Source organism: Sorex araneus, chromosome 8 (assembly GCF_027595985.1).
Source record: "Sorex araneus isolate mSorAra2 chromosome 8, mSorAra2.pri, whole genome shotgun sequence".
Classification (NCBI taxonomy): domain Eukaryota; kingdom Metazoa; phylum Chordata; class Mammalia; order Eulipotyphla; family Soricidae; genus Sorex; species Sorex araneus.
This window is the reverse complement of record NC_073309.1, coordinates 51,279,288-51,423,466: the sequence shown is the minus strand read 5'-3', so window position 1 is coordinate 51,423,466 and position 144,179 is coordinate 51,279,288. Positions and strand designations below refer to the sequence as shown.

Sequence of the window (144,179 nt, the reverse complement as noted above, 5' to 3'; positions counted from 1 at the left end):
AGAGGACAGTGAGTTTCTATGTCAAAATGATGAATTGTGTTAGAAGAAATGAAGAAACCAATCCCAATCAAGAATATCCAGAGAATGACAGGAGGTCAAAGACCTGTGCAGCTTAGACAACAATACATTGATGGCAGGATGTAAAGGAAACAAAAATCAATAAAAAGACATCTGTGTTCTTGGATCTCTGGGAGAATGGCTGCAGTGGGTGTTTGCAGAGTACAGTGGAACTAGAGAATCAGTGCATTTCTTTTCAAAATTCCATGACATTTCTGCAGACATAGAAATGTGTTTCTACAATATGCAAAGTAGAAATGGCTCTAAGTAACCAGATCTCTCAAAAACAAGAGTCACAAAACTGGAGGCTTCACACACCCTTATTTCTAGTCTGATCACCAAGTTATGACATCAATATGGTACAGTTCTGGCCTCGAATAGGGCTCAAGAGAATGCAGACATCATCCAGTCATCAGCCTTTAGTGAACAAACATCAGATTCATAGCCAAGATGCAGTAAGAGTACAATAATGGCTCAGATGATTGTTCAATCAGTGTTGCTGTAAAAAGTGGGTAAAAAATTATGAACTCACTCTGTGTCTGACACCACTCACAATCTTTGAGTCAAAATGGGTCCAAAATTAGAGTTTGGATTGACATCTGGGGTGCCTAGGGCTTAGTCCTGTTTCGATACTCAGGATTCACACCTGGCAAGGTGAGGGAACAATATGGGATGCCAGGAAACAAAAAAAGGTTCATCATGTGTAAGGCAAGCAACTCGCCACTGTGTGGTTTCTCTACTACCAAAATGGGTCAAATATTGAATTCAAGCCTTCTAACCATGGAACTCCTCCATTGGGACATGAGATTATGAGATCTTGGCATAGAGACACTCCAATATCTCATGGGAATTCGGGATTCTTTCCTATATGTAATCCAGTCTCACAAAAGCAAGAGGAACTGAGCTGTAGACATCACACACCCTGATTTCTAGTCTGATCACAAAGTTATGGCATCAATATGGTATAGTTCTGGACTCAAACAGGCATCTCATCTGTTGAGAATAAACACACCATCCAGTCATCAACCTTAGGTGTTCACACATCAGATTCATAGACAAGACCAGTAGGAATACAATAAGGACTCAGATGTTTGTTCAATCAGTGTTACTACAGAAAGCGGGTTTCAGGATGAAACAGTATGAAGTCAATGTCTGTCTTAAGACACTCACAATCTTTGAGTGAAAATGGGTCCAAAATTTGAGTTTTGATTGACATCTCAGGGGCTCATGGCTTAGTCATGATTCTGTGCTCAGAATTCATTCCCAGAAAGCTCAGGGACCTATATGGGGTTCCAGGAATCAAACAAAGGTCCATCATGTGTGAATCAAACGCCTCACTGCTCTGTGGTTTCTCTAGCACCAAATTAGGTCAAATATTGAATGTAAGACTTCAAACCATAAAACTCCTTTATATAAGAGAAGAGATTATGGGATCTTGGCAAAGATACACCCTAAAATTTCTTGGGAAGTAGGGTTTCTTTCATCCAGGTATTGGATGAAAAGCTGACCCTTAGGCTCTACCCCCAACGGAACAAATGAAGGGAGGAGTAATACTGCAGTGTATCCAATGGTTCCTGAGGCACCAGGTTTTTGAACTTTCACTCCAGTAGAGAATTGGGATATAGAAAAATAGGGCTCCATACGGACAAAGCACCTGTTAATTTTTGGGAAGACATTGAGTTACTATCTGGGTGTAACATGAGTTTTCATAAAGAACTCTGACATCTTCCAGCCAACTACTATATTTTACAGTCACTCACCATTTCCTTCAAGGAACCAATCAAAATATTGTTCCACTGATTCTGCTTCTTCAACATATTTTAAGCCTTTCCAGAACAAATGGCCAGGTACAATAACACCTCTGGGGTTTCTAATGACATAAATCACCTTCATTAGAAAAAAGGGGTAAAAATCAACCGTTGGACTTATATTCTATACTTCCTATGAAAATTCATTTATATTGGGAAAAGTCAGTTTAGAACATGACCGTGTTTTCATGTGCTGCAGAGGACATCCTTGTGGTCTCCCCTCAAATCGAGTTTCCATGAGTCACTAAACAATCCCTCCTTTTATCTGAACCAAACCCCTCTGAGGTGATCATCCATATTCTTTTTATAAAAAAATTATTAAATCATTGTGAGATATTTACAAGTTTCCATGTTTTGATTACAATCACATGATGATCAAACACCTGTCCCTCCACTAGCACACATTCCCCACCACCAATATTCTGGGTATACTCACCCCCTTTCCAACCTCTCCCTGCCTCCATGGCATACAATATTCCCCATACTCTCTCTCTACTTTTGGGCTTATGGCTTGCAACACAGACACTGAGAGGTCATCATGTTTGGTCCATTATCTACTTTCGGCACACATCTCCCATCCCGACTGATTCTTCCACCCATCATTTTCTTAGTGATCCCTTCTCTATTCCATCTGCCTTCTCCACTCTTCTCATAAAGCAGACTTCCAGCTATGGAACAATCCTCCTGGTCCTTGTATCTACTGTCCTTTGGTGTCAGCCACAAGTGATGTTATTCTATATTCCACAAATAAGTGCAGTCCTTTTATGTCTGTCCCTCTCTTTTTTTTATTGAATTACTGTGTGTGGAAAGTTACAAAGCTTTCAGTCTTAAGTCTCAGTTACACAATGCTCGAACACCCATCCCTTCACCAGTGCACATATTCCACCACCAAGAATCACAGTAAACCTCCCCCCAGCCCCCCACCTCCGTAGCCCATCACCCCGCCTGTGTAGCTGATAAATTTTACTTTACTTTCTCTTTATTTTGATTATATTCAAACAAAAAACTCACTATTATTGTTTGGATCCTCAGAGTCGGATCTGCTGGTAAGGAAGCATTTGATAATTCTTTTTCCATTGCTGAGAATGAAGAGATATGAGGTCAAGCGGCCATACTAGCAGCCGCACGGTTTTGGATTTCTGTATTTTAGTATTTTAGTAACTAAGTCCAGAGAAATATCTGCCAGAAATTGCATCATTGCAAGCTTGTACCTCTCAGCAAATTTATATTCCACATATGAGAGCAACCTTTCTATGTCTGTCTCTTTCTTTCTGACTCATTTCACTCAACATGAAATTCTCCATGTTGATCACTTATATGCAAATTTCATGATTTCATGTTTTCTGACAGCTACATAGTATCTTATTGTGTAGATGTACCAGAGTTTTTATAGCCAGTCGTCTGATTTTGGGCACTCTGGTTTTTACCAGATTGTGGCTATTGTAAACAGTGCTGCAATGAACATAGAAATGCAGATGTCATTTCTACTATACCTTTTTGCCTTTCCAGGATATATTCCCAGGAGTGGTGTTTCTGGGTCAAATGGAAGCTCAATTTCTAATTTTTTTAGAATCGTCCATATTGTTTTCCAAAAGGGATGAACCAGTCGGCATTCCCACCAGCAGTGAAGGAGAGTCCCTTTCTCCCCGCATCCACGCCAACTCCTGTCACTTTTGTTTTTGGGGATGTGGGCCAGTCTCTGTGGCGTGAGATGATATTTCATTGTTGTTTTGATCTGCATCTCCCTGATGATTAGTGATGTTGAACATTTTCTAATGTGCCTCTCAGTCATTCGGATTTCTACTCTGGGAAAGTTTCTGTTCATTTCATCACCCCATTTTTTGATTTGGTTGGCAGTTTTCTTCTTTTTTCTATTCTAATAATTTATTTATTTATCTATCTATTTATTTATTTATTTATTTTTTATTGAGTCACCATGTGGAAAGTTACAAAGTTTTCAGGTTTAAGTCTCAGTTATACAATGCTCAAACACCCATCCCTTCACCAGTGCACATATTCCACCACCAAGAATCCAAGTATAGCTCCACCCCGCACCCCCACACGCCTAGCCCCCCCCACGCTCCTAGCCCCCCCACCCTTAGCCCCCCGCCTGTGTAACTAATAAATTTCACTTTACTTTCACTTTGATTGCATTCAATATTTCAACAAAACTCACTGTTATTGTTTGGAGAGTCTCTCCCCTAAAGTCAGACCTGCGGAAATGGAAGCATTAGATAATTTGTTTTCCATTGCTGAGAATGAAGAGGTATGAGGTCGAGTGACCATACTTAGCGGCCTCTCGGTTTTGGGTTTCTGTATTTTAGTATTTTAGTAACTAAGTCCAGAGAGATATCTGCCAGAAGTTGCATCGTTGCCAACTTGTACTTCTCAGTTACATTATATTCCACATATGAGAGCAACCTTTCTATGTCTGTCTCTTTCTTTGTGACTCATTTCACTCAACATGATACTTTCCATGTTGATCCATTTATATGCAAATTTCATGACTTCATGTTTTCTGACGGCTACATAGTATTCCATTGTGTAGATGTACCAGAGTTTCTTTAACCAGTCATCTGTTTTGGGGCACTCTGGTTTTATCCAGATTCTGGCTATTGTAAACAGTGCTGCAACGAACATAGAAATACATATGCCATCTCTACTATACCGTTTTGCCTCTCCGGGATATATTCCCAGGAGTGGTATTGCTGGGTCAAATGGAAGCTCAATTTCTAATTTTTGAGAATCGTCCATATTGTTTTCCAAAAGGGCTGAACCAGTCGGCATTCCCACCAGCAGTGAAGAAGAGTCCCTTTCTCCCTGTATCCACGCCAACACCGGTTGCTTTTGTTTTTTGGGATGTGGGCCAGTCTCTGTGGTGTGAGATGATATCTCATGGTTGTTTTGATCTGCATTTCCCTGATGATTAGTGATGTGGAACATTTTCTCATGTGCCTCTGAGCCATTCAGATTTCTTCTTTAGGAAAGCTTCTGTTCATTTCATCACCCCATTTTTTGATCGGGTTGGCAGTTTTAACATGGAAAGTATCATGTTGAGTGAAATGAGTCAGAAAGAAAGAGACAGACATAGAAAGATTGCACTCATATGTGGAATATAATGTAACTGAGAAGTACAAGTTGGCAACGATGCAACTTCTGGCAGATATCTCTCTGGACTTAGTTCCTAAAATACTAAAATACAGAAACCCAAAACTGAGAGGCCGCTAAGTGTGGTCACTCGACCTCATACCTGTTCATCCTCAGCAATGGAAAACAAATTATCTAATGCTTCCTTTTCAGCAGGTCTGACTTTAGGGGAGAGACTCTCCAAACAATAACAGTGAGTTTTGTTGAAATATTGAATGCAATCAAAGTGAAAGTAAAGTGAAATTTATTAGTTACACAGGCGGGGGGGCTTAGGGTGGGGGGGCTAGGGGCGTGGGGGGGTTAGGGGTGTGAGGGGGCGGGGTGGAGCTATACTGGGATTCTTGGTGGTGGAATATGAGCACTGGTGAAGGGATGGGTATTCGAGCATTGTATAACTGAGATTTAAACCTGAAAACTTTGTAACTTTCCACATGGTGACTCAATAAAAAATTAAAAAAAATAATTACAGTAAAATAATAATGATAAAAAATAAAGTTCAGATTTTTCTCAAAAAAAAAACCTAGAAATTGAGCTTCCATATGACACCACAATACCACTTCTGGGAATATATACCAAGGATGCAAAAAGGCACAGTAGAAATGACATCTGTACCTATATGTTCATTGTAGCACTGTTCTCAATAGCCAAAATCTGGAAACAACCCATTGCCCTAGAACCGATGACTGGTTAAAGAAACTTTGGTACATGTACACAATGGAATACTATGCAGCTGTTAGGAGAGATGAAGTCATGAAATTTGCTCATAAGTGTATAGACATGGAAAGTATTATGCTAAGTGAAATGAGTGAGAAATAGAGTGACAGACATAGAAGGTTTGCACTAGTAGTGGAGCATACAATAACATCACATGAGGCTGACACCAAAGGATAGTAGATACAAGGGCTGGGGGGATTGCCCCATAGCTGGATGCCTACTCATGAGCAGAGGGGAGAAGGCATATGGGATAGAGAAGGGATCAAAAGAAAATGATGGCTGGAGGAATCAGTAAGGATGGGAGATGTGTGCCGATAGTAGATAGTGGACCAAACATGATGACCTCTCAGTATCTGTGTTGTAAGCCATAATGCCCAAAAGTAGAGAGAGAGTATGGAGAATATTGTCTGCCATGGAGGCAGGGAAGGATTGGAAAGGTTGGAAAGGTTGAAAATACCCCAGATATCGGTGGTAGGGTATGTGAACTAGTTGAGGATGGGTGTTTGATCATTGTGAGAATGTAGCCCAAACATGAAAGCTTGTAACTATCTCATGGTGATTCAATAAAATTAAAAAATTTTAAAAAAAGACAGGACAAATCAAGAGTCACATGAGCAGGACTCAGTGGATGGTGACATGGGTTGGGGAAGGAGTGCAGCTTTGGTGAGAAGAGAGGTGGTATTGGACACTGGTTCTGGACACAGGTTTTTTTGTCATCAGCAATGCTACATGGGTCCTTAGCAGTGCTAAGAAAGGTACCAAAGGTCTTCCTCTACGCCCCACCAAAGGTCATAGGGTCAATGATCAATGTTTGTCGACTTGTTAATCACTTATTAATTCTTTACAAGGTTTATGGGTATTTGATTATTGCACTGTAGACTTTAAACTGGAACCCTGTTTTTCCACATACTAGAAAACTCTTGTGCAAGGAAAGAACATTGAGAAAATTCAAATAGCACACATACAGGCAAACACACACCTCAGAAATATCCAGAACAACAATTGGCCTGGGCACGTTGAACTATCCCCAGTACCAGCTGATAGCCATCCTATTTATAATATAATAGCAATAATAGTTGGGCTGAGGTCCATGGACTCAAGTGCTGTCCCTGGCTCTGAGCTCAGGTGTGAGCCCTGGTATGGCTTGGTGCATTATATGTGGTGACAGGGTTAGGTCAGGGTCAGCTGCATGCAAGGCAAGTGCCTTAGCCCTGGACAATCTCTCTGGACTGTCCCATTATTTAAAGCTCCATGGGTGAGTTCATTGACAGCAAGTCTTAACCCCTCATGGCTGCTGACTTCTTGTAAATGAGGACTTTGAGAGAAAGAACGTGAGACAGAGCCATCTTTGACATCACAGGGACTGAGCGCCTGCAGCAGATTTCTTTCCTCTCAAATAGCACCAAGCTTCTCCAGAATGCCCCCTGCCCCAAACACTTGGTGCATCTGTCATTTGTAGTCATCATCCATCCATTCATTTGCTGTTCGTGGTCACAGTGAACTCTCATGCCCCAGGAAGTGTCTGAGTCATCCTCCATAATGACTGGATCCCCTGGTGTAGCCATGACCGATAGTCATCCCACTGGCTGATATTCAAATAAATCAGGATTATTACAGAGAAATTGTGAAGGGTGGAGGGGCACACAGTTTTGGTTGAACATTAACATAAACATGAACAGATGTAAAGCGCTTCCTTCAGGGGAAATCCTTCTAGGAGATCTGCCCAAGGGCAGCATGCCATCTAGGGGCATATTGCTTTCTCCCTTCCTTTACTGGTAATCCATTTAAGCAGTCATATTGAATTTACTTCTTAATAATATTATTAGTCCTTTTTATAAACACAGTAATGGATATGGACTCTTATCTATATCCAAGAGTAAGCTTAGCCTCTTGGGACTCATGTTAATGAATGGCTTTCCTTGAGGACATCTCGCTATATTTTCCCTTCTTCAGTTCTCAGATCAGGTTATTTTTTTCTAATCCCAATAGGGTTTTTTCATTGGATCATGATAGAGCTTGTTCCATTTTCATGGTGTTAACTTATTATATTTTACATGCCCCTTAGGCTGTCCCATGTTGAAGCCAGGGTAGTTTATCGCTTTCTCCAAGTCCATCCAAGTTCCTAGGTTGGACCCACCTTTTGGATAGTGTAAGGAACTAAGGTCCATATAAGCACAAATGAGGCTTATGTTAAGTAAATATGATGGGTGCACATAAATAAATATTATTTGTGTCAGTTAACTCCCATATTACAAAACATAGCATGAACTGTTTTTTCTGTTTACATTAAAATTACATTGCTCTAAAATAAAACTATGCAAAGGACATAAAGAAAAGAGAAAAGCAAATATTTTACCTACATATGAAAAATCTAGAGTCATGCAGGAGCAATAGTACAGCGGGTAGGGCATATGCCTTGCACACAGCCCACCCGGGTTAAATCCCTGCCATCCCATTGGTCCCCCAAGCACCGGCAGGAGTAATTCCTGAGTGCAGAGCCAGGAGTAACCCCTGAGAATCGCTGGGAGTGACCCCAAAAGAAAAACAGTATCCAGAGCTAGGGAGGAAACCTAGGGACACTGGTGATGAGAAATGTACACTGGTGGAGGGTTAAATGTTGGATTACTATATGATGGAAATCCAATCATGAACAGCTTTGTAAAATAAATTAATTAATAAATACATAACCCATAGCATCAGATATTTGACTTTCAAAGTTACCATGTCTGATTAAGAGATATTTGTGATTACCAGATAGGGGGAGTAGAACACAAAGGAGAGATTAAAAATAAACAGGGAGGGTGGAATTGCATGTGCCTCCAGGAACACTTGTAGTGGGTGTAAATCAAATAACATAAGCTCTCTGCAAGAGGAGAATAGGTAACCTGCTGTTATCCTAAGATGCTTTAAACTATAATCCAACAGATGGAATGCTCCTCCATCCCAGACACCCCCACTATGGGCCAAGGGGGATCCGGCAGAACTTATTTGCCGATCTGTGGAATGTTGAAATGTTCCCACTCCCACGTCAGATCTTTTTGAAATACACAAAAGAGCCAGTGAGTGGTTCCAGCTAGAAATCAATTTCATCCTTATCAGTGTGAGAAGCAAAGTGTTCATCAGCCCTGGGATCAGATCTCAGCTTAGCAAGACATTTAATGAAAAACAAAATCAAGTTTATTCAAAGTCATTTGGTCAGATAGGGAACACCAGTCTAGTACAATGGGTAGGGCGCTTGCCTTCATACAGATGACCTGGCATTTAATCCTCAGCATCTCAACGATCCCCAGAACATTAACAGGAGTCATTCCTGAGTGCAGATCCAGGAGTATAACCCTAAGCATTGCCAGGTGTACCCAACAATCAAAACGTCCACTCCCCACACAGGCTCAGAGATCCTTTCCTTTCCTTTTATGCTCCCAAGGACATTCAGAGCTGGGAGAAGAGGTCAGGACTCATGTGATATAGATGCATACCCCGGGCACCTGCTGAGAAGGGTGGGAGCACGTGATCACAGGTGGGAAACATTGGGACAGAGCACACAGAGCAAGCTGGGAAGGCACATCCCAGGGCAGATACAGAGTCTGATAAGGGTTTCCTGACCACATCCCCGAGCCCTTCCCTACATGAACTTGCACACACACCTAGATTCTCATTTGGAACTGAATCAGCTTCTTCCAGAAGAGACTGAGACAGGATTGGAGGAGCGCCTGTGACTCAAGGGGAATCTCGCAGCCCCCAGTTTCACAGTCAGTCCAAGCAAGACATGAGCATGCACAGGTTCTTCCCCTACCCACTCTCCCTGCCCTCTCACCCTTTTATTAGTCCCATTACTGTATGATATAACTCTGGTGCCAGAAATCACCATGACTTTAGTACTATACTTGAGAGGATCTTGCTGATGCTGTTTTGCCCAATGACCAAGTGATGTAAATATCCAGCCTTGCACTCCACATACTCATCATGGGCTAATGCCCTTTATGTGCCTGTTACTAGAAATGATGGCTCATGGTCTGAATCCAGAAAGCCAAGGGGTGTGTGTGCAGGTACTGTCTTCAACAAATGACCAGCTGTTGACCTTATTTGGGGCTGTTGAGGCTACTTCACGCGAGGATATGCCACTGCATCCATCTGTCTCATATGTCTCATATGTCTCATTCTTTGCCACCAACCCTGTTGGATGTAGGTCAAAGGTGCCAATCCAATTGGCTTTACATTGCCACACAGATCCACTGCTCGTCTTTGGGCAATGAGGATGAGAATCAGTCACACTTTTTTTTTAAAATCTAAAATTCAGGACTGGGTGATGGAAAACTGAAACCTGTGGAATTTCAAGTATGTGCTCCTTTCAATCCTCACATAATATCCCCAAGAGCAATGTTTTTGAATAAGTTAAATACCTGTAACTGCCCATTTGCCCTTTAGTTTGCTATGGACAGTCCTGGGCATTGTTTTCCAAATTCACTGGATTTGTTCATGCAAATGAACATCAAGGGGAGGTCACAGCATGTGGGCGCTTGCCTTGCATGTGAACAACCCAAATTTGATTCCCAGTATTCCATAGTCCCCTAAGCCTGCCAGAAAAGATCTCTGAGCATTGTAGGGTGTCCTCCACTACCACACCACCAAAAACAAAAAGATGGCCATTAAAGCTAGACCATGATACAAAGGTATCTTCAGGCTCGTATATGATTTTTAAATTTAATATTTTTTTATATTTGAAACAAATAACTTCATCAAAAGCCTGAACATCTCCTGGGTTATGATAAGCATTTCAAGGTCCCCGCTGTCCAACCCGTCCATAGCAAGTTTAGAAAAACATTGGACAGTGTTTTTCAAATTCTGTGTTAAAGTCTCAGTTTACTGAGATCTACCCAACAACGTTCCCATAAGAAATTCCTTTCAAGGACTCTCATTCATTGTTGGTGGGAATGCCGACTGGTCCAGCCTTTTTGGAAAACAATATGGACATTCCTTCAAAAAGTAGAAATTGAGCTTCCATATGACCAAAAAATATAACTCCTGGGTATATGTCCTGGAGTTGCAAAAAGCACAGTAGAAATGACATCTGCACTTGCATGTTTATTGCAGCACTCTTCAAAATAGCCAGAATCTGGAAATAAACCCGAGTGTCCAAGAGCAGATGATTATAAAGAAACTCTGATGCATCCACACAATAGAATACTATGCAGCTGTTAGAAGAGATTAAATCATAAATTTTGCATATATGTCGATGGACATAGAGAGTATCATGCTAAGTGAAATGAGTTAGAAAGAGAATAACAAACATAAAATGACTGCACTTTTTTTTGGAATACTTCTTTGGAATATAAAGTAGCATAATATGAGACTAACACCCATGGATAGTAGATATAAGAGCCAGGAGGATTACACTACTGTTTGAGAGCCGGCCTCACGTCCTGGGGAAAAGGCAGTTGGGATCGAGAAGAAGCCATTCAGTAAATGACTATTGGAGGGATCGGTCAGATGGAAGATATGTGCTAAAAGTAGACCAACAAACCAAACCTGATGGCCTTTTAGTATCTGTTTTGCAAATCATAACTCACAAAATTAGAGAGAGAGAAATAGAGAGTAAGAAGGATTTTACCTGCCACAGAGGCAGGGGTTGATATGGGGTAGGGGTGGTGAGAGGAACACTGGGAACAATGGTGGTGGAAAATGTGCACTGGTGGAGGGATGGGTGCTCAAGCATTGTATGACTGAAATGTAATCATGCAAGTTTATAACTATCTCAAGGTGATCCAATACATTTTTTAAAAATAATTCTTTCTACGGATTCTCCCCCCTTTCCTGAACCTACACACACTGAGGTGACCACAAATAATGCCAATATTACTTTTAAATCTACCTAAAGGTTTATTTTTGTTTTGTTTCCATTGATCATTTGGGGTAGGTGGAAGGGGGCTATTTGGGTTACACATGGTATTGCTCAGGGCATAATTCTGGCTCAGGTTCAGTTTTTCCTGGTTGGACTTAGGGAAGATATTGGGAGCTGGGGATTAAAGTTGGAGAATAACCTGAAAATAACCTTCTTTACTTCTCAGGTTTTGGTGCTCCTCTCAGTTTCAACTAACCTCTCCTCCAAATCGAGTTAATGAGGTTATTTGGCACCAGAAGCAGTTCATAGGTGTGACTGCCAGGATTATGAAGAATAGAGAGTTAAGGAAGGTACCCCGTCCCTGACTCCATGAGAGTCTGGAGATTTCAGTAACAAAATTCGCATACCTGAGTTATTCAACATATTCAATTCTGGAGGAGTCCCATACAGAACCTGTGGAATCTGGCCGTGAAGTTGGCAGGATTGGAGTGAAGACTTTTGGCTATCAGCGCTCTGATTGGGTGGGTGCCTGACCTACCTGCCTCCGCCTGGGTTATCCTGGATGTCTCAGGGCGCCATAAGCTGCTCCATTAGTTGATCACGTGCAATGCAAGTGCTCTAACCTATGTACTCCTAAAGCAGACCAATTATTTTTAATATTTAAATACTTATCTTTTAAAATTTTTATATTTTTGTTTTGAAGGAGACATTGGGGCCACATCTGTTGGGGGCAATGAATATTCCTGACTCTGTGCTCTGGAGGGACTCGGGTCATGCTAGAGGGATTATATCTTGTGCCTGGGATCCACTAGGGTCTTCCACATGAAGGGAAGTGCTATCTCTCTGGCCCTAGTAATGAAGCACTTTTACTTTACTTGGTGTTTAGGATGGACATGGATCAAAACGAGCACTTCACATGTGCAAGAGTAGTGCTCTGTGAATGCTTAACAGTCCCACACTAATAATTTTATAAAATATTTCCTGGGAAGTACACTATTCAGTTTGGGCAACTGACCCATGTAGCATGAGACACTAGGATAGAGAATCCCAGGAGTGTAGCCTGAATGGGCACTTTGTAGTGGATTTGGGTAGATCCCGTAGTCTTTGTGAATCTACTGACTACCCACTTTCTGTGGTGTTGTATATGACTTTCTTTTTTAAATATTTGATTTGATCTCACTTTCACAAGACATATGTAAATGCTCATTTGGAAAGGAAAACTATTCCTAAACTGAGAGAGTAAAATTGTGCTCTTCTCTCTCAAGGCCCTTTTTCTCTAAACCTCGTTATGAAGGTGGCAATGAGAAGGCAAAGCACGTCAATTTGGGGAGCAGTGAAAGGCAAGCTGGGGTTCATAGATTAAGGCAGACAATAGAGAAAATTCTTCATGATGGTTTTGTCAAAGTCAGTTTTCGGGAGGGCACAGAAAGGTAAAAAACGAGATAATAAGTGGATAATTTGACCAATCTTCATTGCTGCTCCAACAGAGTGGGGTTCTAGGAAGGATGAATGCTGTTCCATGTTCTGTCTCAAATATCACCTTCATTTCTCCAGCAATTGATGCTTGCTGGTTTCTTAAAACAAGAGCTTTTGATCTAATTCTAAAGAGAAAGACTATTTTTAGGCTCTTGATCCCATTGTGAAGTTCCAAGAACCATGTTTCCCATATAAATTATTATCTCCAGTCCAGTGTGCCTTCTCTTCACCATGATCTATTACAGATTACATTTTGATGGGAGCACATGAGTCTATCCTACCAGTCTCACATTTAAGAAATTTCAAAATATGGAATGCTTGTTACCCATTACAATACCATCTTCTGCTCATAGACATTTTGATATAATCATGACCAAATTGGTGACTCTGCATTGATTTCTGATACTGGGTGTGAAATTTGGTGAGCATTGCTGATATGGTAGCTGAGAAGGGGATTTCTGAGTCTAAGAATATCTATTAATGAGGTATGTGTGTGTGTGTGTGTTGTGGGATGTGATTAAAATTTACTCTGATGTTCTCTGCCAATCATTTGAAAATACCCTTTTAATTTTGCTTTCTTTCGTTGTCCACAGCTGCAGTGCTCAGGGCTTCTTCCTTCCTCTGTGATCAGGAGTGACCCCTGATGGTGCTCAGGGGATCGATGGTGCTGCAGATTTGAAAGTGGCAGCCATACACCTAGCAAGCATCTCCTCAGCCTTGATATTGAAAACACTGGGAAAGCTCTTAATCACGAGACCCTAACACAACTCCCTGAATTGAATACCCTTGGTTTATTCTCATTTGGATTTAAACAATATCTACACTATTGCTTATAATACGATTCCGTGCCAGGCTGTTTTCACTCAGGGCGCCCCAGACAGGGATGGGTGAGAATTCTTCCAGCTCTGGCAGCCGATCTCCACTACCCAACTGCAGCCACGCTCCAGGCTGCTTTACAAGACACTTCCTACCCATTTTCCATAATTACCACACCATATTTGATGGAATTCAGACAGTAGGCAACAAATCATACAGTGTATATATATGTTCATATATACATATACATATATATGTATATATATACATATATATATATATTGAAGAGCCTGGCAAGCTACCGAGACTATCCCACCAGCACAGACAGAGCCTGGCAAGCTACCTATGATGTATTCAATATGAGAAAAGAGTAACGATAGGTCTCATTCCCCTGAGCCTGAAAGAGCCTTCTATCGTTGAGAAAGATGAGTAAGCAGAGGCTGCTAAAAATCTCAGAGCTGGGAGGAATAGAGATGTTACTGGTGCCCACTCGAGTGAATCGACAAACAATGGGATGACAGTGATACAGTGATACTTGTAATATTTTTACCCATTTATTTTTATACATCCATATTTCTTTTTACAAAGTGGGTTGCATTATATGCAGAGCAGTACACAGATCAATGAGAACAATGTCACCAACGATGAAAAGACTGGTTAATCAGAGTTCCAGGGAGAAATAAATGATCATAACCAATCAGCCCCCAGGCACTCACTTGTGCATAAATAGAATGATAATCAATATTTGTATGAAAGCAAGGATATTGTAGAATGTTAGTCCCATGGGAACAGCTCTGTAGGAAGATCTTTCATCTTCTCCTGGTATATTTCATCAAAGGTTTCTGCTTGTGCCACTGTGAGGTGATTTTTCCAGTCCCCAGAAACACCTGAGAAACATAAAAGAGAGACTCTGATTAGATGATTTCAGCTCTGCTGACACCAAGTCGTCTTATCTTGGCTTGGGTAAAAAACTTACCTCTGTAAAGTACTGATGCAGAAAGGAAAACGAAGAGCAAACAATTTTATGCTGTGCTAGGTTTCTTCACTTTACTGAGTGTAACTGGCAAGGCATGTGAGAAAGCCATCTGAGTTCTATTTTTGTTAGTTTTTGGACTTCAACAGGCTGTGTCACAGTTTGTTCTTTGCTCAGGAATCACTCCTGGCTCTGCTCAGAGTAACATTGGTGTTGCTGTATCAATCCTAGGTCGGCTGCATGCTATGCAAGTGAATTCTATCTTGTGTTTTCTCCCAAGTCCCTTATTTTCTTCAGACTAATCTCAGCTTGGAGATCACATAAGGATTTCTATGCCAGAATACCAGGGGTTGGAGGGATATCTCTCCCTGTGACAGGAGTTGCTCCTTTCCCTAACTACCTGGACACACTTTTGTCCACTATCTGCTTATATGAAAACAAGTCGTAGCAGTCTAGGGCTGCATCTTACAACCTCATTGTGGTAGTGACCCCTAAAGACTTTATCTCTAAATCCAGTTCTGAAGTCCTTAACAGGGAGGGGGGAGTCACTGATCCTTCAAAGACTAAAATTAGCCTGGAACACGCCTCCTTAAACTCACTACAAAATCATTGTCCTTCTCAAATCAGAACAACGTATCTCCACAGCTGCCAAAAGGTCTTTACCCTCTACTGTATCAGCTTTCCACAAATTGCTTGTGAATCAAGTTATCTGTTTCCCTGTGCAGCAGCATTAACTGTGGAACACAGGTCTCATTTCCAAAGGAAAGAATCACAATCAAGCCACAGGTTGCAGAAAAACAGTAGTTGACTGAGTCCCTGAGCAGGGACCAGACCGATAGTACAGGATACAGGGGTTAGTTCTTTGCCTTGCACATGGCCTTACCAGTTTCTAATTCTGGCTTCCCACAGGGTCCCCCCAGAACCACAAGGAGTAATTCCTAAGTGCAGAGCAGGAGTAAATACTGAGCATCAATGGCATGGCTCATGCCACCCGCCATGCCCCACCCAAAGAGTTATACATCAAATTCTCCTAGATTTTAAGCATCAAGGAAAGCCTCATTATCCTGATACCCCAACCTCTACGACGCCATTTTGTGTCACCTGACCCCACAGACCTGGGTGACTTCCTGGCCTGGCTGAGAATGAAAATCATTTCCTTTCTTCTTCTAGTCATACATCCTTGAAGCTGGAATTCTCCAAGTCTATGGCTGAGAAACTCTTCATCTTGAGCCCAAGGGTGGTGAATTTATTGAATTTTATTACACCGGGTCTAACAGGAACTTGTAGCAAGACAGCATTTTTGTAGAGTGAAAAACCTGACCTCTCTTCCCAAGAGATGAACATTCTACTTTTAGACATTTCCTAGTTCAGGGCAGTGACAAAAACATGCCCAATTTGAATGTCTATCCCAGATCATTGAGCCTGGTCTGTTTGATGATGGTGAGGAACTCGCTAGGACCCCTTTGTAAGCTGAATATCTGCATGGCAATTTCTGAGAAGTGAGACAGATCTACTGACCTCACAGAACTCAGATTGTCCCAAAGCTGGAATCACATATGCCAGTGCCTGTAGCTCATGTCATGACTATGGGAGATTTTCACCCAGCTCGTGGAGGTCAATGAATGATGGACAAGGACCATGCATGAACTCAAACTCTTCTTGTTGTCCTGCCATACACACAGCATTTTACTTTACCTTTTCTCATCATGGCTGATGTCTTTAGATCAATAGCAACACCATCCACAAGAGAATAATTGGACATCTTATTTTCTTTCATAGCCTTAAAGGAAGAATTCTCGAGGACTGAATCCAGGGCTTCTGGTTCTAATTCCATGCCCAGAAATCGGCAGATCTTCTGCACACTGCTTCTTGTGTCCTTGAAGAAGACCAGATAAGAGCAACAATTTGAAAGATTCCAGAGAGGAGATGAGAGGGAAGAAGCCCCAAAGGGAGAAGTTGAAGGGGAGGAGAGAGCACTTGGAAATTCAAGCTCCCAGTAGCTGGATAGGCTGGAAAGAGTCAGAGGGAGTAGAGGGAGTGTGAAGAAGGCTGGTCCACCTTATTCTCTGAGTCATAGGTGACCCTTGCTGCTAAGCAGGGTGCAGAAGTGAACATGCTGAAAAGACTTTACACACCTGCGGTCAGATTCACTCACACAGATCGAGGGAGAAGCTGACAAGGTGAAAGGGAAGGACTTCAGCTCTAGTGGCACCATCAAGGCTATTCAGAAACACCCCAACTGAGGAGCCTGCAGGTGCACTGTGTCATCCCATAACCAGTGTCAGTTATTGGATTGGGTGCACATAGCACAGTGGGAGATGATGAGAAAAAGAATGTATCTCTGGAAGGACTTTTCTCTAACTCATGAACCTTAGTTCCTCCCAGTAATAAGAAGCTTTTCACTTTCTTTTTTCCATGAGTCTTGATTATGTTTCACAAGAAAACTTCTGACTTGAGAAATGACTGTAAGGAAAGTTGTTGGTGGATGGAAACTTGTTCAGAGGATGAACAGGAGTGGGTGTCAGAAGGAAACATTCTTGGTAGGGAGGTATTTTGGGAAATAAGAGATAACTGCAGAGGCATCGGATCAGCTCAAGTTACTTCTACAGCCCATCATTTCCTCCTGTATGAGAAGCATCCCCAGTGGTTACCACATTGGAGGACCCAGTGCCTATGTGACTCTCATGCATCACCTGTTTCTGGGTAGGGCTCCCACTCTTTCAAATTTTTTAAAGCGATCAAAGAACCATGGGCCAGAGTAAGGAGTCTGGAGAGTACTCTTCCAAAGTGGGGCGCTATGGCATGAGCTGTCCTCTCCCTGGGGACATCATGTCTACAGAGATGTTGGTTTGAGACACAGAGGAGGAACAGGTACTAAGGTGCAGAAAATTGGGAGATTCCGACATCAGGAACCAGAGTTACCCTTTTCAGCTCTTCATAACTCAGCAGCAGGAAGTTCTCCCGATCTCTCATGGGCATCCAGCCATGGATATGGTCGAACCATGAACCATAGGGCACTGCAAAGTGGGGATGCAGACAATGAAGTGGGTCCCACACCACGGTGGTTAGGATCCTCTGAATGTCGAAACTCAGGCAACATTGCTTGCACCTCTCCATACGAGGGCATTTACTATGGTTCACTAATTGAAGGGGAGGAAGTGGGAACACATGCTCCAACATCCTGGAGTTCTCCTTCCCAAGTCAGTTTTGCAAGAGCTTTTTGAGGCTCTTCGAAGTTCCTGCCCAACCACGGATGAAGAGACGCAGTAGTGCATCTTGAATATATTGTCTCTTTTATGTTTTTGACAGTTGCTTTGATAATTATTTTCTCTTAGCTAATGATCTGTCTATGTCTCACTGTCTCTCCATCTCTATCTCTCAATCTCTTTCTGCCTGTCTGTCTCCCTATTCTGTTCTGAGATCTCTGTCTTATATTCAACTACTGTACCCTGGGGAATTGTCTAATGTGTCTATGATAGTGGTGGGCTTTTAGCTCTGTTCATTTAGGACTTTCTCAGACATGTTTCCTTGGGGAATGACATGTCATGTGATTTTGTGATTTTGTAATCCCTCTCGGATTACATAGAATGGTTGTACTTTCTTTGTTGAAATGTCAAGGGGTGCTCAGGGATTACTCTGGATCTGTGTGCAAGGCTTGGGGAGCCATGTAGGACTTCAGATCACATCAGAGTTGGCTGCATGCAAGGCCAGTTGCTTCCTTGTTGTGGTGTCTCTCCTCCAGCCCTGACTGCATTGGGTTCCGCAGAGGTAGAGCATGTGTGAGCTCTTCTGCCTGATGAATGCTGCTGAGAATCACTGTGCCTGGGCATTCTCCTCACTCTTTATCCTTTGAGAAAAAGCCTAAACAAAGTCTCGTATTTCAAGTGAAATATAAACAGAATGTCTCACTCTTTCAGAGACAAAAACATTTTCAGAGAACTAGTATGACACGTTGTTGGAAAGTCCATTGTTCTCCTTCCACAGCATATTGAGACTCAAAAGTCACTCTGAGAAGTTTGTTGAGTGCAATCCATATTTATAAACTCATTTTGAGAACATTGAAAAATGAGCTAATCATTCATTAAAGGATGAATCTGCCAAAACCTTGGTGCCAATTGATCCCTTTAGACAATTTGACCCAACTATGATTTCCTTTCGCAAATTAAGTGTTTCTGAGCACAGAGATATTTTAGTATTAATTAGTACCAGTAATTACATATCAGAGTTGTGCATCTGACAATATAATATCGATTGAGATAAAACTCAGGCTGGCTTCATTACAGTGAGACTAAAAATGTCTGCCTTGGGCAGAATAACATAAAACACAAATCTTCTATATTTTATTCAAAATGGGCTGTCAAAATGAAAGAAGAATTCTGATTTGCTAAGATATGAAACAAAGATCAGGAAGAGAACATGAATGTTTGTCATACTTGCATTCAATTTTAGTTTCCAATACAGCCTAAAGTACATCATTGATAAGAAAATGAATAAGCAGCTCATATTCACTCTAGAAATATTGGATCCTATTTCAGCTACCTCAGACAGATAGCAGGATGGCAAAACTAGGAGCACGGATGTGGCTCAGTGACAGAGCACAGAACTGACATTCCTAGAACCTCCAAAACAAGCAGGTAGAAAAGTAGTGAGGATAAAGATAATTTGGCCAACAGGAGTTTAAAGTTAGACTAATAATATGAGGGCAGGTAGGTGTGAAAATCACTGATCAGTAAAATCAATTCTAATGTTCTGTTTGTAAATGCAGAGGACAGTGAGTTTCTATGTCAAAATAATGAATTGTGTTAGAAGAAATGAAGAAATCAATCCCAATCAAGAATATCCAGAGAATGACAGGTGGTCAAAGACCTGTGCAGTTAAGACAAAAAGACATTGATGGCAGGATGTAAAGAAAACAAAAATCAATGAAAAGACACCTGTGTTCTTGGATCTCTGGGAGAATGGCTGTGTTGGGTGTGTGCAGAGTGCAGTGGAACTAGAGAATCAGTGCATTTCTCTTCAAAATTCCATGACATTTCTGCAGACATAGAAATGTATTTCTACAGTATGCAAAGTAGAAAAGGCTCTAAGTAACCAGATTTCTCAAAAACAAGAGAACCAAAACTGGAGTCTTCACACACCCTTATTTCTAGTCTGATCACCAAGTTATGGCATCAATATGGTATCGTTCGGCCTTGAACAGGCATCTCATCCTGTGGGCTCAAGAGAATGCAGACATAATCCAGTGATCAGTCTTTAGTGAACACACATCAGATTCATAGCCAAGATGCAGTAAGAGTACAATAATGACTCAGATGATTGTTCAATCAGTGTTGCTGTGAAAAGTGGTTGAAAAATTATGAACCCGCTGTCTGGCACCACTCACAATCTTTGAGTCAAAATGGGTCCAAAGTTTGAGTTTGGGTTGACATATGGGGTGCTTGGGGCTTAGTTCTGTTTCTATATTCAGGATTCACTCCTGGCAAGGTGAGGAAACAATATGGTGTGCCAGGAAGCAAACAAAAGTTCATTATGCATAATGCAAGCGACTTGCCACTGTGTGGTTTCTCTACCACCAAATGGGTTAAATACTGAATGCAAGACTTCTAACCATGAAACTCCTCCATTGGGACATGACATTATGAAATCTTGGCAAAGTGACACTCCAAGATGTCATGGGAAGCCGTTCCTCTAGGTAACGCAGTCTCACAAAAGCAAGAGGAACTAAGCTGTAGACTTCACAAACCCTTATTCCTAGTCTGATCACAAAGTTAAGGCATCAATATTTTATAGTTTTGGACTCAAACAGACATCTCATCTGTTGGACTCAGAGAATGCATACACCACCCAGCCATCAACCTTAGGTGTTCACACATCAGATTCATAGACAAGAGCAGTAAGAGTACAATAAGGGCTCAGATGTTTGTTCAATCAGTCTTACTACAAAAAGCGCGTTTCAGGATGAAAAAAATATGAAGCCAATGTCTGTCTTTAAACACTCACAATCTTTGAGTCAAAATGGGTCCTAAATTTGAGTTTTGATTGACATCTCAGGGGCTCATGGCTTAGTCATATTTCTGTGCTCAGGATTCACTCTCAGAAAGCTCAGGGACCTATATGGGGTTCCAGGAATAATACAAAGGTTCATCATGTGTGAAGCAATTGCCTCACTGCTCTGTGGTTTCTCTAGCACCAAAATGGGTCAGATATTGAATGTAAGACTCCAAACCATGAAAATTGCTCCATATGGGACAGGAGATTATAGGAGCTTGGCAAAGATACACCCCAAGATGTCATTGGAAGTCAGCATTCTTTCATCCAGGTATTGGATGAAAAGCTGACTCCAGGCTCTACCCCCAAAGGAACAAAGGAAGGGAGGAGTAATACTTTAGTGTATCCACTGGTTCCCGAGGCACCAGGTTTGTGAAGTTGCACTCCAGCAGAGAATTGGGACCTAGAAAAATAGGGCTCCATACTGACAAAGCAGCTGCTAATTTTTGGGAAGACATTGAGTTACCATCTGGGTGTAACATGAGATCTCATAAAGAACCCTGACATCCTCCACACAACTACTATATTTTACAATCACTCACCATTTCCTTCGAGGAACCAATCAAAATATTGTTCCATTGATTCTGCTTCTTGAACATATTTTAAGCCTTTCCAGAAGAAATGGCCAGACACAATAACATCTCTGGGATTTCTAATGACATAAATCACCTTCAATAGAAGAAAGGGGTAAAAATCAACTATTGGAATTATGTTCTATCTTTCCTATGAAAATTGATTTATATTGGGAAACATCAGTGTAGAACATGACCGTGTTTTCATGTGCTGCAGAGGACATCCTTGTGGTCTCCCCTCAGATCGAGCTTCCATGAGTCACTAAACAATCCCTCCTTTTATCTGAACCAACCCCCACTGAGTTGATAATCCATATTCTTTTTTAAAGAAATTTATTAAATCATTATGAGATATTTACAAGTTTTCATGTTTGGGTTAAAATCACAAAATGATCAAACACCCATCTCTCTAGCAGCGCACATTCCCTACCACTAAAATTCCCGGTATATTCCCCTCCTTCACACCTTCTCCCTGCCTCCATGGCAGACAATATTCCCCATATTCTCTCTCTACTTTTGGGCATTATGTCTTGCAACACAGACACTGAGAGGTTATCATGTTTGGTCCATTATCTGCTTTCAGCACACATCTCCCATCCTGACTGATTCCTCCAGCCATCATTTTCTTAATGATCCCTTCTCTATTCTATCTGCCTTCTTCCCTCTGCTCATGAAGCAGTGTTCCAACTATGGGGCAGTTATCCTGGCCTTTGTATCTACTGTCCTTGGGAGTCATCCTCATGTTATGTTATTCTATACTCCACAAATGTGTGCATTCCTTCTATGTCTGTCCCTCTATTTCTGACTCATTTCACTTAGCATGATACTCTCCATGTCTACTCATTTATAAGCAAGTTTCATTACTTCTTCTCCCCTAACAACTGCATAATATTCCATTGAAATTTTAAAAATATTTTTATTAGTGAATCACCATGAGTTACAGTTACAAACTTATGAACTTTCACGTTTTCATTTTGTTTATATCCCTCCTCCATTGTGTCCAGTCCCTTCCACCAATGTTCACAGTATCCCTCACACTGTCCCAATCCATCCCCCCACCTCTGTGGCAGAGCATTCCCTTTTGTTCTCCCTCTCCTTTCCAGTGTTGTGGTTTGAAATAGAGGCACTCCGTGGCCATCGTGTTTGGTGTCTGTTCTATTTTCTGCAAGCTACTCCCATCCCCTGCGGGTCCTCACACCACACTTTACCTTGTGTTCCCTTCTCTATGTGAGCTGCCCATCCTCTAGCATGTGGGGCCAGCTTCCAAGCCATGGAGCCAACCTCCTGGTACTTATCTCTAATATTCTTGGGTATTAGTCTCCTATTCTGTTATTTTATACTCCACATATGAGTGCAATCTTTTTATGTCTGTCTCTCTCTTTCTGACTCATTTCACTTAGCATGATACTTTCCATTTTGATCCACTTATATGCAAAGGTCATGACATAATATTTTATAACAGCAGCATAGTATTCCATTGTGTAGATGTACCAAAATTTCTTTAACCAGTCATCTGTTTTCGGGCTCTCGGGTTTTTTTCAGATTCTGGCTATTGTAAACAGTGTTGCAATGAACATTCGAGTGCAGATGTCATTTCGACTGTACTTTTTTGCCTCTCCGGAAATATTCCCAGTTGTGGTATTGCTGGGTCAAATGGAAGCTCAATTTCTAATTTTTTAAAAATTTTATTTATTTTTTAATTAGTGAGTCACAGTGAGGGTACAATTATAGATTCACACATTTTCGTGCTTGTTTTTCCCTCATGCAATGTTTAAGAGCCCATCCAACCACCAGTGTCCATTCTCCACCACCCATGAACCCAGTATCTCTCCCCCTGAGTCCCACCCCCTCCACACCACCCTGCCTCTGTAGTGGGGCTTTCCAATTTGATAACTCTCTTTCCTTTTGGGTGTTGTGGTTCCAAATAAGGGTATTGAGTGGTCATCCTGTTCAGTCTCTAGTCTACTTTCAGCACGCATCTCCCTTCCCATGCAGGATCTCCAATCACATATTACTTGGTGTTCCCCTATCTATCTGGATGACTTTCCCCCAGCATGTGAGGCCAGCTTCCAGGTATACAGCCAACCTCCTGGTATTATATACTATTATTCTTGGGTATTAGTCTCCTACTCTGTTGTTCTATATTCTAAAGATGAGTGCAATCTTTCTATGTCTGTCCCTCTCTTTCTGGCTCATTTCACTTAGCATGATACTTTCCATGTTGATCCACTTATATGCAAAGTTCATGACTTCATCCTTTCTAACTGCTGCATAGTATTCCATTGTATAGATGTACCAAAGTTTCTTTAACCAGTCATCTGTTCTTGGGCAGTCGGATTTTTTTCCAGATTCTGGCTATTGTAAACAGTGCTGTGATGAACATATAAGTGCAGATGTCATTTCGACTATACTTTTTTGTTTCTCCAGGATATATTCCCAGAAGTGGTATTGCTGGATCAAATGGAAGCTCAATTTCTAATTTTTTGAGAATTGTCCATATTGTTTTCCAAAGGGGATGGACCAGTCAGCATTCCCACCAGCAGTGGAGAAGGGTCCCCTTATCTCCACATCCTTTCCAGCAGCGGTTGCTTTTGTTCTTTTGGATGTGTGCCATTCTCTGTGGTGTGAGGTGGTATCTCATGGTTGTTTTGATTTGCATCTACCTGATGATTAGTGATGCAAAGCATTTTTTCATGTGACTTTTGGCCATTCGTATCTCTTCCCTTGGAAATGTTTCTGTTCATTTCTTCAGCCCATTTTCTGATGGGGTTGGATGTTTTCTTCTTGAAGAGTTCAACCAGTGCTTTATATACCCTTGATATCAACCCTTTATCGGATGGGTATTGGGTGAATATCCTTTCCCATTCTGTAGATTGCCTTTGAATTCTGGTCACTGTGTCTTTTGCTGTGCAGAAGCTTTTTAGTTTAATATAGTCCCGTTTGTTTATCTCTGCTTCAACTTGATTACTTAGTTCTGTGGCATCTTTGAAGATACCTTTAGCTTCAATATCGTGAAGGGTTTTGCCGACCTTGTCTTCGATGTACCTTATGGATTGTGATCTGATGTTGAGGTCTTTAATCCATTTTGATCTGATTTTTTTGCATGGTGTCAGGTCAAGGTCTAAGTCCATTCTTTTGCATGTGGTTGTCCAGTTATGCAAGCACCATTTGTTGAAGAGACTTTCCTTGCTCCACTTCACATTTCTTGCCCCCTTATCAAAGACTAGATGATCATACATTTGGGATTGTGTTTAGGGATATTACTATCTATTCCATTGGTCTGCGGCTCTGCCTTTGTTCCAGTACCATGCTGTTTTAATTCTTACTGCTTTGTAGTAAAGTTTGAGGTTGGGGAGGGTGATGTCTCCCATCGTCTTTTTCCCAAGAATTGTTTTGGCTATCCGTGGACGTTTGTTGTTCCATACGAATTTTAGGATTACTTGATCCATCTTTGAAGAATGTCATGGGTATCCTTATAGGGATCGCGTTGAATCTGTATAATGCTTTGGGGAGTATTGCCATTTTGACAATATTGATTCGCCCTATCCATGAGCAGGGTATATGTTTCCATTTTCTCATATCCTCTTTTATTTCATGGAGTAGCGTTTTATAGTTTTCTTTGTAGAGGTCTTTTACTTCCTTGGTTAAGCTGATTCTGAGGCACTTGATTTTCTGGGGCACAATTGTGAATGGGATTGCTTTTTTCATGTCCCCTTTCTCTGTCTCATTGTTTGTATATAGGAAGGCCATGGATTTTTGAGTATTGATTTTGTAGCCTGCAACTTTACTGTATAAGTCTATCGTTTCTAAGAGTTTCTTAGTAGAGGCTTTAGGCTTCTCTAGATATAGTATCATATCTTCTGCAAATAGTGAGAGTTTGATTTCTTCCTTTCCTATCTGAATGCCCTTAATCTCTTTTTCTTGTCTAACAGCTATTGCAAGTACTTCCAGTACGATATTGAAGAAATGTGGTGAGTGTGGGCATCCTTGTCTTGTGACAGATCTTAGAGGAAAGGCCCTTAGTTTTTTTCCGCATTGAGGATAATGCTTGCTAAAGGCTTGTGGTAGATGGCTTCAACTATCTTGAGGAAAGTTCCTCCAAAACCCATTTTGGTGAGGGTTTTCATCATGAACTGATGTTGGATCTTGTCAAATGCTTTCTCTGCATCTATTGATAGATCATATGGTTTTAATCTTTACTTTTGTTGATATGATGGATTATGTTGATTGATTTCCGAATGTTAAACCATCCTTTGCATCCCCGGGATGAATCCCACTTGGTCATGGTGTATGATCTTTTTGATGAGTTGTTGCATTCTATTTGCTAGTATTTTGTTGAGGATCTTTGCATCAGTGTTTATCAGAGATATTGGTCTATAGTTTTCTTTGTTAGTGTTTTCTTTGTTTGCTTTTGGTATTAGGGAGATATGTGCCTCATAGAAACTGTTCGAAGCGTTCCTGTATTTTCAATTTCCTGGAAAAGCTTCTTGAGGAGAACTGGCAACAAGTCTTTAAATGTTTGGAAGAATTCGCTAGTGAATCTGTCTGGACCTGGCCTTTTGTTTTTGGGGAGACTTTTGATTACAGTTTCAATTTCCTTGATATTTATGGGCCTATTCAGGTATTTTAAGTCTTCTTGGTTCAGTTTTGCGAGATTGTAGGAATCGAGGAATTCGTCCATTTCTTTTAGGTTCTCTTGTTTTGTGGCATACAGACTTTCAAAGTAGTCTCTGATGATCTTTTGAATCTCCTTGTGTTCTGTTGTGATGTCCCCTTTTTCATTTCTGATTCGGTTTACTAGGGTTTTCTCTCTCTCTTTCTTTGTGAATCTTGCTAGCGGTTTATCAATCTTATTTATTTTCTCGAAGAACCAGCTCTTTGTTTCATTGATCTTTTGGATTGTTTTCCGGTTTCCATATCATTAATTTCTGCTCTGAGTTTAATTATTTCTTTCCTTTGATCGGGTTTGAGTTCCTTTTGCTTGTCCTTTTCTAAGGTCTTGAGCTGCAAAGTCAAGCTATCTACATTGTCCCTTTCTTCCTTTCTGAGGAAAGCTTGCAGAGCTATAAATTTTCTCCTTAACACAGCTTTAGCTGCGTCCCATAGGTTCTGGTAGCGTGTGTCTTCATTCTCATTTGTTTCAAGGTATTTTTTGATTTATTTCTTGATTTCCTTCGTGACCCACTCATTGTTCAATAGTGAGTGGTTTAATTTCCAAGTGTTTGATTAAGTTCTCCGCGTCTATGTTTGATTAACTTCCATATTCAGCGCATCATGGTCTGAAAAGATAGTTGATACAATTTCTATCTCCCGATTCTATTAAGGTATAATTTGTGACCCAGAACGTGGTCTATTTTGGAAAATGTTCCGTGTGCCCTAAAAAAGAATGTGTATTCTTTCTTTTTGGGGTGTATAGCCCTGTATAGGCCTATTAGCCCTGTTTCCTCCATTTCTTCCTTCAGAGCCATCGTTTTCTTGCTGAGTGATATTCTTGTCGATCTATCCAGAGGTGATAAGGCAGTGTTGAAGTCTCCTACTACTATCGTGGTGCTAGTTATGTCCTCTTTAAATTCTGTTAGGAGATCTTTTAAGTATTTAGCTGGTTGTTCTTTAGGTGTGTATACGTTTAATAGTGTGATTTCTTCCTGTTGTACATATCCCTTGATGAATAGAAAATGACCTCCGCTGTCCCCTTTGATCCTTTTCAGTCTGAAATCTATGTTGTCAGATACTAGTATGGCCACCCCCGCTTTTTAAAAAATTTATTTATTTATTTTTAATTAGTGAATCACCGTGAGGGCACATTTACAGATTTATACACTTTTGTGCTTATGCTTCCCTCATACAAAGTTCGGGAACCCATCCCTTCACCAGTGCCCATTCTCCACCACCAGTAAACCCAGCATCCCTTTCACCCTCCCCAATCCCATCTCCCCCCACCCCACCCTGCCACTGTGGGAGGGCATTCCTTTCTGTTCTCTCTCTCTAATTAGCTGTTGTGGTTTTCAATAAAAGTGTTGAGTGGCCACTGTGCTCAGTCTCTAGCCCTCATTCAGCCCGCAACTCCCTTCCCCCACATGGCCTTCGACTACATTATAGTTGGTGATCCATTCTCTGACTTTCCCTTTCCCCAGAATGTGAGGCCAGCCTCCAAGCATGGAGTCAACCTCTTGGTACTTATTTCTACAATTCTTGGGTGTTAGTCTCCCACTCTGTTATTCTATATACCATAGATGAGTGCAGTCTTTCTATGTCTGTCTCTCTCTTTCTGACTCATTTCACTCAGCATGAAACTTTTCATGCCGATCCATTTAAATACAAAATTCATGACTCCTTTTCTTCTGACAGCTGCATAGTATTCCATTGTATAGATGTACCAAAGTTTCCTCAACCAGTCATCCGTTCTAGGGCATTCGGGTGTTTTCCAGATTCTGGCTATTATAAAGAGTGCTGCGATGAACATATATGTGCAGATGTTGTTTCGATTATACTTTTTTGCCTCTCTAGGATATATTCCCAGCAGTGGTATTGCTGGGTCAAATGGGAGCTCAATATCCAATTTTTTGAGAATCGTCCATATTGTTTTCCAGAAGGGCTGAACCAGTCGGCATTCCCACCAGCAGTGTAGAAGGGTCCCTTTCTCCCCACATCCTCTCCAACAGCGGTTGCTTTTGTTCTTTTGGATGTGTGCTAGTCTCTGTGGTGTGAGGTGGTATCTCGTGGTTGTTTTGATCTGCATCTCTCTAATGATTTGTGATGTAGAGCACTTTTTTCATGTGCCTTTTGGCCATTCGTATTTCTTCCTTGGTAAAGTATCTGTTCATTTCTTCGCCACATGTTTTGATGGGGTTGGATGTTTTCTTCTTGTAGAGTTCAACCAGTGCTTTATATACCATTGATATCAACCCCTTATCTGATGGGTATTGTGTAAATATCCTTTCCCTTTCTGTGGAAAGTCTTTGTATTCTGATCACTGTATCTTTTGCGGTGCAGAAGCTTTTTAGTTTAATGTAGTCCCATTTGTTGATCTCTGTTTTTACTAGATTGCTTAGTTCTGTGTCACCTTTGAAGATACCTTTATCTTCAATATCGTGGAGGATTTTGCCAACCTTGTCTTCAATGTACCTTATGGTTTGTGGTCTAATGTTGGGGTCTTTAATCCATTTTGATCTGACTTTTGTGCATGGTGATAGGTCAAGGTCTAAGCCCATTTTTTTGCATGTGGTTGTCCAGTTGTGCCAGCACCATTTGTTAAAGAGACTTTCCTTTCTCCACTTCACATCTCTTGCTCCCTTATCGAAGATTAGATGGTAATACATTTGGGTTTGTGTATAGGGATATTTCACCCTGTTCCATTGGTCTACGGCTCTGCCTTTGTTCCAGTACCATGCTGTTTTAATTCTTACTGCTTTGTAGTAAAGTTTGAGGTTGGGGAGGGTGATGCCTCCCATCGTCTTTTTCCCAAGAATTGTTTTAGCTATCCTTGGACGTTTGTTGTTCCATATGAATTTTAGGATTTCTTGATCCGTTTCTTTGAAGAATGCCATGGGTATCCTTATAGGGATCGCGTTTAATCTGTATAATGCTTTGGGGAGTATTGCCATTTTGACAATATTGATTCTCCCTATCCATGAGCACGGTATATGTTTCCATTTTTTCATGTCCTCTTTTATTTCATGGAGTAGCGTTTTATAGTTTTCTTTGTAGAGGTCTTTTGCATCCTTGGTTAGGCTGATTCCAAGGTACTTGATTTTCTGGTGCACGATTGTGAATGGGATTGCTTTTTTCGTGTCCCTTTCCTCTGCCTCATTGTTTGTATATAGGAAAGCCATGGATTTTGGGGTATTGATTTTGTAGCCTGCAACTTTACTGTATAAGTCTATTGTTTCTAGGTGTTTCTTAGTAGAGGCTTTGGGCTCCTCTAGATATAGTATCATATTGTCTGCAAATAGTGAGAGTTTGATTTCTTCCTTTCCTATCTGGATGCCTTTAATCTCTTTTTCTTGTCTAATAGCTATCGCAAGTACTTCCAGTACTATATTGAAGAGGAGTGGTGAGAGTGGGCATCCTTGTCTTGTGCCTGATCTTAGAGGAAAGGCCCTTATTTTTTCTCCATTGTGGATAATGCTTGCCGTAGGCTTGTGGTAGATGGCTTCGACTATCTTGAGGAAAGTTCCTCCAAAACCTATTTTGGTGAGAGTTTTCATCATGAACGGATGTTGAATCTTGTCAAATGCTTTCTCTGCATCTATTGATATGATCATATGGTTTTTATCTTTACTTTTGTTGATATGATGGATTATGTTGATTGATTTCCGGATGTTAAACCATCCCTGCATCCCCAGGATGAATCCCACTTGGTCATGGTGTATGATCTTCTTGATGAGTTGTTGGATCCTATTTGCTAGTATTTTGTTGAGGATCTTCGCATCGGTGTTCATCAGGGATATTGGTCTATAATTTTCTTTCTTAGTGGTGTTTTTGTTTGCTTTTGGTATTAGGGCGATGTGTGCTTCATAGAAACTGTTTGGGAGAGTTCCTGTTTTTTCAATTTCCTGGAAAAGCTTGAGGAAAATTGGCAACAGGTCTTCTTGGAATGTTTGAAAGAATTCGCCAGTGAATCCATCTGGGCCTGGGCTTTTGTTTTTGGGAGATTTTTTATTACGGTTTCAATTTCCTTAACATTAATGGGTCTATTCAAGTATTCCAAGTCTTCTTTTTTCAGACTTGGGAGATTGTAGGAGTCAAGGAATTCATCCATTTCTTTTAGGTTCTCTTGTTTTGTGGTGTATAGACCTTCAAAGTAGTCTCTAATGATCTTTTGAATCTCACTGGTTTCTGTTATGATGTCCCCCTTTTCATTTCTGATTCGATTTATTAGGGTTCTCGCTCTCTCTTTCTTTGTGAGTCTTGCTAGCGGTTCATCAATTTTATTTATTTTCTCGAAGAACCAGCTCTTTGTTTCATTGATCTTTCGGATTGTCTTTTTGGTTTCGATGTCATTAATTTCGGCTCTAATTTTTATTATTTCTTTCCTTCGATCTGGTTTGGGTTCCTTTTTCTGGTCCTTTTCTAAGGTCTTGAGCTGTGAAGTCAAGTTCTCTATGTGGGCCCTTTCTTCCTTCCTGAGGAATGCTTGGAGAGCTATAAATTTTCCCCTTAACACGGCTTTAGCTGTGTCCCATAGGTTTTGATAACTCGTGTCCTCATTTTCATTTGTTTCTAAGTATTTCTTGATTTCTTCTTTGATTTCCTTTCTGGCCCACTCATTGTTCAGCATTGAGTTATTTAGTTTCCAGGTGTTTGATTTGGTTCTCCGTGTCGGTGTGTGGTTGGCTTCTATCTTCAGCGCTTCGTGGTCTGAAAAGATGGTTGATACAATTTCTATTTTTCTGATTCTATTGAGGTATGTTCTGAGGCCCAGTACATGGTCTATTTTGGAAAATGTTCCGTGTGCACTGGAAAAGAATGTGTATTCTTTCTTTTTGGGGTGTAAAGCCCTGTATAGGTCTATTAGGCCTCTCTCTTCCATTTCTTCTTTCAGAGTCAGTGTTTCCTTGCTGAGTTTTGTTCTTGTTGATCTATCCAGAGGTGATGGGGGATATTGAAGTCTCCAACTACTATTTTGCTCTTAGTGATGTCCTCTTTGAGGTCTGTAAGGAGTTGTTTTAAGTATTTAGCCGGTCGTTCATTGGGTGCGTTTATGTTTAAGAGTGTGATTTCCTCCTGTTGTACATATCCCTTGATGAATAGAAAGTGGCCTTCGCTGTCCTTTCTAATCTTTTTCAACCTGAAATCTATATTGTCGGATACTAGGATGGCCACTCCAGCTTTTTTAAGGGAGTTGTTTGCTTGCAGGATTGTTTTCCATCCTTTGACTTTGAGTCTGTGTTTACTCTGTTTGTTCAGGTGTGTTTCTTGTAATCAGCAGAATGTTGGGTTTAATTTCCGGATCCATTTTGCCACTCTGTGTCTCTTGATAGGTGCATTTAGGCCATTGACATTGAGAGAGATTATTGTGATGGGGTTTTGTGTCATCTTTCTGTGGGATTAGTTGTTCTTATGGGGTTCCTACTTAGCTTACAGTAGCCCCTTTAGACCTTCTTTTAAGTTTGGTTTTGAGTCTATGAAGTTCCTGAGCTGTTGTTTATCCCAGAAATAGTGTATGGTTCCTTCGAGTTTGAGTGAGAGTTTAGCCGGATAAAGTATTCTTGGTGAGGCATTCATTTCGTTGAGTTTTTTCACTATGTCCCACCATTGTCTTCGGGCTCGGAGAGTTTCCTCTGACAGGTCTGCTGTAAATCTGAGGGGTGCTCCTTTGTATGTGATTTCCCTCTTTGACCTTGCTGCTTGTAGAATTGTGTCTCTATCTACAGAATCCGCCATTCTGACTATGATATGCCCTGGAGTCTTTTTATTTTGGTCTTTTTTGCTGGCACTCTTCGGACTTCTTGTATCTGGATGCCTGCCTTCTCCAGCTCTGGGAATTTCTTAGTAATGATGTCTTTGACTATGTTTTTTTTCCTTGGGGTTACTTCCCTGTGGTTCTGGTACTCCAATGATTCTTATGTTGTTCCTCTTGAAGTCATCCCCCAGGGCTCTGATTCGCTCTATAGCCATTTTGAGATCTTTGGCCATTATTTGTTGTTGTCTGTAAGCTTTCTGCAGCTCATCCTCAAGCTCGCTGATTCTGTCTTCGGCTGCAGTCATTCTACTGTTGAGGGCATCTACTGTGACTTTTAATTCATCTACCGTTTCCTTTATTTGTGTGACTTCCGTTCGTAGGTTTGAAATTTCTGCTCTCATTTCTTCCTGCATTTTTTTGGTAGATCGTTCCAGTGATTCATTCATCTCCTCCCTTAATTTATTGGACGTCTGTTCCATGGTTGCTTGGAGTAGGTCGACTCTCCTCCAGATTACCTCTCTGAATTGTTTATCTGAGAGGTCGAAGATGTTGGGAGCCTCTTTTGAGGTTTCTAGTATCTTTTCTTCTCCCTCTCTTCCTGGAGGGGATTTTTGCTGCTTCTTCTTATTGTTATGGAAGTATAGGATTGGAACTTTGTAGGTGTTTATTCCTACTACCTCTTGCTGAGAGAAGGAGGGGCTCTGTTTGTGCTATTCCTGATGGCAACTTTATTCCTATTCTAGAGTTCTTCCTTACACTCAGCTTTTTCTTCCTGATTGATGTGGGGGCTTTAATGAAGACTTAAGGCTAAGTTCTCTTTACAAAGGCTTTGCTAATCTTCTCTTATTCACTGATAATTTTTCTAAACTTAGAGCTAATAGGCTAGTTCGCATAAGTGATTGAGATGTGTTAAAGCAATTTTCAAAGCAAGAAGACTATACCTAATGTGCTAAGGTAGGAAATAATAACTGCAGCCGCGTTAGCTGCCGCCGCTCTGGCAGGAGGCCACGCCCCCTTTAGGCCACGCCCCCTTTTAGGCCATGCCCCTAAGATACAGGCCACACCCCCGTTTCTTCCTTGCAGGGGCTCCTGGGACGTGGGACACCCGGGTTGGAGGGAGCCAGCCGGACTGGAAAGCTGGGGCGGTGGGACGCGGGAAGTGGCGGCGGCAAGAGTCCGATGTCCCTGCGGCCGCGTGGGAACCGGGGGTGCACCCAGGAGGCGTGGCTGGGAGTCGCCTGATTACCTGGGAAATGGCTGGGTTGGAGGGAGCCAGACGGAAGGGAAAGCTGGGGCGGTGGGACGCGGGAAGTGGTGCGGCAAGGGTCCGATGTCCCGGCGGCCACGTGAGAACCGGCACCCCCGCTTTTTTGAGGGAGCTGTTTGCTTCCAGGATTGTTTTCCATCCTTTGACTTTGAGTCTGTGTTTGTTCTGACTATTCAGATGTGTTTCTTATAGGCAGCAGAGAGTTGGGTTTAGTTTCCGAATCCATTTTGCCACTCTGTGCCTCTTGATTGGTGAATTTAGACCGTTAACATTAAGAGAAATTATTATCATGGGATTTTGTGCCATTTTTCTATAGGGTTTGTTGTTCTTGTAGGTTTTTTCCTTGTCTTATAGTAGCCCTTTGAGTCCTTCTTTTAAATTTGGTCTTGAGTCTATGAAGTTCCTGACCTGTTGCTTCTCTGTGAAATAGTGTATGATTCCTTCAAGTTTAACTGAGAGTTTAGCCGGATAAAGTATTCTTGGTGAGACGTTCATTTTGTTGAGTTTTTTCACTATGTCCCACCATTGTCTTCGGGCTCATAGGGTTTCCTCTGACAGGTCTGCTCTAAATCTGAGAGGTGCTCCTTTGTATGTGATTTCCTTCTTTGACCTCGCTGCTTGCAGAACTGTGCCTCTATCCACAGCATCCATCGTTCTGACTATGATATGCCTTGGAGTCTTTTTATTCAGTCTCTATTTGCTGGTACTCTTTGGACTCCTTGGATCTGGATGCCTGCCTTCTCCAGCTCTGGGAATTTCTTAGCAATGATGTCTTTGACTATGTTTTTTCATTGGGGTTAATTCCCTGTGCTTCTGGTACTCCAGTGATTCTTATGTTGTTCCTCTTGAAGTCATCCCCAAGGACTCTGATTCTCTCTATAGCCATTTTGAGGTCTTTTGCTGTTATTTGTTGTTGTCTGTAAGCTTTCTGCAACTCAACCTCAAGCTCACTGATTCTGTCCTCGGCTGTAGCCCCTCTATTATTGAGGCCTCCTACTGAGTTTTTTATTTCATCTACCGATTCTTTTAATTGTGTGACTTCTGTTCATAGTTTTGAAATTTCTGCTCTCATTTCCTCCTTGATTATCTTTTTTTTTTTTGCTTTTTGGGTCACACCTGGCAATGCACAGGGTCACTCCTGGCTCATGCACTCAGGAATCACCCCTGGCGGTGCTCAGGGGACCATATGGGATGCTGGGATTCGAACCCGGGTCGGCCGCGTGCAAGGCAAGCGCCCTACCCGCTGTGCTATTGCTCCAGCCCCCTCCTGGATTATCTTGGTGGACCGTTCCAATGCTGCATCCATATCCTCCCTTAATTTATTGGATGTTCGTTCCATAGTTGCTTTGAGTTCCTGAACCATCTTCCCGATTTCTTCTCTGAATTCTTAATCTGAGAGGAGGTTGTATTTCTGGGAAGTCGCTGCTGAGGTTACTGAGATACTTTCTTCGATCTCTCCTGGTGGTGGGGATTTTCGCTGTTTCTTCATGTTGTTATGGGCTTTACTATCAGGCGCTCTCCTTAGCTTGGGAGGGGCCTCAACTGAAGATGTGGGTCTATGATCCTTTTACAAAGGACTTTTATGTGCACCTTGAATTTGTTCACTGACAGTTTTTGTGAAGTTAGGATAGGCTAGGTTAGTTGACTATTAACATATAGTGATTAAGATGACCAAGGTATTCTTCAGAGGAATAGATTCTATCGATTGTGGACAAGGCATGGGATGGGGAAAAGAACTGCGGCCGCTGCTCTGGAAAGAGGCTACGCCCACTTTGAGGCCATGCCCCCTAAGGTGAGGCCATGCCCGTAACCTGGAGAATAGGGAGGGGTCAGGGCTGGTCGGCGGGTGGCTGAAAGGTGCCAGGCATGGCTGGGGTCTCAATTTCTAATTTTTTGAGAAGTGACCAAACTGTTTTCCAAAAGGGCTGAACCAGCCGGCATTCCCATCAGCAGGATTACCCATATTCTTAATAGTAATTTTTATCTACCTAAAATCTTATTTTCATCGGTCTACCTAACGTCTTATTTCATTGATTAGGATCGCTCAGAGGGGGCTCTTTGGGCCAAACATATTGCTCAGGGCATATGCCTGGCTCTCCTTTCAAGGATCAATTTTGCTTGGGCTTAGGGGAACATATTGGGCACTGGGGATTGAAGCTGAGATGCACACGCATAAAGCAAACACCCTTCCTTCTGCACTACTGCTACTGCCCTCTGCTCATTTTTTAAACAAATGAATAAATTCATCATAAATTACTTGTCTTGTTTGATTTGCTTCACAGAGCTTAATACTGTCAGTCTTCATACACGTCAAAACAAAACATTTGCTACCTTTGAGTTTGGTCGTTTTACAATCTACATGTTCACCTATGTTCTTCCATAATCCAAGAAAACAACAGACAATACAAAATAACTAGGTATGTGGAGGGGGGGGTAGTGTGGAGAAGATGGTGGCAGCGTGTCTACAAGAGGCCAGAGCTGGCTGAGCGCCGACAGCTCTCAACTCCCTGAACAGCGGGCGGTTGCTTTCACAAAATTTCTGACCGAAGGAAGGTAAGTGTCCTTTAGATATTCTCCCTCAGTGAGTGCCTGTGGAACCAGCCTGGGGCCCGGCGTGGAGCTCTGGCCAGGAATGTTACCCCTGATGAAGGCTGCGGTGCCACTGTAGGTGCCCACGCTGGTGGAGACAGCGCGGTCATGTGTGCTATGTCACCTGGCCACTGCAGCCACAGCATTTCTATGTAAATAAACAGTGATCTTCAGGTACAACCTGGCACCAACGTGGTGCTCTAGACCTTTTGTAGAGGGGTGCCCCGAGTTCCCGCCATGGGTGGCAGGCTCGTGGACCCTAGCTACCCACTGCCACCATGGTATCCCCGCTGTCCCCCCCCCCCCCCCACACACACAAGATCAGCTCTCTCAGCAGTGGCTGACGGTATCATATCTTGGAGAAAATCTTTCCGAGCTCCAACTGCCTGGAGATTGGACTCAGGACAGGGACAAGTGTGGCCTGGGAAGGTTCTGTTGGACTGCTTGTGGCCGCCTTCCAGAGAGTGCCAAACCCACACAGCTTCTGGCCAAGGTTACTACTGCCACCACTCCTGGGGCACAGAGGGTGCAGTAGTAATTGGGTTGCAATTGCGGCAACCTGGACCTGCTGGGCAAGAGCATCAGCAGCCGAGCGGTGCCCTTGGGCTTCTGACACCCCAAAATTCGGCATTATGCCTCAGAGAGAATCCCAACTAAGGACATAGTTTTCTGAGATATTTCGCTGAAAAAATTTAGGTTTGGGGTAGACATGCCCACCAAGCTCCTCTGGTGTACCATACAAGCTCATATACAAGCTTGCTTGGTTATAAATAAGTCTCAAACAAGATTTATTCAAAACCTCTGTAACATTTTTCAGACACTCACATGACTGAATCATAGTGTACTTGGAAGGGGAGTGAGTTAGCCCAGTGCATTCCCAAACAGAGCCTCCGGCAGACACTTGCTCCCACAATCCAAAATCATCACCATCCCCTGGGCCAAACCCCAACATCTATGGACGGACCTCACCAAGATATTAATCTGCTGGAACTTTGGGTATGCAGGTTTTATGACTGAAATCTCCAGGCTCTTTTTGAGTTCAGAGGGGCTAACTCCCCAACATTGCTCTAATTCCAGAGTCCCTGGCAGTTATGTTGAACCCCAAACTGTCACACATTTAAAAGTCCACTCCATTTGTGCCTTTCCATATAAATACTGAGCTTCTTGAACAAACACATTTCCTCTCAGTACCCATATAGCAAACCAAAATGTTCTAAAGGAGAAAGAGAGAGAGATTGAGATATATGGAGAGATTGAGATATAGAGAGAGACAGAGAGAAAGAGAAGAGATAGAAAACATTCCTGCTATAGAAGCAAACTTAGGTGTGGATGGGAGGAAACTGGGCAAATTGGCGGTGGAAAATGTACATTGGTGAAGGGATGGATGTTGGAACATTGTATAACTGAAACCCGCTAAAGGAAAAAGGATAAAATAATTAGATCATCCCAACAAGGGTTTCAAAGATACTTGGTCCTGGATCTCCATGTTACCGAATGCCAACACTGGTACTCAGAGTACCCCCTGAATTGAGTTTGGGTGTCAGAGGAGCTTTGGACAAACAGAAATCAGAAACATCAGGACCCAAAACACCCTTTACTTTCCCATTGTTCATTTCTTGAGGAAATGAGGGGATTGTGAGTCCAGGAAACACAGAGAAGGCCCAGAGAGGAGCAGGCAGAGCTGCACCTGTCTATCCACATAGATTCACTTTATTCACTTTGCTCTACTGTTCATCTCAAACTAATTACTGTCTACAGACACAGAGCATATTATTCTTTATGATCCCTATGTGTCACCTGTCATTCCCATGAGAGTTGTGTTAGTCTGTTGACTTAACAGACATTGACAATTAGTAGAAACAAAGGGAGCAGAAAACTCAGGAGGGGTGCCAACCACTCACAATGGCTTCAGGCATTCCTATGTGAATATTTTCAACAGTCTCCTATAGAGAGTTCTTTGGGCTTCAACCTGACCTAATTCAAGTTGCAACTTAAACTGAGTGGGATGACATAAGCAAAGAACAGAACTCTTTATTTCCATTTTAACTTGGCTACCAAATACCCTGTAGATGACTGACGTAATGCACTCAGAATTGCAGTGTAACATCATCTAACACAGAACCACAGACTCTCCAGTCCTATGAAAGAGACTGCATCTCCACCACATTCTCTGTTAACCCCTGGGAATACCGAGATTTAAAAGCATTGATCACACATACGAGGATGATCATGCACTCACCTTCACTTTGGCACTGAAGAATGACTTGGGCAGGAATTGGATTGGAAGGTGGGAAGACATAAAGCGTGGGCCTTTCTTATCTTTCAATACCTTATACCCCTCGTCTGATTCTATCCATGGAGAACGGTCCCAGATAGGCACAGATTGAATCCACTTGGGATCTCCTTTGGAACGAATCAGGGAAAGAATCTCCATCATCCAGTTTGTTCCTAAATCAAGGACAGAAAATGAAGGTCAGGCATTTTCTTTGACTTTTAAAAAATGTATCACACTAATTTTTTGGGACCAAAAAGACAGCATTTTCAATCATAGACTGAAGTTCTATAAAAAAAAATTGAGATCTGAAAACAACTACATTCCCGCAAACAGATAAGTGGATAAAAAAGATGAGAATTATACAGACAGAGAGGAAGCCTAGTCATCTGGGAGAAGGGATAAAGTCCAATTCTTCTCATCTAATGTGAAAGTAATTTTGAAATTAAATACCAGGTGACAGAGACACAGCAGTGATTCCTGAAAGATAATAGCTCACTGGAGATCTCTCCAGACCCCGTACAGAGGCAATTCCATAGTCACCTCAGATGGAGCGGGTGTGTCCTCTCTGCCTGCTCCAGATGAAACCCTGGTGGCCATGAGCTTCCAGAAGAAAAACCCAGGTATGTGGGTTCAGGGACTAAGACTCCAGGCCACATGGTAGCACTGGAGATGGGCCCTCCCTTCTTGTCTCCCCGCCCACTGGGGGTCCTGGCTGTCATGCCCATGATCTTCCTCTCCTTGCCAACTCAGCGCATCAACAGCCTTGATCCAGAAACTCACAAATGAATCTTAAAATAGATTAGCTCCCTACAGATGTGTCTCTGGATCCCAACCATTTACAATTTTAAAATTCCAAAAGTATGTGGCAGCTTTTGCAGCCTCGCGACCTCTCATGACACTTATAATAAGCAGTAGAAAATAAATTATCTAGCATCTGCCCATGGTAGTCATGCTTGAATGGTGGTCGAAAAATTCAAAACAATGGTGGTAGAAAGGTATAATGGTTTTGGGACTGGTGTTGAAACATTAAATATACTCAACTAATGTGAACAATCTTATGAAAATAAAAATTTTAAAAATAATAAATAAATAAAAACACCAGGCGATAAAGCTGAGAGAGAATAAATCAAAAACCAAAAAGGAAATAAAATAGAGGGACTCCGGGAAAGTACCCCTTAGTCTGCGTTCACAGTTTTGAAGTTACTGAGGGGCCAGTGGGTCAGCAGTGGTGATGGGGTGTTGGCAGTTTGGTTTAGGTTTGAAAGGTGCAGTGTATCCCTAAACAGAAATATTTATGCTCTTGAAACTCTCTGGTAACTCAGCAACCAAAGACAAGCAAATGTCGCAGCGCTGGGGACAAGCCTGGAGTACTTTGCTGCTGTGCTCATAGTTCTCTTTGTAAGAAAGTCTTGATTTACTTTATACCTTACTATAAATATTCAAGTAGGACATTCTATAAAATCCATATAAACCCTTCTTTTTACCTTCCTTTACTCTATAATCACCACCCGTCTTTTTCTTTTTCATGAACTCCAGAAAAGCAGGAACCCTGCCTAAATGCACCAGCACGATAGTTTGTCCTTGTGTGACAGGTCGTTGGACTCTATACAGTCAGCTGGCCTCAATACTCAGTTATGAGCACACAAAATCTTGTCACTGTTTCTGAACTTCACTCCTTCATAAAAGGTTGAAGAATATGCTCTGAGATGTTTGTGCTACATTTTAACTACATAGTGCCAAGGCACTTGATCTTGATTTTGACTCTGCCTCTGTCTCTGTGCCCAGTAGTCATTTTTGTGCACTTACCCTGTCCCTGATATCAGCCTCAGTCCTCATTTGTTTGCCTTCCCTTATATAAAGAGCATCTGGATATATACAGCATCCAAGCAACATAGCTTCAGGACCAACCCCAAAAGAGATGCTAGCTAGGATAAATCTCAAGTTACACACATCTTCAGGCTGAATACTATGTAGCTCCCTTAAGAAGGGGGACAGTCCAGGTCCCCGCTGTGCTGAAGCCCCAGCCTCTGCACTCAACTCCAGAGCTAGAGCCACGCAAACGACCCAACTTCACTGCTTCCCAACTCATCTCTGCAGAGATGCCAGGGTATGAAAATTCCAGGTACATAGGTTTTTGGCCTGAAAAGTCTGGGTTCTTCTTGGAGTGGAGCAAAGCAACCTCCCCCACCCTGCTGCACTGCTGTAAGTCACACAATCAACACTCACATCCCACAGTCACTTCCTTATAAACAAGGCCCAGCTTTACAATCTCTGGGAAGATGCAAGCCAAACCAAGCCGCTGAAACCAATCAGTCCAGTTCTATAGATCCTGGACTTCTTGGGTGTGCAATCACATAGGGGACTCAGCGACCCCTACAAATTCCACAATACTGACAGCCCATTAGAGCACACCAAGTTAAATGTGAAAGTAACATAGAAGTCAGTGTAGCTCAATTTTAAAAATCAGTAACAGATAAGCTGTTCTTTTTTTAAATTGTCTTTAATTCACACCACACAACTGAGAAGTGAAACTATACTTATAGGACACAACCTGATCATGGGACAATATGCAGTGTATAATGATGCCTCTACAGTCCCAGCTAATCAACAATAAAGCTCCCCTCTAGGTCTTTGATGACCTTCCTCTGCACTTTTGCATCTTGCCCTTAGTTAAAACACTTGAGGCGGTCTTAATATTCCATCCTATAGCTCCCAAGAGCCTGGATAGTCCTCACCCCTACCCTGTTAGGATGTCTCTGTTCCAGGCCCACGTCCAGTTTCCTGGATACTGGTGGTCTGTCCTATAGAAGTCTCTCTTCTTTCCCTAATGCCAAAGACATGCATCAATCTGTCTCTGAAACTGCTCCTGCTGTCTTACCTGATTTAGGGTAGGTCAGCAGCAAGACATCTTCATCCGTAAACGAAAAATTATGCCACTCTTCTGTCATGAAAGCAGGTGTGAAAACCACGGTCGGAAAAAGTACACCATTGACCCTTTTATTTTCACCAGACATTCTGGTTGCTTGACTTTGGAGGAATGTGATATCCACGGTTGGAGATTCCTTTGTTAAGTATATGACCCACATTATGTTAAAGTACAATCTTTCCCTAAGTTAAGTCCAAAGGTCCTGATATTATAAATCTGTGAGGTCACTTAGAAGACATTATGTGGAAATCTGAGTATAAATCTTGAGAAGAAATGGTAGGATATGGGTGCTTAAAATATTTTTAAAGAATGGTTTTAGAGGCAATGTAGAATAGTGGATTGACATTGAGAGTATCATGTTAAATTAACTGAATCAGAGAGAGAAAGGGGAGAACAGACATGGAATGACTGCATTCATTTGTGGAATATAAAGTAAAGAATGTAATGGGAGACTAATACCCAAGGATAGTAGACATAAGAGCCTGAAGGATCATTCCACAGCTTGGAAGACAGTCTAACATGCTGGTGGAAAAGGCAGCTGGGATTGAGAAATGACCACTAAGTAAATGATGTTTGGAAGGCACTACGTGATGGGAGATGTGTGATTAAAGTGTAATATAGGCCAAACATGGTGGTCACTTAATACCTAGATTGCAGACCACAACACTGAAAGAGGAGAGAGTAAACAGGAATGTGCTTGCCACAGAGGTGGGGAAATGGGTGGGAGGGATATTTGGAACACTGATGGTGGAGAAAGGGCACTGGTGGAGGGATAGGTACTCATTCATTGTACGAGTGAAACATTATCTGGAAGTTTGTAAGACTGTAACTATATCTCACAGTGATTTATTTAAAAAAGAAAAAATGTGAAAAAGTAGGCAATGTAGAAAAATGCCAAGATAGAAGAGGAGGATGAGGTAGAGGAGAAAGAGCACGAATAGGGGAAGAGGAGACGCAGGAGGAAGAGATGGAGGAGGAGATAATTTGTGAAGATCATCTTGGCTGTGAAAAATGCTTTTTTGTGTTTTAGGTTTCATGTGCTTTTGGACCTGTAATCTTGGCACTTGCTGATGCAGCGTGGAGAACAAGTGATTGAGGTAGGGAACACTGAGACCAACCACACAGAACCAATTGGATCCAGAGAGAAGCACAGGGCAGGGGAGTGTTGGGGCAGATCTGAGAATAGTTCCATGGCCATGTTCCTGAACACTTCTGTACACAAAAAAATGTGTACACACCTGGGATTCCCCCCAGGAACAGAGTCAGCTTCTTCCAGAAGAGGCTGAGATGTGATTGGAGAAGCTGCTTGACTCAGGGGGAGCCTCTCAGTCACCAAGTCCACCTTCACCTCAGCAAGTGCACTCAAGTACACTCAAGCTCCTGCCCTCCCAACCCTCCCTGCCCTCATACCATTTTATTAGTCTTGTAACGAATCCGGAGATTATGTGCCCTCAACACCTGGCAGCTTCGATGAACACATGGAACAAGAGGTCAAGGAAGAGAGAAAGAAAAATATATAGCAAATCAGTGGGAAATTAGCCTCTTACTCTGAAATCCAAGGTTGGGATCATCCTCTCAGTAAAATAAATCTAGTTTAGTTACAAGGAGGGCAGCAAAGATTCAGTTCAATCAGGCAAGAAGAAAATAAAAAATTGTCATGATTTGCTTTTGTTTTGCTTTCTGTTTGGGGACACACCCAGCAGAGTTCAGGGCTTACTCCTGGCTCTGTACTCAGGGCTGCAGGAACTTTATGGGATGCTGAAGATTTTATCTGCATCACAGTAGGCAAGGCAATTGTTCTACCAGCTGTGTAGTCATTTTGGCGCCAGAGATTATCATGACTTTAGTAAGCTTCCTGCCACCCAAGGATAGTAGATACAGGGGCCAGGAGTATTGCCCCATATCTGGAAGCCTGCTTCATGAGCAAAGGGGAGAAGGCAGATGGGATAGAGAATGGATCACTAAGAAAATGATGGCTGGAGAATCAGTTGGGATTGGAGATATATGCTGAAAATAGATAAAGGACCAAATTTTTATGATGACTTCAGTGTTTATGTTGCAACCATAATGCCCAAAAGTAGAGAGAGAGTATGGGGATTATTGTCTGCTCTGGAGGCAGGGAGAGGGTGAGAATAGGAGGGCATCCCTGGGATATCAGTGGTGGGGAATGTGCACTGGTGGAGGGACAGGTGTTTGATCATTGTGAGAATGTAGTTCAAACATGAAAATTTGTAACTATCTCACGGTGATTCAATAAAATTAAAAAATTTTAAAAAAGAAAGGACAAAATCCAGAGTCGAATGAACAGGGCTCAGGGGATGGTGATGTGGGTTGGGGAATGAGTGCAGCTCCAGTGAGAAGGGAGGTGGCATTGGACACTGGTTCTGGACACAGATTTGTTGTCATCAGCAATGCTACATGGGTCCTTAGCAGTGGCTGAGAAAGGTACCAAAGGTCTTCCTCCAAGCCCCACCAAAGGCCATAGGGTCTATGATCAATGTTTATCAACTTGTTTATCACTTATTAATCCTTTACAAGATATGGGTATTTGATTATTGCACTGTAGACTTTAAACTGGAACCCTGTCTCTCCACAAAATAGAAAACTCTTATGCAAGGAAAGCACATTAAAAAAATTCAAATTAGCACACATACAGGCAAGCACACATCTCAGAAATATCCAGAACAACAATTGGCCTGGGCACGCTGACCTATCCCCAGGACCAGCTGATAGCCATCCTATTTATAATAAAATAACAATAACAGTTGGGCTGAGGTCCACGGCTCTGAGCTCAGGAGTAAGTCCCGGTATGGCTTGTGTCACCATATGTGGTGACAGAGTCAGGCCAGGGTCAGCTGCATGCAAGGCTAGTGCCTAAACCCCTGGACAATCTCACTGGACTGTCCCATTATTTAAAGCTCCACAGGGGACTTCATGGACAGCAAGTCTTAACCCCTCACGGCTGCTGACTTCTTGTAAATGAGGACTTTGACAGAAAGGACATGAGACAGAGCCATCTTTGACATCACAGGGACTGAGCGCCTGCAGCAGATTTCTTTCCTCTCAAATAGCACCAAGCTTCTCCAGAATGCCCCCTGCCCCAAACATTTGGTGCATCTGTCATTTGTAGTCATCATCCATCCATTCATTTGCTGTCCCAGGTCACAGTGAACTCTCATGCCCCAGGCAGTGTCTGAGTCATCCTCCCATAATGACTGGATCCCCTGGTGTAGCCATGACCGATAGTCATTCCCCTGGCTGATATTCAAATCAATCAGGATTACTTTTGATAAATTGTGAAGGGTTGAGGGGCACGTAGTTTTGGTTGAACATTAACATAAACATGAACAGATGTAAAGCGCTTCCTTCAGGGGAAATCCTTTTAGAAGATCTGCCCAAGGGCAGCATGACATCTAGGGGCATATTGCTTTCTCTTTGCTTTTACTGGTAATCCACTTAAGCAGTCATATTGAATTTACTTCTTAATAATATTGTTAGTCTTTTGTATGAACACAGTAAGAGATATGGACTCTTATCTATATCCTAGATTAAGCTTAGTCTCTGCACTCATGGTAAAGGGTGGCTTTTCCTGAGGACATCTCGCTATATTTCCCCTTCTTCAGTTCTCAGGTCAGGTCAGTTTTTTCTAATCCCAATAGGGTTTTTTTTTCATTTACTTCTTGGGTCATGATAGAGCTTGTTCCATTATCGTGGTCTACTTATTATACTTTATATGGCACTTAGGCTGTCCCATGTTAATGTCAGGGTAATTTATGGCTTTCTGTAGGTCCATCCAAGTCCGTTGGTGGGACCCACCTTTTGGATAGTAAGGAACTAAGGTCAATATAAGCACCAGAGAGGTTTACGTTAAACAAATGTGATACGTGCCCAGAAATAAATAATATTTGGAGTCAGTTTTCTCCCATATTACAAAGCATAGTATGAACGGTTTTATCTGTTTACATAAAAAGTACATTGCTCTAAAATAAAACTATGAAAAGGACATAAAGGTGACCTTTCGACCAGGTAAGCACGCGGAGGACCGTGACCCCACCCATTGATTCCCCGGGACACTCTCCCAACAGCTCCAGGGCAGCTGGGGTCAACCCTCCCTGTGCCCCAAGAGTTTACTGGGGGCATGGCCTATATTTCAGGGTGCGAGGCCTCAAAAGTGGCGTGGCCACTTTCCAGAGCAGCCTTACAGTATAATATAAGGAATGATTTTCCTTACATTATACTCTCTATAACCTATTTCTTCAAAAATCACCCTGGCCACCTCAATCATTCTTTGCCAAATAGTCCTTTAGCTGACTTGAACTTCGCAAAAGCTGTCAGTGAACAATAGAATCTTCCAAAACTCCTCGTAAACACAGCATATTCTTAAGTCACCACTAGAGGCCCCACATAAACTAAGAGGAGCGCCTGATAGTAAGGAAGTATTCTAGAATTGGAACTAGGCTACTATCATCAACTTAGCACAAACAGAATCCCCCCTGCAGAAAGAGGGAATAGGGATAGACAATTAGAAGGTTCCAACTCTAGACTTCCATAATAATATGAAGAAACAGTGAAAATCCCCTCCACGAAGAGAAGATGAAGAAAAGATTCCAGAAATCTCCACAGGATCTACCCACATACAGGATCTCCTTGAAAAATAATTCATAGAGGAAATCCTGAAGAGGGTCGATGTATTCAAAGCAACCATGGAACAGACATCCAATAAATTAAGGAAGGATATGAATGATGCTTTGCAATGGTCAACCAAGAAAATGCAGGAAGAAATGAGATCGTAAATTTCAAAGCTACGAACAGATGTCACAAAGCTATGAGCAGAAGTCACACAAATAAAAGATTTGGTAGATGAATTAAAAATAACAGTAGGTGCCCTGAACAGTAGAACGATTACAGCTGAAGACAGAATCAGTGAGCATGAAGATGAGCTTCAGAAAGCTTACAGACAACAACAAATAATGGCAAAAGACCTCAAAATGGCTATAGAGAGAATCAGAGTCCTTGGGGATGACTTCAAGAGGAACAACATAAGAATCACTGGAGTACCAGAAGCACAGGGAATTAACCCCAATGAAAAAACACAGTCAAAGACATCATTGCTAAGAAATTCCCAGAGCTGGAGAAGGCAGGCATCCAGATCCAAGGAGTCCGAAGAGTACCAGCAAAAAGAGACCCAAATAAAAGACTCCAAGGCATATTATAGTCAGAATGATGGATGCTGTGGATAGAGACACAATTCTGCAAGCAGCAAGGTCAATGAAGGAAATCACATACAAAGGAGCACCCCTCAGATTTAGAGCAGACCTGTCAGAGGAAACCTATGAGCCCGAAGACAATGGTGGGACATAGTGAAAAAACTCAACAAAATGAACATCTCACCAAGAACACTTTATCCGGCTAAACTCTCACTCAAACTCGAAGGAACCATACACTAATTCTCAGATAAACAAGAGCTCTGGATCTTCATAGACTCAAAACCAAACTTAAAAGAAGGATTAAATGGGCTATTGTAAATCAAGGAAGAAACACACAAAAACAACAAACCCCACAGAAAGATGACACAAAGCACCATGACAATAATCTCTATCAATGTCAATGGCCTAAATGCACCAATTAAGAGAACAGAGTGGCAAAATGGATTCGGAAACTAAACCCAACATTCTGTTGCCTGCAAGAAACTCACCTGAACAGTCAGAGCAAACAGCCTCAAAGTCAAAGGGTGGAAAACAATTATGCAAGCAAACAAGTCCCTCAAAAAAGCTGGGGTGGCAATACTTGTATTCGACAACTTAGATTTCAGGTTGAAAAAGATTAGAAGGGACAGCGAAGGTCACTTCCTATTTATAAAGGGATATGTGCAACAGGAAGAAATCACACTCTTAAACGTATATGCACCGAATGAGAGACCGGCAAAATACTTAAAACAACTCCTAAAAGACTTTAAGGAGGACATCACTAATAGCACAATAGTAATCAGGGATTTCAACGCTGCCTTATAACCTCTGGATAGATCAACAAGAACAAAACTCAGCAAGGAAACACGGACTCTGAAGGAAGAGGGAAGAGAGAGGCCTAATAGACCTATACAGGGCATTACACCCCCAACAGAAAGAATACACATTCTTTTCCAGTGCACACGGAACATTTTCCAAAGTAGACCATGTACTGGGCCACAAAACATACCTCAATAAAATCAGAAAAATAGAAATTGTATCAACTATCTTCTCAGACCATGATGAGCTGAAGATAGAAGCTAATAAAACACAGACGCAGAGAATAAAAACAAACTCCTGGAAATTAAACAGCTCAGTGTTGAACAATGAGTGGGTCAGGAAGGAAATCAAGGAAGAAATCAAGAGAAACCTCGAAACAAATGAGAATGAAGACACAAACTACCCAAACCTATGGGACGCAGCTAAAGCTGTGTTAAGGGGAAAATTTCTAGCTCTGCAAGAATTCCTTAGGAAGGAAGAAAGGGCCTACATAGATAGCTTGAATTCACAGCTCAAGGTCTTAGAAGCGGACCAGAAAATGGAACCCAAACCAGACAGAAGGAAAGAAATAATAAAAATTAGGGCAGAAATTAACGCCATGAAAACCCAGACAACAATCTGAAAGGTCAATGAAACCAAGAGCTGGTTCTTTGAGAAAATAAACAAGATTGATAAACCAGTAGCAAGATTCACAAAGAAAGAGAGAGAGAACACTAATAAACTGAATCAGGAATGAAAATGGGGACATCACAAAAGAAACCAACAAAATTCAAAAGATTGTCAGAGACTACTTTGAATGTCTGTATGCCACAAAACAAGAAAACCGAAAAGAAATGGATGAATTCCTTGATTCCTACAATCTCCCAAGACTGAACAAAGAAGACTTGGAATACCTGAATAGACCCATTAATATCAAGGAAATTGAAACTGTAATAAAAAGTCTCCCCAAAAACAAAAGCCCAGGTCCAGATGGACTCACTGGTGAATTCTTCCAAACATTTAAAGAAGACCTGTTGCCAGTTCTCCACAAGCTTTTCCAGGAAATTGAAAAAATGGGAACTCTCCCAAACAGTTTCTATGACACATACATCTCCCTAATACCAAAAGCAAACAAAGACACCACTAAGAAAGAAAATTATAGACCAATATCCCTGATGAACACCGAAGCGAAGATCTTCAACAAAATATTAGCAAAAAGGATCTAAAAACTCATCGAAAAGATCATACACCATGACCAAGTGGGATTCATCCAGGAATGCAAGGATGGTTTAACATTTGGAAATCAATCAACATAATCCATCATATCAACAAAAGTAAAGATAAAAACCATATGATCACATCAACAGATGCAGAGAAAACATTTGACAAGATCCAACATCTGTTCATGATGAAAACCTTCATCAAAATGGGTTTTGGAGCAACATTCCACAAGATAGTCAAAGCCATCTACCACAAGCCTATGGCAAGCATTTTCCTCAATGGGGAAAAACTAAAGGCCTTTCCTCTAAGGTCTGGTACAAGACAATGATGCCCACTCTTACCACATCTCTTCAATATAGTACTGGAAGTACTTGCAATAGCTGTTAGACAAGAAAAAAAGATTGAGGGCATCCAGATAGGAAAGGAAGAAATCTAACTCTCACTATTCGCAGATGATATGATACAATTAGAAACAATAGACTTATACAGTAAAGTTGCAGGCTACAAAATCAATACCCAAAAACCCATGGCGTTCCTATATGTAAACAATGAGACAGAAGTAAGGGACATGAAAGAAGCGATCCCATTCACAATTGTGCCCCAGTAAATCAAGTATCTCAGAGTCAGCTTAACCAAGTAAGTAAAAGACTCTACAAAGACAACTATAAAACTCTACTACAGTAAATAAAAGAGGACATGAGAAAATGGAAACATATACCCTGCTCATGGATAGGGAGAATCAACATTGTCAAAATGGCAATTCTCCCCAAAGCATTATACAGATTTAACACGATCCCTATAAGGATACCCATGACATTCTTCAAAGAAATGGATCAAGCAATCCTAAAATTCATATGGAACAACAAACACCTATGGATAGCTAAAACAATTCTTGGGAAAAAGATGGTGGGAGGAATCACCCTCTCCAACCTTAAACTTTATACAAAGCAGTACCAATTAAAACAGCATGGTACTGGAACAAAGGCAGAGCCGCAGACCAATGGAACAGAGCGGAATATCCCTATACACAACCCCAAATGTATGATCATCTAATATTTGATAAGGGAGCAAGAAATGTGAAGTGGAGCAAGGAAAGCCTCTTTAACAAATGGTGCTGGCACAACTGGACAACCACATGCAAAAGAATGGGCTTAGACCTCGACCTGACCCCATGCACAAAAGTCAGATCAAAATGGATGAAAGATCTAAACATCAGACCACTGACCATCAGGTACATTGAGGACAAGGTCGGCAAAACCCTCCACGATACTGAAGCGAAAGGTATCTTCAAAGATGACATGCAACTGGCAAACCAAGTGGAAACAGAGATAAACAAATGGGACTATATTAAATTAAAAAGCTTCTGCACCACAAAGGATACAGTGACCCGAAAACAAAGACAATCTACAGAATGGGAAACATTCACCCAATACCCATCAGATAAGGGGTCGATATCAAGGGTATATAAGGCACTGGTCGAACTCTACAAGAAGAAAATATCCAACCCCATCAGAAAATGGGATGAAGAAATGAACAGAAACTTTCCCAAAGGAGAGATACGAATGGCCAAAAGGCACATGAAAACTAATCATCAGGGAGATGCAGATCAAAACAACCATGAGATACCACCTCACACCAAAAAGACTGGCACACATCCAAAAGAACAAAAGCAACCGCTTTTGGGAGAACATGTAGGGAGAAAGGGACCTTCTACACTGCTGGTGGGAATACCAACTTGTTCAGCCCTTTTGGAAAACAATATGGACGCTTCTCGAAAAATTAGAAATTGAGCTCCCATTTGACCCAGCAATACCACTGCTGGGAATATATCCCATGGAAGCAAAAAAGTATTGTCGAAATGACATCTGCACTTATATGTTCATCGCAGCACTGTTTACAATAGCCAGAATCTGGAAAAAATCCGAGTGCCCTAGAATAGATGACTGGTTAAAGAAGCTTTGGTACATCTATATAATGGAATACATGCAGCCATTAGAAAAAATGAAGTGATGATCTTTGCATATAAGTGGATCAACATGGAAAGTATCATGCTAAGTGAAATGAGTCAGAAAGAGAGAGACAGACATAGAAAGATTGTACTCATCTGTGGAATATAAAATAACAGAGTAGGAGACTAACACGCAAGAATAGTAGAAATAAATACCAGGAGTTTGACTCCATGGCTTGGAAGCTGGCCTCACATTCTGGGGAGAGGGCAACTCATATAGAGAAGGGGACACCAAGTAAAATGTGGTTGGAGGCCACACGGGGGAAGGGTGATGTGTGCTGAAAGTTGACTAGAGACTGAACACAATGGCCACTAAGCACCCTTATTGCAAACCTCAACACCCAATTGGAGTGTTGAGAGAACAAAAGGGAATACCCTGCCCCAGAGTCAGGGTGGGGTGAGGGGAGATGCGATTGGGGTGTAGGAGGGTTGCTGGGTTTATTGGTGGTGGAGAATGGGCACTGGTGAAGGGATGGGTTCTGGAACATTGTATGAGGGAAACATGAGCACGAAAATGTATAAATCTGTAACTGTACCCTCACGCTCATGGTGATTCATTATTAAAAAGTAAATTAAGAAAAAGAAAAGGACATAAAGGAAAGAGAAAATCAAATATTTCACCTACATATTAAAAATCCAGAGTCATGCAGGAGCAATAGTACAGCAGTAGGGCGTTTGCCTTGCACGCAGCCCACCCAAGTTCAATCCACGGCATCCCTTATGGTTCCCCAAGAACCGCCAGGACTAATTCCTGAATGCGGTGCCAGGAGTAACCCCTGAGAATCACTGGGAGTGACCTAAAAAGAAAAAAAGTATCCAGATCTAGGGAGAAAACCTAGGGACACTGGTGCTGAGAAATGTATACTGGTGGAGGGTTAAATGTTGGAATACTATATGAATAAATCCAATCATGAACAGCTTTGTAAAATAAATTAAATAATAAATACATAATTCATAGCACCAAAAGTTTGACTTTACAAATTACCATGTCTGATTAAGAGATATTTGTGACTACCAGAAAGGGGGAGTAGAACTCAAAGGAGAGAGTAAAAATAAACAGGGAGTGTAGAATTGCATGTGCCCCCAGGGACACTGTAGTGGGTGTAACTCAAATAACATAAGCTCTCTGCAAGAGGAGAATAGACAAACCATGTTATTCCTAAAATGCTTTAAACTATAATCTAACAGACAGGATGCCCCTCCATCCCAGACACTCCCACTATGGGCCAAAGGGGATCCGGCAGAAACTTATTTGCCCATCTGTGGAATGTTGAAGCGTTCCTCCTCAACCCTAAGTTCTTTGTCAATCCACAAAAGAGCCAGTCTGTGGCTCCAGCTAAGAATCAATTTCTTCCTCATCAGAGTGAGAGTCAAAGTGTTCATCAGCACTGGATCAGATATCAGTTTAGCAAGGCATTTAATGAACAAAATCAAGTTTATTCAAAAGTCAATTGATCAGAGAGGGAATACGATATGTAGTACAATGGATAGGGCTCTTGCCTTCATACAGATGACCTGGCATTTAAACCCCAGCAACTTATGTGTTCCCCAGAACACTGACAGGAGTGATTCTTGAGTACAGAGCCAAGAGTAACCCTAAGCACTGCCAGGTGTGGGCAACAATCAAAATGTCCACTCTCCACACAGGCTCAGGGATCCTTTCCTTTCCTTTTATGCTCCCAAGGACATTCAGAGGTGGGAGAAGAGGTCAGGCATCATGTGATATTGGACCCATACCCTGGGTACCTGCTGAGCAGGGCGGGAGCAAGTGATCACAGGTGGGAAACATTGGGACAGAGCACACAGAGACAGCTGGGCAGGGACTTCCCAGGGGCAGATACAGAGTCTGATCAGGGTTTCCTGACCATGTCCCAGAGCCCTTCCCTACATGAACCTGCGCATACACCTAGATTCTCACTTGGAACTGAATCAGCTTCTACCAGAAGAGACGGAGATAGGATTGGAGGAGTGACTGTGATTCAAGTGTAATCTTGCAGCCACCAGTTCTACATTCAGCCCCAGCAAGATGTGAGTGTGCGAAGGTTCTTGCCTTACTCCGCTCTCCCTGCCCTCTCACCCTTTTATTCATCCCAATATATGTGATATCACTCTGGTGCCAGAAATTACCATGACTTTAGTAGTCTACTTGAGAGGCTCTTGCTGATGCTGTCTTGCCCAATGACCAAGTGATGTAAATACCCAACCATTGAACTCCACGTACTCTTTATGGCCTAATGCCCTTTATGTCTGTTACTAGAAATGATGACTCATGGTCTGGATCCAGAGAGCCAAGTGGGGGTGCAGGTACTCTGTTCAACAAATGACCAGCTGTTGACCTTATTTGGGGCTGCTAAGGCTACTTCACATGTGGATACACTATTGCATCAATCTGTCTCATTCTTTGCCACCAACCCTGCTGGATGCAGGTCAAAGGTGCCAAATGCCACACAGAACCACTGCTTGTCTTGGGCAATGAGGATGAGAATCAGGCACACATTTTTTTGGAGATCTAAAACTCAGGACTAGGATAGAAAACAGAAACCTTTGGAATTTCAAGTGCTCCTTTTGATTCTGACATAAAAATCTTGAACAATGTTTTTGAATTAGATAAAAACATGTAACTGCCCAGTTGCCCTTTAGTTTGGCTATGAAAGACCTTGGGCATCATTTACAAATTCACTGGATTTGTCCATGAAAATGAACATCAAGGCGAGGTCACAGCATGTGGGCACTTGCCTTGCATGTGGACAACCCAAATTTGATTCCCAGCATCCCATGGTCCCTTAAGGCCTGCCAGAAATAATCTCAGCATTGTAGGGTGTCCTCCACTGCCACTCCACCAAAAATATAAAGATATAGCTAGACCATGATACCAAGGTATCTTCAGGCTCATGTATGATTTTTAAATTTAAATTTTTTACATTTGAAACATATAACTTCATCACAAGCCTGAACATCTCCTGGGATATGAAAATTATTTCAAGGTCCCCCGCTGTCAAACCCATCCATTGCAAGTTTAGAAAAACATTGGACAGTATTTTTCAAATTCTGTGTTAAAGTCTCAGATAACTGAGATTTACCCAGTATGGTCCCCATAAGAAATACCTCTTAGGGACTCACATTTATTTATTTATTTATTTTTTGCTTTTTGGGTCACACCTGGCGATGCACAGGGGTTACTCCTGGCTCTGCACTCAGGAATTACCCCTGGTCGTGCTCAGGGGACCATATGGGATGCTGGGATTTGAACCCGGGTCGGCCACGTGCAAGGCAAACGCCCTACCCGCTGTGCTATCTCTCCAGCCCCGGGACTTACATTTATTGTTGGTGGGAATGCTGACTAGTCCAGCCCTTTTGGAAAACAATATAGACATTCCTCCAAAAAAATAGAAATTGAGCATCCATATGACCGAAAGATTTAACTCCTAGGAATATATCCCGGAGATGAAAAAACACAGTAGAAAGGACATCTGCACTTGCATGTTTATTGCAGCACTCTTCAAAATAGCCAGAATCTGGAAATAAACCAGAGTGTCCTAGAGCAGATGATTGGTGAAAGAAACTCTGATGCATTCACACTATAGAATAATATGCAGCTGTCAGAAGAGATGAAATCATAAATTTTGCATATAGTCGATGGACATAGAGAGTATTATGCTAAGTGAAATGAGTTAGAAAGAGAATAACAGACATAGAATGACTGCACTCTTTTTTTGGAATAAATTTTTAGAATATAAAGTAACATAATACGAGACTAACACCTAAGGACAGTAGAGATAAGAGCCAGGAGGATCACACCACGGTTTGGAAGCCGTGCTTATGTGTTGGGGGAAACGGCAGTTGGGATGGAGAAGGAACCACTAAATTAATGATTATTGGAAGGATCGGCCAGGATGGGAGATATGTGCTAAAAGTAGACCATGAAACCAAACTTGATGGCCTTTCAGTATTTGTTTTGCATATCATAACGCACAAAATTAGAGAGAGAGAGAAAGAAGGATTGTACCTGCCACAGAGGAAGGGATTGATATGGAGTAGGGGTGGTGAGAGGAACACAGGGAACAATGGTGGTGGAAAATGTGCACTGGTGGATGGATGGGTGCTTGAGCATTGTATGACTGAAATGTAATCATGCAAGTTTATAACTATCTCAAGGTGATCCAATACATTTTTTAAAAAGAATCCTTTTTTCCTGATTCTCCCCCTCTTTCCTGAACCTACCCCCACTTAGGTGACCATAAATATTGCCAATATTGCTTTTTACTCTATCTAAAAGTTTATTTTAATTTTTTTCATTGACCATTTGTGGCAGGTGGAAGGGGGCTATTTGGGTCACACATGGCATTGCTCAGGGCATAATACTGACTCAGGATTCAGTTATTCCTGGTTGGACTTAGGGACGCATATTGGGATCTGGGGATTAAAGTTGGAGATTAAAGTTGGAGAATAACCTGCATGCCTTCTTTGCTTCTCAGTCTTTGATGCTCCTCTCAGCTTCAACTAATCTCTCCTGGTAATTCTTTTTTTTTTTTGCTTTTTGGGTCACACCCAGCGATGCACAGGGGTTACTCCTGGCTTTTTACTCAGGAATTACTCCTGGCAGTGCTTGGGGGACCATATGGGATGCCGGGGATCGAACCCGGGTTGGCCACGTGCAAGGCAAATAAATGCCCTACCCGCTGTGCTATCGCTCCGGCCCTCTCCTGGTAATTCTTGGGGATAGACCAGCTGTCCCAGGAAGGAGAAGAAGAATTATGGTTCTTGGGGGTTGGACACTGTGACATTGACCCCTCTTCTGTTTTCATAGAATATTTCCTAGAGGAGACTTGGTGTTCAGAAGGGACGGTGGTGCCTCACCTTAGAGCTTCTTGGGAATGGTTGAGCAGGGAGGCAACTGGGGGTCTTGAATTGATGATATAGGTTTAAGAAATCAACTTGTGTTTGCTGAGTACTTTCATTACATGAATTATACAAAGGGCTGGTTTTGTTTGGGTCACTGATTTTTCAGGCACGAGACAGTTCATAGATTTTTTTCCCTGGATGAAGGGGAAGCTGGAGAACCAGAAAGCCAAAGGCAGCTCTATTGTCAAAGGTTGGCCCTTTACATGCCTGCCTGGTTGACTTCCTTAAAGTGGCGATGTGTTCACGGTAGGGGATAAGGGAAATAGTATTTTCCCAGGGTTTGAGCAATATAAATTAGTTTATTTTTAATAAATTTGGTTATGATGATTTGTTACATTCAATATTTCAACATAAACTATATCACATCGCACCTTCCAACCACCATTTTTTCCAATTTTCTCAAACACCCCTCAAGCTTGTCACTATAGCAGGACCTGAATAATATATGTTTTATTGCTTATTATACATAATTCACAAGATATTATCCAAAAAGTTTTCTTTAGAAGAAAGTGTGTGAAGATTATCGTATCTCACCATGGAGCCTTAAGCACTCATGTAAGAGATTACTAACATGTTGTTACAGTTAAACCTTGTGTGTTTATATCTTATTAATTGAGATTGGTTGCCTTTTACTTCACATGCCATCAAATGTGGTATTCTACTCCTACTTATCATCATGTAAAGTTTGAGATAATATAGAGTACTCTCAAGGAATTCAAAAAATTTGAATGGGATAATATAGCAAGATTTATGCTTTGATTGGGTTGTGACATTGGGTGGCCTGGATCACTCAGGCACAGGGTTTGAATGAATCTCTGCAACCTGTTTGTCTTTAGAGAATTATATGTGTCTCTGAATCATGTGAGTTAATGAGCTTATTTGGCGCCAGAGGCAGTTCAGAGGCATGACTGTCAGGATTCAGAAGAACCGGGAGATGGGGAAGGTACCCCGTCACTGACTCCATGGGAGCCTGTAGATTTCAGTAACAAAACCCGCACACCTGAGATTTTCAACATATTCATTTCTGGAGGAGTCACATCCAGAGCCTGTGGAGTCTGGCCGTGAGGTTGGCGGGATTGGAGTGAAGGTTTTCGGCTGTCAGCGCTCTGCATGAGTGGGTGCTTGACCTCCCTGCCTCCTTCTGGGGTATCCTGGGTGTCTCAGGGCACCATAAACTGTACCAGAGATGATAACACTAGTTGATCACATGAATTGCAAGTGCTCTAACCTATGTACTCCTACTTCGGCCCCCTTAATTTTTAATGTTTTAATACTTACCTATTAAAATTTTTATATATTTTTTGAGGGAGACATTGGGGCCACATCTGGTGGGGTCAAGGAATACTCCTGACTCTGTGCTCAGGAGGGACTCGGTCAGGCTACAGGGACTATATCTTGTGCCTGGGATCCACTAGGGTTTTCCACATGCAAGGCAAGTGCTATCTCTCTGGCCCTAGTAATGAAGCACTTTTACTTTGCTTGGTGTTTAGGATGGACACGGATCAAAACCAGCACTTTACATGTGCAAGAGAAGTGTTCTGTGAATGCTTACCAGTCCCACACTAATAATACAATTTCATAAAATATTTCCTGGGAAGTACACTATTTAGTTTGACCAACTGACTCATGTAGCATGAGAAAGTAGGACAGAGAATCCCAGGAGTGCAGCCTGAACGGGCACTTTGTAGTGGATTTGGGTAGGTCCCGTAGTCTTTGTGCATTTACCGCCTCCCCACTTTCTGTGATGTTGTATATGACTTTCATTTCTAAATATTTGATTTGATCTAACTTTCACAAGACATATGTAAATGCTCATTTGGAAAGGAAAACTATTCCTAAACTGGGAGAATAAAATTAGGCTCTTCTCTCTCGTGACACTTTTTCTCTCAACCTGAACATGCAGGAGGCAATGACAAGGCAAAGCACGTCAATTTGGGGAGCAGTGAAAGACAAGCTGGGGTTTATAGATTAAGGCAGACAATGGAGAAAATTATTCATGATAGTTTTGTCGAAGACATTTTTCGGGAGAGCACAGAAAAGTGAAAAATGAAATAAGACGTGGATGATTTGACCACTCTTCATTGCTGCTCCAACAGAGTGGGGTTCCAGGAAGGATGAATGCTGTTCCATGTTCTGTCTCAAATATCACCTTCATTTCTCTAGCAATTGGTGCTTGATGGTTTCTTTTTTTTGTAGTCATTTAAAAAGTGTGAGTTTTTTTAAAAAATTATATTTTTATTAGTGAATCACCGTGAGGTACAGTTACAAAGTTATGAACTTTCTGGGGCTGGAGCAATAGCACAGCGGTTGGGCGTTTGCCTTGCACGCAGCCGCCCCGTGTTCGATTCCCAGCATCCCATATGGTCCCCTGAGCATTGCCTGGGGGTAATTCCTGAGTGCAAAGCCAGGAGTAACCCCTGTACATCACCGGGTGTGACCCAAAAAGCAAAAAAAAAAACCCCAAAGTTATGAACTTTCATGTTTGCATTTTATTTACATCCCTCCACCAGTGCCCATTTTCCTCCACCAATTTTCCCAGCATCCCTCCGACCCTCCCACCCCATCACCCCCACCCCACCCCACCACTGTGGCAGGACATTCCCTTTTGTTCTCTCTCTCTTCTTTTCGGTGTTGTGGTTTTCAATAGAGTCACCGAATGGCATCATGTTTGATATATAGTCTATTTTCAGGGCGCATCTCCTATCCCGTGTGGGTCCTCAAACAACCTGGTGTTCCGTTCTCTATCTGAGCTGCCCCTTCCTCCAGCGTGTGAGGCCAGCTTCTAAGCCTTGGAGCCAACCTCCTGGTACTTATCTCTACTATTCTTGCATGTTATTCTCCTATTCTGTTGTTTTATTTTATTTATTTATTTATATTAGTGAATCACCATGAGTTAAAGTTACAAACTTATGAGCTTTCATGTTTGCATTTTGTTTACATCCCTCCGCCAGTGCCCAGTCCCCTCCACCAATGTTCCCAGTATCCCACCCACTCTCCCACCCATCGCCCCCACCCTACCCCACCTCTGTGGCAAGGCATTCCCTTTTGATCTCTCTCTCCTTTTGGGTGTGTGGTTTGCAACAGAGGTACTGGTGGTCATCGTGTTTGGTCTATATTCTATTTTCAGTGCGCATCTCCCATCCCGTGAGGGTCCTCACATCACACTTTATCTGGTGTTCCCTTCTCTATGCGAGCTGCCCCTCCCTCCAGCGTGTGAGGCTAGCTTCCAAGCCTTGAAGCCAACTCCTGGTACTTATCTCTACTATTCTTGGGTGTTAATCTCCTATTCTGTTATTTTATGTTCCACAGATGAGTGCAATTTTTCTATGTCTGTCTCTCTCTTTCTGACTCATTTCACTTTCCATGATACTTTCTATGTTGATCCACTTATATGCAAAGGTCATGACTTCATCTTTTCTAACAGTAGCATAGTATTCCATTGTGTAGATGTACCAAAGTTTCTTTAGCCAGTCATCTGTTCTCTGGCACTCGGGTTTTTTCCAGATTCTGGTTATTGTAAACAGTGTTGCAATGAACATTCGAGTGCAGATGTCATTTCGAATGTACTTTTTTGCCTCTTCGGGATATATTCCCAGGAGTGATATCGCTGGGTCAAAGGGAGCTCAATTTCGAATTTTTTTAGAAGCGACCATACTGTTTTCCAAAAGGGCTGAACCAGTCGCATTCCCACCACCAGTGTAAGAGGGTCCCTTTCTCCTTACATCCATGCCAACAGCGGTTGTTTTTTTTCTTTTGGATGTGTGCCAGTCTCTGTGGTGTGAGGTGGTATCTCATGATTGTTTTGATCTGCATCACTTTGATGATTAATGATGAAGAGTGTTTTTTCATGTGCCTTTTTGCCATTTGTATTTCTTCGTTGTGAAAATGTCTGTTTATTTCATTTCCCCATTTTTTGATGGGGTTATATGTTTTCTTCTTGTAGATTCCAACCCGTGCCTTGGCCTTGTATATCCTTGATAACAGCTCCTTATCTGATGGGTATTGGGTGAATATTCTTTCCCATTCCATATATTGTCTTTGTATTTTGGTAACTGTATCTTTTGCGGTGCAGAAGCTTCTTAGTTTAATATAGTCCCATTTGTTTGTCTCTGTTTCCACTTGGTTGGTCAGTGGCATGTCATCTTTGAAGATACCGTTAGCTTCAATGTCGTGCAGGGTTTTCCCAACCTTGTCTTCAATGTACCTTATAGATTCTGGTCTGATGTTGAGGTCTTTAATCCATTTTCATCTGATTTTTGTGCATGGTGATAGGTCAAGATATAAACCCAATATTTTTTACAAGTGGTTGTCCAGTTATGCCAGAACCATTTGTTAAAGAGCATTTCTTTGCTCCACCTCCACATTTCTTGCTCCTTTATCAAAGATTAGATGTTCATACAAAATTGGGGTTGTGTGTAGGAATATTCCACCCTGTTCCATTGGTCTGTGGATCTGCCTTTGTTCCAGTAATATGCTGTTTTGATGATTACCGCTTTAAAATAGAGTTTGAGGTTGGAGAGGGTGATGCCTCCCATCGTCTTTTCCCCAAGAATTTCTTTAGATATTCGTGGTAGTTTATTGTTCCATATGAATTTCAGGAGTGTTTGCTCAATTTCTTTGAACTTTTTCATGGGTATCTTTATAGGGAACGCATTGAATCTGTACAGTGCTTTGGGGAGTATTGCCATTTTGACAATGCTAATTCTTCCTATCCATGAGCAGGGAATATGTTACCATTTCCTCATGTCCTTTTTTTTATTTCATGTATTAGCATTTTGTAGTTTTCTTTGTAGAGATCCTTGACCTCCTTAGTTACGCTGATTCCGAGATACTTGATTTTCTGGGGTACGATTGTGAATGGGATTTTTAAAAAAATTTTTTTTTTATTGACCTTGCCGCCACCACTTCCCGCGTCCCACTGCCCCAGATTTCCCGTCCGTCTGGCTCCCTCCAACCCAAGTCCCAGGAGCCCCTGCAAGGAAGAAACGGGGGCGTGGCCTGTATCTTAGGGGGCGTGGCCTGAAAGGGGCGTGGCCTGAAAGGGGCGTGGCCTCCTGCCAGAGCGGGCCGCAGTTATTATTTCCTACCTTAGCACATTAGGTATAGTCTTCTTGCTTTGAAAGTTGCTTTAACACATCTCAATCACTTATGCGAACTAGCCTATCAGCTCTAAGTTTAGAAAAATTATCAGTGAATAAGAGAAGCTTAGCAAAGCCTTTGTAAAGAGAACTTAGCCTAAAGTCTTCATTAAAGCCCCCACATCAATCAGAAAGAAAAGGCCGAGTGTAAGGAAGAACTCTAGAATAGGAATAAAGCTGCCATCAGCAATAGCACAGAGCCCCTCCTTCTCTCAGCAAGAGGTAGTAGGATTAAACACCTACAAAAGTTCCAATCCTATACTTCCATAACAATATGAAGAAGCAGTGAAAATCCCCTCCAGGAAGAGAGGGAGAAGAAAAGATACTAGAAACCTCAAAAGAGGCTCCAAACATCTACGACCTCTCAGATAAACAATTCAGAGAGGAAATCTGGAGGAGAGTCGACCTACTCCAAGCAACCATGGAACAGACGTCCAATAAATTAAGGGAGGAGATGAATGAATCACTGGAACGATCTACCAAAAAAATGCAGGAAGAAATGAGAGCAGAAATTTCAAACCTACGAATGCAAGTCACACAAATAAAGGAAACGGTAGATGAATTAAAAATCACAGTAGATGCCCTCAATACTAGAATGACTACAGCCGAAGACAGAATCAGCGAGCTTGAGGATGAGCTGCAGAAAGCTTACAGAAAACAGCAAATAATGGCGAAAGACCTCAAAATGGCTATAGAGCGAATCAGAGCCCTGGGGGATGACTTCAAGAGGAACAACATAAGAATCATTGGAGTACCAGAAGCACAGGGAATTAACCCCAATGAAAAAAACATAGTCAAAGACATCATTACTAAGAAATTCCCAGAGCTGGAGAAGGCAGGCGTCCAGATACAAGAAGTCCGAAGAGTGCCAGCAAAAAGAGACCCAAAAAAAAAGACTCCAAGGCATATCATAGTCAGAATGGCGGATGCTGTAGATAGAGACACAATTCTACAAGCAGCAAGGTCAAAGAGGGAAATCACATAAAAAGGAGCACCCCTCAGATTTACAGCAGACCTGTCAGAGGAAACCCTATGAGCCCGAAGACAATGGTGGGACATAGTGAAAAAACTCAACGAAATGAATGCCTCACCAAGAATACTTTATCCGGCTAAACTCTCACTCAAGCTTGAAGGAACCATACACTATTTCTGGGATAAACAACAGCTCAGGAACTTCATAGACTCAAAACCAAACTTAAAAGAAGGTCTAAAGGGGCTACTGTAAGCTAAGTAGGAACCCCATAAGAACAACTAATCCCACAGAAAGATGACACAAAACCCCATCACAATAATCTCCCTCAATGTCAATGGCCTAAATGCACCTATCAAGAGACACAGAGTGGCAAAATAGATCCGAAAATTAAACCCAACATTCTGCTGTTTACAAGAAACACACCTGAACAAACAGAGTAAACACAGACTCAAAGTCAAAGGATGGAAAACAATCCTGCAGGCAAACAACTCCCTTAAAAAAGCTGGAGTGGCCATCCTAGTATCCGACAATATAGATTTCAATTTGAAAAAGATTAGAAGGGACAGCGAAGGCCACTTTCTATTCATCAAGGGATATGTACAACAGGAGGAAATCACACTCTTAAACTTATATGCACCCAATAAACGACCGGCTAAATACTTAAAACAACTCCTTACAGACCTCAAAGAGGACATCACTAACAGCACAATAGTAGTTGGAGACTTCAATATCCCACTATCACCTCTGGATAGATCAATAAGAACAAAACTCAGCAAGGAAACACTGACTCTGAAAGAAGAAATGGAAGAGAGAGGCCTAATAGACCTATACAGGGCTTTACACCCCAAAAGGAAAGAATACACATTCTTTTCCAGTGCACACGGAACATTTTCCAAAATAGACCATGTACTGGGCCCCAGAACATACCTCAATAGAATCAGAAAAATAGAAATTGTATCAACCATCTTTTCAGACCACGAAGCGCTGAAGATAGAAGCCAACCACACAGTGACACGGAGAACCAAATCAAACACCTGGAAACTAAACAACTCAATGCTGAACAATGAGTGTGTCAGAAAGGAAATCAAAGAAGAAATCAAGAAATACTTAGAAACAAATGAAAATGAGGACACGAGTTATCAAAACCTATGGGACACAGCTAAAGCCGTGTTAAGGGGAAAATTTATAGCTCTCCAAGCATTCCTCAGGAGGGAAGAAAGGGCCCACATAGAGAATTTGACTTCACAGCTCAAGACCTTAGAAAAGGACCAGAAAAAGGAACCCAAACCAGACCGAAGGAAAGAAATAATAAAAATTAGAGCCGAAATTAATGACATCGAAACCAAAAAGACAATCCGAAAGATCAATGAAACAAAGAGCTGGTTCTTCGAGAAAATAATAAGACTGATAAACCGCTAGCAAGACTCACAAAGAAAGAGAGAGAGAGAACCCTAGTAAATAGATCAGAAATGAAAAGGGGGACATCATAACAGAAACCAGTGAGATTCAAAAGATCATCAGAGACTACTTTGAAGGTCTATACGCCACAAAACAGGAGAACCTAAAAGAAATGGATGAATTCCTTGACTCCTACAATCTCCCAAGTCTGAACAAAGAAGACTTGGAATACTTGAATAGACCCATTAATATTAAGGAAATTGAAACTGTAATAAAAAATCTCCCCAAAAGCAAAAACCCAGGCCCAGATGGATTCACTGGCGAATTCTTTCAAACATTCCAAGAAGACCTGTTGCCAATTTTCCTCAAGCTTTTCCAGGAAATTGAAAAAACAGAAACTCTCCCAAACAGTTTCTATGAAGCACACATCGCCCTAATACCAAAACCAAACAAAGACACCACTAAGAAAGAAAATTATAGACCAATATCCCTGATGAACACCGATGCGAAGATCCTCAACAAAATACTAGCAAATAGGATCCAACAACTCATCAAGAATATCATACACCATGACTAAGTGGGATTAATCCCGGGGATGCAGGGATGGTTTAACATCCGGAAATCAATCAACATAATCCATCATATCAACAAAAGTAAAGATTAAAACCATATGATCATATCAATAGATGCAGAGAAAGCATTCGACAAGATTCAACATCCGTTTATGATGAAAACTCTCACCAAAATGGGTTTTGGAGGAACTTTCCTCAAGATAGTCGAAGCCATCTACCACAAGCCTACGGCAAGCATTATTCACAATGGAGAAAAACTAAGGGCCTTTCCACTAAGATCAGGCACAAGACAAGGTTGCCCACTCTCATCACTTCTCTTCAATATAGTACTGGAAGTACTTGCGATAGCTGTTAGACAAGAAAAAGAGATCAAGGGCATCCAGAGAGGAAAGGAAGAAATGAAACTCTCACTATTTGCAGATGATATGATACTATATCTAGAGGAGCCCAAAGCCTCTACTAAGAAACTCTTAGAAACAATAGACTTATACAGTAAAGTTGCAGGCTACAAAATCAATACGCAAAAATCCATGGCTTTCCTATATACAAACAATGAGGCAGAGGAAAGGGACACGAAAAAAGCAATCCCATTCACAATCGTGCCCCAGAAAATCAAGTACCTCGGAATCAGCTTAACCAAGGACGTAAAAGACCTCTACAAAGAAAACTATAAAACGCTACTCTATGAAATAAAAGAAGACATGAGAAAATGGAAACATATACCTTGCTCATGGATAGGGAGAATCAATGTTGTCAAAATGACAATACTCCCCAAAGCATTATACAGATTCAACGCGATCCCTATAAGTATACCCATAACATTCTTCAAAGAAATGGATCAAGCAATCCTAAAATTCATATGGAACAACAAACGCCCACGGATAGCTAAAACAATTCTTGGGAAAAAGACGATGGGAGGCATCACCCTCCCCGACTTCAAACTTTACTACAAAGCAGTAACAATTAAAACAGCATGGTACTGGAACAAAGGCAGAGCTGTAGACCAATGGAACAGGGTGGAATATCCCTACACACAACCCCAAATGTATGATCATCTAATCTTTGATAAGGGAGCAAGGGATGTGAAGTGGAACAAGGAAAGTCTCTTCAACAAATGGTGCTGGAACAACTGGACAACCACATGCAAAAAAATAGGCTTAGACCTTGACCTGACACCATGCACAAAAGTCAGATCAAAATGGATTAAAGACCTCAACATTTGACCACAAACCATAAGGTACATTGAAGACAAGGTCGGCAAAACCCTCCACGATATTGAAGATAAAGGTATCTTCAAAAGTGACACAGAACTAAGCAATCTAGTAAAAACAGAAATCAACAAATGGGACTACATTAAACTAAAAAGCTTCTGCACCGCAAAAGATACAGTGATCAGAATACAAAGACTTTCCACAGAAAGGGAAAGGATATTTACACAATACCCATCAGATAAGGGGTTGATATCAATGGTATATAAAGCACTGGTTGAACTCTACAAGAAGAAAACATCCAACCCCATCAAAATATGTGGCGAAGAAATGAACAGATACTTTACCAAGGAAGAAATACGAATGGCCAAAAGGCACATGAAAAAAGTGCTCTACATCACAAATCATCAGAGAGATGCAGATCAAAACAACCAAGAGATACCACCTCACACCACAGAGACTAGCACACATCCAAAAGAACAAAAGCAACCGCTGTTGGAGAGGATGTGGGGAGAAAGGGACCCTTCTACACTGCTGGTGGGAATGCCGACTGGTTCAGCCCTTCTGGAAAACAATATGGACGATTCTCAAAAAACTAGAGGTTGAGCTCCCATTTGACCCAGCAATACCACTGCTGGGAATATATCCCAGAGAGGCAAAAAAGTATAATCGAAACGACATCTGCACATGTATGTTCATCGCAGCACTGTTTACAATAGCCAGAATCTGGAAAAAACCCGAATGCCCCAGAACGGATGACTGGTTGAGGAAACTTTGGTACATCTATACAATGGAATACTATGCAGCTGTTAGAAAAAAGGAGGTCATGAATTTTTTATTTAAGTGGATGGGCATGAAAAGTTTCATGCTGAGTGAAATGAGTCAGAAAGAGAGAGACAGACATAGAAAGATGCACACATCTAGGGTATATAGAATAACAGAGTGGGAGACTAACACCCAAGAATTGAAGAAATAAGTACTAGGAGGTTGACTCCATGGCTTGGAGGCTGGCCTCACATTCTGGGGAAAGGGCAACTCAGAGAAGGGATCACCAACTATAATGTAGTCGAAGGCCATGTGGGGGAAGGGATTTGCGGGCTGAATGAGGGCTAGAGACTGAGCACAGTGGCCACTGAACACGTTTGTTGCAAACCACAACAGCTAATTAGAGAGAGAGAACAGAAGGAAATGCCCTGCCACAGTGGCAGGGTGGGGTGGGGGGAGATGGGATTGGGGAGGGTGGGAAGGATGCTGGGTTTACTGGTGGTGGAGAATGGGCACTGGTGAAGGCATGGGTTCCTGAACTTTGTATGAGGGAAGCATAAGCACAAAAGTGTATAAATCTGTAAATGTGCCCACATGGTGATTCACTAATTAAAAATAAATAAATTAATTAAAAATTTTTTTTATTGAGTCACCATGTGGAAAGTTACAAAGTTTTCAGGTTTAAATCTCAGTTATACAATGCTCAAACACCCATTCCTTCACCAGTGCACATATTCCACCACCAAGAATCACAGTATAGCCCCACCCCTAGCCCCCCCACACCCCTAGGCCTCCCCACCACCCCTAGCCCCCCCTTGCCTGTGTAACTGATAAATTTCACTTTACTTTCACTTTGATTGCGTTCAATATTTCAACAAAACTCACTATTATTGTTTCGAGAGTCTCTCCCCTAAAGTCAGACCTGCTGAAAAGGAAGCATTTGACAATTTGCTTTCCATTGCTGAGAATGAAGAGGTATGAGGTCGAGTGACCACACCTAGTGGCCTCACGGTTTTTGGTTTCTGTATTTTAGTATTTTAGTAACTAAGTCCAGAGAAATATCTGCCAGGAATTGCATCACTGAAAACTTGCACTTCTCAGTTATATTATATTCCACTTAGTAGTGCAATTTTTCTATGTCTGTCTCTTTCTTTCTGACTCACTTCACTCAACAGGATACTTTCCATGTTGATCCATTTATATGCAAATTTCATGACTTTGTGTCTTCTAACAGCTACATAGTATTCCATTGTGTAGATGTACCAGAGTTTCTTTAACCAGTCATCTGTTTTGGTGCACTCTGTTTTTTTCCAGATTCTGGCTATTGTAAACAGTGCTGAAATGAACATAGAAAGGCAGATGCCATCTGTACTATACCTTTTTGCCTCTCTGGGATATATTCCCAAGAGTGGTATTGCTGGGTCAAATGGAAGCTCAATTTCTAATTTTTTGAGAATCGTCCATATTGTTTTCCAAAAGGGCTGAACGAGTCGGCATTCCCACCAGCAGTGAAGAAGAGTCCCTTTCTCCCACATCCACGCCGACACCGGTTGTTTTTTGGGATGTGGGCCAGTCTCTGTGGTGTGAGATGATATCTCATGGTGTTTTGTTCTGCATCTCCCTGATGATTAGTGATGTTGAACATTTTCTCATGTGCCTCTGAGCCATTCGGATTTCTTCTTTGGGAAAATTTCTGTTCATTTCATCACCCCATTTTTTGATCGAGTTGGCAGTTTTCTTCTTGTGGAGTTCAACCAGTGCATTGTATATCCTTGATATCAACCCTTTATCGGATGGGTACTGCGTAAATATCCTTTCCCATTCTGTAGATTGTCTTTGTACTTTGGTCACTGTTTCTCTTGAGGTGCAGAAGCTTCTTAGTTTGAGATAGTCCCATTTATTTATCTCTGTTTTCACCTTCTTGGCCAGTGGCGTGTCAGCTTTGAACATACCAGTATCTTCAATGTTGTGGAGGGTTTTCCGACCTTGTCTTCAATGTACCTTATTGCTTGTGGTCTGATGTTGAGGTTTTTAATCCATTTTGATCTGACTTTTGTACATGGTGATAGGTGGAGGTCTTAGCCCAGTTTTTTGAATGTAGCTGTCCTGTTTTGCCAGCACAATTTGTTAAACATGCTTTCCTTGCTCCACTTCATATTTCTTCCTCCCTTATCAAAGATTAGATGGTCATATATTTGGGGGGATGTGTCAGAGTATTCAACCCTGTTCCATTGGTCTGCTGCTCTGCCTTTGTTCCAGTACCAAGCTGTTTTAATGACTACCGCATTGTAGTAGAGTTGGAAGTTGGGGAGGTTGATTCCTCCCATTTTCTTTTTCCCAAGAATTGCTTTAGCTATTAGTGGGGGCTTATTGTTCCATATGAATTTCAGGAGCACCCGCTCCATTTCTTTGAAGAATGACAAGGGTATCCCTATAGGGATCGCATTGAATTTGTATAATACTTTGGGGAGAATTGCCATTTTGACAATATTAATTCTTCCAATCCATGAGCAGGGGATATTTTTACATTTCCTCGTGTCTTCTTTTATTTCCTGAAATAGGGTTTTGTAGTTTTCATTATACAAGTCCTTTACCTCCGTAGTTAAGCTGATTCCAATGTATTTGATTTTTTGAGGCACAATTGTGAACGGGATTGCTTTTATTATGTTGCTTTCTTCCTCTCTCACTATTTGCACAAAAGAAAGTCATGGACTTTTGGGTATTGATTTTATAGCCTGCAACTTTACTACATGAGTCTATTGTTTCTAGAAGTTTCTTGGTAGAGGTTTTAGGGTTTCCTAAGTATAATATCATATCATCAGCGAATAGTGAGAGCTTGAATTCTTCCTTTCCTACCTGAATGCCCTTAATATATTTTTCTTGCCTAATCGCTATTATAGGAACTTCCAGTTCTATATTGAACAGAAGAGGAGAGAGTGGGCATCCTTGTCTTGTCCCTGTTCTCAGTGGGAAGGGTCTTAGTTTTTCCCCATTGAGCATGATGCTTGCCATAGGCTTGTGGTAGATGGCTTTGACTATATTGAGGAAGGTCCCTTCAATACCCATTTTGGCGAGTTTTCATCATAAACGGGTGCTGGATCTTGTCAAATGCTTTCTCTGCATCTATTGATATGATTATATGATTTTTATCTTTACTTTTGTTGATATGATGGATTATGTTGATTGATTTCCGAATGTTAAACCATCCTTGTATCCCCGGGATGAATCCCACTTGGTCGTGGTGTATAATCTTTTTGATGAGTTGTTGAATTCTGTTTGTTAATATTTTGTTGAGAATCTTCGCATATGTGTTCCTCAGGGATATTGGCCTGTAGTTTTCTTTTTTTTGTGGTGTCTTTGTTTGCTTTTGGTATTAGGGAGATGTGAGCCTCATAGAAACTGTTTGGGAGGGTTTCTGTTTCTTCAATTTCCTGGAAAAGCTTGAGAAGAACTGGCAATAGGTCCTCTTTAAATGTTTGGAAGAATTCGATAGTGAATCTGTCTGGGCCTGGGCTTTTGTTTTGGGGAAGACTTTTGATTACCGTTTCAATTTCCTTGATGTTAATAGGACAATTCAGGAACTCCAACTCCAGGTCTTCCTGGTTCAGCCTTGAGAGATTATAGGAATCCAGGAATTTATCCATTTCTTCTATGTTCTCTTGTTTCGTGGCATACAGATTTTCAAAGTAGTCTCTGATAATCTTTTGAATTTCATTGGTTTCTGTTGCGATGTCCCCCTTTTCATTTCTGATTCGACTTATAGTTGTTCTCTCTCTTTCTTTGTGAGTCTTGCTAGTGGTTTATCAATCTTATTTATTTTCTGAAAGAACCAGCTCTTGGTTTCATTGATCTTTCAAATTGTCTTTTGGGTTTCCATGTCGTTAATTTCTGCTCTAAGTTTTATTATCTCTTTCCTTTGCCTGGTTTGGGCTCCTTTTGTTGGTCCTTTTCTATGGTCTTTAGCTGTGAAGTCATGTTATTTATGTAGGCCCTTTCTTCCTTCCTGAGATATGCTTGCAGAGCTATAAATTTTCCCCTTAAAACGGCTTTAGCTGCATCCCACAGGTTCTGGTAGCTCATGTCTTCATTCTCATTTGTTTCCAGGTACCTTTTGATTTCCTCCTTGATTTCCTTCCTGACCCACTCATTGTTCAACATCGAGCTATTTAATTTCCAGGTGTTTGATTTGGTTTTCTGTATCTGTCCATGATTAAATTTTATCTTCAGTGCATCATGGTCTGAAAAGATAGCTTCTACAATGTCTACCTTGTTGATTCTGTTGAGGTATGCTGTGTGGCCCAGCGCATGGTCTATTCTGGAAAATGTTCCATGTGCACTGGAAAAGAATGTGTATTCCTTTTTTGGGGATATAAAGCCCTGTATAGATCTATTAGCCCTCTCTCTTCTATTTCTTTCTTCAAAGCCAGTATTTCCTTGGTGAGTTTTATTTATTTATTTTATTTTTTATTTTTTTATTTTTTTTCCTCTTAAACTTTTATTTTATTATTTTTTTAATTTTATTTTATTAAATCACCGTGTTGAAGATTACAATGCTTTCGGGCTTAGGTCTCAGTTATACAATGCTGAAACAACCATCCCTTCCTTGGTGAGTTTTAATCTTCTTGATCTGTCCAGAGGAGACAGGGCAGTGTTGAAGTCTCCAACTACTATTGTGTTGCTTGAGATGTCCTTCTTAAGGTCTCTTAGCAGCTGTTGGAGGAATTTAGCTGGCCCCTCATTGGGTGCATAGACGTTTAGGAGAGTTATTTCTTCCTGATGTACATATCCCGTGATGATGGGATTTTTTTATGTCACTTTCCTCTGTCTTGTTATTTGCGTATAGGAAAGCCATGGATTTTTGGGTACTAATTTTATAACCTGAGACATTACTGTACAAGTCTACTGTTTCTAGGAGTTTATTGGTAGAGGTTTTAGGTTTCTCTAGGAATAGTATCATATCATCTGCGAATAGTGAGAGCTTGATTTCTTCCTTCCCTATCTGTATGCCCTTAATGTCTTTATTTTTTGCCTAAATGCTATTGCAAATGCTTCCAGTACTATTTTAAACAAAAGTGGTGAGAGTAAACATACTTGTCTTTTCCCTGACCTTAGAGGGAAGGCCCTAAATTTTTCTCCAATGAAGACAATGCTTGCTGTGGGTTTGTGGTAGATGGATTGGACTATCATGAAGAAAGTTCCTTCCCAACCCATTATGATGAGAGTTTTCATCATAAATGGGTGTTGGATCTTGTCAAATGCTTTATCTGCATCCATTGAAATTATTACATGTTTTTTTCTTTGCTTTTGTTGATATGATGGATTATGTTGATTGATTTCCAAATGTTAAATTAATGCTTGATGGTTTCTTAAAGCAAGTGCTTTTGATCTAATTCAAAAAGAAAGAATATTTTTAGGCTCTTGAGTCCATTGTGAATGACTTTACAGAGGTGACTTTGTCAACTACCCTTTATACTGATTTTTCCAGAGTAAAACTTTGCACAGGTAGGATTATCCTGCATATGTGAATAAAGAGAAAATTCCAAGAACCATGTTTCTCATATAAATGATTATCTCCAGTCCAGTGTGCCTTGCTCTTCACTTTGATCGAACCACTACACATTTCATTTTGATGGGAGTACATGAGTCTATCCTGCCAGTCTCACATTTACCAAATTTCAAAATATAGACATGCTTGTTCCACATTACAATACAATCTTCTGCTCATAGACATTTTGATATAGTCATGACCAAATTGGTGACTCTGCATTAATTTGTGATTCTGGGTGTGAAATTTGGTGAGCATTGATGATATGGTAGCTGACGGGGGGGGGGGGTTCCTGAGTCTAAGAATATCTATCAATGAGGTGTGTGTGAGTGTGTGTGTGTGTGTGTTGTGGGATGTAATTAAATATTACTTTCTCTGTTGTTCGCTGCCAACCGTTTGAAAATACCCTTTTCATTTTACTCCTTCTTTAGGGGTCCACACCTGCAGTGCTCAGGGCTTCTTCCTTCCTCTGTGATCAGGAGTGACCCCTGATGGTGTTCAGGATCTCGATGATGTTGCAGAGTTGAAAATGGCAGCCACATACTTAGTAAACACTTCGTCAGCCTTGACACTGGCAACACTGGGAAAGCTCTTACGAGCCCCCAACATAACTCCCTGAACTGCACCCCCTAGGTTTAGTCTATTTGGATTAAAACAATATTAACAACATTACTTGTAATAGGATTCCACGACAGGCTGTTTTCACTCAGGGCGCCCCAGAGGGGGACGGGTGAGAACCCTCCCCACCCGGCAGCTGACATCCACTACCCAACTGCTGCAATGCTCCAGGCTGCTTTACAAGACACCTCCTACCCATTTTCCATAATTACCACACCATATTTGATCACACTATATTTGATGGAGTTCAGACAGTAGGCAACAAATCATATATATGTATGTAAATATATATATGTGCATATATATATGTATATATATATATATTGAAAAGCCCCGCACGGACAAAGCCGGGCAAGCTACCAAGCTCCCATTGGCGTATTCGATATGCAAAAAACAGTAACGATAGATCTCATTCTCCTGACCCTAAAAGAGTCTCCAATCATTGGGAAAGATGAGCAATGAGAGGATGCTAAAATCTCAGAGATGGGAGAAATAGAGATATTACTGATGCCCACTAAAGCAAATCAAGAACAACAGGATGACAGTGATACAGTGATACTTGTAATATTTTTATCCATTTATTTTTATCCGTCCATATTTTTTTTTCGAAAGCGGGTTGCATTATATGCAGAGCAGTAGAAAGAATAACGGGAACAAAATTACCAACGATGCAAAGACTGGTTAATCAGAGTACCAGGGAGAAACAAATGATCATAATCAATCAGCCCTCTGGCATGCACTTGTGCAAAGACAGAACGATGATGAACATCTGTATGAGAGCCAGGATATTATAGAACATTAGTCCCATGGGAACAGCTCTGGAGGAAGATCTTTCATCTTCTCCTGGTATATTTCATCAAAGGTTTCTGCTTGTGCCACTGTGAGGTGATTTTTCCAGTCCCCAGAAACACCTGACAAACATAAAAGAGAGACTCTGATTAGATGATGGCAGCTCTGCTGACACCAAGTCGTCTTACCCTGGCTTGGGCACAAAACTTACCTCTGTAAAGTACTGATGCAGAAAAGGAAAACTAAGAGCAAACAATTTTATGCTGTGCTAGGTTTCTTCACTTTACTGAGTTTAACTGACAGGTATGTGACAGCCATTTCTCATTTCTTTTTTTTGTTAGTTTCTGGACCTCAATGTCAGAGTTTTCTCTTTGCTCAGGAATCACTCCTGGCTCAGCTCAGTGTACCATAGGTTTTTCTGCATCAATCCTAGGTCGACTGCATGCTATGAAAGTGACTTCTATCTTGTGTTTTCTCCCAGTCCCTTATTTTCTTCAGACTAATCTCAGATTGGAGATCACAGGTCAGGATTTCTATGTCAGAATACCTGGGGTCAGAGGATATCTCTCTCTATGACAGGAGGTGCTACCTTTCCGTAACTACCTGGACACACTTTTGTCCACTATCTGCTTATAAGGAAACAAGTCATAGCAGTCTAGCGCTGAGTCTTACAACCTCATTGTGGTAATGACCTCTACAGACTTTATCTCTAAATCCATTTCTGAAGTCCTAAACAGGGAGGGGGGAATCACTGACCCTTCAAAGACAGGAATTAGCCTGGAACACGCATCCTTAAACTCACCACAAAATCATTGTCCTTCTCACACCAGAACACCGTATTCTCACAAGCTGCCAAAATGTTCCTCCCCTCTACAGCATCAGCTTTCCACAAGTTGCCTGTGAATCAAGTCATCTGTTTCCCTATGCAGCAGCCTGAACTGCGGAACACAGGTCTCTTTTCTAAAGGAAAGAATCAGAATCAAGCCACAGGTTGCAGAAAAAAAAAGTAGTTGACTGAATCCCTGAGCAGGGACCAGACCCATACTACAGGTGAGTTCTTTGCCTTGCACATAGCCTTACCAGTTTCTATATCTGGCATCAAACAGGGTCACCCCAAAACACAAGGATTAATTCCTGAATGCAGAGCAGGAGTAAATACTGAGCATCACTGGCATGGCTCTTGAACCCCCCATATGCTTCCCCCAAAGAGTTACATATCAAATTCTCCTAGAATTTAAGCATCAAGGAAATCCTCTTTATCCTGATACCCTGACCTCCAGGATGGGATGGTGTGTCATCTGACTCCACAGCCCTGGGTCACAGCCTGGCCTGGCTGAGTATGAAAATAATTTCCTCCCTTCTTCTAGCCACACATCCTTGAAGCTGGAATTCTCCAAGTCTCCGGCTGAGAAACTCTTGATCTTGAGCCCAAGGTTGGTGAATTCATTGAATTTTATTACACAGAGTCTGACATGAACTTGTAGCAAGACAGTATTTTTGCAGAGTGAAAAACCTGAACTGTCTTCCCAAGATATAAAAATTCTTTTAGACATTTCCTAGTTTATGACAGTGACAAGAACATGCCCAATTTGAATATATATCCTAGATCATTAAGCCTGGTCTGTTTGATGGTGGTGAGGAACTCGTGAGGACCCCTTTGTAAGCTGAATATCTGCATGGCAATTTCTGAGAAGCAGATAGATTTACTGACCTCACAGAACTCAGATGGTCCAAAAGCTGGAATCAGCATCTGCCAGTGCCTGTAGTTCATGTCATAACTATGAGAGATTTTCACCCAGGTCATGGAGAAGGGCAGAATGATGGACAGTGACCATGCATGAACTCAAACTCTTCTGATCTCAACCTTGTTGTCATGCCATACATGCAGCATTTTACTTTACCTTTTCTCATCATGGCTGATGTCTTTAGATCAATAGCAACACCATCCAGAATGGAATAATTGGACATCTTATTTTCTTTCATAGCCTTGAAGGAAGAATTCTCAACGACTGAATCCAGGGCTTCTGGTTCTAATTCCACACCCAGAAATCGGCAAATCTTCTGCACACTGCTTCTTGTGTCCTTGCAGAAGACCAGATAAGAGCAACAATTTGAAAGATCCCAGAGAGGAGATGAGAGGGAAGAAGCCCCAAAGGGAGAAGGTGAGCAGAGCAGAAGAGCACTTGGAAATTTGAGCTCCCAGGAGCTGGATAGGCTAGAAAGAGTCAGAGGGAACACAGGGATTGTGAAGAAGGAAGGCCCACCTCATTTTCTGAGGAGTAGGTAAGTCCTTGCTACTAAGCAGGGTCCAGAATGGAACATGTTGAAAAGATGTTAGACGCCTGTGGTCAGTCACTCAAGACAGATCCAGGGAGAAGGTGACTTATTGAAAGGGACAGACTGCTGCTCTCGTGGCATCATCAAGGCTGTCCAGAAACACCCTGACTGAGGAGCCTACTCTTGCAGAGTGACATTCTGTACACAGTGTCAGTCATTGAACTGGGCACATGAAGCACCAGCAGGAGATGCTGAGAAAAAGATTGTATCTCTGGAAGGACTTTCTGTGATTCATGGACCTTAGACCCTCCCAGAACTGAGAAGCTTTTCACTTTCTTTTTTCCATGAGTCTTGATTCTATTTCTCAAGAAAACTTTTGACTTAAGAAATGACTGTAAGTTAAAGTTTTTTTGGTGGCTGGAAACTTGTTCAGAGGGTGAGCAGGAGTGGGTGTCAAAAGGAAACATTCTTGTTAGGCAGGTATGTTGAGAAATAGGAGATAACTGCAGAGGCATCTGGGCAGCTCAAGTTACTTCCACAGCCCATCATTCCCACCCCCATGAGCAGCATCCCCAGTGAGACCACATTGGAAGACCCAGTGCCTATGTGACTCTCATGCATCTCATGTTTCTAGGTAGGGCTGCCACTCTTTCAAAGTTGTTAAAGGGAGCAAAGAACCATGATCAAGCGGAAGGAGTCTGGGGTGTGGTCTTCCAAACTTGGTCATCCATGGCATGAGCTGTCCTCCCCCTGGGGACCTACCATATGTCTACAGAGATGTTGGTTTGAGACCCAGAGGAGGAGGAACAGGTAATAAAGGTGTAGATAGTTTGGGGATTCCGACCACAAGAACCAGAGTTACCCTTTTCAGCTCTTCATAACTCAGCAGCAGGAAGTTCTCCCGATCTCTCATGGGCATCCAGCCATGAATATGGTCGAACCACGAACCATAGGGTACTGCAATGTGGGGAGGCAGAGAATTAAGTGGGTCCCACACCATCGTGGTTAGGATACTCTCTGAATGTCAAAACTCAGGCAACATTGCTCGTGCCTCTCCATGCAGGGGCCTTTAATACGGTTCACTGATTAAGAGGAGGAGTGGGCATCATGCTCCAAAATCCTGGGGGTCTCCTACCCAAATAAGCTCTGCAATAGCTTTTTGAGGCTCTACAGTGTTCTGTCCAGAGACCCAACCCGGATGGAGAGACACAGTAGTGCATCTTGAATATATTGTCTCGTTTATGTTTTTGACAGTCGCTTTGATAATTTTTCTCTCAGGAAATGATCTTAGTCTATGTCTCTCTGTCTCTATCTTTCTGTCTCTTTCTGCCTGTTTATCTCCCCTATTCTGTTCTGAAAGCTCTGTCCTATGTTCAACTACTGTTTCCACGGGAATTGTCTAATGAGTCTATGTGATAGTGGTGGGCTTTCAGCTCCATTCACTCAGTACTTTCTCAGACATGTTTCCTTGGGAAAATGACTTTTCTCGTGTATCATGTGATTTTGGAAGGTTCAGCATCCCCCTAGGGGTTACACAGAATGTGTTTTACTTTCTTTATTGGAGTGTCGGGGGTCAAACACTTCAGTGCTTAGGGATTACTCTGGATCTGTGTGCAAGGCTTGGTAGCCATGTTGGACTTCGGATCACATTAGAGTTGGCTGCTGCAAGGCCAGTTGCTTCTTTGCTGTGGTGTCTCTCCTCCAGCCCTGACTGCACTGGGTTCAGCGGGTGTAAAGCATGTCTGTGCTCTTCTGTCTGATGAATGCTGGTGGGAATTACTGTGCCTGCACATTCTGCTCACTCCAGTTTACCTTTGAGTAAAAGCCTAATCAAAGCCTCGTTTTTCAATTGAAATATTGACAGAAGGGCTCACTCTTCGAGAGACCATGACATTTTCAGAAAACTAGTATGAAACGTGGGTGGAAAATTCATTGTTAACCTTACACAGCATATTTGAGACTCAAAAGTCACTCTGAAAAGTTTGTTGAATGTAATCCATGTTTAATCATTTTCAGAACATTGAAAAATGAGTTACTCATTCATTAAAGCATGAATCTGACAAAATCTTGGACCCAAGTGATCCCATTAGGCAATTTGACCCAACTTTGATTTACTTTTGCAAATTAAGTGATTCTGAGCACAAAGATATTTGAGTATTAGGCAATTTGACCCAACTTTGATTTACTTTTGCAAATTAAGTGATTCTGAGCAAAAAGATATTTGAGTATTAATTGCTACCAGTAATTGAACATCAGAGATGTGCATCTGACAATATAATATCGGTTGAGAAAAAACTCAGGCTGGTTTCATTACAGGGAGACTGAAGATTTCTGCCTTGGCCAAAATAACATAGAAGCTGATAAAGTGACTGGCACTAAAGTCTGGGGAAAAAGCAAGCCAAATAGTATGAGAACTTATAGAGGTAACTGCAGTCCTTCTATGTCTGTCCTCTCTTTCTGACTTATTTCACTTAGCATGATACTCTCTATGTCTATCCATTTATAAGCAAATTTTGTGACTTTATCTCTAACAGCTAAAAGTAGATAATGAACCAAACATGATGACCTCTCAGTGTCTGTGTTGCAAGCCATAATGCCCAAAAGTAGAGAGAGAGTATAGGGAATATTGTGTGCCTTAGAGGCAGGGGGAGGGTAAAAAAGTGGGGATATACCCGGGATATTGGTGGTGGGGAATGTGCACTGGTGGAGGGATGGGTGTTTGATCATTGTGAGATTGTAACACAAACATGAAAGCTTGTAACTATCTCACGGTGATTCAATAAAATTTAAAAATAAATGACATTCAGAAATGGCTGGGAAAAGGAGATAAAGAACTTTCCATTCATGCAGAAGACTTGAGGGGATAAGGGGGCAGGTGCAATAGTACAGCAGGTCGGCCCTTTCAAAAATTAACCCCCCTCCAAGAACATACAAAGTTATTAGAAATGAGGGGATAGAGGAGAATGAAAAGTGTGTATAGAGAAAAAATTGAGCAGACATAGAAGAAATTCCTCATATGCCAGGAACAAAATGCATGCAATTGTGCAAGGTTCTTAATGAATAATATAATATTTTGACACTAAAAGATCTCTGGCCTGGCCCTGGGAAGTGACAAAACTAAACATGATAGTTGCAAAATGTTATCAGAAATGCACAGACAAGTGCTATCATCCTGGGGCCTGTCCCACTGCAGCTTTGCCATTTAAAGTCTGTGGAGACACAGGAAATCGTGTGCCTGTATCAGTTCCTTCACTTCACTTCCTTTCCTGCATCATTTATCTCCCTTCACTTCCCACCTATCAGCAGAATGAGGTTGAGCACAGAACTGAGTCACTTTTAAAAAATTTTTTATTTTATTGAATCACCATGTGGAAAATTACAATACTTTCAGGCTTAAGTCTCAGTTGTACAATGCTGAAACAATCATCCCTTCACCAGTGCCCATATTCTACCCCCCAAAAAATAAAAACAGTATACCTCCCATTCCACCCACCCCCGCCCCCAAAACTGATAAATTTCACTTTACTTTCTCTTTACTTTGGTTACATTCAATATTTCAACAAAAACCTCACTATTATTGTTAGGAGTTCCCCACTAGAGTCAGACCTGTTGTGAAGAGATATGAGGCCACGAGGTTTTGGATTTCTGTATTTTAGCAACTAAATCCAGGGAAATTTCTTCCAGATATTGGATCATTGCAAGCTTGTAACTCTCATCTGTGGTCCTCATAATATGGCAGTTACCATGCCCTTCCCCCCCGGCAAGAAAAAGGTGTGTGTGTGTGTGTGTGTGTGTGTGTGTGTGTGTGTGTGTGTGTGTGTGTGAGAGAGAGAGAGAGAGAGAGAGAGAGAGAGAGAGAGAAACCACCTTTTCCCCTCCTGGGAAGGCATGGGGCTGATCTTAGTTCTCAGTCTGGAGACATTCTGCAAGGAGCTGCCGGTACCAAAAATAGTTTAGCTGGCCTCTGGAGTCATGTTCATGCAGCTGTGGAGAAGCTGCACAGGTGCGGCCCCCCGGATCACATCTTGGCAGAGGGTGAACTGTGTCACTTTTGAAAACAAGACAGACCCACATCACCTTCCTTTGATGAGTATATATTTATAGTTGTTCTATTTGGTGGTTAGTTGGGTTGTTATCTCTTCCTAGACTCATTTACAATTAACTTGTATCACTGGTGTGAATGTCTACATTCATTTATAGTTAACTTGTATCATCAGTGTGAATGACTGTATTCGTTTATAATTAATTTGTATCATGGCTCTGTAAAAATAAAATGAGTAGCATAGTTGGAAGTTCAGTATGAGGCAAGCTATCAAGAAGCACGGGGACATTTGTCGACCCACAACGTGTAGATAAGTATGGATTTCTGGGTATGAGTTTCCTATGAGAACACAGCTATCTCAGAAGAGGTGGCTTTCAAATACTAACATAAAATTTCTATGTTATTAAAAATGGACTGTGGAATAGAAAGGAAAATTCTGATTTGTTAAGATATGAAACAAAGATCAGGAAGAGAACATACTTGCACCAAATTGTAGTTTCCAATACAGCCAGAAGCTACATCATTGATAAGAAAATGAGGAAGCAGCCCATATTAACATCAGAAATATTGTATCCTATTTCAGCTACCCCAGACAGATAGCAAGATGACAAAACTAGGAGCAGGGATGCGACTCAGTGACAGAACACAGAATTGACATTCCTAGCACCTCGAAAACAAGCATGTAGAAAGGTAGTGAGGAGAAAGATAATTTGGTCAACATGAGGTTAAAGTTAGACTAATAATATGAGGTCAGGTAGGCATGAAAATTATTCATCAGTAACATCAATTCTAATGTTTTGTTAGTAAATTCAAAGAACAGTGAGTTTCTATGTTAAAATAATGAATTGTGTTAGAGGAAACCAAAAGAAGAAACCAATCCAGTTTCAAGAATATCCAGAGAATGACAGGAGGTCGAAAACCTGTGCAGTTAAGACAAGACATTGATGGCAGGATGTGAAGGAAACAAAAATCAATGAAAAAAAAACTATGTTCTTGGATCTCCGAGAGCATTGCTGTTATGGGTGTGTGCAGAGTACAAAGGGAACTAGAGAATCAGTGCAATTCATTTTAAAATTCCATGACATTTCTGCAAACATAGAAATGTGTTTCTACAGTATGCAAAGTAGAAAAGGCTCTAAGTAACCAGATCTCTCAAAAACAAGAGAAACAAAACTGGAGGCTTCACACACCTGATTTATATTCTGATTACAAAGTTATGGCATTATATGGTATAGTTCTGGCCTTGAACAAGCATCTCATCCTGTGGGCTCAAGAGAATGCAGACATCATCCAGTCATCAGCCTTTAGTGATCACACATCAGAGTCATAGACAAGAGTAGTAAGAGTACAATAATGGCTAAGATGATTGTTCAATCAGTGTTGCTGTGAAAAGTGGGTGAAAAATTATGAACTCACTGTGTGTCTGACACCACTCACAATCTTTGAGTCAAAATGGATCCAAAATTTGAGTTTTGATTGAAATCTGGGATGCTGAGTGCTTAGTCCTGTTTCTGTGCTCAGGATTCACACCTGGCAAGCTGAGGGAACAATATGGGATGCGAGGAAACAAAGGTTCATCATGTGTGAAGCAAGCGCCTCACTTCTCTGTGGATTCTCTAGCACTAAAATGGGTCAAATATTGAATGTAAGACTTCAAACCATGAAACTCCTGCACCAGGAAATGAGATTATTGAAACTTGGTAAAGATACACTCCAAGATGTCATGGGAGGTCAGAATTCTTTCATCTAAGTAACCCAACTCAGAAAAGCAAGAGGAACAGAGCTGTAGATTTCACACACCCTGATTTCTAGTCTGATCACAAAGTTATGCCATAAATATGGTAAAGTTCTGGCCTAAAACAGGCATCTCCTCTGGTGGGCTCAAGAGAATGCACACATCATCCAGTCATCAACCTTTAGTGTTCACACATCAGAGTCATAGACAAGAGCAGTAACAGTACAATAATGGCGCAGATGATTGTTTGATCAGTGTTACTACGAAAATAATGGCGAAAAAGTATGAAGCCAATGTCTGTCTTATGCCACTCACAATCTTTGAGTCAAAATGTGTCCAATATTTGAGTTTTGATTGACATCTCGGGGGCTCATGGATTAGTCCTCTTTTGTGCTCAGGATCCGCTCCAGAAAGCTCAGGGAACTGTATGGGGTACCAGGAATCAAACAAAGGTCCATCATGTGTGAAGCAAGCGCCTCACTTCTCTGTGGATTCTCTAGCACCAAAATGGGTCAAATATTGAATGTAATACTCCAAACCATGAAACTCCTCCATATGGGACAAGAGATCATGGGATCTTGGCAAAGATACACCCCAAAATGACTAGGTAAGTGAGGATACTTTCATCCAGGTATTGGGTAAAAAGCTGACCCCAGGCTCTATCCAAGGGAAGAAAGGGAGGGAGGACTAATACTGCAGTGTGTCCAAAGATTCCTGAGGCACCAGGTTTGTGAAGGTGCACTCCAGTGGAGAGTTGGGACCTAGAAAAATTGGACTCCAAAATGAAATGAGTCAGAAAGAGAGGGACAGACATAGAAGGACTCCACTCATTTTTGGCATATAGAATAACATCATATAAGGGTGACAACAATGACAGTAGATACAAGGGCCAGGAGGATTGCCCATAGCTGGAAGAGTGCTTCATGACTGGAGGGGAGAAGGCAGATGGAATAGAGAAGGGATCACTAAGAAAATGATGGCTGGAGGAATCAGTTGAGATGGAAGATGCACGCCGAAAGTAGATAATGGAACAAACATGATGACCTCTCAGTGTCTGTGTTGCAAGCCATAATGCCTAAAATTAGAAAGAGATTATGGCAAATTTTTCTGGCATGGAGGCAGGAGGCTGGTGGGAAAGGGGCAGTATACCCGGGATATTGGTGGTGGGGAATGTGTACTGGTGGAGGGGTTGGTGTTGATCATTGTGATACTGTAATCCAAACATGAAAGTTTGTAACTATCTCAATGTGATTCAATAAAATAAAATTTTTTTAAAAAGAGAAAAGAAAAAAAAAGAAAAGAAAAATTGGGCTCCATACTGAAAAACCAGCTGCTAATTTTTGGGAAGACATTGAGTTACCATATGGGTGTAACATGAGATCTCATAAAGAACTCTGACATCCTCCACCCAACTACTGTATTTTATAGTCACTCACCATTTCCTTCGAGGAACCAATCAAAATATTGTTCCATTGATTCTGCTTCTTGAACATATTTTAAGCCTTTCCAGAAGAAATGGCCAGACACAATAACATCTCTGGGATTTCTAATGACATAAATCACCTTCAATAGAAAAAGGGGGTAAAAATCAACCACTGGAATTATGTTCTATACTTCCTATGAAAATTCATTTATATTGAGAAACATTATTTTAGGACATGATTGTGTTTTCAGTGTGCCGCAGAAGACATTCTTGTGGTCTCCCCTCAAACTTGAGCTTCCATGAGTCACCAAACAATCCCTCCTTTTACCTGAACCAACTCCTACTGAGATGATCACCCATATTCCTTTTTGAAAAGTTTTGTTGAATCACTGTGAGATATTTACAAGCTTTCATGTTTGGGTTACAGTCACACATTGACCAAACATCCATCCTTCCACCAGTGCACATTCCCCACCTCGCCACCACCAATATCTCTGGTGTAACCCCCTTTCCCACCCTCCCACTGCCTCCATGGCACACGATATTCCCCCTACTCTCTCTCTACTTTTGGGCATTATGAAGTGCAACACAGACACTGAGAGGTCATCATGTATTATCTGCTGAAAGCAGAGGTCCATTATCTGCTTTCGGCACACATCTCCCATCCCGACTGATTCTTCCACCTATCATTTTCTTAGTGATCCCTTCTCTATTCCACCTGCCTTCTCCCCTCTGCTTATGAAGCAAGCTTCCAGATATGGGGCAATCCTCCTGGCCCTTGCCTCTACTGTCGTTGGGTCTCGCCTCATGTGATGTTGTTCTACACACCACAAATGAGTGTACTCCTCCTATGTCCATCCCTCTCTTTCTGACTCATTTCACTTAGCATGATACTCTCCTTGTCTATCCATTCATAAGCAAATTTCATCACTTTTTCTCTCCTAACAGCTGCAAAGTATTCCATTGATCACCCATAATATTTTTTTTTGCGGTTGTATTTGCCTCTTTTTTCATTAATTTATTCTTTTATTGGATCATCATGTGGAAAGTTACAAAGCTTTCAGGTTTAAGTCTCAGTTATACAATGCTCAAACACCCATCCCTTCACCAGTGCACATATTCCACCACCAAGAATCACAGTATACCTCCCCCCCCACCACCCCACCTCCCCAACCCCCCACCCCACCTGTGTAACTGGTAAATTTCACTTTATCTTCAATTTACTTTGATTACATTCAATATTTCAACAAAAAAACTCACTATTATTGTTTGGAGTTTCTCCCCCCTAGGGTAGGACCTGCCAAAAAGGAAGTATTTGATAATTTGGGTTTTGTTTTTGTTTTTGCTTTTTGGGTTACACCTGGCAATGCACAGGGGTTACTTCCTGACTTTGCACTCAGGAGTCACTCCTGGCGGTGCTCAGGGGACCATATGGGATGCTGGGAATCGAACCCGGGTCAGCTATGTGCAAGGCAAATGCCCTACCAGCTGTGCTATTGCTCCAGCCCCGATAATTTGATTTCCATTGCTGAGAATGAAGAGATATGAGGTCGAGTGGCCGCACTAGTGGCTGCACGGTTTTGGATTTCTGTATTTTAGTATTTTAGTAACTAAGTCCAGAGAAATATCTGCAGAAATTGCATCATTGTACACTTGTACCTCTCAGCTACTTTATATTCCACATATGAATGCATGTGTGTCTATGTCTGTCTCTTTATTTCTGACTCATTTCACTTAGCATGATACTTTCCATGTTGATCCACTTATATGCAAATTTCATGACTTCATGTTTTCTGACAGCCACATAGTATTCCATTGTGTAGATGTACCAGAGTTTCTTTAACCAGTCATCTGTTTTGGGGCACTCGGGTTTTTTCCAGATTCTGGCTATTGTAAACAGTGTTGCAATGAACATTCGAGTACAGATGTCGTTTTGACTACTTTTTTGCCTTTCCGGGATATTTTCCCAGGAGTGGTATTGCTGGGTCAAATGGAAGCTCAATTTCTAACTTTTTGAGAATCGTCCATATTGTTTTCCAAAAGGGCTGAACCAGTTGGCATTCCCACCAGCAGTGAAGGAGAGTCCCTTTCTCCCCACATCCACGCCAACACCTGTCACTTTTGTTTTTTGGGATGTGGGCCAGTCTGTGGCGTGAGATGATATCTCATGGTTGTTTTGATCTGCATCTCCCTGATGATTACTGATGTTGAACAATTTCTCATGTTCCTCTGAGCCATTCAGATTTCTTCTTTGGGAAAGTTTCTGTTCATTTTATCACCACATTTTTTGATGGGGTTGGCAGTTTCCTTCTTGTGGAGTTCAACCAGTGCCTTGTATATCCTTGTTATCAACCTTTATCAGATGGTACTCCGTAAATATCCTTTCCCATTCTGTAGGTTGTCTTTGTATTTTGGTCACTGTTTCTTTTGAGGAGCAGAAGCTTCTTAGTTTGAGATAGTCCCATTTATTTATCTCTGTTTTCACCTGCTTGGCCAGTGGCATGTCAGCTTTGAAGAAACCGTTGGCTTCAATGTCATGGAGGGTTTTGCCGACCTTGTCTTCAATGTACCTTAGGGATTCTGGTCTGATGTTGAGGTCTTTAATCGATTTTGATCTGACTTTTTTACATGTGATCACCCATATTCTTAAAAGTAGTTTTTATCTATTTAAAGTCTTATTTTCATTGATCTACCTAAAACCTTATTTAATTAATTTGGTTTAGTGGGAGTTGGCTCTTTGGGCCATACATATTGCTCAGGGCATACGCCTGGCTCTGCTTTCAGGAATCATTTCTGCTTGGGTTTAGGGGACCATATTGGGTGCTGGGTATTGAAGCTGGATGCACATGTACAAAGCAAACACCCTTCCTTCTGCACTATAGCTCCTGCCCTCTTTGCTAATTTTTTAAACAAATGAATAAAGTAACCATAAGTTACTTGACTTTATTGATTGATTTGCTTCACAGAGCATAATACTGTCAGGCTTCATACTCGTCAAAACAAAACATTTGCTACCTTTGAGTTTGGTCATTTTCCATTCTACATGTTCACCTCTCTTCTTCTATAATCCAAGAAAACACCAGACAATACAAAATAACTAAGTATGGGGAGGGCGGGGTGGCGGGGAGAAGATGGTGGTAGCGTGTCTACAAGAGGTTAGAGCTGGCTGACCGCTGACAATTCTCAACTCTCTGAACATCTGTGGTCACAACATTTCTGCCAGAAGGAGGTAAGTGTCCTTTCAATGTTCTCCCCTGATGACTGCCTTCAGAACCAGCCTGGTGCCTACTGTGGAGCTCTGGCTAGGTATGAGACACCTGAAGAAGGCTGTGGTGCAGCTGCAGGTGCACATGCTGGCAGAGGCACGGCGGTTATATGCACTATGTCAGCAGGTCGCTGCAGCCACAGCATTTCTATGTGAATAAACAATGTTTATTTACATAGGATAAGCATTTCTATGTGAATAAACAATGATATTCACATAGAATAAGCATTTCTATGTGAATAAACAATCCAACCTGGCACCGTCATAGTGCTCTGGCCCTTTAGTAGAGGGGCGTTCAGGTTCCCATCATGGGGGGCAGGCTTGGTGGACCTAGCTGCTCGCTGCCACCAGGGCATCCCCGCTGTCCCTGCCCCCCTCTCCACACACACACACACACACACACACACACACACAAGATCATCTCTCTCAGTGGTGGCCCACCGTATCACATATGGAAGGAAAATGCTTCCAAACTCCAACTGCCCAGAGAGTAGACTCAGGACAGGGACAAGTGCCCCCGGGGAAGGTTCTACTGGACTGGTTGTGGCCGTCTGGAGATTGCCAAATCCGCACAGTTTCTGGGCAGGGTTGCTACTGCCACCATCCCTGGGGCCCAGAGGGTGCAGCACTGCAGTTGTGGCAACCTGTACCTGCTGGACAAGAGCATCAGTGACCCTGCAGTGCCCCTTGGTTTCCTGACACCCAAAAATTCGGCATTATGCCTCCGACAGTCTCCATAAACTAAGGACATACTTTTCTGAGAAATTAAGCAGGCAAAATTTAGGTATGGGTAGACATGCCCCACTACCTCTTCTGGTGCTGCCATCACGAAATCCGTTGATCATCGAATTTCTGGAGTGGCCTCAGTAACCTCTCCATTCGTCCTATCCCTGAGATTTTAGAAGCCCCTCTCTAATTGGCCTTCTACACGATGCCACATTGGAGGCTCTTTCAGGGTCAGGGGAATGAGATCCAGCTTGTTACTGACTTTGGCATATTGATACACCATGGGAAGCTTGCGAGACTCTCCCACAAGGGCAGGAAACTCTCAGTAGCTTGCTAGTTTCTCAAAAGAGATTTTTCAAAAAGCCTCTGTTAATTTTTTCAGACAATCGCATGACTGAATAATACAGTGCACTTGGAAGGGGAGTGAGTTAGGCCAGTGCATTCCCAAACAGAGCCTCCAGCAGCGTCTTGCTACAACAATCCAAAATCGCCACCATCCCCTGGGTTAAACCCTAACATCTATGGATGGACCTCACCAAGATATTCATCTGCTGGAATTTTGGTATGGTGGTTTTATGACTAAAATCTCCAGGATATTTTTGAGTTAAGAGGGGCTAGCTCCCCCCAAATTGCTGTAATTCCAGAATCCCTGGCAGTTATGTGGAATCCAAAACTTTCACATTTTTACAAAATCCACTCCAGTTGTACAATTCCATATAAATACTAAACTTCTTGAACAAACACATTTCCTCTCAGTACCCACATAGCAAACCAAAATGCTCTAAAGGAGAAAGAGAGAGAGATTGATAGATAGACAGGGCGGTGGGGAGAGACAGGAAACATTCCTGTTATAGAAGCAGGCTTAGGGGTGGGTGGGAAGAAATTGGGCACAAGGTTGAAAATGTACATTGGTGAAGGAATAGGTGTTGAAACATTGTATAAATGAAACCCGCAATTGAAAAAAGGATAAAAGAATTAGCTCATCCTTACAAGGTTTCAAAGATACCTGGTCTTGGATCTCCATGTTACCGAATGCCAACACTGGTTCTCAGAGTTCCCCCTTAATTGAGTTTGGGAGTCAGAGGGGCTTTTCGACTAACAGAAATCAGAAATCCCAGAACCCAAACCACCTTTCACTTCCCCATTGTTTCATTTCATGAGGAAATGAGGGGATTGTGAGTCCAGGACACAGAGAAGAGGCCCAGAGAGGAGAAGGCAGAGGTGTGCCTGTCTATCCACATAGACTCACCTTTCCTCACTTTGCTCTACTGTTCATCTCAAACTAATTCCTGTCTACAGTCACAGAGTATGTTACTCTTTACAATCCCTGTGTGTCACCTGTCATTCCCATGAGAGATTGTTAGACTGTTGGACTTAACAGACATTGACAATAGGTAGAGACAAAGGGAGCAGAAAAGTCAGGAGGGGTGCCAACCACACACAATGGCTTCAGGCATTCATATGTGAATATTTTCCGCAGTCTCCTATAGATAGGTCTTTGGGGTTCAGCCTGACCAAATTTAAGTTGCATCTTAAACACAGTGGGGTGACATAGCAAAGAACAGAACTCTTTATTTCCATTTTAACTTGACTGCCCAAAACCCTGTAAAATGGTTGACATAATGCATTCAGAAATGCACAGTAATGTCATCTCACACAAAACCCCAGACCCTCTCCAGGCCTATGAAAGAGACTCTGCATCTCCACCACAGTCTCTGTTAACCTCTGGGAATACCAAGACTTAAAAAGCATTGATAACACATATGAGGACCATAGTGCACTCACCTTCACTTTGGCATTGAAGAATGACTTGGGCAGGTATTGGATTGGAAGGTGGGAAGACATAAAGCATGGGCCTTTCTTATCGTTCAATACCTTATACCCGTTATCTGTCTCTATCCATGGGGAACGTTCCCAGAGAGGCACAGATTGAATCCACTTGGGATCTCCTTTGGAACGAATCAGGGAAAGAATCTCCACCATCCAGTTTGTTCCTAAATCAAGGACAGAAAATGAAGGTCAGGCATTTTCTTTGACTGTTAAAACTGTATCACATTAATTATGGGACAAAAAATAAACCATTTTCAAACATAGACTGCAGTCCTATCAACAAAAATTGAGATCTGAAAATAAACAAATTCCCACAAACCGATAAGTGGATGAAAAAGACGAAAACTATACAGAGAGTGAAGAATCCTAGTCATCTGGGAGAAGAGATCAAGTCCAGTTCTTCTCATCTAATATGAAAGTAATTTTGAAATTAAATACCAGGTGACAGAGACACAGCAGTGATTCCCGGAAGACAACAGCTCATGGGAGATCTCTTCAGACACTGTACAGAGTCAATCCACCGAGTCACCTCAGATGGAGCCAGTGTGTCCTCTCTGCATGCTCCAGATGAAACCCTGGTAGCCATGAGCTTCCAGAAAAAAAAAGCCAGGTATGCGGGTTCAGAGACTAAGACTCCAGGACACATGATAGCACCGGAGATGGGCCCTCCCTTCTTGTCTCACTGCCCACTTGGGGTCCTAGCTATCACGCCCATTATTTGCCTCTGGATGCCATCTCAGCTCATCAATACCCTTGATCCAGAGACTCCCAAATGAATTTGAAAATGGATTAGCTCCCTACAGAGATGTCTCTGGATCCCAACCATTTACAATATTAGAATTTCAAAAGTATGTGACAGCTTTTGCTGCCTCACGACGTCTCATGATTTTCATAATAAGCAATAGAAAATAAATTATCTAGCATCTGCCCATGGTAGTCATGCTTGAGTGGTGGTGGAGAAATTCTAAATAATTGTGGTAGAATGGTGTAATGGGTTGGGACTGGTGTTGAAACATTAAATATAATCAACAAATGTGAACAATCTTATGAAAATAAAAATTATTTTAAAAATAAATAAATAAATAAAAATAAACACCAGGTTATACAGCCTATAGAGAATCAATCAAGAAAACAAGCAAGGAAATGAAATAGAGGGACTCTGGGAAAGCTATTCCTTAGTCTGTGGTCACAGTTTTGATGTTACCGAGGGGCCAGTGGGTCAGCAGTGGTGAAGGGGTGTTGGCAGTTTGGTGTTGGGTTTGGAATAGTGCAGTGTACCCTTAACAGAAACATTTTTGTACTTGAAACCCTCTGGTATCTCAGTAACCAAAGAAACAAGCAAATGTCACAGTGCTGGGTACAAGCCTGGAGTTCTCCGCCTCTTTGCCCATGGTTGTCTTTGTCAGAAAGTCCGATTTACAAGAAGGAGCTTTATACCTTATTATAAACAATCAAGCAGGACCTTCTAAAAAATCCATATAAACTCTTCATTTTCCCTCCCTTTACTCTGTAATCACCACCCATCTTTTTCTTTTTTCATGAGCTCCAGAACAGCAGGTACCCTGCCTAAATGAACCAGCAGGATAGTTTGTCCTTGTGTGACTGTTCGTTGGACCCTATACAGTCAGCTGGACTCAATATTCAGTTATGAGCACACAAAATCTTGTGACTGTTTCTGAACTTCACTCCTTCATAAAAGGTTGAAGAATATGCTCTGGATGTTTGTGCTACATTTTAACAACACAATGCTAAGTTATTTGACCTTGATTTTAACTCTGCCTCTGTCTCTGTGCCCAGTGGTCATTTCTGTGCACTTACCCTGCCCCTGACCTCAGCCTCAGTCCTCATTTGTTTGCCTTCCTTCACATAAAGAGCATCTGGATATACACAGCAGCCAAGCAATACAGCTTCAGGACAAACCCTGGAAGGGATGCAAGCCAGGATAAATCTCAGGGGTACAAAGCAACTTTAGTCTGAATACTATGGGGCTTCCTTAAGACGGAAGACAGGCCAGGTACCCTCCCTGCTGAAGCCCAACCTCTGCACTCACGCCCCCAGAGCTGCAGCCATAAAAACGACCCAAATTCATTGCTTCCCAGCTCATCTCTGCAGAGATGCGAGGCCAAAGAAAATTACAGGTACATAGGTTTTTGGCCTGAAAACTCTGGATTCTTCTTGGAGTGGAGAAAGCAGTCTCCCCCATCCTGTTGTACTGCTGTAAGTCCCACAAGCAACAGTCATATCCCAAAGTCACTTCCTTATAAACAAGGCCCAGCTTTACAATATTTGGGAAATGCAAGCCAAACCAAGCTGCTGAAACCAATCAGTCCAGTTCTACAGATCCTGGACTTCTTGAGTGTGCAATCATGAAGGGGGCTCAGCGACCCCTACAAATTGCACAATACTGACAGCCCATTAAAGCGCACCAACTTAAATGCAAAAATAACATAGAAGTCAACGAAGCTCAATTTTAAAAATCAATAACAGATAAGCTAAACTATAGACAAACAACTTGGTTAACCCTCAGAAAAACATTTTTTCCACATTGTAAGACAACAATTTTCAAAACTTTTGTTAATGCAGCATTATTCAGAAATTCCATTTACTATTGGGTTGTGGCAACAATTTAAATCAATTATTTTGTGCCTACTAAAGGGCAGCCTTCGTGTGGTGGGGGGAAGCAATCTAAGAACAGGGTAAGGGAAGGTTACAATGGTGATGGGATAGGTTTGGAATACAAATGCCTGAAACAAAAGTATTATGAACAACTCTGTGAGCCACAGTGTCTATATAAATCTTAAATAGAAAAGGAAAATAAAGATACATTGAATAGCATCTGTACAGGGATGTCAGCACAATGGGCTGGATCAAATATCAGACATGCTTGAGGCCCTGACTGAAATAACTTCATGAACCATCCAACCCCCAGAATACCTAGGAGAGTCTCCTAGATCCCTATAAATACTATGATTCCTACCAAATTCATAACACCAGCATCATTGAACTAACTCACTTTTCAAGACCCTTCATTTCCTGACCACTGCTCACAATTATATCTTTCCCTGCAAACAACCTATTCAGTAAACAGTTTTACATGCATTCATTTTCTAAAAAATATATATCTGTATATATATACACATATATGTATATATATTTTAAGAAGTATGCATTTAAAACTATATATACATATATACATATTATACATATACTTATAACACCATGATTTACCATGTTGCTCATAACAAAATTGTTTTAGGCATTAAGAGTTCCAACGCCATGCCTACCTCCAGTGTGACCTTCCCTTCACCAATGTCCCTGATAACCCCCCCCACCACTCAACCTACCCTCTTAAAAAGTACAACAATTTTACTTCCTATGGTCTGTTACAACACAAAGGCAAATGGAATTATCCAAACTAAGGTCAATAAAAGTTCATTAGTTCTCACTGTTATAATTTCCTAATGTGTTACCAAATCATTGAGGATTTCATGGGCAAGTTGATGCTAGTTGATCACATTCATTCTTAGCATCTCAATTTAGATGGATTTTTTCTTCTTTTTAAATTGTCTTAAATTCACACCTCACAACTGAGAAGTGAAACTCTACTTATTGGACACAACCTGATCACGGGACTATATGCAGTGTATAGTGATACCGCTACAGTCCCAGCTAATCAACAATCAAGCTCCCTTCTAGGCCTTTTATGAGCTCCCTTTGCACTTTTGCATCTTGACCTCAGTTAAAACACTTGACACAGTCTTAAAATTCCATCCTATATATTCTATAGGCTCCCCAAGAGCCTGAATAGTCCTCACCCCAACCCTGTTAGGATGTCTCTGTTCCAGGCCCACACCCATTTCCCTGGAGAATGTGATCTGGGCTATAGAAAGTCCCTCTTCTTTCCCTAAAGCCCACAGATATGCCACAATGTGTCTTTGCAACTGCTCCAGCTGCCTTACCTGATTTAGGGTAGGCCAGCAGCAAGACATCTTCATCCGTAAACAAAAAATTATGCCACTCTTCTGTCATGAAAGCAGGTGTGAAAACCACGGTTGGAAAAAGTACACCATTGACCCTTTTATTTTCACCGGACATTCTGGTTGTTTGACTTTGGAGAAATGTGGTATTCATGGTTGGAGGCTCCTTTGTTAATTATAAGATCCACATTATAATAAAGTCCAATCATTTCCTAAGTTAGGTCCAAAAGTCCTGACATTATGAAACTATGAAGTCAGCAGGAGATATTATGTGGGAATCTCAGTATAATCTTGAGAAGGAACCAGAAACTCAGTAAGAATCCCACAAAGGTAGGATATGGGGTGCTTAAAATGTTTTTAAAGAATGGTTTTAGAGGCAATGTAGATAAGTGGATCAATATATCATGGTAAGTGAAATGAGTCAGAGAGAGGGGGATGAACAGACATAGAGTGACTGTAGTCATTTGTGGAATATAAAGAATGTAATGGGAGAGTAATACCCAAGGATAGTAGAGACAAGAGCCAGAAGGATCACTCCACAGCTTGGAAGACAGTCTAACATGCTGGGGGAAAAGGCAGCTGGGATTGAGAAAGGACCACTAAGTAAATGATGTTTGTTTGTTTGTTTGTTTTGGTTTTTGGGTCACACCTGGCGATGCACAGGGGTTACTCCTGGCTCTGCACTCAGGAATTACTCCTGGCGGTGCTCAGGGGACCATATGGGATGCTGGGATTTGAACCCGGGTCGGCCGCGTGCAAGGCAAACGCCCTACCCGCTATGCTATCACTCCAGCCCCAGTAAATGATGTTTGGAGGGCACACGTGATGGGAGATGCGTGATTAAAGTGAACTATAGACCAAACATAGTGGCCACTTAGTACGTGTATTGCAAACCATAACACCCAAAAGGAGAGAGAGTAAACAGGAATGTGCTTGCCACAGAGGCAGGGGAATGGGTGGGAGGGATATTGGGAACATTGATGGTGGAGAATGGGCACTGGTGGAGGGATAGTTACTCATTCATTGTAGGAGTAAAACATAATCTGGAAGGTTTGTAAGACTAACTTTATTTCACAGTGATTCATTTAAAAAAGAAAAACATATTGAAAAAGAGGCAATGTAGAAAAATGCAAAGAAAGAAGAGAAGGTGGATGAGGTAGAGGACAAAGAGGAGGAATAGGGAAGAGAAGATGCAGGAGGAGGAGGATGAGGAGGAGATAATCTGTGAAGATCATCTTGGCTGTGAAAAGAATGCTTTATTGTGTTTTAGGCTTCATGTGCTTTTGTACCTGTGATCTGGGCACCTAATCAGGATAGAGAATAAGTGATTGAGGTAGGGAACACTGAAACCATCCACCCCGAGCCAACTGGGTCCAGAGAGAGAAGCTCAGGGTAGGGGAGTGTTGGGGCAGATCTGAGCATAGTTCCCTGGCCATGTTCCTGAACACTTCTGTACACAAAAAAATGTGTGCACACCTGGGATTCTCCCCAGGAACTGAGTAGGCTTCTTCGAGAAGGGGCTGAGACAGGTTTGGAGGAGCAGCTTGACTCAGGGGGAGCCTCTCAGCCACAAAGTCCATCTTCACCTCAGCAAGTGCACTCAAGAGCACTCAAGTTCCTGCCCTCCCAACCCTCCCTGCCCTCACACCCTTTTATTACTCTTGTTACCACTCAGGAGATTCTGTGCCTCAACACATGGCAGCTTCCATGAACACATGGAATAAGGGGTCAAGGAACAGAAGATGAATAGTATCAAGCAAATCAGTCAGAAATCAGCCTCTTACTCTGAAATCCAAGGTTGGGATCATCCTCTCAGTAAAATAAATCTAGTTTAGTTACAAGGAGGGCAGCAAAGAATCAGTGCAATCAGGCAAGAAGAAAATAATAAATTGTCATGGTTTGCTTTTGTTTTGCTTTCTGTTTGGGGCCACACTCAGCAGTGTTCAGGGCTTATGGCTTCAGGAACTCTATGGGATGCTGAAGATTCAATCTGCATCACAGTAGGCAAGGCAACTGTCCTACCTGCTGTGCTGTCATTCTGGCGCCAGAGATTATCATGACTTTAGTAAGCTCCCTGCCATTCCATCCATTGTCAGGTGTTCAAAGGGAGGAGAGGTTCCTGCTTCTCAGGGTGCTACTTAGAACAGTAGTAAGATGGGGCTGCTGTGGCTTGTTCTGTGTCTTGTCCGCAGGCTTCACCAGGGGAATGAAAAGCGGGAGGTGTGGCGCAGAGCTGCTAAGCCTGTGTGAAAGGAGTTGCAATAGTAACTGTTCGAGAATGGACCGGCGGGGACATGGCTTGCTGCAAGGTGGTCTGGCCAGCTCCCTGCCCCCTGGGCGTGCCAGCTCCCTCTTGGCAGGTGGCCCCTCTTACGAAGCCCTTAGCTCTAAGGAGGTAATGTACTTAAGTGCTTACAGAAAATATTAACTCTAACTGTTATGTCTTGTATAGAAAGTGTCATATGTATTTAAGTTGCATATTTTTCTAACATAAAGCTGAATATCAAACACTGGCATGTGGGCCGCACTTCTTTGTGGAGATGCTGATCTTTCTCCTGGGGAACAAGGGAGTCATAACAGCCATGGTTCTGTACCAGCTCAGGCATCCAAGGAAGTGCCTGCTGGGTCTGTCCGGATGCGTGTGGCCACCCTACTCGCTGCCCTCTCAATCCTCTTTAGCCTACAGAAACTATAGTCGATGGTTTTTGAAGGTTTCTTTGTTGCCTGGAATCAAACTCAGGGTCTTACACATGCAAGGCAAAGACTTTGCTAATGAGCCACATCCCCAGGTTTGGATTTCTTACAGGTACTGTGTTTCCTATTCTAATTCAGACTGGAGAGTTGTGACCTCATTTAAACAGCGTAGCACTCGACTGAGACAAGTCTGTCCCCAGATGAGAAGAGTTTGTGTGCGACCGGATCACTCTTGATTGGTGCCAGGAAGAGAGAGCCTGACAGGAAACCCACAGAAGGTGCTAATAAGAGCTCTCTTTCATTTTATTTAAAAATATTATAATTACCAATATTTTGAGGGGGGGTCTCTTTCATTCAGCCCTGGCTGTCTTCACCGGGGCCCTACAGAGACGGGCAGGTAAAGTTTTCTTCCCCGCCCCAAGCAGAGCCCCGGCAGCCTAAGACCTCTGGAACCCAGCCACAGCCATGCTCAAGGCCATTCTCTATATGCTTGGATGAGTGTTATATATGAAGGAACCGGCAAAGGAACCCCGGTGTGTGTGGGACCTGGGACTTAGATCTCTAAGCCTGCTCTTATCCGACTTGGGCCTCCTCCACCCAGGTCTCCCATTTTCCAGTAGCTAGGCAGTAATGCCCACAAGCTTTGCTCCCTTCCCCCCCCCCATGTAATCCCATCAATGGCCAAGATTCAGAAACTATGAAATCAAGGTCCTGGAAGCACGCAGACGCATTCTCGATTGTGTGACCTCTTATAGCTTAGTTCTTCCTCCCAGACACCCTGCAAGCCACTGAGAGTTTCCTGCCCACGTGGCAGAGCCTAGAAAGCTCCCCATGGTATATTCATATGACAAAAACAGTAACAAAGATAGGTCTGGTTCCTCTGACCCTCAAAGTGCCTCCATTGTGGCACCATTGGGAAGGACGAGTAAAGAGAGGTTGCTAAATCTTACGGCTAGGACAAATGGAGACATTTTTGGGCACGGTTGAGCGAATGGATGTTCAACGGGATGACAGTGATACAGTGATACAGTGCTATACTTGAAAGACTCTTGCTTTCTTTACTTCTCAGTCTTTGGTGATCCTCTTAGCTTTAATTAACCTCTCCTGTAATTTTTACGATAAACCACCTGTTTCAAGAGAGAGACGAAGGATTATGGATCTTGGAGGTGAGACACTGTGATATTCACCCCTCTTCTGTTTCCCTGGAACATTTCCTAGATGATACTTGGTGTTCTGAAGGGACCATGGTGTCTCTACTCTCAGCTTCTTGGGTATGATTGGTCACAGAGGACTCTGGGGCTGTTGGATTGATAATATAGGTTTCAGAAAACAACTGAGTGCGTGCTTCCTAAGCAGTTGATTCTGTGAAGTATTCAAAGGGCTGCGTATGTCCTGAGTCTGGCATGGGGCAGTTCATGTATTTGTTCCCTGAATGAAGGGGGGGGCTGGAGAACCAGGTAGAAATGATAGCTGCACCACCAATGGTTGACCCTGCACATATCTTCTTGGTTGACTTCCCTAAAGTGGCGATATGTTCAGGGCAGGGGAGAAGGGAAATAAATATTTTCCCGAAAAAGAAACCAGCAAATGTTGCTATCTTGCATTCCATCTCCACAAAGCTTTCATCTTATGCACACAGCAAAGTGTTTCCAGGTTGTTGCAGTGGATGAGCCATGATAGATCATCTTCATTTTCTATGTATGTTTGGGGGAAGAATTATTTGGAAATATAACATGAAAGAAAAACGTGAGCTCTGTTGGTTTTCATCTGCTATGGGGGAAACACATTTATGATCTTGGTAATGAGTGGAGATAAGATCTTTTGTGTTGGTTCACAAGTGGGAGGCAGCCCCGTGGTTAGAAGCGTCTGCTTTAGTTTAGGGAGGGGTAGAATCCAGATGTTACTGGATTGAGACTCTCACATTCAAGCCTCTAACTTTCAGAGCTCCTGGAAACTGCTCGTTTATTATTTTCAGAATGAGGATATAGGATTGGGTTTTGTTTTTTGTTTGTTTGAGAGGCCATACCTGGCAATGCTCAGGAGTTACTCCTGTCTCTGCACTGAGGAATTACTCCTGGAGGTGCTCGGGGCACCAGTTGGGATTCCTGCATCTAATCAACTGGGGTTGGCTGCAGCAAGGCAAATGGCCAGTGCTCTGTGCTATTGCTCCGGCCGCAGGAGACAGGATTTTGATTGAGTCATAACCCTGTAGAAAGTGGAGGGTTAAGATTTGCTGCCGGACAGGCTTCTGCTGTTTCTGGGAGTTTTCCTGGGGCGTGAGTGTCCAAAGGATTTACCAGTATGAGCAGAGCTGGACTCTTTGGGGAAACAGCCTGAGTTTTGGATTCTAACTCATTTATAAGACTATGTGACTTTCATTAAGTTTCTTGACCTCTCTGGGTCATCCCTTCACTATCATTGTGAGCTAGTTGGAGTTCACATCTTACTGTTCTCTAGCCAGCATGTATCAGTGCAGCTCATAGTAGCTCCTCAAAAAAAGTTGGCTCAACAAATACAGGTCAGGGAGTTGGTTGAATGAGTCAGCATACCTGATTTGCAGTGTAGCTACCTCTTACTCTCCCTAATTGAGATGAGGAAATGATGTGTAGAAATTTGAACATTGCCTGTCACTACGCAGATCTCTCCTCTGCATTCATTATTATCTTCACAGTTCGACTTGCATAAAGTTTGAGACATGAACAAATGTGGGAGCATGAATTATGGAAACAATGGAGGGCAAGGGGGATGCCTGACATCATTGGTTAAGGAAAAGGGGTGGTAGAGAAGTCCAGTAGGCAGCCCAGGAATGAGCAGGGAGTTTTGCAGAGTCACTGATAGTGGCTGCTTGCTGGCATGGGGCCAATTTGCAGGATCGAGCCAGAGTACAATGAGAAAGAGGGACGGAGAGAGAGGAGAGACTGTCTAGCTGAGGGAGCCACCAGCCTTGTCCACTGGGGTTGGTGGGAAGGTAGGAGGAGAGAGAGATAGATACACAGAGAAATACATAGAGAGAGAGACACAAGACACAGAGAGAAGATAAAGAGAGGAGGGGAGAAAGAGAGAGAAAGAGAAGGGAGGAGGGAAAGAGGGGATAGAGAATGGGGGAGAGCACCAGTGGAATGAGTACATTAGCCCAGGGCCTGTGTGCCCAGAGAGAACAAGGCTTCCATAGCAGACAGTTTTCCTGGCTCATGCAGACATTCACATGAGCTCAGAATTTTCACAGAGTGTGAGGAAAGAAGGATGTCTCGATCCCACTTTTGGGAAATGTCCCAATTGACTAACCCAGAAATGTGTCCAACCCTTGCTGTTGGCCTTCCGTCTTTGTTCCTCCAGCACCTCTCCTTTCAGCCAATTTGAAGGTGGGGGAAAAAAAGGTGGGTAAAAGGCAGTATACACCTACACATTGTCCTGGCAAGACCAAGCATGCCAGTGCTTACAGGTCGCAGGGCCTGGGGTTTCTGGGATGGCAGGAAGGGGAATCACGCGAACTGAGGATTGCCCTCACTGTTTCTCTACTAACCTGATGTGAATGCAGAAAGACTTAGGTGTCTGATTCAAATATTTGCAACTTTAAAATGAAAACTGCTCTTTTGCACTCTTTTCAAAAGGAGATGTTCAGAAGGATAGCAGTTGTCCACTTATCGTTATGAAGCGGTTATTGTATTGATAACAATACAATAACAATACAAGAGTCTCTTGCCCGCATGCCTGGCTGTCTTCCCCAGGGCCCCTCAGAGGGGATGGGCTCCAGTATCCCTCCCCGCCCTGAGCAGAGCTCCCGGCGGCCGAAGACCACCAGAACCTAGGCACAGCCATGCTCAAGGCCACTCTCCACATGTTCGGACAAGCCTCACACATGAAGGTACTGGCAGAGGAACCCAGATGTGTGTAATCCCATCAACAGCCAGCATCCAGAGACTTAAAAGCAAGCTCCCAGAAGCGACATCTTATAGCCTACTTCTCCCTCTGGAAGAAACTAGCAAGCTACTGAGAGTCTCCTGCCCACATGGGAGAGCCTCGCAAGCTTCCATGGTGTATCCATATGCCAAAGCCAGTAAAAAGCTGGATCTCATTCCCCTGACGCTGAAAGAACCTCCAATGTGGATGGTTGGGAAGGCTGAGTAGAGAGAGGCTTCTAAAATCTCAGGGATAGGACGAATGGAGAGGTTACTAAGATGGCTCGAGTAATTCGATGATCAATGGGATTTCATGATCGTGATTGTATTGATATGCTTAAAAAATAATTCCCCCCTTAAGTTTGAGGCCAGATGCTTAGGAGTGACTAGCCCTCTGGGAAGCTAGACACTAATTGCCACATTTTATTTAGTATCTAATTTCAGTGAAATCCTTTATTTAAGGACCTCTCAGGCAGTGCTCAGCGTATGCCCTTCCCAGTGATTTTTCACCAGGTGGGCTTCAGAGTTTGCACTCAGGTTGTGATATTGCTCAGTCCCGCTGAGATGGGGGGTTCCCTGGGCCTCCCCAACAATGTCCTGGGGCCTCCTCATAATGCTTGAAAGCCAGATGTTGCCGGGGCTAGAAACAGAGTCTGGCTCATGCTAGAAGATTGCATCCGAGTCTCAGTGCCCTCTCCTGACCCCCCTCGTTCATTGATATCCTGTAATGTTTCATCTCCTGGTATTCTTCAGTGTAAAATAAATAAATAAATAAATAACCCATGCTTTATCTGTTACACAGTCAGGGATAACTCGTTACACCTCTGCCGTACTAACATGCTGAAGAAAATTCAGACATATCTTTCATCCAGTCTTTTTAATAAATTTTTTATGATGGTAATTATACACAAATGAAATCCCAGCTTTGAAGCCTGGCTGGGAGAATTTGCTCTCCTGGAGGCTGTGTGAAGTAGCTCCACAAAGGTTATGGTCACTATAGAAATGAGGATAATTCCTGCAAACACATTGTTTTCTGAATAATCAGTTTTGCTCATGGTGACACAGAAGAAAATCAGTTTTCCTGCTTGTATATTGGAAGACCAAGAATTGCACCCACCAGGGTCAACTGCTCAGAAATCCCCGCCCTCAGCATGAATGTGGATCGCCAGTGGCAGGTCCACTGGCGTTAATTTCCCCTCTCTCTCCCCAGCCTGTGGGGAGGCATTAGAAATCCAGGAAGGGTGGGAAAGCGTCTTTATTATTAATATGTTCAAAATGGCAATACTTCCCAAAGCACTATACAAATTTAACGCAGTCCCTATTGAAATACCGATGACATTTTTAAAAAGAAATAGACCAAACACTCCTGAAATTCATATCAAATATAAACCCCAACGAATAGCTAAAGCAATCCTTGGGAAAAAGAAGATGGGTGGTGTCACCTTCCCCAACTTCAAACTCTACTACAAAGCAGTAGAAATTAAAATAGCATGGTATTGGGCTTGAAATAGACCCGCAGACCAATGGAACAGAGTTGAATATCCTGTCATAGACCCCATATATATGGCCACTTAATCTTTGTCAAAGGAGCAAAAAATGTGAAGTGCAACAAGGAAGCCTCTTCAACAAGTGGTTCTGGGAAAACTGGATACCTGGAAAAAAACGAACTCTGACCTCTGTCTAATGCCAGGCACAGAAGTCACATCAAAGTGGATTAAAGACATCAATATCAGACATGAGTCTTTAAGGTACATAGAGTAAAATGTAGGCAGAACTCTCCACGACATTGAAGCTAAAATCATCTTTCAGGATGAAACAGCACTGACATGCAAGTGGAAGCAAACATAAACAAATTGGACTACATCAAACTAAGAAACTTCTGCACTTAAAAGAAACAGTGACCAAAAAACAATGAGAGCCCACGGAATTGGAAAGAATATTTACCCAATACCCATCTGATAAGGGATTAATATCCAATATATACAAGACACTAGTAGAATTGTGTAAGAAAAAACCTCCAACCACATCAAAAAATGGGAAGGAGAAATGAGCCGAAGTTTCCTCAAAAAATAAATGAACCGAAGTTTCCTCAAAGAATAAACAGACATAGAAGGACTGCACTCATTTGTGGAGTTTACAATAATATCACATGTGGCTGACACCCAAGGACAGTAGATACAAGTGCCAGGAGGATTGTCCCATAGCAGGATGCCTGCTTCATGAGCAGAGGGGAGAAGGCAGATGGAATAGAAAAGGGATCTCTAGGAAAATTATGGCTGGAGGAATCAATTGGGATGGGAGATGTGTGCGGAAAATAGATAATGGACCAAACATGATTACCTCTCAGTGTCTGTGTGTTCCAAGCCATAATGCCCAAAAGTGGAGAGAGAGTATGTGGAATATTGTCTGCCATGGAGGCAGGGAGAGGGTGGGTAGGTGGGGAGTTTACCAGGAATATTGGTGGTGGGGAATGTGCACTGGTGGAGTGATGGGTGTTTGATCATTGTGTGATTGCAACCCAAACATGAAAGCTTGTAAATATCTCATGGTGATTCAATAAAATTTTTAAAAAATGGCAAAAACAGATGTCTTGGGATGTCAGGATTCTTTCATTGATGTATTGGATGAAAAGCTGACCCCCCAGGTGAACAAAGGAAGGGAGGACTAATATTGCAGTGTGTCGAATGATTCCTGAAGCTATAGGTTTGTGAGGTTACACTCCAGTAGAGAATGGAACCTAGAAACATTGGGCTCCATAATGAAAAACCAGGTGCTCATTTTTTGGGAAAACATTGAGTGTAACATCTGGGTGTAACATGAGATCTCATAAAAAAACTCTGACATCCTCCACCCAACTACTAAAATTTACAGTTACCCACCATTTCCTTTGAGGAACCAATCAAAATATTATTCCATTGATACTTTTTCTTTAACATATTTGAAGCCTTTCTATGACAAATGGCCAGACACAATAACATCTCTGGGGTTTTTAATGACATAAATCACCTTCAGTAGTAAAAGGGGGTAAAAATCAACCATTGAAATTATGTTCTATCCTTCCTATGAAAATTCATTTATATTGAGAAGCATCAGTTTAGAACATGACCGTGCCACAGATCTTTGTGGTATCCCCTCAAACTTGAGCTTCCATGCATCACCAAACAATACCTCCTTTTACCTGAACCTACACCCACTGAGGTGATCACCCATATTGTTAATAGTAATATTTATCAGCAAAAATCTTATTTTCATTGATCATTTGGGGTGGATAGATAGGACTGTGTGGGCCACATATGTTTTTCAGGGCATACTCCTGGCTCTGGTTTCAGGAATCTTCCTGGTTGGGCTTAGTGGACCATACTGGGTGCTGGGTACTAAAATTGACATGGACACAAACCAAGCTAACACCCTGCCCTCTTCACTATTGATCCTGCCCCTTTGCTTATTTTTAAACATATTAATGAAGTCATAAATTACTTGTTTTTATTGTTTGATTTGCTTCATAGAGCTTACTACTGTCAGACTTCATACTCATCAAAACAAAACATTTGCTAATTTTGGGTTTGGCCATTTTCCATTTGACAAGTTCACCTCTCTTCTTCTATAATCCAAGAAAACACCAGACAATACAAAATAACTAGAGATGGAGGGGTGTGTGTGTGCAGGGCGGAAAGTTGGTGGCAGCATGACTTCAAGAGGCTAGAGCTGGCTGAGCGCAGACAGCACTCAACTCACTGAGCAGCAGTGGCTGCGGTCACAACATTTCTGTTTGAAGGAATGTAAGTGTCCTTTGAATATTCTCCCTCAATGGGTGCCTTTTGGAACCAGCCTGGCTCTCACCATGGAGCTTTGGCCAGGAATGAGACCCCTGAATAAGGCTGCAGTGCAGCTGCAGGTGTCCACGCTGGTGGAGGCACGGTGGTCATGTGCGCTATGTCAGCCGGCCGCTGCAGTCACAGCATTTTTATGTGAATAAACAGTGATCTTCAGGTCCAACTTTGCACCACCGTTGCGCACAGGCCCGTGAGTAGAGGGGTACCCCAGGTTCCCCCACCAGCCCAGAGCTGCTCTGGCAGCTGTGTCTGACTATCATATCTTGGAAGAAAATCATGCTGAGCTCCAACTGCCTGCCTGGAGATTGGACTCGAGGATGGGGATGAGTGCCCCCCTGGGAAGGCTCTGCTGGACTGGTTGTGGCTGCTTGCCCAGAGTGCCAACCACACAATTTCTAGCCAGGGCTGCTCTGCCACCACTCCTGGGGCTCAGAGGGTTCAGAACTGCTGTTGGGGCAACATCCACCTGCTCGGCGAGAGCATCAGCAGCCTGGCAGTGCCCTTAGGCTTTATGACATCCCAAAATTCTGAACTATTATTCTCCAGCCAGACTTCATCAACTAAGGACATATTTTTCTGAGAAACTAGGCTGGCTATATTTAGGTATGAATTAGAAATGCCCACCAACCACCTCTGTTGCTGCCGTAGAAGCTCATTTATTGGGCTTGCTCCTGAGACTCGTAAATAAATTTCAAAAGAGTTTTTTTTTCAAAAGCTTCAATAAATTTTTAGACACTCGCATGATTGAATCATCTAGTGCACCTGGTGGGGAGGAGTGAGTTAGCCCAGTGCATTCCCAAACAGACACTCTGGCAGCCACTTGCTCTCACAATCCAAAATTGCTGCCATCCATGGCCCAGACCCCAACATCTAAGGACGGACTTCATCATCATATTAATCTGCTGGAAATTTGAGTATGCCAGTTTTATGACGAAATATCCAGGCTCTTTTGCAATTGGAATGAGCTAACTCCCCTCACTTTTCTGTAATTCCAGAAGCCCCAGCAGTCATGTTCAACTCAAAACTTCGAACCATTTACAAAATCTACTCCAGTAGAAGCTTCTCCATATAAATATTAAACTTCTTGAATAAACACGTTTCCTCTCAGCATCCGTGTAGAAAACCAAAATGTTCAAAAGGAGAAAGAAAGAGAGAGAGAGTATTACCTTTTATAGAGGGGGGTCTAGGGATGGGTTGGAGGGAAACTGGGCACATTGGTGTTAGAAAATATACACTGGTGAAGGGATGGGTGTTGGAACATTGTATGACTGAAACCCGCTAATGAAAAAAAGGATGGTCGGCAACTACATCACTTCTGTTTCACTGATGACATCATTCTAATAACACCAAATATCAGCCAAGCAGCATGAATGATGGCTGACTTCGACCATGAATGTGGAAAGGTCGGACTGCAACTGAATCTCACAAAGACAATGTTCATGAGAAATGGACTAGTTTCTGATGTCTTTGCCCTCAAAGGAAAAACATCTCAGAATGCAGCAGTTATGTGTACCTAAGTCGAGAACTCAACATGAAAAATGACCTGGCACCCGAACTGTGGAGGGGGAAGAGAGCGGAGTTGAAAGCCTTCAAGAGCGTCAAAGAAGCGGTTAAAAGGATGAAGAACCTCCAGCTCTGGACACATTTTTTTGACTCCACCGTTCTTCCTGCACTATAATACGCCAGAGACCTCGGCCCTATGAAAACAGGATGAGAAAGCTATTTGGGTATCCCAAAGAGGAATCAAAAGAGCTATGCTTGGTGTATCACATTTCACTCAAGTGGAGAAGGAATCCGGAGTTCCGAACTCCATCGACACTCAAGAATCAAGGATGCTAGGATATTCAACTCTGTTCCACTGGTCTGCAGGTCTGTTTTTATCCAATACCATGCTGTTTTAATTACTACTGCTTTGTATTAGAGTTTGAAGTTGGGGAAGGTGACACCACCCATCTTCTTTGTTCCAAGGATTGCTTTAGCTATTCGTGGGGGTTTATTGTTCCATATAAATTTCAGGAATGTTTTGTCTATTTCTTTGAAAAATGTCATGGGTATCCTGATAGGGACTGCATTAAATTTGTATAGTGCTTTGGGAAGTATTGCCATTTTGGTTTTTTTTTTTGTTTTGTTTTTGGGTCACACCCGACGATGCACAGGGGTTACTCCTGGCTCTTCACTCAGGAATTTCCCCTGGCGGTGCTCAGGTGACTATATGGGATGCTGGAATTAGAACCCGAGTCGGACACGTGCAAGGCAAACGCCCTACCCGCTGTGCTATCGCTCCAGCCCCAGTATTGCCATTTTGATAATATTAATTCTTCGTATCCATGAGCAGGGGATTGTCTCCATTTCCTAGTGTCCTCCTTTATTTCTTGAAGTAGTGTTTTGTAATTTTCCTTGTATAGGTCCTTCACCTCTTTGGTTAAGCTGATTCCAAGGTACTTGATTTTCTGAAGTACTATTGTGAACGGGATTGGTTTTTTGATGTCTCTTTCTTATCTTTCATTATTTGTATAAAAGAAAGCCATGGACTTTTGGGTGCTGATTTTGTAGCCTGCCACTTTACTATACCAACTTATTGTTTCTAGGAGTTTTTCTGTAGAGTCTTTAGGGTTTTCCAAGTATAGTATCATATCATCTGCAAATAGTGATAACTTGATCTCTTCCTTTCCTACCTGTATGCCCTTGATATCTTTTTCTTGTCTAACTGCTGTGGCCAGGACTTCCAGTACTATACCGAATAGGAGTGGCGAAAGCGGACAACCTTGCCTTGTGCCCAATCTTAGAGGGAAGGCTTTCAGTTTTTCCCCATTGATAATGATACTTGCCATGGGCTTGTGGTAGATAGCTTTGACTATATTGAGAAAGCATTTATTGATATGATCATATGGTTTTTATTATTTCTTTTATTAATATGATGAATTATGGTGATTGACTTGCAAATGTCAAATATATGGCCACTTAGTCTTTGACAAAGGAACAAGAAATGTGAAGTGCAACAAAAATATCCTCTTCAACGAGTGGTCCTGGGAAAACTGGATAGCTACCTGCACAAAAATGAACTCTGACCTCTGTCTAATGCCAGGCACAGAAGTCTCATCTAAGTGGATTAAAGACCTCAATATCAGACATGAATCTATAAGGTTCATAAAAGAAAATGTAGGCAAAACTCTCCATGACATTGAAGCTAAAAGCATCTTTAAAGACTAAACAGCAGTAACCATGCAAGTGGAAGCAAACATAAACAAATGGGACTACATCAAACTAAGAAGCTTCTGCATTTAAAAGAAACAGTGACCAAAATACAGAAAGAGCCCACAGAATGGGAAAGAATATTTACCCAATATCCATCTTATAAGGGATTAATATCCAAATATATAAGACACTAGTAGAATTGTATAAGAAAAAAAACTCCAACCCCATCAAAAAATAGGGAGAAGAAATGAACAGAAGTTTCCTCAAAAAAGAAATAGAAATGGCCCAAGGGCACATGAAAAAATGCTCCACATTGCTAGTCATAAGAGAGATGAAAATCAAAACAACAATGAGATATCATCTCACACCACAGAGACTGGCACACATTCAAATTAACAAAAGCAACCAGTGCTGGCGTGGATTTGGGGAAAAAGGGACGCTGCTTCACTGTTGGTGGGAATGCTGACTGGTCCAGCCTTTCCGGAAAACAATATGGACAGTCCTTCAAAAACTATAAATTGAGCTTCCCTATGACCCCGCAATACCACTTCTGGGAATATATCCCGAGGATCAAAAGAGCACAGTAGAAATGATATCTGTACCTATGTATTCATTGCAGCACTGTTCACAATAGCCAAAATATGGAAACAACCCGAGTGCCCTAAAACAGATGACTGGTTAAAGAAACTTTGTTACATCTACACAATGGAATACTATGCAGCTGTTAGGAGAGATGAAGTCATTAAATTTGCTTATAAATGGATAAACATGATAAACATGGAGAGTATCAGGCTAAGTGAAATGAGTCAGAAAGAGAGGGACAGACATAGAGGGGCTGCACTCATTTGTGGAGTGTAGGGTAGCATCACAGGAGGCTGACACCCAAGGACTGTAAATACAAGGGCCAGGGGGATTGTCCCATAGGTGAAAGACTGCTTCATGAGCAGAGGGGGGAAGGCAGATGGAATAGAGAAGGATCACTAAGAACAGGATGGCTAGAGGAACCAGTTGGGATGGGAGATGCATGCCGAAACTAGATAGTGGACCAACATGACGACCTCTTAGTGTCTGTGTTGCAAGCCATAATGCCCAAAAGTAGAGAGAGAGTATGGGGAATATTGTCTGCCTTAGAGGCGGGGGGAGGGTGAGAAAGGGGGAATATACCCAGGATATTGGTGGTGGGGAATGTGCACTGGTGGAGGGATGAGTGTTTTATTATTGTGAGATTGTAACCCAAATATGAAAGCTTGTAATGATCTCACGGTGATTCTCTAAAATTTTAAAAATTAAAAAAAAAGAATCAAGGATGCTGTCTCATTTGACATGGCATCAAAAATCAGATGGGCCAGACACGTAATGTGATTTAGAGAAGACCTCTGGATTAGAGCTGTTACTGACTGGATTCCATGGGACGTAAAAAAACCGCGTGGTCGCCCACTTCTTCGTCAAGACCCTGAATGAATGGTTTGAGGCTTTTTTGTGTTCCTGGAGCGAGCAGACACCATTGGGCTATACTAGCCCACAACAGGGATGAATTGAGACGTTACTGGTGCCCGCTCAAGCAAATCGATGAGCAATGGGATGACAAGTGATACAAGTGATACTACACCGAACTGTTTATCTAGCTATTTAAATTCTGTCAATGTGTCGAACACCCTGGGGGAAGCCCAAAGAGCTATTCATGGGAGACAGCCCCAAACATTCTCCAATGAATGCCTGAAGCCAGTGCGAGTGGTTGGCATCTCCTTGGGTTTTCTATCTCCTCTGTTTCTACTAATAGTTGTCTGTTTTGTCCAGCAGTCTAACGGAGTTCTCACAGGACTGACAGGTAATACCTGCAGGAGTTGTACTTAAAGACAATAATTGACTCCATATCTGTAGACAGGAGTTTTTATTTTTAATTTTTAAAATTTTATTGAATTACCGTGAGATAGTTACAAACTTTCATGTTTGCGTTACAATCTCCCAATGATCAAAAACCCATCCCTCCACCAGTGCACATTCCCCACCACCAATATCCCGGGTATGCTCCCCCTTTCCCACCCTCCCCCTGCCTCTATAGCAGACAATATTCACCCTACTCTCTCTCTACTTTTGGGCATTATGGCTTGCAGCACAGACACTGAGAGGTCATCACGTTTGGTCCATTATGCATGCTGAAAGGAGTTGGTTTGAGATGAACAGTAGAGGAAAGTGCAGAAAGAGTGAGTCCATGGATAGATGGGTGCACCTCTGCCTCCTCCTCTCTGGGCCTTCTCTTCGTGTCCTGAACTCACAATCCCATTATTTCATCATGGCATGAAACAATGGGGAAGTGAATGTTATTGTGGTTTCTGGACTTTTTTGATCTCTGTATACATGGAAGCCCCTCAGTCTCCCAGTTTAAGTTCAGGGAAACTCTGAGTATCAATGTTGGCAGACAGTAACATGGAGGTCCAGGACTGTGTCATCTTTGAAACCTATATTGGGAGCTAATTCTTATGCATGTTTGTAATGTCTGAATTTCACTTAGATTATAAAGATAAAAATTAGTTTCCACCCTCAGTTATTTTTGATTTTTTGATGTTTTGATGGATTATAGAAGAGAGGTGACCATGTAGAATGGAAAATGACCAAATTAAAAAATAGGATATGATTTATTTTGACGAGTATGAAACCTGACAGTATTAAGCTCTGTGAAGCAATTCAGACAGTAAACACAAATAACATATGACTTTCTTCATTTGTTTAAGAATGCGAAAAGAGGGCAGGAGCAGTTGTGCAGAGGGTTGGGTGTTTGTTTGGTATGTGTCCAGCTGAAATTCAATCTCCAGCACTATATATGATCCCCTAAACCTAATCAGCAGTGATCCCTGAAACTAGAACCAGAAGTAGGCCCTGAGCATCACCAGGTGTGCCCTCCCAACAATCAAAACAGAACAGTGAAAGCAAAATGAAAATAAACTTTCAAATAAATAGAAAAGAATAATATTGATAATATTGGTGGTCACCTCAGTGGGGGTAGATATGGGTTAAAGGGGTGATTGTTTGGTACTGTGTGGAAGCTCAAGTTTGAGGGAGCTCATAAGAATGTTTTGCAGCACGCTGGAAACACGGTCATATTCTAAACCAATACTCCTTCAATATGAATAAATTTTAATAAGAATAAAGCACAATTCTGATGGCTATTTTTAAACCCTCTTTTTCTATTGAAGGTGATTTATGTCATTAGAAATCCCAGAGATGTTATTGGGTCTGGCCATTTATTCTGGAAAGGTATAAAATATGTTCAGAAAGCAAAATCAATGGAATTGTATTTTGATTGGTTTATCAAAGGAAATGGTGAGTGAATGTAAAGTACAGAAGTTGGGAGGGTGTCTGTGTTACAGAGTTTTATGAGATCTCGTGCTACACCCAATTGGTACCTCAATGTTTTCCCAACCACAGAGCACCTGGCTCATCACTACAGAGCCCAAACTTCTCAGGTCATCATTTTTTTCTACAGAGCAACCTCACAAATATCACAAACCGTCTTCAGAATCTTTTGAGCCTCAGGAACTATTGGGCACAAATGGAGTATTAGTCTTCACCTCTTCTGTTCCCTGGGGTCAGGGTCTGGGGTAAGCTTTTTATCCAATGCCTGGACAAAAGAATCCAGACTTCCCAGGACATCATTGGGCATATATTTGTAAAGCTCCTGTAATCTTTTGTTCCATATGGAGGAATTTTTTTAAAAAAATTATTGAATCACTATGAGATACTTACAAGCTTTCATGTTTGGGTTATAATCACACAATGATCAAACACCCATACCTCCACCAGTGCACATTCCCCAGCATCAATATCCCCAGCATATGCCCCCTTTCCCACCCTCCCCTACCTCCATGACAAACAATTTCACCCATACTCTCTCTCTACTTTTGGGAATTATGGCTTGCAACACAGACACTGAGAGGTCATCATGTTTAATCTATTGTCTACTTTTGGCACATATCTCCCATTCCAACTGATTCCTCCAGCCATCATTTCCTTAGTGATCTCTTCTCTATTCCATCTGCCTTCTCCCCTCCACTCATGAAACAGGCTTCCAGCTATGGGGCAATCCTCCTGACCCTTGTGTCTACTGTCCTTGGATGTCAGCTTCATGTGATCGTATGGAGGAATTTTATAGTTCGGAGTCATTTTTAATTTTGGCTTTTTGGGCCACACCTAGCAATACTCAGGTGTTACTCCTGGCTCTGCACTCAAAAATTACTCCTGGCGGTGCTTGGGGAACCATATGGGATGCCGGGGATCGAACACAGGTCGGCTGCATTCAAGGCAAATGCCCTACCTCTTGTACTATTGCTCTGACCCCAGGATTTCTTAATTTAAAAAAATTTTAAATATTTTAAAATTTACTTATTTTTATTTATTTATTTTTAATTTTTTAAAAATAAATAATTTGATGATTACATTTTAGTCATACAATGATCAAGTAACCATCCCTCCACCAGTGCCCATTCTCCACCACCGTTGTTCCCAGTATCCTTCCCGCCACCTCCAACTCATCCCCCCTGTTGCCTCAGTGACAGGCACATTCCCTCTCTGTCTCCTTTTGGGTTTTATGGTTTTCAATACAGGTAGTAAGTGGCCATCATGTTTGATCTATAGTCTTTCTTTTTCTTTTTGGGTCACACCCGGCTATGCACAGGGGTTACTTCTGGCTCTGCACTCAGGAATTACCCCTGGCAGTGCTCAGGGGACCATATGGGATGCTGGGAATCGAACCCCGGTCGGTTGGGTGCAAGGTAAATGCCCTACCCGCTGTGCTATTGCTCCAGCCCTGATCTATAGTCTTAGAGTCTACTTTCAGCACGCATCTACCATCCTGAGCGAGCCCTCCAAGCACCATTCACTTAGTGGTCCCTTCTCTAGCCCAGCTGCCTTTTTCCCCAGCATGTGAGGCAGACTTTCAAGCCATGTAGAGATCCTCCTGACCCTTATCTCTATTATCCTTTCATACTAGTCTCTAATTCTGTTACTTTATATTCCACAAATGAGTGCAGTCATTCTGTGTCTGTCCTTCTCTCTCTAACTCATTTCACTTAGCATGATACTCTCCATGTTTATCCACTTATATGCAAATTTCATGATATCATCTTTTCTAATAGCTGCATAGTATTCCATTGTATAGCTGTACCAAAGTTTGTTTAACCAGTCATCTGTTTTCGGGCACGTGGGTTTTGCCCATATTCTGGCTATTGTAAATAGTGCTACGATAAACATACAAGTCCAGGTGTCATTTCTACTGTATTTTTTTTGCATCTCTTGGATATATTCCCAGAAGTGGTATTGCTGGGTCAAATGGGAGCTCAATTTCTAGTTTTTTGAGAAACGTCCATATTGTTTCCCAAAAAGTCTTACCCAGTCGTTATTCCCACCAGCGGTGAAGGAGAGTCCCCTTCTCACATATCCAACTCACATATCCGGTGTTACTGCCAACACCGGTTGCATTGTTCTTTTGGATGTGTGTCAGTCTCTGTGGTGTGAGATGACATCTCATTGTTGTTTTGATCTACATCTCCCTGATGATTAGTGATGAAGAGCATTTTTTCACGTGCCCTTTGGCCATTCGTATTTCTTCTTTGAAAAAGTTTCTATTCATTTCATCACCCCATTTCCTGATAGAATTGGATGTTTTCTTCTTGTAGAGTTCAAGCAGTACCTTGTATATCCTTGAATAACCCCTTATCAGAAGTGTATCAGGTGAATATCCTTTCCCATTCTGTAGTCTATATTTGTATTCTGGTCACTGTTTCTTTTGAGGTACAGAAGCTTCTTAGTTTAGGATAGTCCCATTTGTTTATCTGTTTCCACTTGCTTGGTCAGTGGCATTTCTTCTTCGAAGATACCTTAGCTTCAACATCGTGGAGGGTTTTGCTGGCTTTTTCTTCAATGTAGCTTATGGATTCTGGTCTGATGTTGGGGTCTTTAATCTATTTTGATCTGACTTTTTTGCCTGGTGTTAGGTACAGGTATGAGCCCAGTTTTTTTTTGCATGTAGCGGTCCAGTTTTGCCAGCACCATCCCCCCCAATAATGTAGGAGTACTGCTTTTTGTTCAGCCACTGAATAAGTTGATTGAATTTGGCATGAAATCCACATTAATTATTTTTTAAAATTTTATTGTATCACCATAAAATAGAGTTACAAAGCTTTCATGTTTGTAATTCAGCCATATAATTATGGAACATCCATCCCTCCACCAGTGCACATTTTCCACCACTAATATTCCCAGTATACCCACCCCCCACATCCCAGACTTCACCCTGCCTATATGGAAGACAATTTCCCCAATACTCTCTCTCTATAATTTTGGGCATTCTGTTTTCTCCAATTTTCCCACCACCATTCAAGTCTACCTGCCAGGGGCAGACGCTAGATAATGTATTTTCCATTGCTCACTTTGAATATCATGAGAGCTTGCACGGCCACGATTGTAAGTGTAAATTTTTATGTTGTAAATAGTTGGGTTCTAGAGACATCTCTGTATGGCACTAATGCATTTTGGGATTCAATTGGGAGTCTCTGGGCCAGGACTGTTGGGCAAGAACCATTTGTTAAAGAGGCTTTCCTTGATCCACTTTATATTTCTTCATCCCTTATCAAAGATTAGATGATCATATATTTGAGGGTGTGTGTAAAGATATTCTAACCCTATTCTATTGGTCTGTGGATCTGTCTTTGTTCCAATATCATGCTGTTTTAAATATTACTGCTTTGTAGTAGAGTTTGAGGTTGGTTGGGGAAGGTGATGGCCTCCCATCTTTCGCCCCATCCCAAGAATTGCTTTAGCTATTCGTGGGTGCATGTTGTTTCATATAAATTTCAGGAGTGTTTGATCAATTTCTTAGAAGAATGTCTTGGTACCCTTATAGGGATTACACTGAATCTGTATAATGCTTTGGGGAGTATTGCCATTCTGACAATGTTAATTCTCCCAATCCCTGAGCAGGGGATGTGTTTCCATTTCCTCGTGTCCTCTTTTATTTATTGAAGTAACCTTTGGAAGTTTTCTTGTACATGTTCTTTACCTCCTTAGTTAAGCTGTCTGAGGTATTTGATTTTCTGAGGCACGATTGTGAATGGGATTGCTTTTTTCATATCACTTTTCTTTTTTTTCTTTATTTTTAATTAGTGAATCACCTTGAAGGTACAGTTACAGATTTACTCATCTTTGTGCTCTTGTTTCCCTCATACAAAGTTTGAGAACCCACCCCTTCACCAGTGCCCATTCTCCACCACCAGTAAGCCCAGCATCCCTCCTACCCTCCCCAATTCCATCTCCCCACACCCTGCCCTGCCACTGTGGCAGGGCATTCCCTTCTGTTCTCTCTCTCTAATTAGGTGTTGTGGTTCACAATAAAGGTGTTGAGTGGCCACTGTGTTCAGTCTCTAGCCCACATTCAGCCCGCATCACCCTTCTCCCACATGGCCTCCGACCGCATTGTACTTGGTGATACCGTCTCTGAGTTGCCCTCTCCCCAGAATGTGAGGCCAGCCTCCAAGCCATGGAGTCAGCCTCCTGGTACTTATTTCTACTAGTCTTGGGTGTTAGTCTCCTACTCTGTTATTCTATATTCCACAGATGAGTGCAATCTTTCTATGTCTGTCTGTCTCTTTCTGACTCATTTCATTTAGCATGATACTTTCCATGCCGATCTACTTATATGCAAAATTCATCACCTCCTTTTTTCTAACAGCTCATAGTATTCCATTGTATAGATGTCATATAACTTTTCTTATATCTCATTATTTGCGTATAGGAAAGCCTATTTTGGTATTTATTTTATGGCCTACAACTTTATTATATGAGTCTATTGTTTCTAGGAGCTTCTTTGTAGAGGCTTTAGGGTTCTCTAAATATAGTATCATGTCATCTTCAAATAGTGAGAGCTTGATTTCTTCCTTTCCTATCTGAATGCCCTTAATATCTTTTTCTTGCCTGTTATGGCAATTACTTCCAATACTATATTGAATAGAAGTAGTGACAATAGCTAGAATCTGGAAACAACCCTAGTGCCTGAGAACAGACGACTAGGTCAAGAAACTTTGTTACATCTACACAGTGGAATACTATGCAGCTATTAGGAGAGTTGAAGTCATGAAATTTGCTTATAGGTGGATGGACATGGAGAGTATCGTACTAAATGAAATGAGTCAGAGAGGGACAGATGTAGAAGGACTGCACTCATTTGTGAAATATCAAATAACATAATGTGAGACTTATGCCCATGACAGTAGACACAAGGGTCAGAAATATTGCTCCATAGTAGGAAGCCTGTCTCATGAGCGGGGCAAAAGGAACTGGAATAGAGAAAATATCACTAAGACAATGATGGTTGGAGGAATCATTCGGGATGGGAGATGTATGCTGAAAGTAGATAAAGGACCTAACATGTCAACCTCTCATTATCTGTACTGCAAACCATAATATTCAAAAGTAGAGACCGAGTATGAGGGAAATTGTGGATACAGGGAGAGGACTGGAAAGGGGGAGGGTATACTGGGGACATTGGTGGTGGGGAATGTGCACTGGTGGAGGGATAGGTATTTGATCATTGCATGATTGAAACTCAAACATGAAAGCTTATAACATTATCATAGTGATTCAATAAAAAAAGAATAGAAGTGGTGAGAGTGGGCATCCTTGTCTTGTCCCTGATCTTAAAGTTAAGGCTCTTAGTTTTTCCCCATTGAGGATAATGCTTGTTATGGGCCTGTTGTAGATGGCTTTGATTATGTTGAGGAAAGTTCCTTCAATTCCCATTTTGGTGAGAGTTTTCATCATAAACGGGTGCTGAATCTTGTCAAATGCTCTCCCTGCATATATTAATATGATCATGTGGTTTTTATTTTCTCTTTTACTGATATGATGGATTATGCTGATTTACTTGCCAATGTTAAACCATCCTTGTATCCCCGGGATGAATCCCACTTGGTCATAGTGTACGATCTTTTTAATGAGTTGTTGTATTCTACTTGCTAATATTTTGTTGAGGATCTTTGCATCCATGTTTATCAGGGATATCAGCCTGTAATTTACTTTTTTGATGGTGTCTCTTTTTGCTTTTGGTATTAGGGTGATATGTGCCTCAGAGAAACTGTTTGGGTGTGTTTCTGTTTCTCCAATTTCCTGGAAAAGCATGAAAAGAACTGACAATAGATCCTCTTTAAATGTTTGGAAGAATTCACTAGTGAATCCATCTGGACCTGGACTTTGTTTTTTGGAAGATTTTTGATTACTGTTTCAATTTCCTTGATAGTAATTTGTCTGTTCAGGTATTCTAAATCTTGGCTCAGTCTTGGGAGGTTATAGGAATCCAGGTATTTATCCATTTCTTCTAGGCTCTAATGTTTCATGATATACAGTCTTTCAAAGTAATCTCTGATGATCTTTTGAATTTCTTTGGTTTTTGTTGTGATGTCCCTTTTCATTTCTGGTATGGTTTATTTGGGTTCTCTCTTTCTTTCTTTGTGAGTCTTTTTTTTAAATTTTTTATTGAGTCACCATGTGGAAAGTTACAAAATTTTCAGGTTTAAATCTCAGTTATACAATGCTCGAATACCCATCCCTTCACCAGTGCTCATATTCCACCACCAAGAATCCCAGTATAGCTCCACCCCACCCCCTCACACCCCTAATCTTTGTGAGTCTTGATAGTGGCTTATTGATCTTGTTTATTTTCTCAAAGATCCAGTTCTTAGTTTTATTGATCTTTCAAATTGTTTTTTGGGCTTCCATATCATTAATTTCTGCTCTAAATTTTATTATTTCTTTCCTCTTGCCTGGTTTGGACTCCTTTTGTTAGTCCTTCTTTAAGATCTTGAGCTGTGAAGTCAATTTATTCTTCCTTCCTGAGAAATGCTTATAGAGCTATAAATGTTCCCCTTAACACTGTTTTACCTGTATCTCAAAAGTTCTGGTAGTTCAAGTCTTCATTCTCATTTGTTTCCAGGTATCTTTTGATTTATTCCTTGATTTCCTTCCTCACCCATTCATTGTTCAACATTGAGTTGTTTAATTTCCAGGTACTTGATTTGATTCTTCCCATCTGTGTGATTAACTTCTATCTTCAGTGCATTGTGGTCTGAAAAGATAGTTGATACAATTTCTACCTTTATGATTCTATTGATGTATGTTTTGTGGCCCAGAACGTTGTCTATCTTGGAAAATGTTCCGTATGTGATGGAAAATAATGTGTGTTCAGTTGTTTGGTTATTGAAAGCCCTGTAATCCCTCTCTCTTCCATTTCTCCCTTCAAAGTCAGTACTTCCTTCTGTAGGATTTCTTATGGGAACCTTGCTGGGTAGCTCTCAGTAAACTAAGACTTAACTTTGAGTTTGAAAAGCACTGTCCAATGTTTTTCTAAATTTGCTGTGGATGAGTTTGAGGGTGGAGGGCCTTTGAATACTTACATATTCCAGGAGATGTTCAGGCTTGTGATGAAGTTATATGTTTCAAATGGAAAAACATTACATTTAAAAATAATATATTAGCCTGAAGATACCTTTGTTGAATGGTCTTTGCTTGATGTCCATCTTTTATTTTTTGGTTGTATGGTAGTGGAATGCTCAGGGATTATTTATGATTATTTATGACAGGTCCTAGGCGACCAAATGGGATGCCTGGTTATTGAACTTGGATCGATCATATGCAAGGCAAGTGCCCTACCTACTGTGCTTCGGCCCCACTTTGATGTCAGTTTGCATCACGAATGGTTTCCAGTTAGTGACTGAAAACCCAGCCCATGGCCTTTCATAGCTGAGCCAAATGGTATCTGGGCTGTTCCATGTTCTTTATCCAGAAACATTGTTCTCAAGGACTTTAGGTCAGGATTGAAAGGTGCACACACCTGAAATTCTATAGGTATCAGTCTTTCCTCTGGTACATCGCCACACAGTTCCACTGCTCTTCATTGGGCAATGAGGATGGAAATCGAATACACATTTTTTGGGAGACCTAAAAATCAGGTCTATAAGGAAAGACTGACACCTACGTGACTTTTCCCACCAAAAGAACCTGAAACCGAGTCTAGTAAATAAAACTGGCAGGCAGACTCCAATAGGGAGAATTCCACAAAGCAGCTGACCAGTCCACCTCACAACTGTCAAGGTCATGCATCTCCAGGAACGTTTGGAAAGCCATTTATAACCGACGTGAGGAAAATGTGGCTTATGGAATCCTTGGTTTAATTTTTTAAAAGAGGCTTTTGGGGTAAAAAATGATAGTACAGTAGGGAGGGCGTTTGCCTTGCACGCAGCTTACCCAGGTTGGATCCTTGACATCCCATGTGGTCCCCTTAGCTCTACGAGGAGTGCAGAGCCAGGAGTAAGCCTTGAGCAACACCAGGTGTGATCTACAATAAAGTATTTATTTAAAAACCTAGATGATCTTCAAAGATTATTTCCTCCTTCTCTTCTTCCTCTTCCTCCTCCTTGTTCTCCTCCTCATCTTCTTTCTGCTCCTCCTCCTTCTCGTCTATCTTTGCACTTTTTCTATTTTACCTCTAAAGCCATTCTTTATAAACATCTTAAGTACCCCATATCCTACCCCCGTGGGATTGTAATTAATTGCAGGTTCTTCCCCAAGATTTATACTCAGATTTCCACATAATGTCCCCTGTGTGACCTTACAGTTTGGATATCACAATAAACGAAGGAACCTCCAACCATGGATGCCACATTCCTTCAAAGACAAGCAACAAATACGTCTGGTAAAAATAAAAGGATTAATGGTGTACTATTTCTGACCGTGTTTTTCACACCTGCTTTCATGACAGAAGAGTGGCATAATGTTTTGTTTACAGATAAAGATGTCTTGCTGCTGACCTACCCAAAATCAGGTAAGGCAGCTGGAGCAGGTGCAGAGATGGGTTGTGGCTCTTTCTATGGGAACTAGGGAAAGAAGAGAGACTATCTATAGACCATACCACTGGTGTCCAGGAAACTGTACGTGGGCCTGTAACAGAGACATCCTAACAGTGTCAGATGGGCTCTATGGCTCTACAGGAGCCCATAAGGCAGAATAATCCTAAATCTGTTTTGTCAGTGTATGTGTTGCAAGCCATCATGCCCCAAAGTAGAGAGAGAGCATGGGGATATTGTCTGCCATGGAGGCAGGGGGAGAGTGAGAAAAGGGGCATATGCTGGGGATATTGGTGGTGGGGAATATGCACTGGTGGAAGGATGGGTGTTTGATCATTGTGTGATTATAACCCAAACATGAAAGCTTGTAACTATCTCATGGTGATTAAATAAAATTTTTAAAAAAATTTCTAAGTCTGTGTCAGGTGTTTTGACTAAGAACAGAATGAGATAGCCCAACAGGATCTCATCAAAGACCTAAAGGGGGTGCTTGATTGTTGATTAGCTGGATTGTAGCCTCGTTTCTACATTCTATACATAGTCCTGTCATCAGGTTCTGTGCCAAAAGTAGATGCAAGTTTTACTTCTCAGTTATACTCTTCTTAAGCTGGGGTGTGAATTATAGACAATTTAAAGAGAAGAAAAGTTCCAACTAAATTGAGATGCTGAGAATGAATGTGATCAACTAGCACCAACCTTCCCAGGAAATCTTTGATGATTCAGTAGCACCATTATAAAATTATAACAGTGATCACCAATTAACTTTTATTAACCTAAGTTTGGATAATTTTATTTGCCTTTGTGTTGTAACAAACCATAGGAAGTAAAATTGTTGAAAATAATAAAATTAACATTCAGAATAGAATAAAAATAATGTGGAGTTCATGCCCAATTCAATCAGCTTAATCAATGGCTTAATAAATAACAATACTCCCACATTATTCAAAAAAAGAGCTGGAAAAAGGGGAAAGGGAATGTTCACATAAACTGGGTAGAAAGGTCCTACCTAAAAGTATTTTATAACTGGGTATAAACTTCCTTATTGTAAGTCAAGACTTTCTTACAAAGAAAACTTTGGGGATGTGCTTCTCCAAGGGAAACAGGCAGAGAACTCCTGGTATGTCCAACGACTGTGCCATTTGTTTGTTTCTTTGCTTACTGAGGTATCAAAGGGTTTCAAGAGCATAAACGTTTCTGTTTAGGAATACACTGAACCAATCCAAACCCAACACCAAATTTCCAACAACACTGCTCACTCCCCTGCCCCTTGGTAATTTCAAATCTGTGACCACAGGCCAATGGATAGTTTTCCCAGGAAACCATCTCTTATATTTCCATATTTATTTTCTTGATTGACCATTATCAGTTAGATCACCTGGTATTTAATTTTTCCATTACTCCCTCATTAGATGAGAAGAATTGGACTTCCTCTGTTTTCTCGATGACTAGAATCCTCACTGTCTGTATATTCCTTATCTTTTCCCTCCACTTAACAGTTTGCGGAAATTTGGTTGCTTTCAAATCTCAATTCTTGTTGATAGAGATGTGGTGCACATGTGAAAATGATGTCTTTTTTGTCCCGTATTTAGTACATTAAAAAAGTCAAAGAAATGCTACCAATAGGTAAGCGTAGTCACTTTGTGATTTTACTGCTGCCATTGGCAAAGAAACAAGGCCTCCTGTTTCCCAGTCCAGTATCCTCTGTCTACAAATATCCCATTAAAAGGGATTGCAGAGAAGCTGCTTTTTATGAATTGCATATAAATTCACAGTGAGCAAGCACATTTCATTTGAACTCATTTTTAATTGAGCTATCAATATTTTATGTTTTAGCAGCAAAACGCAAAACAAAGTTAATGGCTACTTTTTTTTCTGTTTCTCCTTATCGATGTCTGGGCATTGCAATGTAGATGCCACAATACTCTACATTTTTTGAAGGACTAAGTCAGACAAAACCAAGCATTTTCCTCTATCAAAATGAAATAAAGAGATGACTCAAACATATGAAATACTAGTAACTGAAATATAAAATCAAAGCATAGAAATACAGCATTTCCCTGATAAATTACTTGAAATAACTTGCATAGAAAAAACAACTGTATGACTAGGATTAACTAGACAAGAATGAAAATGTGCATGCATGTATATGTATTTGTACATTCATTTCTTGATATGATATTTACTTGTAATTATGCATTTTATATATAAATCTAAAATATCAATATTAAAGATACATGTAAATTGTTTATTAGTGGTTGGTTGAAAAAATTTTTATGTAGATTTTAAAAAATAAATTCATGATATCCATATTAAAAAAAAAAGTCAAAGAAATATGTCTGATCTTCTTTTTCTGTCCTTTATTCAGGAACACATTAGATAGCGGAGATTCTTTCCCTGGAGATTCTATCCAAAGGTGATCCCAAGTGGATTTGATCTGCACCAATCTGGGACCAATCTGGGACCCTTCACCCTGGATAGAGTCAGAGAGGGGGTTTAAGGTATTAAAGGATGAGAAAGACCCACAACATATGCGTTCCTACCTTCCAATCCAATTCCTGCCCAAGTCATTCTTCATTGCCAAAGTGAAGGTGAGTGCACAATGGTCCCATAATTAACTAAATGGAGCTCTCATGGGGATGACTGGTGATCCGCAGAGGGTGGGAAAGGGAGGGTATACCTGGGATATTGGTGGTGGGAATGTGCACTGGTGGAGGCATGGGTATTTGATTATTTTGAGATTGTAACCCAAACATGAAAGCTTGTAACTATCTCATGGTGATTCAATAAGATTTAAAAAAAAGAAATCCCAGAGATGATGTTGTATCTGGCATTTGTTCTGCAAAGGCATAAATTATATTCAAGAACCAGAATCAATGGAACAATATTTTTATTGGTTCCTCAAAGGAAATGATGAATGACTGTAAAATATAGTAGTTGGGTGGAGGATATAAGAGTCCATTAAGAGATCTCATGTTACACTCAGATGGTAACTGGGTGTAAGAAAGTCTTCCCAACAAATGAGCACCCAGTTTGTCAGTATGAAGCCCTATTTTTCTAGGTCCCAATTCTCTACTGGAGTGCAAGCTCACAAAACTCGAGCCTCAGAAGCCATTGGACACACTGCAGTATTAGTCTTCCCTTCCTTTGCTCCCCTGTGGGTAGAGCCTGGAGGCCAGCTTTTCATCCAATACCTGGATGAAAGAATGCTGACTTCCAATGACATCCTGGGGTGTATCTTTGCCAAGCTCCTATAATCTCCTATCCCATATCGAGTAATTTTCATGGTTTGGAGTCTTACATTCAATATTTGGCCCATTTTGGTGCTAGAGAAAACACAGAGCAGAGAGGCACTTGCCTTACACATGGCAGACCTTCATTTGATTCCTGGCACCCCATATAGTTCCCTGAGCTTGATGGAAGTGAATTCTGAGCACAGAAATAGACATAAGCCCTGAGGAGCCAGATGTCAATCAAAACTCAAATTCTGGACTCATTTTGACTCAAAGATTGTGAGTGGCATAAGATAGACATTGGGGTCAGACTTGTTCACACTGAAACCCACTTTCCACACCAACACTGATTGAACAGTCTTCTGAGCCATTATTGTACTCTTGCTGCTCCTGTTTATGACTCTGATGTGTGATCACTAAAGACTGGATGATGTGTGAATTCTCCTGAGCCCACCAGATGAGATACCTGTTCGAGGCCAGAACTATACCATATTGATGCCATAACTTTGTGATCAGACATCAGGGTTTGTGAAGCCTCCAGTTCTGTTTCCCTTGCTTTTTGGGAGATCTAGTCACTGGGAGCATTTTCTACTTTGCATGTTGTAGAAGAGAGTCTCTTGCCTGCGCGCCGGGCTGTCTTCCCCATGACCCCTCAGAGGGGATAGGCTCCAGCTTCCCTCCCCGCCCCGGGCAGAGCTCCTGGCAGCTGAAGACCTCCGGAACCTAGCCACATCCATGCTCAAGGCCCCTCTCCACATGTTCAGACAAGCCTCACGCATGAAGGTACAGGCAGAGGAACCCAGGTGTGTGTAATCCCATCAATGGCCAACATCCAGAGACTTAAAAGCAAGCTCCCAGAAGCGCACAGCCACTTCTCACCCATGTGATATCTTATAACCTACTTCTCCCTCTCAGAGAAACTGGCAAGCTACTGAGAGTTTCCTGCCCACATGGGAGAGCCTTGCAAACTTCCCATGTTGTATTCATATGCTGAAGCCATTAACAAGCTGGATCTCATTCTCCTGACCCTGAAAGAGCCTCCAATGAGGCATCATTGGGAAGACCGAGTAGAGAGAGGCTTCTAAAATCTCAGGGATAGGACGAACGGAGAGATTACTGAGACCACTCGAGAAATTCAACAATCAATGGGATGATGATGATATTGTATAAACACATTTCTATGTCTGCAGAAATGTCATGGAATTTTGAAAAGAATTGCACTGATTCTCTAATTCCCTCTGTACTCTGCACACATCCACCACAGCCATGCTCCCAGAAATCCAAGAACACAGGTTTCTTTTCATTGAGTTTTGTTTCCTTCACACCCTTCCATCAATGCCTTGTCTTAACAGGAGGTCTTTGATCTCCTGTAAATCTATAGTATACTTGGAATGGGATTGATTTCTTCATTTCTCTCTTTACCATTCATTATTTCAATATAGAAATTCACTGTCCTCTGCATTAACTGAACGAACATTAGAATAGATGTTACTGATCAGTGATTTTCATGTCTATCTGTCCTCATGTCATTAGTCTAACTTTACACCTCATGTTGGCCAAATTACTGTCCTCGCTACCTTTCTACTTGCTTATTTTTGAGGTGCTAGGAATGTCAGTTCTGTGCTCTGTCACTGAGCCACATCCCTGCTCCTCGTTTTGTCATTCTGATATCTGTCTTGGATAGCTGAATAGGATCCAATATTTCTGGTGTTAATATGAGCTCTTTATTCATTTTCTTGTCACTGATATAGCTTTTGGCTGTATTGAAAACTACAATTGGGTGCAAATATGACAAGCAGTCATGTTCTCTTCCTGATCCTTGTTCATAGCTTAAAAAATTAGAATTCTTCTTTCTATTCGATAGTTCATTTTTAAAAAACATAAAAGTTTTGTTACTATTTGAAAGCCACGTCTTTTGAGATTTCTATGTCCTCATAAGAAACACATGCTCAGAAAACCAAACTTATCAACTCGTTGTGAGTCAACAAATATCCCGTTGCATGTGCTACTTTGCCTCATACTGACCTCTGAACTATGTTACTCATTCCTATTTACAGAGCAGTGATACAAGTTAATTATAAACAAGTATAGTCATTCACACTGATGATACAAGTTAACTATAAATGAATATAGGCATTCAAACCAATGATACAAGTTAATTATAAATGAGTCCATTAAGATATAACAAGCCAACTAACCACCAAATAGAACACCTGTAGTTACTCATCAAAGGAATGTGATGTGAGACTTTTTTGGTTTCAAGTGACACTGTTCTGTGCTGAGGCTCATTCTGATGACAGTTGGGAAGTGAAGGGAAGAGAATCATGCAGGTAAGGAAGTGATGTGAAGGAACTGATACAGGCATAAGATTTCCTCTGGGATGACAGAATTTGAAAGATGTAGCTGCAGTGGGACAGTCCCAGGTTCAGAAGCACTTGTCTGTGCATTTTTTGATAACATTTTGCAACAATCATATTTAGTTGTGTCACTTTCCAGGACCAGTCCAGAGATCTTTTAGTGCCCAAAGATTATATTATTCATAACTCTATCAAAAATAGGGAGAATGAATGAACAGAAGATACCTCAAAAAAAGAAATACAAATGAGCAAAAGGCACATAAAAATGTTCTACATTGTTAATCATCAAACAAGGGAGATGCAAATCAAAACAACAATGAGATATCATCTTACACCAGAGAGACTGGCACACATTCAAAAGAACAAAAGTAACCAGTGTTGATGTGGATATGGGGAAAAAGAGACACTCTTTCACTGTTGGTAAAAATGCCGACTGGTCCAGCCTTTTTGGAAAACAATATGGATATTCCTTCAAAAACTAGAAATTGAACTACCATATGACCCTACAATACCACTTTTGGGAATATATCCCTAAGGTGCATAAAAGAAGTGTAGAAATGACATCTGCACCTGTATGTTCATTGCACCACTGCAGCACAATAGCCAGAATCTGGAAACAACCCGAGTACCCGAGAACAGATGACTGGGTAAAGAAACTTTAGTACATCTACACAATGGGATAGTACACAGCTGTTAGGAAAGATATATTTCCTAACACTGTAGCACTATCATCCCGTTGTTCATCGATTTGCTCAAGCGGGCACCAGTAATGTCTCCATTGTGAGATTTGTTGTTACTGTTTTTGGCGTATCGAATACCCAATGGGTATCTTGCCAGGCTCTGCCTTGTGGGAGGGATCCTCTCGATAGCTTGCCAGCCTCTTCAAGAGGTACAGAGGAATCGAACCCGCTCAGCCACGTGCAAGGCAAACACCCTATCTGCTGTGCTAATGCTGCAGTCCTAGGAGAGATGAAGTCATAGAAATTATCTTCTAAATGGATGGTCATGGAGAGTATGAAATGAGTCAGAAAGTGAAAGTCAGAAAGTGAAATGAGTCAGAAAGAGAGGGACAGATATAGAATGACTGCACTCATTTGTGGAATATAAAATAACATAATATGAGATTGAGACTCAAGGACAGGAGACATAAAGATGAAGAATATTACCTAATAGTTGGAAGCCTGCCTCATGAGCTGGGGAAGAAGGCAGCTGGAACGGAGAACAGATCACTAAGACAATGATGGTTGGAGAATCGTTTGGGAGGGAGATGTGTGCTGAAAGTAGATAAGAACCAAACGTGATAGCCACTCAGTGTTTGTATCGTGAACCATAATGCCCAAAAGTAGAGAGAGAGCATGGGGAAGTTGTCTGCCATGGAGGCAGGAAGAGGGTTGGAAAGGAGGGATATACTGGGGACATTGGTGGGGAGAATAATCACTGGTGGAGGGAATGGGTGTTTGATCATTGTATGACAAACTCAACCATGAAAGCTTTGTAACTGTATTTAATGGCGATTCAATTAAAAATCAATTGTATCACTAATCGTCCCATTGATCTTCGATTTGCTCGAGCGGGCGCCAGTAATGTCGCCATTTGTCCCTGTCGCGTGATAGTGCAGCCCAATGATATCTGCTTGCTCCAGGAACAGGAAGAGTCTCAAATTGTTCATTCAGGGATTTGATGAAGAAATATGACCATCTAGTTAGTGGGCAGCCACGTGGTCTTCTAACGTCCCGTGGAATCCAGTTGGTAACAGCTCTAGTCCAGCAGTCATCTCTGAATCGCATTACTTGATCAGCCCATCTGATTTTTTTGTTTTTTTTTGGGGGGGTCACATCCGGCGATGCACAGGGTTTACTCCTGGCTCTTCACTCAGGAATTACCGCTGGCGGTGCTCAGGGGACCATATGGGATGCTGGGATTAGAACCCGAGTCGGCCACATGCAAGGCAAACGCCCTACCCGCTGTGCTATCGCTTTTGATGCCTTGGCAAACACGACAGCGTCCTGATTCTTGACCATCAACGGAGGTCAGAACTCCGGATTCCTTCTCTCACTTGAGTGAGACGTGATACTCCTAGCATAGCTCTTTCGATTCCTCATTGGGATACCCTAATAGCGTTCTCATCCTGTTTGCATATGGCCCAGGTCTCTGAGGCATATGTTAGTGCAGGAAGAATGGTGGAATCGAAAAGATGTGCCTGGAGTCGGAGGTTCTTCATTCTCTTAACCACTTCTTCGACGCTCTTGAAGGCATTCCACTCTGCTCTCTTCTTCCTGTGCAGTTCTGGCACCAAGTCGTTCCTCATGTTGATTTCTCGACCCAGGTACACATATTGCTGCATTCAGAGATGTTAATTCCAATTTCTATCTTCCCGATTCTATTAAGGTATAATTTGTGAACCAGAACGTGGTCTATTTTGGAAAATGATCCATGTGCGCTGGAAAAGAATGTGTATTCTTTCTTTTTGGGGTGTATAGCCCTGTATAGGTCTATTAGCCCTGTTTCCTCCATTTCTTCCTTCAGAGCCATTGTTTCCTTGCTGAGTGATATTCTTGTCGATCTATCCAGAGGTGATAAAGCAGTGTTGAAGTCTCCTACTACTATCTTGGTGCTAATTATGTCCTCTTTAAATTCTGTTAGGAGTTCTTTTAAGTATTTAGCTGGTCGTTCATTAGATGCGTATACGTTTAATAGTGTGATTTCTTCCTGTTGTACATATTCTTTGATGAACAGGAAATGACTTTCGCTGTCCCTTCTAATCTTTTTCAGCCTGAAATCTATGTTGTCAGATACTAGTATGGCCACTCCTGCTTTTTTGAGGGAGCTGTTTGCTTGCAGGATTGTTTTCCATCCTTTGATTTTGAGTCTGTGTTTGTTCTGACTATTCAGATGTGTTTCTTGTAGGCAGCAGAAAGTTGGGTTTAGTTTCCGAATCCATTTTACCACTCTGTGCCTCTTGATTGGTGCATTTAGACCGTTAACATTAAGAGAAATTATTGTCATGGAATTTTGTGCCATTTTTCTGTAGGGTTTGTTGTTTTTATAGGTCTTTTTCCTTGTCTTATAGTTCCCCTTTGAGTCCTTCTTTTAAATTTGGTCTTGAGTCTATGAAGTTCCTGAGCTGTTGTTTCTCTGTGAAATAATGTATGGTTCCTTCAAGTTTAATTGAGAGTTTAGCCGGGTAAAGTATTCTTGGTGAGGCATTAATTTCATTGAGTTTTTTCACTATATTCCACCATTGTCTTCGGGCTTGGAGGGTTTCTTCTGATAGGTCTGCTGTGAATCTAAGGGGTGCTCCTTTGTATATGATCTCCTTCTTTGATCTTGCTGCTTGCAGTATTGTGTATCTATCCATAGCATCCATCATTCTGACTATGACATGCCCTGGGGATTTTTTATTTGGGTCCCTTTTAGCTGGTACCCTTAGGAATCCTTGGATCTGGATGTCCATATTTTCTAGCTCTGGGAATTTCTTAGCAATGATGTCTTTAATTGTGTTTTTTTCATTAAGATTGGTCCCTTGTGGTTCTGGCACTCCAATGATTCTTATGTTGTTTCTCTTGAGGTCATCCCCTAGGACTCTAATTCGCTCTAGAGCCATTTTGAGATCTTTTGCCATTATTTGTTGTTGCCTATATGCTTTCTGCAGCTCGTCTTCAAGATCACTGATTCTTTCTTCGGCAGCAGTCATTCTACTGTTAAGGGCTTCTACTGAGTTTTTTATTTCATCTACCGCTTCTTTAAATTGTGTCACTTCTGTTCATAGCTTCGAAATTTCTGCTCTCATTTCTGTTCGTAGCTTTGAAATTTCTGCTCTCATTTGTTCCTGGATTATCTTGGTTGATCATTCCAATGCTGCATCCACATCCTCCCTTAATTTATTGGATGTTCGCTCCATAGCTGCTTTGATTTCTTCAACCATCTTCACGATTTCCTCTCTGAATTCTTTATCAGAGAGGAGACTATATTTCTGGGGAGTCATTGCTGGGGTTGCAGAGATCCTCCCTTCCATCTCTGCTGGTGGTTGGGATTTTCGCTGTTTCTTCATGTTGATATGGGTTTTACTATTAGGCGCTCTCCTTAGCTTGAGAGGGGTTTCAAGAGAAAGCATGGGGCTATGATCTTTTAACAAAGGACTCTGTGCGGCTCAATGAGTTCATTAGCAGTTTTTGTGAAATGAGGATAGTCTAGGTCAGTTGACTATTAACATATAGTGACTAAGATGACCAGGGTATTCTTCAGAGGGATAGATTCTATCGATTATGGCCAGAGCACAATGCATTGAGTGGGAAAAATATCTTCGGCCGTGTAAGCTGCTGCAGCTCCAAAGGAGGCCACGCCCCTTTTGAGGCCACGCCCCTTACTTGTGGACACGCCCCTTACAACCTGATAGAGATGGGAGGGGTCAGGCCCGCTGCAGATAGACTGAGAGGTGAGAGACGGTCGGGTCGGGGGTCTCCGGGGCCCCAGGCCGTGGACGTGGGGGGTTCCGAGCGCTCTTCGACAGGGGGCAGGGTCCGAGAGGGAGAGTGCCAATCACCTCCTGGGCTATGACCGGCATTCCTCCTTCCCACTGTCTGCCTCTGAGGCGCAGGGGCTGGAGGTGGTCCTGGGGGTAGGTGACCAAAGCCATCTAGGAGCTGCTGGGTTGTTCCGGGCAGGGCATTCTCATCCTGAGTGTGGGGGGGTGGGAGAGTGACGGAGCCGGGATGGGGGGGAAGGGGTGTGGGGGTAGGGAACAGGGGAACGGGGAGGAAGAGGAGGAGGAGGAGGAGGAGGAGGAGGCGGCCGCGGGAACGACCACAGGCTCTCACCCACCGCCAGACTCTCTCAGACTGAAGCGCCCAGCTGGCGGCTGGCGGGCGGGCTGGCGGTTCAGCCCAGAGATGTTAATTCCATTGAGAGCAAATGGAGCTTCAGGGACTAGTTCCTTTTTTTATTATTTTTAATTAGTGAATCACCGTGAGGGTACAATTACTGATTTATACAATTTTGTGCTCATGTTTCCCTCATACAAGGTTCAAGAACCCATCCCTTCACCAGTGCCCATTCTCTACCACCAGTAAACCCATCCATCATCCCTCCCACCCTCCCCAAACCCATCTCTCCCCACCCCACCCTGCCACTGTGGCAGGGCATTCCCTTCTGTTCTCTCTCTCTAATTAGCTGTTGTGGTTTGCAATAAAGGTGTTGAGTGGCTACTGTGCTCAGTCTCTAGCCCTCATTCAGCCCGCAACTCCCTTCCCCTGCATGGCCTTCGACTACATTATAGTCGGTGATCCCTTCTCTGAGTTGCCCTTTCCCCAGAATGTGAGGCCAGCCTCCAAACCATGGAGTCAACCTCCTGGTACTTATTTCTACAATTCTTGGGTGTTAGTCTCCCACTCTGTTATTCTATATACCATAGATGTGTGCAATCTTTCCATGTCTGTCTCTCTCTTTCTGACTCATTGCACTCAGCATGAAACTTTTCATGCCGGTCCACGTAAATACAAAATTCATGACCTCCTTTTTTCTAACAGCTGCATAGTATTCCATTGTATAGATGTACCAAAGTTTCCTCAACCAGTCATCCGTTCTAAGGCATTCAGGTTTTTTCCAGATTCTGGCTATTGTAAACAGTGCTGCGATGAACATATAAGTGCAGATGTCATTTCAACTATACTTTTTTGCCTCTCTGGGATATATTCCAAGCAGTGGTATTGCTGGATCAAATGGGAGCTCAATATCTAATTTTTTGAGAATTGTACATATTGTTTTCCAAAAGGGCTGAACGAGTCGACATTCCCACCAGCAGTGTAGAAGGGTCCCTTTCTCCCCACATCCTCTCCAACAGCGGTTGCTTTTGTTCTTTTGGATGTGTGCTAGTCTCTGTGCTGTGAGGTGGTATCTCTTGGTTGTTTTGATCTGCATCTCTCTGATGATTAGTGATGTAGAGCACTTTTTCATGTGCCTTTTGGCCATTCGTATTTCTTCCTTGGTAAAGTTTCTGTTCATTTCTTCGCCCCATTTTTTGATGGGGTTGGATGTTTTCTTCTTGTAGAGTTCAACCAGTGCTTTATATACCATTGATATCAACCCCTTATCTGATGGGTATTGTGTAAATATCCTTTCCCATTCTGTGGATAGTCTTTGTACTCTGGTCACTGTATTTTTTGCGGTGCAGAAGCTTTTTAGTTTAATGTAGTCCCATTTGTTGATCTCTGTTTTTACTAGATTGCTTAGTTCCATGTCATCTTTGAATATACCTTTATCTTCAATATTGTGGAGGGTTTTGCCGGCCTTGTCTTCAATATACCTTATGGTTTGTGGTCTGATGTTGAGGTCTTTAATCCATTTTGATCTGACTTTTGTGCATGTTGTCAGGTTAAGGTCTAAGCCCATTTTATTGCATGTGGTTGTCCAGTTGTGCCAGCACCATTTGTTAAAGAGGCTTTCCTTGCTCCACTTCACATCTCTTGTTCCCTTATCAAAGATTAGATGATCATACATTTGGGGTTGTGTTTAGGGATATTCCACCCTGTTCCATTGGTCTACGTCTCTGCCTTTGTTCCAGTACCATGCTATTTTAATTGTTACTGCGTTGTAGTAAAGTTTGAGGTTGGGGAGGGTGATGCCTCCCATCATCTTTTTCCCAAGAATTGTTTTAGCTATCCGTGGACGTTTGTTGTTCCATATGAATTTTTGGATTGCTTGATCCATTTCTTTGAAGAATGTCATGGGTATCCTTATAGGGATCGCGTTGATTCTGTATAATGCTTTGGGGAGTATTGCCATTTTGACAACATTGATTCTCCCTATCCATGAGCAGGGTATATGTTTCCATTTCCTCATGTCCTCTTTTATTTCATGGAGTAGCATTTTATAGTTTTCTTTGTAGAGGTCTTTTACTTCCTTGGTTAAGCTGATTCCGAGGTACTTGATTTTCTGGGGCACGATTGTGAATGGGATTGCTTTTTTCATGTCTCTTTCCTCTGCCTCATTGTTTGCGTATAGGAAGGCCATGGATTTTTGGGTATTGATTTTGTAGCACTAGTTCCTTTTTCATGAGCATTTTCTTGTTGAGATTCAGCTGAAATCCAACCTTTGCACACTCATGGTCGAAGTCGGCCAGCATTTGTGCCTCTTGGTTAATGTTTGGCGTTATGAGAATGATGTCATCAGCGAAGCGGAGGTGGTGTAATTGCCGACTGTCTATCTTCACTCCATTTCTTCCCATTCCAGTCGTCGCATGATGTTCTCAAGGGTGGCACTGAAGAGTTTCGATGAAATGGTATCACTCTGCTGCACCCCTCAATAAAAAAAGCTTATATTATTCATTAGGAACTTTAGACAATTACATACATTTTGTTCTTGGGATATGAGGAATTTCTTCTATGTCAGCTCCAGTATTTCTCTAAACACACTTATCATTCTCCACTCTATCCTCATTTCTATTTTGTTTTTATATTTTGGAAGGGGGTTGGTTTTTGCAAGAGCTATTTCTTGTACTATTGCTCCCGCCTTAATCCACTTGATTCTTCTGAATGAGTGGAAAGTTCTTTATCTCCTTTTCTCTAGTCATTTCTGAATGTCATATTTTTAAGATTCTTTACTCCTGGGTCCCATGAACTTTTACTAAGCATGTTACTAAGCATGTTACTAAGCATGTTACTAAGCATGTCGATAAATCCTCATGCTATTTGGCTTGATTTTGGCCCAGACTTGAGTGCCAGTTGCTCCATCAGTTTCCATGTTACTGTGATCAAGGCAGACATCTGCAGATTCCCTGAAATGAAGCCAGCCTAAGCTTTTTCTCAATCGACACTATATTGTCCAATGCACATCTCTGATGTGCAACTACAGGCAGGCAATTAATATATAAATATCTGTGCTCATAGCCACTTAATTTGTGAAAGCAAATTAAAGTTGGGTCTAATTCCCAAATGGAATCAATTGGGTCCAAGTTTTTGGCAGATTCATGATTTAGTGAATGATTAAGTCATATTTCAATGTTCTCAAAATGAGGTTATAAACATGGATTGCACTCAACAAACTTCTCAGGGTGACTTTTCACTCTAATATGTGCTATGGGAGGAAAACAATGAACTTTGTGCCCACGTTTCATACTAGATTTCTGAAAATGCCATGGTCCATAGGAAAGTGAGACATTCTGTCCACAAATACCTGTAAAACAAGCTTTTGTTTAGACTGCTTCTCAAAGGACAACTGGAGTGAGCAGAATGCTCAGGCACAGTGATTCCCACCAGCATTCATGAGACAGAAGAGCTCAGACATGCTCTACACCTGCTGAACTCTGTTCAGTAAGGGCTGGAGGAGAGACACCACAGTGGGGAAGCAACTGGCCTTGCACGCAGCCAACTCTGATGTGATCCAAAGTCCTACAGGGACTTACATGCAGATACAGAAGTAATTCCTAAGCAATGCAGCGTGTGACACCTATCCCTTGCACTAAAATTGAAAGTACAACACATTCGATGTAAACCTTAGGGGATGCTGGACCATCCAAAGTCACATGGCACACAAGAAAAGTCGTTTCCCAAGGGAACATGTCTGAGAAAGTCCTGAATGAATGGAGCTGAAAGCCCACCACTATCACATAAACACATTAGACAATTCCCTGGGAAACAGCAGTTAAACATAGGACAGAGCGCTCAGAACAGAATAGGGGAGACAGACAGGCAGAGAGAAAGACAGAAAGAGACAGAGGGATAGAAAGAGACAGAGAGACACAGACAGAGATCATTTCCTAAGAGAAAATAATTATCAAAGCAACTGTCAAGGCCACAAGAGAGACAATGTATTTAAGATTCACTATTGTGTATCTTCATCCATAGTTGGGTCTCTGGACAGAAACTTCACAGAGAATCAAAAAGCTATTGCAGAGCTGCCTTGGGCAGGAGATTCCTATTATGTTGGAGCACTGTGTGCCCACTTCCTCCCCTTCAATCAGTGAATACTAGGAAAGGCCCCAGTATGTAGAGGCATGAGAAATTTTGCCTGAGTTCTGACATTCAGAGGATCCTAACCACCATGGTGTGGGACCCACTCCTTCCTCTACCTTCACACTCTGCAGTGCTCTATAGATAATGGTTAGACCATACCCATGGCTGGATGTGCATGAGAGATCGGGAGAACTTCCTGCTGCTGGGTTATGAAGAGCTGAAAAGAGTAACTCTGGTTCTTGTGGTCGGAATCCCCAAACTATCTTCACCTTACTACCTGTTCCTCCTCCTCTGTGTCTCAAACCAACATCTCTGTAGACATATGGTAGGTCTCCAGGGGTAGACAGGTCGTGCCAGGAGTGCCCCATGTTGGGTGAGCACTCTCCAGACAAGCTTACTCATGACCATATCTCTTTACTCCTTTTGAGAACATTAAAAAGACATGGCCGCACCACCCAGAGATGGGCAATACATGAGAGTCACATTGCAATGGGTCCTCCCCATGTTGTCACCCCTTGGTGCGCTGTTCATGGGAGTGAGGAATGATGGGCTGTGTGTGGAAGCAACTTGAAAGTTGCTCAGATGCTTCTGCAAGAATTTTCTATTTCCAGCAATGCATTCCTAACTCCTATATTTCCTTCTGGAACCCACTTCTGTTACTCCTCTGACTAGGTTTTCAGCCAGAAAAATCTTCTCTGACAGTTATTTCTCACTTTTAAAGTTTTCTTGTGAAACATAATCAAGACTCATGGAAAAAAGAAACTGAAAAGCTTCTACATTCTAGGAGGAACATATTTGAGACATAGCAGTTTATCCAGATACATAATTTTCCTTGTCATCTCCTGTCAGTGCATGAACATTCCCTGTCCAGTCAGTGACATTGTGCATAGGATGACACTAATCATTGTTTGACCCTCAGTAGGGGCATTTCTAGACATCACTGAAGGAGCCACAAGAGATTCAGTAAATCCCTTTGTCCTTGTAGACTTCTGTCTGGGCTTGTCCTGAATGACTCTAACCACAGGTATCTAAAGTCTTTTCAACATCTCCATTTCTGGACGCTGCTTAGAAGCAAGTCCTCATGTACATGGAATCACCCCTCAGGGATTCAGCAGGATCTGTCTGTTTCACATCCCTGAATCTCCTGTGACACTTTGCTTCCTTTGTCTTCAGCCTGTCCAGCTCCTGGGCTTACATTTCCAGATGCTTTTCTGTTCTTACTGCCCCTCATATATAAGGCCTATTACGTATCATCGCCTCTCTGACATCTTTGTCATTCTAATCATTGGCCCCATGTGGTCTTCTTCAAGGACACAAAACATATTGTACAGAAGATCTGCCAATTTCTGGTCATGGAATTAAGACCAGAGGCCCTGGATTTAGTCGTTGAGAATTCCTCCTTCCAGGCTATGAAACAAAGATATCCAATTATTCTCTATTGGACAGTGTCAGTTTTGTTCTAAAGATATCACCCATGATCAGAAAAGGTAAAGGAAAATGCTATGTCTATGGAACAACAACAAGATTGAGACCAGAATAGTTTGAGCTCATGCACGGAGAAGTCATCACTCATTGCTCTTCTCCATGACCTGGGTGGAAAATCTCTCATAGTTATGACGTAGGCTACAGGCATTGGCAGAAGTTGATTCCATCTTTGGGGTCATTTGAGTTCTGTGTGGTCAATAGATCTCTTCTCAAAAGTTGCCATGCAGATATCCGTCTTACAAATGGGTCCTCACGAATACCTGACCACGATCAGACCAGCCTAATGACCTGGGTAAGACACTCAGATTGGGGATGTCTTATCACTCTTGAACTAGGAAATGTCTAAAGTGGAGTTTTCAGGGGCCGAAGCGATAGCATAGCGGGTAGGGCGTTTGCCTTGCACGCGGCCGACCCGGGTTCGATCCCCGGCATCCCATATGGTCCCCCAAGCACCGCCAGGAGTAGTTCCTGAGTGCAAACCCAGGAATAACCCCTGAGCATCGCTGGGTGTGATGCAAAAAAAAATAAATAAAGTGGAGTTTTCATCTGATGGGATAACAGGCCAGATGTTTCACTCTGCAGAAATCCTGTCTTGCAACATGATAGTGCGATACCCTGTGTGATAAATTTCAATGAACTCCTCAGTCTCGGGCTCAAGATGAAGAGTTTCACCAGCATAGACTTGGAAAATTCCAGCTTAAAACACATTGAGGAATGTGTGACTAGAAGGAAGGAAGGCAATGATTTTCCTAGTCAGCCAGGCTGGGCTGTAACCCAAGTCTGTGGAGTCAGGGGAAGTTAGGTGACACACCCTGGTGTGTGCAGCACCTAATCTAAAAATTGGGATATAGCACAAAGAGGCTTTCTTTGATGCTAAAATATAGAAGGATTTGATGTGTGACTCTGTTTTTGAGTGGTGGGTGTGGCATGGCATGCCCAGCAATGCTCAGTAGTTACTGCTGGCTTTGCACTAGGAATTACTCCCGGTGGTTCTGAGGGGGACCCTGTGGGATTTCAGGGATAGAAACTGGTAGGGTCACATGCAGAGCAAATGCCTTACAGCTGTACTATGTCTCTGGTCCCTGTCTGTAACTCTTACAGCCAACTGCTATTTTTCTGGGGCCTGTAGATTGATCCTGATTCTTTCCTTTGGTAAAGAGCCTGTGTTCTCAAGTTTATACTGCTTTATATGGAAACAGAGAATTTGATTCACAGGCCACTAGAGTAAAGCTGATGCTGTAGAGGGTGGGAACATTTTGGCAGATGGGTGAGAATCTAAACGCTGGACATGGGAGACTCCCAGTGGACAGTTCCACAATGAAATTGACCACATCATATTCAATCGAAGGTTTTGCCTGCCCGATGTCGCTGTTGTTCCCAAAATCCAAACGGGATCAGACCACTGTCTCCTTCGTGCAAAATTCTACTTCACAGAGCGGGGAGAAAAGTCTGCAAAGTTTAAGTTTAAGAAAAGAACTTCCAGAATGAACACCAACTGGGAATTTTTTGGCACTATTTCGGCATGTGGGAAGATGCCTTCCTTGACAACATCAATGTGGAATACAATTGACTGGTTCAGTACCTCCATGACTGCACTGCACAAAGAGTGAGAAAGCCACAAAGAGATGCCTGTCTTTGGAAACTCTCGAGCTCATTCATCCACGTGGTTTGGCGCGTGCCTCAGGCAATCACAAGCTAATGTCCAAGCTCGCAAAGCTGTGCAGAGAAGCGGTAAAGGAAGACCTCAAAGAGAGAAGAGCAGCAGTGTTGGTCGATGCAGCAGAAGCCAGGCAAAGTATTCACAACACTTGCCTGTCCTTCACCAATTACAAGACCAAGATGACTGCCCTCCAGCGTCCTGATGGATCTATCACATCTTCCAGAAAGGCAATGGAGAGAATTATTCACGACTTCTACTTGGATCTCTTTGACAGCCACGTCCACCTGCCCTCATACCAAATTCCACAGGATGGATTTGTCATTCCTGACGTCCTCCCTTCCGAATTTCAACATGCCATTTCATCGGTAAAGACACAAAAAGCACCCGGTCCAGAAAAGGTCAGACCCAAACACCTGAAGAATCTGTTGCCAGTACTCATCAATACACTGGCTCGGCTTTTCACATGCTACCTGTCTGAATGCAAGGTTCCGTCCCAGTGGAAAACCAGCAGGACCATTCTGTTGTACAAGAAGGGAGACATCCATGACATCAGCAACTATTGCCCAATCTGCCTGCTGTCTCATCTACAAGTTGTTTACTCATGTCATCCTGAATAGAATAGGCAGAACACTAGATGAAGGACAACCATGCAAGCAAGCCAGGTTCCAAAAAGGATTCAGCACAATAGGCCATATCTACACAGTGACCAAACTCATTGAAGTTTCGCGAGGGTTCAAAATGTTTCTCTGTCTAACGTTCATTGACTTAAACAAGGCCATCGATTCTGTTGAGACTGAAACAGTCATTGAAGCCCTAGGCAAACAGGGCTTTCAAACTCAGTACATCAAGAGCCTCCATAAGCTGTGTTACAGATTCACCACCAGGATCTCACCATTCTATAAGGAACTGATCATTGACGTAAAGAGAGGGGTTAGGCAGGGCGATACCATTTCACTGAAACTCTTCAGTGCCACCCTCGAGAATGTCATGCTACGACTGGAATGGGAAAGAATGAGAGTGAAGATAGACAGTCGGCAATTACACCACCTCCCCTTCGCTGATGACATCATTCTTATAACGCCAAACATAGCCAAGTGGCACAAATGCTGGCCGACTTTGAGCACAACTGTGGAAAGGTCGGACTGCAGGTGAACCTCAACAAGACGATACTCATGAAAACAAACTAGTCCCTGATGCTACATTTGCTCTCAATTGAATTAACACCTCTGAATGCTGCAGCTCTGTGTATCTGGGTCAAGAACTCAACATGAAGAATGACTTGATGCCAGAAGTGCACAGGAGGAAGAGAGCACCGTGGAACACCATCAAGAGCATCGAAGACGTGGTTAAGAGGACGAAGGACCTCTGACTCCAGGCACATCTTTTCGATTCCACCGTTCTTCCTGCACTAACATACGTCTCAGAGACCTGGGCCCTATGCAAACAGGATGAACCTATTTGGGTATCCCAAAGAGAAATCGAAAGAGTTGTGCTAGGAGTATCACGTCTCACTCAAGTGAGAGAAGGAATCCAGGGTTTCAACCTCCTTTGGTGGTCAAGAATCAGGGACGCTTTCTCATTTGCCAAGACATCAAAAATCTGATGGGCTGGACATGTAATGCGATTCAGAGATGACTGCTGGACTAGAGCTGTTACAGACTGGATTCCACAGGATGTCAAAAGACCGCGTGGCCTCCCATCAATGAGATGATCAGACTTCTTTGTCAAAACCCTGAATGAACGGTTTGAGGCTCTTCCTATTCCTGGAGCAAGCAGATATTGGGCTAGACTAGCACGCGACAGGGACCAATGGAGACGTTACTGGCACCCACTCGAGAAAATCAAAGATCAACAGGAAGACAAGTGATACAAGCGATACAAGTGGGTGAGAATATTTTGTTCTGGTTTGAGAAGGATGGTGCTTTTGTGGAGAGTAGGAGGAGGCTTGTTCCAGGCTAATTTCTGTCTTGAAGGTTCAGTGACCTCCTCTCCCTGTTCAGTACTTCAGAATTGGATTTAGAGATAAAACCTGTAATATATCATTACCATAATGAAGTAGTAAGACCCAGCCCTAGGTTGGTATGACTTGTGTCCTTATAAGCAGATAGAGGACAAAGGTGTGTGCAGGTAATCAAGGGAAGGGAGCACATCCTGCCAAGGGGATAGTTCTTCTCCCAACTTCCAAGTATTCTTTCATAGAAATCCTGCGTTTGATGTCCAGGCTGAGATTAGTCTGAAGAATATTAATCCAGTATCTAAAAGAAAAAGGAGGGACTGGAGACAAAGCACAAGACAGAATTCACTTGCCTTGCATACAGGTCACCCAGATTTGATCTCCAGTACCTCCTAAGGTCCCTGAGATACACTAGAATTGATCCCTAGACAAATACCCAAGAGTGAACACTGAGCACTGCCAGGTGTGGCCCCAAACACCAAATATCGAAAAGATAAAAGGCTCTCTCACCCTCCTTGCCTATTTCTCTTAGTAAAGTGAAGGAACCTAGCATAGCATGAAATTGTTTGCTCTTAGCCTTCCTTTTATACATCATGACATGGCAGAGGTAAGTGTCCTACCTGTGCGGGAGGAGACGTCTTGGTGTCAGCAGAGCTGACATCATCTAATCGGAGTATCTCTTTTGTTTTTCAGGTGTTTCTGGGGACTGGAAAAATCACCTCACAGAGACACAAGCAGAAACCTTTGATGAAATATACCAGGAGAAGACGAAAGATCTTCCTCCAGAGCTGTTTCCATGGGACTAATGTTCTACAATATCCTGGATATCATACAAATGTTGATCATTGTTCTGTATTTGCACAAGCGCATGCCAGGGGGCTGATTGTTTATGATTGTTAATTTCTCCCTGACACCCTGATGAACCACAAAGTCTTTGTGACTTTGTTCCCATTGATCTGGGTATTGCTCTGCACTTAATGCAATCCACTTTGGAAAAAGAAATATGAATGGATGTTTCATAAATGGCTAAAAATTATTACAAGCAATGGTGTTAATATTGTTTTAATCCAAATGAGGCTAAACCAAGGGTGTGGGGATCAGGGAGTTGTGTTGGGAGGCTCATGAGTAAGAGCCTTCCCAGTGTTGCCAGTATCCAGTCTAAGGAGGTGTTTGCTAGGTGTGTGGCTGCCACATTCATATCTGCAGCACCATCGATCCCCTGATCACCACCCCGGGTCACTCCTGATGACATAGGAAGGAAGAGGCCCTGAGCACTGCCAGGTGTGGACCTCAATACAAAATAAAATTAAAAGCGTTTTTTTCACACATTAGGTAGAAAATATTAGAAAAATATAAAATTTAATCACCACACACACACACACACACACACCCCTCACTGGTAGGTATTCTTAACTCAGAGACCCATGCTTCTGCTGCCATATAGCATTTAGCAATAATAGCAATAATCACCAAATTTCACAACTAGACTCACAAATCAAATCAATGCAGAGTTAGCCATTTTGTTATGAAAGTAACAAAATGTCTATGAGCAAAAAATTGTATTTTAATGGGGAACAAGTGTGTTTATATTCTGAAATTTGGTAAATGTGGGACTGGCAGGATACACTCATGTGCTTCCATCAAAATTCTCTGTAATTATTAGATCAAAGTGAAGAGCAAGGCACACTGAACTGGAGACAATCATTTAGATGGGAAACTGGGTTCTTGGAATTTTTTTTATGCACATATGCAGGACAATCTTAACTGGTCTGTCTTTTACTCTGGGAAACTCAGCACAAAGTTAATTGACAAAGTGACCTCTGTGAGTTCATTTGCAGTGGGATTCACTGTAGCACCGTCACCACATTGCTCATCGATTTGCTCGAGTGGGCACCAGTAATGACTCCATTGTGAGACTTATTGTTACTGTTTTTGGCATATTGATTATGCCAAGGGTAGCTTGCCAGGCTCTACCACGCAGGTGGGGTACTCTTGGTAGCTTGCCAAGCTCTCTGAGAGGGACAGAGGAACCGAATCTGGGTCAGCCTCATGCAAGGCAAGCAACCTACCCGCTGTGCTATCGCTCCAGTTCATAGTGGAATGAAGAGCCAGAAAAAGCCTTTCTCTTTAAATTGCATCAAAAGCTCTTGCTTTTAGGAACCATTGATGAGTCTAGATAAGATAGAGAAGAGATCAGTATGACTATAATAGCTGGGAATGATCATGCTGGACAAGAAATGAGGGTTAAAATTAGGTAAGGGATAATCTTTATAACCTTTCAGTATCAATATTGCAAATCATAATGCCCAAAAGGGTAGAGAGAGGGAGAGAGAGAAGAGGGCAAGCGAGCAAGAGAGAGAGGAAAAGCACTTGCCATAGAGGCAGCCAGGGATTGGGGTGGGGTTGATGGGAGGGAATCTGGGGACATTAGTGTTGGGAAATGTACACTGGTGTAGGGAGGGGTGTTGGAATAGTATAGGACTGAAATCCAATCAGGAACAGCTTTGTAAAGGTCTATCTCACAGTGATTCAATAAAAAAGTAAAAAAAAAAAGGAAAGAAAGAAACCATCAAGCATCACCTGCTGGACTAATGACAGTGATCTTTGAGACAGAACATGGAACAGCATTCATCCTTCCTAGAACCTCACTCTATTGGAGCAGCGAGGAAGCCTGGTCAAATCATCCACTTCCTTCTTCCACTTTTTACCTTTCTGTGCCCTGCCGAAAACTCTGACTTTGACAAAACTGTTTTGAAGAATTTTCTCCATTGTCTGCCTTTACTATGAATCCCAGTTTGCATTTCACTGCTCCCCAAATTGACATGCTTTGCCTTGTCACTGCCTCTGCGTGTTCAGGTTGAGAGAAAAAGTTTCACGAGTGTGAAGAGCATAATTTTATTCTCTCAGTTTAGGAAAGTTTTCCTTTCCAAATAAGCACTTATATATGTCTTGTGAAAGTGAAATCAAATCAAATATTTAGAAATGAAAGTTATATACAACATCACAGAAAGTGGGTAGGCGGTAGATGCACAAAGACTATGGGATCTACCCAAATCCACTACAAAGTGCCCATTCAGGCTGCACTCCTGGGATTCTCTGTCCTATGTCTCATGCTACACAGGTCAGTTGGCCAACACGAATAGTATACTTCCCAGGTAATAGTTAATCAAATTGTATTATTATTTTGGGATTGTTAATAATTTACAAAGCACTTCTTTTGCACGTGTAAAGTGCTGGTTTTGATCCGTGGTCCATCCTAAACACCAAGCAAAGTAAAAGCACTTCATTACTAGGGCCAGAGAAATAGCACTTGCCTTGCATGTGGAAGACCCCAGTGGAATCCAGGCATGAGATATGGTCCCTAAAGCATGGCCTGAGATCACTCCTGAGCACAGAGTCAGGAGTATTCCTTGCCTTCACTAAGTGTGGCCCCATTGTCTCCCTCAAAGCAAAGAAATAGCAATTTTAATGGATAGGCATATAAATATTAAAAAATAATGGGGCTGATGTAGGGGCACCTAAGTTAGAGCACTTGCATTGCATGTGACCGACTAGTGCTCCATCTCTGGTATATCTTATGGCACCCTGAGAACTGCCAGTGCAGAACCAAGAGTCATCCATAAACACCCCCAGTTTTGCACCTCCACCCTGGTTAAATTAACTCCAGGATCTACTAGTCACCGGGAGAGTGACAAGTCACAAGAGCAAAGTGAAGTCAGGATTGTCACATCGTCTTAAAATTTGTGCTCTATTCTTGGGAAGTCAGTGGAATTTTAGTCACTAAAAATCTGTATCGGGGCAGAGATTCTTCCAGACCCCGTGGTAGATTGAATCATCTGGGACACCCAGCACGGAGTGGGTGAGTCAACACCTACCCAAAAAGAGTTTTTGCAGCAGAGAACTTCCACATTCCAACCACTCCAACCACCGCCTACCTCACGGCCAGACTCCACTGGTTCTGAATGAGGCTCCTCCAGAAATGAATTTGTTGAAAAACTCAGGTATGTGGTTTTTGTGACTGAAATCTCCAGGCTTTCATGGAATCAGGCATGGGATACTTTTCCCTGTTCTTCTGGAAGCTTGGCAGTCATGCTCTTAAACTTCCTCCTGTGCTGATTAAGCTCATTAACCAGCCATGACCCAGAGGCTCATTAAATTTCAAAAGAGACCAACAAGTTACAGAGATTTTCCAGACCCTTCAGCAGGCTGAGCAATCCAGGGCACATAATATGACAATCCAGTGAAAATTTAAATTCTTCTCTATCACTCCTGCTCTATGAACATTCTATTAGGCCACCTGAGGCGCTGAGACAAGGAACGCGAGACAAATTTTTTTTTTACGGAGGATCACAGAAATCACTCAGATACTGTGACCCAGGGAAGTCTTTTCAGCCTCCTTTTATTTATTTATTTTTAATGTAAACACGTCCAATGAAGTTCAACAGAGTGGGATGATTTCCAAACAAGGAAATGAGTTACTGGATGAGAATGTATCAAAGTATACATTGTTTTGCCCTGTTTATGAGGCAAAGAGTTATAACATCCAGAAAGAAAACATGATCAGTTAAAGGAAAGAAAACATGGTCGTTATAATTTCCAAGGAAGAAAACGTGGTGGAGCACTAGGAAATAGGTCCCGATTTCCTCACACCTGGGGTATGTGATAATCAGGAGAGGATGTTTACATCTAAAGGTTAGCTAGGTCTGAGATATGTAAGAAGCAGGATATGCTTATTTGTGCTGTGGGGACTTGCTGGCCACCGAGGATCACTTTGGCCTTTTCCATATCAATCAAACTCACAAGGTTAGGCTCGCCCACTTAGTGCAAAAATGGGGTCCTGGTTCTGCTTCCTGCATGCAGGGCAGCGTCCAAGGACTCATCTTCATGATCTGGTTGTGCACCAACACATCCCATTCAGAATTTTAAATTCCTGGAAAGCAGTCTACGTTCATCTCAAACTTTACATACGGATAGACTAAAAGTAGCACACCACATTGGATTGGATGTAAAGTAGAAGGCAACCAATCTCGATCAACAAGATAAAAACACACAAGGCTTAACCTGTAACAACATGTTAGTAATATCTTATATGAGGGCTTAAGGGCTCCATGGTGAGATACAACAATCTTCACATAATTTCTTCTAAGAAAATATTTTGATCATTTTTTGAGAATTATGAATAATATAATGGACCAAACATAATGACCTCTCAGTGTCTGTGTTGCAAGCCATAATGTCCAAAAGTAGAGAGATAGTATGGAGAATATTGTCTGCCATGGAGGCAGGGGGAGGATGGGAAGAGCGGGGGGTAGTTATACCAGGGATATTGGTGGTGGGGAATGTGCACTGGTGGAGGGATGGGTGTTTGATCATTGTGTGATCGTAACCCAAACATGAAAGCTTGTAACTAACTCACAGTGATTCACTACATTTTTTTGTTTTTTTTTCTTTTTGGGTCACACCCAGCGATGCTCAGGGTTTACTCCTGGCTTTAAAACTCAGGAATTACTCCTGACGGTGCTTGGAGGACCGTATGGGATGCCGGGTATTGAACCCGGGTCGGCCGCCTGCAAGGCAAACGCCCTATCCGCTGTGCTATCGCTCTGGCCCCGATTCAATACATTTTTAAGTAAAAAAAAAATAAGAAATATAAAATAAATTATTCAGTGCCTGCTAGAAAGTTAGGCTTAAGGGGTGGCTCGGAAAAATGAAAATAATGGTTGTGGGAAGGTGTACTATGATGGTATTGGTGTTGTACTATTGAATGTAACAAAACATCATGAACAAATTTATTTAAAAAATTAAAAAATTTCATATTGGCCCCAAGCCTGGGAAAATATTTATTTCCCTTCTCCACTACCCTGAACACATCAGCACTCTAATGAAGTCAAACAAGAAGGCATGTGCAGGGCCAACCTTTGGTGGTGCAACTATCTTTGCTACCTGGTTCTCCAGCCTCCCCTTCATTCAGGGAACAAATCCATGAACTTCCCCATGCCAGACTCAGGACATAATGCAGCCGTTTGAATATTTCATGGAATCGAACATCTTGGCAAGCAAGCACTCAGTTGATTTCTGAAACCTATATCATCAATCCAACACCCCCAGAGGAGGCCTTTGTGGCCAATCATACCCAAGAGGCTGACAGGTAGAGGCACCACTGTCCCTTCTGAACACCAAGTCTAATCTAGGAAATGTTCCAGGGAAACAGAAGAGAGGGAATATCACAATGTCTCATCTCCAGGATCTATAATCCTTCATCTCCCTATTGAGACAGCTGGTTTACCCCAAGAATTACAGGAGATTTAACTGATGCTAAGAGGAGCACCAAAGACTGAGAAGTAAAGAAAGCACGCAGGTTTATCTCCAAAGTTTCTTTCTCTGTTATTTAGACTTTAGCTAAAGTGTGATTACTTTGCAACTGCAAGAATAGCTGCCAGTGAGCTGAGCTCAGCCTGGCACCGTCTGTCCATTACACAGAGACAAGCATGTTAATTCCATTGACGGGTCTTTCTGTCAGCATCCCAAGACTCAGATAACTGATCAGGAAGGCTCTTGACATACCCTATTTCTCCTGAGACATCAACATTATCTTTCTGAGTCCAGCACCTTTTGAAAAAATACCGACATTGACAGTGAGTTTGCATTTTAGGATACAGTGCTGTACACAGATATGCAAAACATCCTAAGGGCCTACATCTCTACAAATTGACCCAATGGGGTTAGAGATAATGCCTTGACTTCTCTGTCACATGCAAGGATGAAGTCAGTTCTGTGGGATTTCTTATGGGAACCTTGCAGAGTGGATCTTAGTCGATTGAGATTTTTACCCAGAGTTTGAATAACACTGTTCCGTGGTTTTCCTTTTTTTAATTAACGAATCACCATGGGGGTACAGATACAGGTTTACGTATTCTTGTGATTGTATTTCAATCATATACAGATTGAGTATTTATCCCTCCACCAGTGCCCGTCCTCAGCTGATGGCCCTATCATCCCTCCCACCCACTCCCACCTCATTCCCCTCCCCACCCCGCCTCTTTGGCAGGGTATTCCCCTTTGTTCCCTATCTCCCTTTGGCCATTGTGGTTAGCAATGGAGGTCTTGGGTGGTCAATGTGTTCGATCTATAGTCTGCTCTGAGCACACCTCTCCCATCCCGAGCGGGTCCTCCCACCACATTTTACTTGGTTTTCCCTTCTCTATATGAGCTTCCATTTTCCCCAGCATGTGAGGCCAGCTTCCTAGCCATGAAGCAAATCTGGAACTTATTTCTGCTATTCTAGGGTGTTAGTCTTCCATTCTGTTGTTTTGTATTCCACAGATGAGTGAAATTCTTATATGTCTGTCTCTCTCTTTCTGACTCATTTCACTTAGCATGATACTTTCCATGTTGATCCACTTGTATGCAAAGTTCATGATTTCATCTTTTCTGACAGCTGCATAGTATTCCATTGTATAGATGTACCAAAGTTTCTTTAGCCAGTCATCTGTTTTCAGGCATTTGGTTTTTTTCAGATTTTGGCTATCGTAAACAGTGCTGCGATGAATATACATGTGCAGATGTCATTTCGACTATATCTTTGTCTCTCCGGGATATACTCCCAGAAGTGGTATTTCTGGGTCAAACGGGAGCTCAATATCTAATTTTTTGAGGAGCGACCATATTGTTTTCCAGAAGAGTTGAACCAGTCGGCATCCCCACCTGCAGTGTAGGAGGGTCCCTTTC

General features: G+C 42.0%; 2 protein-coding genes and 2 pseudogenes across 2 annotated transcripts; 1 reads left to right on the top strand and 3 right to left on the bottom strand.

The window, feature by feature from the left end:
• LOC101552498 (sulfotransferase 2A1-like) overlaps window positions 1-2,071 on the bottom strand; it is a 7,891-nt pseudogene extending 5,820 nt beyond the window's left edge.
• Window positions 2,072-14,631: 12,560 nt separating this feature from the next.
• On the bottom strand, window positions 14,632-41,000 carry LOC101552228 (sulfotransferase 2A1-like). Its single transcript, XM_004619707.2, has 6 exons — window positions 40,865-41,000; window positions 37,951-38,159; window positions 21,421-21,547; window positions 17,753-17,847; window positions 16,526-16,706; window positions 14,632-14,744 (listed from the first exon to the last, which is right to left on the bottom strand). The coding sequence occupies exons 1-6, from the start codon at window positions 40,998-41,000 to the stop codon at window positions 14,632-14,634; spliced, it is 861 nt and encodes a 286-aa protein (XP_004619764.2).
• Window positions 41,001-72,042: 31,042 nt separating this feature from the next.
• Window positions 72,043-91,426, bottom strand: LOC101551967 (sulfotransferase 2A1-like). Its single transcript, XM_004619706.2, has 6 exons — window positions 91,291-91,426; window positions 87,287-87,495; window positions 81,524-81,650; window positions 75,173-75,267; window positions 73,935-74,115; window positions 72,043-72,155 (listed from the first exon to the last, which is right to left on the bottom strand). The coding sequence occupies exons 1-6, from the start codon at window positions 91,424-91,426 to the stop codon at window positions 72,043-72,045; spliced, it is 861 nt and encodes a 286-aa protein (XP_004619763.2).
• Window positions 91,427-93,586: 2,160 nt separating this feature from the next.
• Window positions 93,587-137,257, top strand: LOC129406855 (sulfotransferase 2A1-like; annotated as a pseudogene).
• The last annotated feature ends 6,922 nt before the right edge of the window (window positions 137,258-144,179 follow it).

What these genes read in the sequence shown, in the direction of transcription:
- LOC101552228 (XM_004619707.2), bottom strand. Translation starts at nt 41,000, where the DNA reads ATGTCTGGTGAAAATAAAAGGGTCAATGGTGTACTTTTTCCGACCGTG. An exon ending in TTGGTTCCTCGAAGGAAATG is followed by an intron (nt 17,848 to 21,420) that starts GTGAGTGATTGT and finishes CCCACTTTGCAG; the next exon opens with TGCCCTATGGTTCATGGTTC. An exon ending in ATCAGCCATGATGAGAAAAG is followed by an intron (nt 14,745 to 16,525) that starts GTAAAGTAAAAT and finishes TATGTTTCTCAG; the next exon opens with GTGTTTCTGGGGACTGGAAA.
- LOC101551967 (XM_004619706.2), bottom strand. Translation starts at nt 91,426, where the DNA reads ATGTCCGGTGAAAATAAAAGGGTCAATGGTGTACTTTTTCCAACCGTG. An exon ending in TCTTCAATGCCAAAGTGAAG is followed by an intron (nt 81,651 to 87,286) that starts GTGAGTGCACTA and finishes TTTCTATTGAAG; the next exon opens with GTGATTTATGTCATTAGAAA. An exon ending in TTGGTTCCTCGAAGGAAATG is followed by an intron (nt 75,268 to 81,523) that starts GTGAGTGACTAT and finishes CCCACATTGCAG; the next exon opens with TACCCTATGGTTCGTGGTTC.